Source organism: Malaya genurostris, chromosome 2 (assembly GCF_030247185.1).
Source record: "Malaya genurostris strain Urasoe2022 chromosome 2, Malgen_1.1, whole genome shotgun sequence".
NCBI lineage: Eukaryota > Metazoa > Arthropoda > Insecta > Diptera > Culicidae > Malaya > Malaya genurostris.
Window position 1 is genome coordinate 16,235,803 of NC_080571.1, and position 104,419 is coordinate 16,340,221.

The window sequence follows — 104,419 nt, forward strand, 5'->3', positions numbered from 1 at the left end:
TTATAATTTTTCAAGTAGGTCACGTTTTTCGATTGTGGATTTATTTTCGATATCTTTTACAGTGACTCCCGATGATAGTTTCGCGGGCATCGCAACAACACTGATTCAATCCAGAATGAGCAAAATCGCGAGAAACACAAAAAAATCGTCGTACTAATGCGAAATAACGTGCTCACACGTTTCTGTGGTCAAATGAAATTCGAAAGAAGAAAAATTACTCGAGGATGATATTCCAATATTGCATCGAAAAATGCTTCAAGCGTGTAGGTCTTCAAGCTAATGTATCCTCCCGCATTGCCCGGAATATCGACCAATAGAAAATTACTGGGCAATTTCAAAACAGTGACGTCGACGAAGCGGCGGGGCAGTCAAGGACCTCCAGCAAATACGAGCAAAATGGAAGAAATGCGCTGATTTCTTATCCGTTTCCTTCTGTGAGGGAGCTGATAGGCTCCATCAGAAGGAAGGTTCGAGATTGCGTTCGAACTGGAGAAATGTAACCATCCAATGCCGTGACTTTGAATTTTAATAAAAGTAAACGAAATTTTTAGAAGCATATTTTGTTTGAATCTGCGATATGTCTGTCTTAAATAACTATTTTTTGGTTTGATGATCGTTGATGAAACTAATCGTTTCGTTGTTTTAAACAACTTGAATTTTTTTTTGGGCACACAAGCTGATTCTGGACGTTTCTCACGAAGTTTGTCTTGCAGTGCACGAAGACTACTAAAACACTATGGTCTGCGATGGTGCTTAAGGGGTTACATCACTGTAGAAAAAAAGAGAAGGACTTTTTTGGGGAATTATATTGGGATCCAAAAAATGGAGTAATCCGAATTTTGTATAAAGCACTCTTTAATATGTATATTTAAGTACAAAAAAAATGATCAGTTTAACAAATTGAAAAACAAAATGGCGACTTGGCGGCATTTCCGCGAAAGTGCTGAATTTTGACGGTTGGAAAAATTCAGTACCCGCAATTTTCGATCTAGAACAAAAAACAGAACATTTTCTTATTTCATATTACAGTGTGCATAGAGGTACGTAGGGTTTTGAAAATAAAACCTAATTTTTTCATCACAAAATTGTTCATAAAAAAATATTCGCAATTTTCAAAAACCTCTACGTACCTCTGTGGAGATAACTATCGAGAATATTATGTAAAATTTTTGAATCGATTGGTCAAGATTTACTTGACTTATGTTTCCGGCCAGCTCAAACAACGTGGTTCTGAGATAAACGCGTTTAAAGTTTTCGGTGCTGTAAGATCGTATCTCATACTTACATGCCATTAATCGGCAATACCTGGACCATACAATTCGCCTTCGTTGTCGATATCCTCTTCTTGTTGGGCCTCCCTTAAGGGCTTTAAGTCGATTCTAGACTGTTTTGCACCTGCAGAGAAGGATGACGCGCGCGAAAACAAAAGGTGCTAGGAATATAATAGTCGGAGTCTCGCGGTAAAACTCGAAATTAAGACGTCTAGAATTTTTTTCCGCTTTTCATCTTTTGGGATATTATTTTTAAGATCATACATGACCTTTTGCAATGGAAAAAAATTTCCAATATTATGAAAATTCTACAGTAGTGTAACCCCTTAATCATCAAAAGTTGAGGTGAGTTGGTTGTCGAGATAAACTACTGCGAAAATCGTAAAAATCATTCAAGGGATTTTTTTTCGAGATGATTCCATTTTTCATTAAACTGAATTTCGCAACTCACTACCAACACACAGGGCTTGTATTGTGAATCCTCGAACGAACGAAGCAACAAAAAACATCTGCTGTGAACACTTTGCTTGACATAGCTGAATGAGAGACCTATATTAGAGAGAAACTGGATGCGTGAGAGTATATGCTACTGAGCAGACCAATTCCCCTTGCCAAGTAAATTGTCTGTGCTCTCAGTCTCAGTCTCAGTCTGTAATGAAATGAAGGGTTCGCTCTCGTTAGTATTGTACGAGAAAGAAGACCTTGCTTCACGGCGTGCTACAAGACACGAAGCAAAGTCATATAGGCAATGTTTACGGTTTATTTTTAAAGTGTAGGTTTACAGAAATCATTTTTAACATAATGTTCGCATTCCAATACCAAATTTGATCACATTTCAAACATACTTTAAACATTTTATAGCAGAAATTTTGCATTTAAGCCCATTTTCAGAACGATCAATTTGTTTCTTGGTAGTTTACACTGTGTATATATCCTAGAAACACTAAAAGCAATGTTCTTTAAATTAATATTCATCGGAACTAAAAGTTATGAATCTAGTTTCCTCATAGGCATCTACAATATGAGAACCATTCATCAAATGCTAATCTCATGAAGCATAGGTCTCAGCAAGCGGGCATATTCATGAACTAATGAACGAACGAAGCAGCTTTCCTTGCTTGGGTTGCGCTGTGAATTCTACCTGACATACGAATGTTTGTGAATAGCACAGATGATGAAACCCTTTTGTTAATATTCGTTGCTTCAATTTGCAAGCCCTGCCAACACCAGACGTAATCTCGAGTGTGACCGTGAGTGTTCTGAGCACGCATACCGAACCAGATTTGACAACAGTGTTGATATATATGTTGCCAAATCAAGAAATTTATGAAGTAAACCAGATTTAATTATTTTAGTGGACGAATCGCATCCATTCACAATAATGCCATTGGGATCACTTTGGTATGATGGGGAATTAGAAAATCTTAGGTGATATAATTTAATAAAAAACATCCTCTGTTTCATATAATCCCTCACTTTTGTCTTTATTTACAATCCTAAAAAAATGAAAACATGTTTAAAATATTTCTGCAAAAATTAAACAAGACTAGACAGAATAAGAGTATACACAAAAGATAGGCCTAACAAATGTACACACATACAACAATAACTGTAAAAAAAATGACCACAACCTAAAATCAAGAAAGACCTCCGACAATGTTGTAATGTTCCCTGCGACAGAATGATTTTGATTTCGTTATTAAATACATTTCTATTTACAATTAACTAATTTTAGTTGGCGAATGATAGATCGGATGATGTAGGAATTACGTGTGCTATCGTACGTTTCATGTTTTGGGAAATTTGTACTGCAACAGCATGGAGACCGGGAACTGGTTACGTGGCCAGGAGGATATTGCACCCTTCATTGACTTTTTGTGTATCTATTCCACCACAAGTCCATAGCATCTACTGGAGTAAAATAACCGTAAGTGGTACTGCTGCTACTGCTAAGTGTTTTCAGTCGTTTCTGGCACAAATATATTCCGCTGGGAGTGATTCGAGCGTGCCAATTCTTTCCGGAAGTATTCGATCGTTTTGTCTAGACCTTCCTTCAGTGGAACCTACCGAATATAGAAGATTGAATATTGATAGTTATTCGAAACTGTTCATTGCAAACTAACCCTCGGTTCCCAGTTAAGATATTTCTTGGCGCGGGAAATATCCGGCTTCCTCCGTTGAGGATCGTCCTCTACTGCTGGCAGTTCGATGATTTTACTTTTGCACCCGACCAAATCTCGAATAATCTCGGCAAATTCCTCAATCGTACGCTCCACCGGATTCCCCAAATTGACGGGTTGAGTATAGTTAGATGTCATCAGCGCGACCAGCCCGTCAACTAGATCGGACACGTACTGGAATGATCGTGTCTGTTGACCACTTCCGTACATCTGGAAATAAAAAATGTTTTCTATGAGTTGAGAAAACAAATTACATCTCCACTCAATAGCAAAACTTTACCGTAATTGACTGATTCTGCAGTGCTTGAATAATGAAGTTGGATACCACTCGTCCATCGTTCATGTGCATCCGAGGTCCATAGGTGTTGAATATTCTCGCCACACGGACATTTACATTTTCCTGCTTGGCATACGCATAGCTCAGTGTTTCGGCTACACGTTTACCCTCGTCGTAGCACGCCCTGGGCCCGATGGGATTCACATGACCCCAGTAGGTCTCCGGTTGTGGATGCACATCCGGATCGCCGTACACCTCCGACGTGCTGGCAATCAACACCTTGGCGCCTACCCGTTTCGCCAAGCCCAACATATTGATCGTTCCGAGCGTGTTGGTTTTGATCGTCTTCACCGGATTGTACATGTAATGCGGTGGACTCGCCGGGCTCGCCAGATGGTAGATTTCATCCACCTCGATGAACAGCGGATTGACAATGTCATGATGGATGAGCTCGAAGTTTTCGTGACCCAACCAGTGCTCCACGTTGCGCTTCCGACCGGTAAAGAAATTGTCCGCCACAATCACCTCGTGGCCCTGCATCATAAGGTAGTCGACGAGGTGAGACCCCACGAAACCGGCACCACCAGTAATCTGGAATTATATAAAAGGCGCGATTCAAAAACACTCGAAGTAGGCGATGATGTTGTTACGACGCCCATTTTTTTGGAATGATAACGATGAACGCTCTCTCTCTCTCTCTTTGATGGTTCAGACTTACTGATCCACATCAGGATGATGGACCTTAGCTAACATCATTAATGACTGAGGAGTTGATTAACTTATTGCAATAGGAAATGCTTTTTTCTATATATTACTTAATAATTTACGACGAGAATCTCACATTGCCAAACGACTACAAATATGAACTAAAATTCAAACAGATAGTTAACTCCAATTTAAATAGATAAATAAAGCAAAGTTTTTCTGTGAGTGGTGATTGCACACTTTTTCCAGCCGCTACCTACTTTTTGGTCGAAACCTACCCAAAATCAACTTAAGGATCAAGAGTAATCCAAGTTGACTTGTGTTGGTAATTTGTGTTTTACGTACCTTTTGTTTGGTACGTATGTCATAGATCTATGTATTCATATATGCAGTGTACCGAGTTTGTCACAGTGAATTGCACGATTGAGTTTCAAACAATCTTTTTTTACAATAATTTATTCTTGAATGAATGTTAAGCCGGACATTTTGGATGAAATATCAATTTTGATCAATTTTTCACCAACGGACAATTGCTTACATTTTATGAATGTAGATTTTAATTCTTTAATAAATAGGTAGCAACACTGCTTCAATGCATTTGTGTTAGATTGCGCTACACGAAATAAACAAAACTAAATATTTTCTGTTACAAAAGCAGTTTTCCGGAAAAATAAATAGTTTTACGAAAACATTCCATATCCATTGCCTTTCGCGTGTTAAATTGAAGGTTTGTGTTTTGCGGGTTTACTTATAGAAGGTACGTAAATCTTTATATCGCAATAATTTCTGCAAGAGGAAATCCATATAGGAATGTGTTTGTTGCTAATCAAATGTGTCAGTGGAAGTAAGCTGAAACTGAAATAATTTCGCTATAGTAGTTTTAAGGAAAGCGGAAGAGATTTTCGCTTTTCTTGAATTGCAATTTTAAGCAGAATGAACTGATTGGTTTATTTTTCAACCATATGGAGGATTTTTTGATTAAAATCAGGAGAAGAAGCGCCGGAATTTGTTTTTACGCACACACTGTTGACATTACTCATACGCTTGCAAAGAGTCTTGTTCCTTAAGTGCATTTCCGCATTTTTTAGGTAACTAGTGTATTACATAAACCAAACTAACGAGCGATGATCTCAATGTTTAGGTAAATGAAAGTTGGTCCAAAATGTTGTTAGCTTTTTTAGGGGGCACTGAAATTCGCATATTTAAAAATATGTCTTATTGCTCATAATGAAATCATATCATGGGACCTTTTTTTTGCTCGTTCAATCCGAGTTCAGTTGTATATTTTTGCTCATTTGTTCACACGAAATTCAAATACCCCCGGACCCGTTTTTTCTCTCGGCGGCCCTGAAAAAGAGTAACCGGTTATTTACCCGAAACTCGAATAGAAACCAAAATTTTTTTTTACCTTATTTAAGGCAGCTTATAGAAAAGATCGACAATGAGTGATTTCTCTTTAAAAATTAGTAAACTCGATTTTCAGTGTAAGACAACTATGTTTAAAATCTAACTTTTGTTTTGAATATGTGGACAACAATTGTTTGTGTTCTATATAAATTTCTTTGTATCTATGCGAAACTTTTTTTTTCGAAAATAATTCTGTGAATTTTGAATACCCTGAAAAGAACCGTTTAGTTTTCTGGATTTGATGATGACCAGTGGTGGTTATGTTCGAACCGAACGCCGTTTTGGTTGTGTCAACTCTATTCGATACGATGCTTTGTTAAATTCAGTACTCGTATACTGATTTTGAGATTATTAGGCGTCATGCATAATCATGCATCCTGATCGACAACGAAACCTACGCCAAGGAAGAGTCTCGAGCGCTGCCCGGACCGCTATAATATACGAAATCGGTGTACCAGGACCTGGACGACGCTGACACCACGGTGGCGATGGAAAAGCATTTTCGGAAGAAAGGTAGTGTCCCAAAACATGCAGGAGTTCAAACAAAAACTGGACAGCTGCCACCAGGAAAGTCACAAAAGTAACTGTGCAGAACTTAATGAAGAATGTCAAATCCAAAGTGCGAGCGTTTCACAGAAACTAGGATTTTCTTCAATATAATCAGTGAAATGCATAAAAATTGATTTTTTTACAATATATCGAAAACTGATGTCAAAATATGTTTTTTTCTTCGCTTTTTCATCCAATAATCAATGTTGCTAACTACTTTTCGATACACTCCTTATTGGTCATTGTGAATCAATGAAAAGATTGTGCTGTAGAAGAGCTAAGCTCAAGCTAAGAGACTTTCCTTGCATTTTGCTTTCGAATGATCAAGATTACACAAGCGCACATAATAAGTGGCAACTAGATATCAATATTCAAGATGGATTGAGACTATTTCATATTCTGAGAAGAATGTTCAAATTGGTAAGATCAATCTACTTAAAATGTGAGCGCCGTCTCTCCAAGCCACCAAAAGTTTCTTAGTACCTAAAAATATCCACTTTACTAAAGGTCTAAAGTACGCGTGGCATTTTTTGGCAACTTGAACGTACAGAACAAGTTCTGAGAAAACTTTCTCGAAGCTTTGAAGCTGTATAAGAAACTGCTTCAAAGTTTGTTCTGTTGCGTCGAATGGGTAATTCCTTAAAAACGGACTGTTCAGAATGCTTTGTATGCAGCTTAAGCCAAATCTTTTTTTACGAACTTTTGGTTACATGTGCTAAATACAAATTGTAAATATATCCTACTCTACCGAATGAACAACTCTAGAAGGGAAACACTTCAACATTGTATTAAGCTTATCAATACAAAATGCTGGTTACGGAACTTTTTTATCGATTACCGGAAGCAAGAATCACATCTGGAAGAGAAAACGTCTATTATGTCGAAATCATTAGAGAGGGATCTCTATTCAGTGCTTTGATTCAACGACATTCTATTCATTTGCTCTATTTTTACTTAACAGAAGTGTTTTACAATAATTTTTGATTATGTTCCTTTTTATGGCTAAAGCGAATATGTGTCGACTTTTGTTGATTGTAGGTTAAGTAATTAGAAAAATATTGGAGAAAAGCGTTAACCACTTAGTCGTTTGACAATTCTGCACTCCGAGAACATGAATTCGAGCATATAATTTATGGGCGAGACGAAGTTCGACGGGTCAGCTGGTATTTAATAAGAAAAATAACTTTTTTAAAGTTGAAAAATCGATCAATAGCAATTCGACTTGGATTATTTTGGATATTTTAAATAAGCTTAGGACGTAGGATTAGTGAATTAATAGCGTAGAATAGCTTAATATGGAAAATGTATTTTTATACTAATGGTGTAGATGTTTAATATCTCATCAAATGTGAAAGGAACTGGAACCGATATATTCAACTAAAAAGACATACAAAATCTAAGAACTAGAGCTAGTTCGAAAGATTTTTATCGTTTTTAAATCGCCATGCATAAAAACATTCTCTTGAAATTGAAATTCTTTCACTTATGTCCTTGTAGTTCCGAGACCAGAAGTCTTATCAAGATAAGTTTCAACAGCGAAAAATAAGACCTTTCATTTGAATATGATGGCGTTTTGGTTTTTACAGCAGTGCTACACTTTTTCTGCGCCTATACCACTGGTGTAGCAATCATCAAAAGTTTGGTGTGCAATGGAATAGTTTATTGTAGTCAATGGTTACTGTTTATGTTTTTGTTCGTTTATTCATGCCTCCGTGTAGTACTGCACCGGTGTAGTGCAAATGGAAAACGAAAACGACATGAGTTTTTTTTAAATAGATCTGCCATCTATGAGAAAATCGAGTGCACACAGATATTTTATGATCTCGTTTAAAAGTCGTTTTTCACAACAATTGCATATCCTCTCTTTGCGAGAAAAGTTAATCTTCATGTCAAGTTGTACTGTGAAAATTCAATTTTTCATAGTTATTCAACCTTATATCAAATTCCAACACTCCACTGGCTGTTGTTTTACCGGTTTAATTCCAAATAACTATAACAACTTTCAAACCACGTGAAAGTGAAACCTACCAAGCCACTGTCAGATTTCATCTTAATCTATTCAATCGGCAGAGCGATGCACATCTGTCCTTCAAATACTGCACCGAATAAGCGCGACTCCATTTTTGGGCACCTGACGAGAGCCATGGCCACCCGAAATGCCGGTTAATAGTTATTAGATAATAGTTTTCTGTCTACTTTCTGTCTTATTCCGAATAATTCATGGCACACGCATCGTCACGCCTTGCTGGCTTGCATCTTACACTCAGCACAAAAAAAAAAACGCGCAATTGATGCTGTAACATCGCGGGAGTGTGGTGGTGGTTCCAACCTAACGCACTTTGACTCCAGCACATGATCAACTTCGAGGTAGATCAAGTTACTTTCTAATACGAAGTAGTGCATTTGGGTATATCCAATTTATGTTGAAAACACAATTTCCGATGTGATTTCTGGACTAAATAACTATTTGATTTGATCATGTTCATTTTTCTATCAGTGTATGTACGAAGTTTGACGTAGACAAGATTCTACAGTCAAATTTACGTTAGTCCTCTTCAACATACCAACAGTACTTGAGGGAACAATAAATTGTCGGTTGCGAACTTTTGCGCGTGAACATCCACTGGAATAATTAGCATACTCAAGAGTTCGTCAATTGCAAAGCAAGATACAAGTGTCTGTGAAAAAAACGATATTTTGTTCATGAAGTTAAGTAATTAACGCGCCGTCACAGTGTTGACCCTCCTTCGAAGCCTACTGCGATTGTGTACTGTACTCGGTGCGTACCAGTAACGGGCGGTCTCCTGCCAGTTTCAGCTACCAGGACCCAGCTCGTCAATCAACGATTGACGATGATGTATCCCAGTTTAGTCAATCGTTTTATTGCTGGCTCCGATTATATCAGACATGGTTCACTCAAGTTCAGATCTGACAAAACTGACATGGTTTGCGACCATTCATCCAATATATTGGTTTCTAGCGTAACAAATTGAGACAATGGATAACAATATATTTCTCCCGGGTTGGTTTGAAACAAGTCATAACACAGTGCAACAATCGAAATCGTAGATTTTCGAACACTAACTTTTTCCTACATTTGGTTTTTTTTAAATAATCTATTTTAATCAACAACAGGAATAACGTCGCATGAAGCAAGCTGTGGAAAACAAACAATCTTGTTGATTATTTAAACTGTTGAACACTACAAACCATACGCAAGATTTCATTTGGATGGCATTTGAAACAGTTGAACCAATAAAAGAAAACAATTGTTGGCAAACTCCGTTGGAGAATGGTTCGAACCCATATTCATAACCCTTAGTTTGAGAAATAGTCTCTCGGTTATATCCCTCCACAATTATGGGAACTAGAGTGTGATTGTTTTTTGTGAAATCAAAGATAAGGTCAGTATGACTAAGCCCAATGGGAACGATTAACGATTCGTTGACAGATGTCGACAAACATTGGCAAGCATTGAAAAAAATCATTGTTTGACTAAATTCCGTTAATGAAATTTATACCTAAATTAAACCTTTTCCATGAACACGTTTATTTCAAAAGGTATTATACTTTTGATTTCTTCACCGAAGAAATCTTTTTTACATAATATAATAATGAAATGATCATACTCATTCATTTATCATTAAGTTATCATGGTCATTTAGCATTTCGTAGTATATATTTTTACTGTCTTCTCTTAGTTACTGACTGCAAACAGAAGAAAAAAAACAGTTTTAATGCACCTAGTGGTGCGATGATGCCTTTCTCATATTAGGGGAGAGTGTTCGGTTACCGGCACCCTTTTCTTTTAAGCTTATAACTTCTGACTGAAAGCTAAAGTCCCTAACTAACAACTGAATAAGAAATTTAGTTGATTCAATCGATTGAAAAAACTTTTTTATCAATTTAGAAAAATGATAAATTTAGGCCATTTCAAAAAAGGTGTTCGGTTACCGGCACCCAAGAAACTTCGCTAAAAATGGAAAAACATAAGTAAAAACTGCAACTATTCAAAGAAAAAACAGAATTTATTCTTTTCGGAGGCGTTTTGGACAAAAGTCTTTATCGTCTGATGGTAACTTCGCCTTGGCTCTCTTGGCCTATGATTTGGATGGTGGCGCCTTTGGTGTTGATTAGACCGGTCTTCCACTGGCTTCGCGGAATTGAATACGTTGCTGCAGTCGATTTTTTTGGCTTCTTATCCACTAAGCAACGTTTAATGGCACTATTCAGTGAATTATAGTTCATTCTCCTTGACTTGGACGATTTGTTTGAAGTCGCCATGGCTAACAGAACCAGAGAACCAAAGTTTTTACTTATACGAAGGATGTATGGAAGCCGTCAAATTGTCCACGTGTTGCATATCACCAGAGATGCCAGGTAAAACAATAATTTTAGCTAGCAAAAACGAAAAGATCACGCAAAATTTTTAAAAGTCTGTAATTTCTGACGAATGTCTACAAACAATCGAAGTTTCAAAAGTCTGTAAAAAGTCTTTAGACGAAAAAAGGTTAACAAGCTAACTAAGAAATTTGATAATTTACAGACAAATTTGCAGACTTGGCATCTCTGCATATCACTGACAATTTTTCTTGATTTGTCAAAAAAATGGGGTAACCGGTAACCGAAATCGGTAGACATTTTAAAAATAACAAAAAAAAACTTTGCTTGTGAAAATTATGACAGCATCCGGTATTAAATCACGAAATAGATCGATTTCATGTCATAAATATTCAATCCACTCACTTTTTCAATGGATGCTTTTCAATTATAAAAAAAGTCTTAAAAAACTTTTGGGTAGATTTTCATGCAAATAAAATTTGTTTTAAGCGCAGCAAAAAGTACAAGCGTCTGTTTGCTTTGGTATTCGACACAAAAAGAACGTGCTGCTATAAAACACACACATGACATTTGTTGGAATGACGCTATCGGCTTTCTGTCAAAAGTTACGGTGGGATGTCGGCAACCGAACATCTTCCCCTACTCTATTTTCATTGGTCATACCGTCATTTCGCCGAAATGTCATTCGGTGAAATGAAGCTTTCGGTGAAATGGCTTCCGATCGATGTCAGTTCTGTTTATGAAAACTTCAAGCACTATTTCCGGTACTTTCGGAACCGGCAACTAGGAACCAATATAGCCGAGATCGGTTCGTTTCACCAACTGCATAACAGATCGGCTGAAAAGTTCGTATCGTTTCTATGAGGGCGCCACTAGAATTAAATCCATACCATTTTCAGTTAGTACCAACCTTCAAAAGATACGTGTATAAATTTGACAGCTGTCTGATTATTAGTTTGTGAGATATTGCATTTTGAGTGAAGCTACTTTTGTTATTGTGAAAAAAAATGGAAAAAAAGGAATTTCGTGTGTTGATGAAACACTACTTTTTGATGAAAAAAGTGCTGGCTTGATGAGTGTTATCCAGACTCTGCACCGGGCGAAGCAACAATTCGAAAGTGGTTTGCGAAATATCGTACTGGTCATATGAGCACCGAAGACGATGAACGCAGTGGACGTCCAAAAGAGGCTGTTACCGATGAAAACGTGAAAAAAATCCACAAAATGATTTTCAATGACCGTAAAGTGAAGTTGATCGAGATAGCTGACACCCTAAAGATATCAAAGGAACGTGTTGGACATATTATTCACGAATATTTGGATATGAGAACGCTTTGTACAAAATGGGTGCCGCGTGAGCTCACAATCGATCAAAAACAACAACGAATTGATGATTCTGAGCAGTGTTTGGAGCTGTTATATCGAAATAAACCGATTTTTTTCGTCGATATATAACAATGGACGAAACATGGCTCCATTACTTCACTCCGGAGTTCAATCGACAGTCAGCTGAGTGAACTGCACGCGATGAACCGAACCCAAAGCGTGGAAAGACTCAACAATCGGCCGGTAAGGTTATGGCGTCTGTATTTTGGGATTCGCATGGTATAATTTTCATCGACTACCTTGAGAAGGGAAAAACCATCAACAGTGACTATTATATAGCGTTATTAGAGCGTTTGAAGGACGAAATTTCAAAAAAACGGCCTCATTTGAAGAAGAAAAAAGTTTTGTTTCATCAAGACAATGCACCGTGTCACAAGTCGATGAAAACCATGCTGAAATTGAACGAATTGGGCTTCGAATTGCTCCCTCATCCACCGTATTCTCCAGATTTGGCCCCCAGTGACTTTTTCCTGTTCTCAGACCTCAAGAGAATGCTCGCTGGTAAAAAATTTAGAAGCAATGAAGAGGTAATCGCTGAAACTGAGGCCTATTTTGAGGCAAAGGACAAATCGTACTACAAAAAGTTGGAAGATCGCTATAATCGCTGTATCGCCTCTGATGGCAATTATGTTGAATAATAAAAACGAATTTTGGCAAAAAATGTGTGTTTCTATTAAACGATACGAACTTTTTAGCCGAACTGTTACTAAACTGAATTGCAATTTGAAACAGTTTTGAGTTTGATTTCCGTATTTTGCATCGTCGCTCTAAAGGACGGTTTGAGCTTCTTTGAGAAAATGGCTTGAATTCCGGCTTTCAAATTTTTTACCACTATTTCCAGTACTTCCGGAACTGAGAACCGATATACTGAAAATCTAATTTGTTGACCATCAACTAACAGAACACGTACATTATACGAATAGTTCAAAGAAATTTATTCGTTTTTACGTTCCAAGGTATATAAAATGCACGCGAAATTGATTTTTTATATAACCCTGTATTTCCGGAACCGGAATTATTTCGAACGCGACTCGTTGGCCACAAATTATTGCAATATCAGTAAACTTCTTCAAATAAATGCTAAACCACGATGAAATCAGTCCAATTCTTGTTACTAACTGATATGCGATACGCTAGAAAGTATGCCATTTCAGTTTCAAAGGTTATTTGGATTCGAACATCGTTCATACGAACGAAAAGTCCCATTTATGTTTACAGACGAAATGCGGTGGATTCGTCAGTTTAATGTTGCGAAACAACCATTCGAATGCATTGAAAGTAGTTTATCCGATTTCCTACAACTTTCCTTTCTAAAAATCAAAGCCTTGGTATTACATTTCTGTAGTGGAATTTGACCTTCTGTTTCAACAGACTTCGCAGCCGATTCAGAGTGTACAGAACTATTGCATGGCTGGTGCTACGATCCTACTGACACTACGAATCCTTCCAAGGTCGGGGCTCGAACATACGACAACTGGTTTGTATAACCAGTGCCTTATGCATTGAACCGCCAACCCGGGCCAACTTTCCTTTCTAATCTAAGGATAAATTGCAATCAAATGATAAATTTGTTTTTGATATAACATTTAGAAAGCATAGTAGACATAGTAAAAGGATTTTTTTGCGAGTCTTCGAATATATGCGCGATTCCAAGCTTTGAAATATCAAATTTTACCATATCTATTCGGTAGTTTATGGAAAATATACGTTGGGTAATACTTTATTTTATATTAAATGCATGATTTTACCAAAAATCCACTATCCCTGAACAATTCTTGAAGTACTAATTGTTTCGTTATCATTCCAGTGGTTACTAAGATCCTAAAAACTTCGGCTACAATAAAAATGTAACACATTTTTCGCAGATGCTACTGACCGGACTGCAACCTTCATTGTTTTTTTTTACTTTGCATCCTTCACCAACATCACGAAGTTTTATTTCAAATATTTATCCATCGCCTTGATGCCAATACTGTTTTTTGCACAGGAATCGCATTCGTACACATTCAAGTGAAAAGAAGAATGTATTATTCGAATACGCAAGCAGTTATTTTTATAGCGTTAAGTTTCTCTACCATTCTGCGATTTCGGTTGAAGCGATAAACTTTTTCTCATTATCAATCGAGTTCATTTTATACAAATTAGAAATTAATCTTAAGCACTCAAAATTTACCCTGGAGTAGTTGCAATTTTCTCAGGCGAAAACAACATAACATGAAATTTCACCCGAGCTTGCATGACACAAGATCAGAGCATAACAATTGAGGTGAAATGTAGCGTCATAAAATGCGCGCAAAATTTTATCCGTTTCAGTTGAACGAACCGTCGCACAAAGCATACCAAGAAAAACGGACACATAGAAACAAGAACTTTTTTCAATGATTGAGCGCAGTGGGCTTACCTCTCGTTATATTGGCTTGTAAAAAAGACTGGACGTAATGGATTTTTGAATCCTTCACAATTTTAATATATGCTAATTCAATCGTTATTGTTAGTGATTACTCTTACACTAGAGCTATAAATCATGAGTAATTATGAATGACTAACATGAGGTTATATCTATATGTATTGACCAACTTGCTAACCATGTGTATGCCTGTTGTTTTTCAATGTTTATCACATTGTTTGTATCACGATAACACTTGGTTTGTATTTCATTCAGTAGCATGTCAATGATGAAGTTATAGTTTTGTTATAAAAATTGTTACAATCTAAAATAATACGATATCACACAGCCAGGCTTTATTGCTTCAGCAACATCAATGCATTGAACTCAACAGAATTGGACATTATTAGCATTATAAATGACAGTTACTTAGAAAATAATCAATTTCTTACAATACCCATTTTATTGTATTCAACCCGTTTTTATTTCAACATAAAACCCAATGCTGCATAAATTCGCGTCATAATTTTATATGTAATTTTTGCTCACGATATAATGCCACCGTGCCCACCGTGCATTTCTCACACCACCTCAATACGAAACAGCAGCGCGCAAGCACTCAAAAAAATGCGGAAAAGTTTGTATAAAAATTTTTCAAATTTCGGTTGTTTTAGCTAAAATTTTATAATTTTGAGTTGCATTTTCAGATTCTTTGTGAAATTCTGCTACAAACACTACTTTTTAGTTCTAAAATCATCCCCGTGGAACGGAACAGTTACCGTTTATACATTTCAAAAACCAATTACGGCTCCGCAAAGCAAAATTTAAAAATTCTAAGAATACTTAGTTATGATAAATTTGATTTCGAAAACTTAAGTGTTTTTGGTTTTTCGAAAATCGGTCTAGTTTTTGAATAATTGATCAAAAACGCGACTTTCGCTTTCCGCTACATTTCACCTTAAAGCTTCAAATCGTTTTATGACACTTTTTGTCTGGATATCTAGCAACAATATACCTCTGTCATGCAACGCGTAGGACTGAAACGTTAGCTATAATTTTGCTTCTATTTATAGATTCACGTGCTTCCAACAGCTTCGCTTTTCTATCGATTGACCAATCAGAGTGATGCTTTCCCTTTGATATATCGCTTACTCCTTCAAAACCGTCGTCTATGGCAGGGAAATCCGGTATGCCGGAGATTTTTAGCAGACAAAATCAAATCGCAAATCACTACTAATCAAAATTTCAATCAGATATAATTGAAAATACGTGGCTTGATACATTCAAAACGAAGCTTAGAAATATTTCCAATCAAATGATGAAATAAATAGAAAAAAACTTTAGTGTAAAGATGTGTTCCACATGAAAAAATATTTTTTTTGTCAGTAATATAATTTCTGACACGAATTTGGGCTGATTTTTAACACGATTTTTTTTTTCAGATTGATCCGATTAGTTTACCAGAGCGGGTCTCAGTGCCTTCGTTACATATCCGGCCACATTCTTGAAACCAAAAGTATCAGCAATAATACAATTGAACTTGATCATTGATCACTTTCTGAAAAAATGTGCGGATAGAAACAATGCGATTTGTCGATTACGTCACTTATACGACTATATCTCCGAAACCGTAATTTGATCAATGATCCAAAAAAGGCTTTCAAACGAGCCTAAGATAGCAAAAAACGGTTCAGCCATCCCCGAGAGAATAGAACGAACAAAAAAATTGCGGGATTTTGAAGAATTTATTTCTAGGAAAGAGAAACTCGATTTGTTCAGTTTAGTAAGATTCGCCCTTCTTTGAAAAACAGTTGAATTGTACGAAAATAGTGTCGAAGAAGAAGTTCAAGGATATCTATTAAAAATTCAAAAAAAAAATAGACACTGGAAAAAATATCGGACACTTTTTCAAGAATCTAAAAATTCATTCATAATAAAATGGGTATCAAATAGAAATCATCGACGTAATATCATTATACAAAATAATCAACGTAATATCATCACACACACACATAAAATTATTACGAAGGTGCTAGCCATTAAAAAATTCCTTGGTCGCCTTAAAAGCGTCACTATTGACGATACATTGGCAGACAGAACGCTAGAATTCAGTATCCTAATCCACTGAAGACATAAAACTGTTGTTGTCACTCGCAATCATTGGTTTTAATAATATATGAAAACTGGTGTAACATTGGGAGCTTGTATCAAATTATTCATAAGCCTAAACGTTGCTCCACGTTTCCAGTAACTACCAACTTTCTTCGAACTGAGAAAAATACTGGTCAATCCATATTCATAAGGATGAAATACACAGTAAGAAGGTGAGACATAACAGAGAGGCTATTATAAGTGCCAGTAATTATTGATGAGGTACTATTTGTAGGTGCTTCATTTTTTCGTTGCATGATTCAATAAGCACCATGAAGTGGAACGTATAAGATGAAAAAGTGGAGTTTTGCGTCACGGAATATGATAGCATTCACAACATCGAATTTCTGTCGACTGAGGATAAAATCTATCAATAATTGGTCTGTTAGTCATCGAAGCATCACCTTTTCAGAATTACGTTCATATCAAAACTAGAATAGGTTCACTATTGCAAAATTTGTATTATAGAAATTTGATATAAGTTAACAGTTATTAAATCCTCTATCCCTCTAATACACCCCTGATCGTTAAACTAAGCCAGCTCCGTTATCATCCTTCCCCAAACAAATGATAATGATTATGCAAACTCACCAAAATTCGTTTTCTGTTCTTGTAGTTGAGGAATGTAACGTCAGGATACTTTCTCGGAATGCGACCCTCCAGTTCCTGAATTTTCCGTTCTAGTTCCAGAATTTGCTTCTTAGCTTGATGCAACTCGTTCAAACGGTTTTCCTGATCGTCGTGCAGCATTTCTGCAGCCCCAGCAAAGTTACTGCTGACACCGCCGGGAGGACTTTTGGCAGGTATCCCCTGTAGAAGCTCATGACGCTGTTGTGCAAACTTTACCTGATCTATGCCATTCTCTAGGTCATTTTCGCTGCCGATTCCTAGATTTAGCTTACCGCTGGTCGGGTTGCCCCATGACTTGTACAAACAGATCACTACGGCATACAGGGAGAAGGAAAGGGAAAAACAAATTAACACCTTCAGCAAACAACTTCTTTCCACTGCTTATTATTATCATCATCACTCGTCACTCGTCGTCGAGTTCCGAAATGCTTTCTTAATCACGAATTTCATAACTTGCAAGTGCTTTGTTTTTGAGCTGACAACACTGAGGAATGTTCAATATCAGCACGATATCGAACACCTTACACAATGCACTTATTTGACTATCCGACCCGATGATGATCTTTCATCCATTTACCTTCGTAATCACACTAAACAAAACCTCGCAAACCTTTCCGAACTGCATTGAAACCTACCCAAAACGATGGCCACACCGAACGCGAACAACTGCTTCATCTTTCGCTTCGAAAACACCATAATAACTGAGCTCCACTGGTTCGCAGAGGCTCAATTTTTCACTAATCTTCAACCACAAAACGAGAGAGATCTGCTGTTTAGCACTTTTCCCTTCCACCGAGCATTATCTTTTTGACGTGATTGTTTGTTTTGTCATTCGCACAAACACCACCCGTAAAAGCTTGCAGCATTCCTCGTATAAATGCTAAAGCGAAAAGGCGGTATTCGCCTGTTTGCTAGGACGAAAAGAGATACCAATAAAACACATCAAACAGAAAGATCATTCGCTCTAGTTCATTTATCCCTTGCATGATGGGGTTCATTCGATAACTGAGGTACTAGAGCAATTGAATTGCCAACACAGTATAGTAACGTTAAATCGACATGTGAAAAATGACTGTGAATTATAAAACTTCGGAATGAAATCTGAATAAAATACACTAAAATTTATCGCTATGTTTTGTTATGCGGTTATAATGTTTGTTTGTAATTTCTGGATTTGAGATTCTGCCAAAATGGGATCCAACGTATTTATTTAGAAATCAATGTTGGATGTCGATCAATCTCAATGGCTGATTCGATTTCCACGATTTTAGATTGAAATTAAGTGGAATTATAGTCTCTAATTCCGCAACTGATCTGATGAGTGTAGAAACTCTGAATTTCAGCGGTGTGTAACGATGTAAAAAGATGCGGTTTCTATAAAACTAGTAAAAAAATCTTTTAGTGTGCAAGTTTGCTTCCAAACAAATTTACTTCGACTGTACTGGTCTCCAGTTATTATTTTCGAAAACAACGGAAGTGATAATCAAAAACTTCAAAACGGAATTTCTCAGAGATCGATTTTTTCCAAACACAGGTCTTATGGTCTGATAAACTGATTTTGAATCTATTGCAGATCCTACTTCCGATTTCTGAATTACAGTGTGATGAGTGTTAAACAATATTAACCCGTTTAAATATATGACAAGACAAGAAAGGTGCGAAATTTTGAAAACTTTCGTAAGTAATCAAAATGGTAAGTATTGTTAGTTTATGATCAAACAAACTCACATCAGCTTCGGGAATTAGGAATTGGAACTTTGGAATTAGGCTCACACTGATTTCTCAGAGACAACTGCACCGATTTCTACAAGCAAACAATCAATTCTATAGTGCCACGACAAAAGGGCCTAACCGCAAATGAGAGCCTCACTTTGTTTACTTTCTCTTACCTTGTGGTTTTCACTTGAAAGTTATGAAAAGAGTAAGGTGTCATATATAAAATCAATCCTGTAAATGTCATATGCAGTTAGGCCCTTTGGTCGTAGGACTACTGAATTGGAAGGTTTTATAATTGAATTTCATTTAGATCGAACATCCGATTCCAGGATTACGTTGTAAAAGATGATAAAAATTTCCGTCATATAATCAATGACGTTAGAAAAGAACGAAAAAATTTTAAAATATCTGAAAATTCAATTCAGCTGTACCGATGCCAGATTGCAAATTCCAGAAAGACAGAATTTACAACGGATTTGAGTCACAAAAAAAAACATCAGAAAAAGTAAGTGAAAAAGGTTCTGTTTTGAATATATTCTGTTTTCATAATTTAAATGTTGATACCTTAGTTCTAAGCACATGATATTTCAAACTTGGAAATTGATTTTTATTTTATTTTTTATTCAACATAACGATGATTTGGTTTTTCGGTTCCATGCAAGTTATGTTAATTTTACTGTCGCTACTTTCCATCGAAATGAAAAATATAGACCTTGTGAGAAATCGATTTATTTTGTTTGGAAAGGGATAGAATTGTCTTCAACGCAATTTAACATTTATCAGTATCTAACGGGGAAACCTATTAGAAAAAAGATGACGAAAGAAATATGCGAAATGGAAATTTGAGAAAAAAAATAGAGCAAAGACAGGATTGCAATCCGTCATATTTTCTATACGGGAAGACGTTTTGATAACTATGAACTGCAGAATGAGACCTTGTGAATTGGATATGATATTGTTATACAGAAAATACAACTTATACAACAACAGGAGTTGTGAGAGGAAAATATATTTATATATTTTTTGATTTGCAATTTCACCCAACCCAACTTTTACTAAACATTCTTTATTCACAGTCAACTCTTTCAACGATTGAAGCATTATTGTGGTTGCATTGTCATCGAATTATTATTAGTTTATCCCATTAATTGCGCGAAAGAAGTGAACATCCCTAAAACTCTTATCATTACATTGCTACTCATATATTTATTTCAACGAGAGATCGTAAATTCAGCTCATGAATGCACAGAAGCATGTAGTGAAACACAGTCTAACGTTGAACGTACAAAATAAAACAACTCGTTAAAATATTTCAATCAAACTGTAATCCCGCTGCACCTCATAATCAATCAACTTTCCGTATCTCTTTAGTAGCCTTCTCCAGTAGCACTCGACGTCCTTCATTCGCAAGTGATTCCAAATATGCTGGTAACCACGGTCAGCAATTTCGTTTGCCAGCTGTTCATGTTCTCGGAAAAACAGTATCAGCTCTTCTAATTCTTTCTGGCCGGCATTGACCTTAACAGGCACATAGTGAACCCATGGTTTCAAGGAGTGATAGAAAAACTCTTTCCATTCGTCACCCACATGAAAAACTAGAGATTGACAAAGGAATAAATGCTTGAAACGAAAGCTTGCTGCCACTCCCCTGAAGTTGAACAGATACCGATACTGGCAATGATCCTCTAACCGAACCTCTTCAGCAGGCTCTGCATTCAGTGTGTCTTTAGGCGATTTCCAGGCCTGATTCTTGGTATATTGTGCGTCGACCAGATCTGGTCTTGCTCGTGACAAGAGGACCAATGCGTCCCGTTCATCTGATGTCCGAGAACCACGGAAGAAAGCTTTACTTTTCTTGTTTTTCCACGACCATTGTTTAGCAGATTTCCTTATCGAACTTCTATGTTGATCCCATCGTCCAAGTCCCGTCGGGTACAGTGAAATAGCTGGACCACCTTCCCAAAAAGCCCATGTTGGATACATGATGTCTAGGTAGTCATCAGTTTTACTAAAAGATAATACTGCAAGCTTTTCTCTGTGCCCCCAGTTCCGGTGAATCTGTGGCCAATCACGACAATTGATTATCAGATCCATGTTTGGAAGTGTCGGTAAATTTGGTTTGATGAAGTGTTCTACTCCTGAACAGCGAGCAGGGAACATGCAATCCTTCTGTCGGTACAACCTGTTGTCTATTATTTGGTATTTTGTACCGTATGAGCCGGCTTGCTCAATCATCTGTCGTGTGATACCAGATTTGAACGGTCGCAGATCGTCTTTAAGTACGTCCAAGTTACAGGAACAGTTGATAGACTGACACGGTTTGTAGTCAGCAAGGGCCTTTTCTATTAACTGGAAGTACTTGTTGTGAGCTAAAAACAAAGATGTAGTTCAGTTTCACTTTTCTCAATTTCAATTCACAGTCTTGTTATGTAGTACATGGATTGTATAGATTCACAGGTGTTTCTTCCTTGGTTTGTTCGGTTGAACACGTTTCTTGTTGAACACATACATCGTTGCTATAAATCTTCGCAGGGATTATTACCATTAAAAATATAATTTGAGAGTAGTGCAACATAATACTAAAATGTTCGCTAAACTAATGTTATAAAACAGAATGCAACAAAAGTGAGATCAAAAGTAACTAAAACGGTACAATTTATTTACAAACAAGCCGTTCTCCGGTCAAGCGTCCCAAGCTGACAGTAACTGTTCTTTGATTCGAATGAACATGAAATATGAATGAATTTTTACTACACATCAGCTAATCAATCCACCGGGTTTACTTGTGTAAAAATGTTGGTTGTATTGGTGCTAAGTTCTCGGTTTTGTTTTGATTTCGATCTTCTGACGTATCCTTACCGCACGTGAATACGTGCATCATGAGAATCATCTGTGTTGAGTTGTGAAATCGTGCAAGTTAGACTGAAAACTAAATAAAAATGACGATCACAGAATATATTGGAGCCCTATCCGATAATCCGTACTTTGGGGCTGGATTTGGTTTGTTCGGCGTAGGCGCTGGTGCTGCCTTGTTACGTAAAGGTTTGCAGGGTGGACTGATTTTGTTCCGACGGCATTACATGATTACGCTTGAGGTGCCTTGTCGAGATAAATCCTATCAGTGGTTGCTGCAGTGGATTACTCAGAAAGGGGCCAAACATACCCAACACCTCAGCGTGGAAACTTCATTCCAACAACGAGACACTGGTCACATTAAAACGAAGTATGATTTCATACCCTCTATCGGAACGCACATTATGCGCTACGGTGGAACATGGATTAAAGTTGATCGAGCTCGAGAGCAGCATACACTTGATTTGCATATGGGAGTTCCCTGGGAGACCGTACAGTTAACTGCTTTCGGAAGGGATAAAAACCTGTATTTCAGAATTTTGGAAGAAGGTAGGTACTGTGGAATTAAGCTCGGCTCATTTAAAAATATTTGTCTTACAGCAAGACATCTGGCCCTAAAACACACCGAAGGCAAAACTGTTATGTACACAGCTATGGGCTCCGAATGGCGTCAATTTGGTCATCCACGCAAACGAAGACCACTTAAATCGGTTGTTCTAGATAATGGAGTGTCGGATCGTCTCCTGCACGACTGCCGCGAGTTCATACGGAATCCGAAGTGGTATGACGATCGAGGGATTCCATACCGCCGTGGTTATCTTCTATACGGGCCACCCGGTTGTGGGAAATCGAGTTTTATAACGGCATTAGCAGGCGAAATAGAATTTGGCATTTGTTTATTGAATTTATCAGAACGAGGACTTACGGATGATCGGTTGAACCATCTCATGAATGTGGCTCCTCAGCAATCAATCATTCTACTGGAAGACATTGACGCCGCTTTTCTTTCTCGAGAGGACACCAAGACGCAAAAGGCTGCTTTCGAAGGGCTGAATCGAGTTACGTTTAGCGGTTTACTGAACTGCCTTGACGGTGTTGCATCCACAGAGGCTAGAATTGTGTTTATGACGACGAACTATCTAGATCGATTGGATCCCGCGCTGATTCGACCGGGGCGAGTAGATGTTAAGGAATACGTAGGATTCTGTAGTAGGCATCAACTGGAGGAAATGTTCATGCGTTTCTACGCCGACGAGGAAGGAGTTAGTAATTCGAAAATATTCGCCGATAGCGTACTGAAAGCCGGCAGAGACGTGAGTCCGGCTCAAATACAAGGTTATTTCATGATTCACAAGATGTCCGATCAGCAAACGGTGCTGAGTAATGTTGCAAGTATTTGGGAAAATTAGCGATTTCTTTGGCCAGATGTTTTGTGAGACTGAGAATGTAGTTCAATAAACTTTGAAAAGACTTGCCATTCTTTGGCAAGACTTGGATGAAGACAACAACTGTTTAATTAAATGCGAAACATTTTCACGATGGGTTCCTAATCTCTACGGCCAGTAAGCCGTCCCTGATACCTCTATTTTGTATTTCGATCGAAACGAAATATTTTTTAAATTAGTTTTGAATTTATGTAGTCAAATCCTCTATTATTGCGCACCTCCTATAACTGTGGAGTCTGATTCGACAATCGTTTTGAAATAACTGGTATATAGATTTTCCAACAGTTTTCACTTATCTTCTAGGAATGAGTAATCCACATGTGTGAATGTTTTGCCTTTCTCATGCAGCTTATGCAATCACTGTGAAAACCGACTTCGAGTACGGAAAATGTCTGTACACAAAAATTATATAATTATATAATAATTATAAACTTCTCTTGGAGATCGCTAAACCGATTTTCATAAACTTAGCTTCAAATGAAAGACCTTATGGTCTCATTCGAATTCGGAACTATTCGAGGGAACAACGAACCAACGAAATAACTAGAAGGCGATAAAGAAGCAAATTCACGATGGGGCTAGGCGGATCGGATCGGTGAATAGTTGTGTTCCTTTCCTACGTGTACTTGCTGAATTATTTTCAACAAGTTTTTCTGGGTTGTCATTTAGTATCCAATCCAATAGATAGTATTCCGCACGCATTCTTCTAACTTATGCTGGGAATACCACAATAAGTTTTTAAATATGCCAGCACTCAAGTCTGACATCTGTATCGTATTTTTAGAACTTTAAATGGTATGTGTACTTTGTCATTCGAATCGAATGTGCTAGGGTTATTGTATCAATGAACTGTTATGCCCATTTCTAATTGGGAGGCTGTCGATAGTCACCAAAAAATGTCAAAATGCTGAATGGAAATTTTTCATTTGATCGAAATATTTTGATTCGATCGAATCAGGAATTCGATTAATCAGGGTGAATGCATCGGGAGGTACATGGAACACGGTAATGACTTACTCTTACTCTTTCAGACGTAGATCACGCGAGTCTCGGCTGTATACAGGTGGCGTCCCCATTCAACTCGGCTCATGGCTGTTCGCCGCCAGCCTCGGTAGCTGCAAAGGGTCCGCAGGTCGTCCTCAATTTGATAGATCCATCTTGCCCGCTGCGCGCCTCTTCTTATACCGGTCGGAGGGTTGGTCCTCCCAGCAACTGGCGCAGTTCATGGTTCATTCGCCTTCTCCACGTACCGTCTTCCATCCGCACTCCGCCAAAAAAGGTTCGCAACACCTTCCGTTCAAAAACACCTAGTGCGCGTTTATCCTCCGCAAGCATTGTCCCGGACTCGTGCCCGTAGAGGATAACCGGTCTAATCAGCGTTTTCTAGATAGTTAACTTCGTACGACGGCGAATTTTGCTCGATCGATGTGTCCTACGCAGTCCAAAGTAAGCACGGTTTCCTGACAATGAATTTCTCTGCTGGTGTCATTATCGGCAGTCACCAGTAAACCCAAGTACACGAGGTCGTCGACCATTTCGATTTCATCACCGCCAATCGAGCCCCTGCCTTTCATGTACTTTGTCTTTGACACACTGATGTCTAGTCCGATCCGCTTGGCCTCAGCTTTTAGTCCGATGTACGTATCTTCCATCTTCTCAAAGTTGTGTGCTATAATGTCAATATCATTAGTGAACCCAAGTAGCTGGAGGGACTGTCTGAAAATCGTGCCACTCGTGTCTATACTCGCTCTTCTTATCACATTCTCCAAAGCAATGTTGAATAGCAGACACGAAATGCCATCACCTTGCCGTAGCCCTTTGCGAGTTTCGAAGTTTATCCCCGATACTCGAACAACGCACATCACTCGATCCATCGTAGCCTTGACCAATCATATCAGTTTGTCCGGGAATCCGTAGTCGTGCATGATTTTCCAAAGCTCATCTCGATCAATTGTGTCGTAGGCTGTGGTGGCTCCTTCTGGACACATCTCGGATCGAATGACTGCGATTGTATTTAACGCACCTCAACGCCTTGCTGACGTAACAGTTTTTTGTAGGTCCCCTGATTTCTTTCCACCCTCATGGTGTCTTGTAAGTTCTCATCTCACTGTTGTTTTCGACATCTTCAGCACTTTAGCCAGCTTGGAATCGGACTAGTTTGGATTTTCCAGATGCTTGTGCACAATTCTTTTTCCTTTTGAGTTTCATTTGACGTTATTCCTGACCGCGATCGACTACTTTGATCTTCTTCTTCTTCATTCTGTGTGAGTAGTCTGTTGGCTACTCGGATTTAGGGCTGAGTGACTGTGACTATATTGCCCTGTTGAACTTTTTATTGTCTCAAGGACAGTATTAATAGTGTTGAAGATATACCTGAAACGAAAGTGCTAGGAGAAAATGTTGTGGCAGTGAATATTGTTAATACAATTGATATGTGTTATAGATCTAATTTGATTTCTTTGATAAAGTTGACTACTTCTTTAAAAATATTGATGTTTTTCGATTTAAACAATTCAATTAAAGATGGGAACTTGCAATCAAACGAATATTTAGAGCGAACGCGAGTGAACTTGTTACAGAATAGAATTGTATGTTGCGAGGTTTCCGCCTCTTGACAAATTTCGCAGTTTTCATCTAGTTCGATTTTCATTTTAGTCAGCCAATATTTTGAGTAATCATGACCAGCAAGCAATCTATTCAGCAGCCTTGTTTCTTCATTAGTCAATCCTTTGTCGTAGAACCACGGTTTCTTTTCTATTGATTTTTGAAATTCAAAAAAATTGTTTCCTTTTCCTCTTACTACAGCATAATCATGATACCACGAGTTGGTTTCTTGTGTGATTCGACGTTCTATGCATAAATATGAATCTTTTAGAAGAATTACATTAGATATGATATTAGTTTCATTTAAACCATTTTTTGCCAGTGCATCTGCGATTTCATTGCCATTAATCTGTATGTGACTAGGTATCCATTGAATTGCTACTGACCATCGTAGTGCTTTTATAATAATTTGTGTAGTTAATCTACTGCCAACACCATCAATTAATGTATTGTTTATCATTTCACATGCCGATTTTGAATCAGTGTATATGACTGCGTTTCTAATTTCATTTCTATCAATATCATCGAGTGCTATATCTATTGCTATGATTTCAGCTGTTGTTATAGACGTCTGTGTTTCAAGTCTCAACGTAATCCTCGAGTTCGTGTATTCGTTAAATACACCAACGCCACATGTTCCATGTCCTCTTGATGCATCCGTAAAAAGTTTTGGTCTACCTTTATATTTACCGTTCATAGTAAATAGTGTAGCCTGTCGTAGTTGTACTAAACTAGAATTGTGTTTGCTTCCTGCCATTCCTTCTAAAGAGCTTTTTACTGTAATATTGATTTTTGTGTCAATTTGCTCCAGCGGAGATACTTTAACAATTATTTCGTGATATTCAATGTACGTTTGTTCTAAATAAGATAATTTGTTACTATCAATATCTATAAGATTATGATAGGTGAGTTGTGTTGAGACTACGTTTTTGGAATGAAAATATCTTGCAATTTCTTTAGCTGTATTCTGTTTATGTTGCTTCTCTACCGGTTTTTGACCTCCTATCGCCATGAGTGTATTTAATGGTGTGGTGCGGGTACAGCCTGTCACTCTTCTTAAGCATGTGTTTGTGATTGTCTGTAGGCCTTTTAAATTAGTCTTTTTTGAATTTGAAAATATCGATGAACCATATCCTACCATACTATTTATAAGCGAGTTATAGACAATTATCATGGTTTGGGGGTGACTTCCCAATTTACTTCCCGATATTACTTTAATCATATTTAACCTATCGTTCACTTTTCTCTTTACCTCCTTAATGTGTGCTCCAAAACTTAAAAATCTATCGAAAGTTATGCCTAAGTAAGGATACTGTTTTACTGTTTCGATTATTTTGTTTTCAATTTTGATATTTAATGTATTATTACTATTTTGGAATAACATTGCTTTTGTTTTATCGACGTTTACTTGGAATTTCAGTTTAGTCATTTCTGTTATAAATTTATCTATAAAAATCTGTCCTCTTTTATTTATATTTTCTACGGTATTTGATTTGATTAGGATAGCAAAATCATCTGCAAATTGCATTAGCTCAATATCGTCTTCTATGAGATTATGTAGATTGACAGTATATATATTAAACAGTGTTGGTGACATCACATCGCCTTGGGGTAGTCCGTTACTTATAAATCTCTCTATGGTTTTGTTTCTTGTATTGAATATTATTTTTCTATTTTTGAGAAAACTTGTTATCCACATTATTATTTCTGATGGTATGGAAAAATTATTCATTATTTGTTCCAGCAATGAGTTGTCAACAGTATTAAAAGCGTTAGATAGATCCAAAAATATTACTGCCGTTAGGAACCCTTCCCGTTTATTTTGTTTTACTTTGTTTAACAGGTAGTTAGCGCAAGTTAATGTTGAGTTGTTTTTACGGAATCCGAATGAGGTTTTAGGTATAATGTTATTATTGTCTAGGAAGGTTTGTAGTTGGTATAGAACTTCTGTGTTTATTGTTTTAGTAATTGTTGGTATTAATGATATTGGTCTTTTTCCTTCTATTGATGATTGGTCTTTACCAGGCTTTGGAATGGCTATTATTTTAATGGTTTTCAATGTTATCGGTAGGTAGCAATTTTTCCAGCATTTATTAATTTCTTTTATTAGGGATTCTTTAGATTCTATTGATAATGTTCGTAGCATTTCGTATGTGATTTTGTCTTCTCCTGGTGATGACCTTTTTTTCTTGTTAACTATTCTTTCAAATTTTTGGATGTTCATCAAATCATAGTTAATGCAATTATAAGAAGATTGCAAGGGTTGGATGTCATTTATACCAAAGTGCTTATCAATAAATTGATTTGCTAAATTTTCGTCGTCGTGTAAAATATTATTTGTTTGAGTTTTGTATTTACCTGTTATTTTATTAATTTTATGCCATAACTCATTCGAGCTTGTTTTTGGGTCAACACTAGAAACAAACTCGATAAACTTATTTTGAATTTCTTCTCGCTTGTTTCTATTAAAAATTGCTTGATGTTTTTTGAATAAAATGAGATTTTCTAAGTTTGAGTTTTTGTTGAAATTTTTTCTTGCTCTTTGTTTATCTTTCCAAGCTTGGTCTACTTTTTCAGACCACCAGAATTTTGGAGAGTACTTATTTTTAATTTTATTATTTTTGTAAATTTTTTGAACCATTTTTTGAAAATCGTTAATACTATTTATTTCTGACAAGTTAATATTATTTATTTCTTCGTGTATTTTCTTGTTATTATATGTGTATTGAGGTCTTGATATTGTTTTGCTTTGAAAAATGAAGTTTATTTGTATGATTAGGTGGTGGCTCCCTATACTTTCATTTATTACCTTCCATTCTGTATCATTGTAGATACTACTAGTGGCTAATGTTATATCAATCGCTGTAGCTCTTTTGTTCAGCTCTAAGGGTACAAAAGTCTTTGATCCATCATTAAGTATCAAAACGTCATATATATTAATTATGTCCATTATAACATTTCCTTTTATATCAGCATAGTCATTACCCCATGCGAAGTGATGTCCGTTCCAATCGCCGCCAATTATAACTTTTTTGAAATGTTTGATCGTTTCAAATATTTTTATTAGATCTTCTTCCATATCTTTTATTGTTATTGATGGTTTGATGTATAATGAAACCAATACTAAATCTAATCTAACTATTTTAATGGCAACGACTTGCGTTGACTTGGATATACCGTTAAACGAGATTTCTGTATATCCCCAATCTTGACGCAAATATATACCTGATCCACCATAACTATCATCTCTAGATCTTAAAATTTTGTGGTAGCGAGAAATGTTGTATTTTCTTGATTCTTCATATTCTGTTTTAGTCCACGTTTCAGATAACAAGGCTGCTGAGTAGTCGCCGCTAGTCAACATCCTGTGCAATTCGTCTTTGTTCTTATGTATGCTTTGTATATTTAACTGTATCATTTTAAATGTATCCATTGCTGAAAGTTTAGAATATAGTATTATCTAATTTGAAATGTTTTTTAGATACTTCCTTTATAGTTTGTTTTACTTCACGTGGAAATTCGCTTTTCTGAACCAACTCACTGTAAAAGTTCATAAACGTGCCTCTCATATTTTTGTCCGCTGTTTCCTTTGCTGCTTTCCCGGCCTCGGATATAATGTTCCTCCATCGTTCCTCTTCAGTAACTGTAAATGGATTAGAAAATGCGTTATTCCGGTTATTACATGTAAGCTTCATTCTGCTTGGCGCTTGGTTGCCATTTTCCGTCTTCGTTCGTTTTTCTTTGACTTCGTTTTGATTTTGGCTCACGCTGGTGAACATTTGTCCATTGTTTGCCTTGTTATCCATCCTGCGTTTGGGGATCGTTCCTGTTACATCCGAAGACTTTCTTACAAACTTTCCTGCAACTATTTTTGAGAAACTTTCTGCTGGTGTTGGATCCGTTGCAGAATCTACCAAAGATTCATACATATTTCTGGTTAATGTCGGTGTTACTAATTCACGGGCTTCGATGTATGTTAGACTGTTTTTAGCCATCACGGATTTGATGGTTCTTTGTTTCTCCTTTTCCGGACAGTTATCATCTGTTGTTTTATGGTCTGAAGACTTGCAGTGTAGGCATCTAGTAGCATTCGTACAAATTTGGTGGGTTTCTTCTTCATCGTGGATTTGTGCACAGTTGGTGCAGCGCTGCTTCCCTTTACAATTTTCAGTTTTATGGTTGAAACGATGACACTTTCCACAGAACAAAACTTTCTGAATGAATGGCTGAACCTTTTGGACACAGCAAAAGAGTTTGACTTTCTCAGGCAACTGTTTCGCACGGAATGTTACTCTTACTCGGTTCGTCGGTCTCGGTCTACCATCCGCAAATCGATTTAACCTATAGACATCCATCACTTGACTTTCGCACTCGATTTCTTGTTTGATTTCATCAACCGTAATATTTGTCGGAATGCCTGCTAGGACTCCGGTAATACAAATCAGATGACGTGGAATATACGCCTTATAGCCGCATTCTTTTATTTGCTTATCTCCAACAAAATTATTGGCCTTCGTGAAGCTATTCATGAAGACGATTATTTCTTCCGAGGTACTTGAGTTCAATTACGTGGTTCCGATATTGATCCATTCTCCGAATGAGTGAACCTAACGAAAATTTATTGATTTTCTCATCATTTGCACTTTCCACGTAAATTCTGTATGGTCCATCATCCTGAATTGTGTACAGATAGGTTTCCGTTTTACGTTTAGCTGCTGTTGCATTTTGGGTTTCCATTTCCGTTTCATTTTTGTCTCCAGGGTCAGGGGGACGCAAACCGCCACCACCGTCCGTCATAATTCCTTCTTTTTGGATCTCAAACAATCTACGATTCGATTCCGATTGCAAAATACAGTCGAAAAATGTTCCTCTGTCTCTGAAACGAGAAAAATTCTTTAGTTTTCACCACTTATCAAACACAGTAGAAAAACTTGACCGTGCTCCTTGGCGGGAAAATTTAGAATGAAGTGACTACTTTGATCAAACTTGCACCAGTTATTCTTTCTAGAAGTAAGCAAACTAACTGTCAAACATTTTTGACTCCCAACACTAGAGGCGCGCTTTCACTTTCGATCGAAACATTGCATCATGGTGAGTGTATATGGTAGATGAATCATGGCAATGGGTTCGACCTAAGACAAGAACTGACAACTGGCTTCTTATTCTTCCTTCCGAATCAGCCATATGTAGCCATATCTACAGATTTTTTATAAACTCATTGAAGGCTTTCGGATTTTTGGATATCATTAGCGAACCTTACACGATCATTAAAAGTGTCATTACTAAAAAATAATATCATTTTAATGAACGTGTATGGTGCAGTGATGACGAGTTTTCTATGCAAATTTGAAATATCATTACTTAGTCATCATTAAAAATGACAAAAATAAATCTCGTGTAAGGGCCGCTATTAATACAACAATTTTATGTTCGGTGAAACGATTATATTAGTGTTATTTTTCTCAACCAAAATGCTTGATACCATATTTTTAGTACTTGTGTAGTAACTTAATTGCAACATAAAAGTTCACTGTTTATTTTTCTTTGTTCATAGATTTTCAAACTTTATTCACTAATAAAACATCGATCTGCCATCGAAAGTGGTTTTCTTTCGAAAATTTTTTAATTCTACCCTCGGACAGGAGATAATGGTTTGTGTTTTAAACCTAGTTCCAGTGAAATTCTGTACGTCCTTTCTCCTTGTTGATATTTACAATTATTTGAGAGACTTTTTCATGCCACAATACAAATGATTTTTTTATACTTTAGCTGGTTTACCAACCGAATAATGACCCAATTTCGATTTTACCTGGTATACCGGGCGCATCTGTTTTCGAGAGAAACAACCGCTGTGCGCCTAATTTTCAATTTTCGATTTTGAAGCAGTCCAATTCATAATAAATAACTCTAGCTTAGAACTACGAAAACAATAAAAACACATCAAATAACCTTAGAAACTAGTATGTATGTATGCATGTATGTTTGTATGTAGCAGAAGTGAATTGAATACATAGATACCGTTGGAGGTTGGGTACCAGTAGAATAGATGACATTGTGAAGTCCTAAATGAACCTATAAAAATATCCGAAAGTCCAATCGCTCTAAGCTGAGAATGGGGAGATCCACTTAAATTTATCCTTCTGCGGTGCCTCGGGATAATCTCCAAGGCCACTAAGGCCGCCGGGCAACTCGTGATGGTAGAAATTGCATTCCACCTTGTTCATGCAGTGTTTCCCGAATCGGCACATCTTCGGATGATAGTATTGACACAGGCCGTTCGTGCAACCTGGGTAAAACTTGCACATCTGCGGAAGAGGTTTCGCAGTTATGGATTTATAAGTCGATACCGGCACTACCGAGGATGCTGCAATGTAAAGATAAGTATTACGTTCCAAAAAAAAAGAGGAAATCTTTATAGCGACTAACCCAACGGAGGAGCCGACGTCCCACTGGAACCCAATCCGTGACTTGAGAGCGGTTTCGTATGCATATAGTTGCAATCCAGCCGATGGCAGGTTTTGTCGAATTTGCAGAACGGATGCAGATAGAGACACTTGTCGCCGAACTTGCATGCTGGGAACGCTTTACACATAGTGCTCGGATGAAGAAATTCACAGGAGTCACCCTGCCGACAGAGCGGGAAATATTTGCAACGTTCCTTGATGGTAGCCTTGCTTTTGGACAAACCATCCGAAGGAACCGAAACGGAGCTGAGCACTATCGGTTAGGATAAAATTGAACTGTTTAAACCCGATCTTAGATTTCTTAGATTCCAGTGTATACTTACATTGCGGTATATCATCAAACTTTCTAGTCGATTCCAGCTTCCTAATCTTCTTGGTAGGAGTTTTTGGCTCCGCAGGCTCACTACTATTCGTACTAATTTTTTTACTACTGCCGGTACCAACACTTTTTCTCCTCTCTTCGTCATTGCCCCTACGTTCACTCTCGCGTTCCTTCCGCTGATCCTGTCTGCTGCCGACGCTGTCCTCGTCGACACTAGCTGCTCGTTCCACCGATTTTCTCTCTCGAAGTTCGCGATCCCGATGGTGATTGTACTCACCGTCCGTATCATCCGCTTCCTCATCCGTGAGGGCAAATTGAATAGGCGATACACGTTTTCGTTTGCGAGACGACGAGTTGGGTTCAATTTTGTCGTAATCTGTTTTGGACATGTAGATTGGCGAAGAGGACACACTATCATCTACCAGTAGTTCCTTGGTGCGCTGTAGTAGCAGCTCATTCAAATCTCGGCCCGGTGAAGTTTTCCGATTCGAATCAGTGTTGGAAGCACGAGCTGTTTTATCTCTTTTAGTGGGACTAGATTTTTTCGACGACGATGACTTGGATCGTTTTTCTGGTGACGTTTTTGAGGCACCATCTCGTTGCTTTGCAGCTTCCTTAGATTGAGCTTTCACGCTAAAACGTTCCTTTCGTCGTTTTAGAGTTTCTTGATGGACACGGTCGTCCTTTTCGTCTTCATCTGGCGGAGTGGACTTTTTTTCGCTCTTATTTGGCGAAACTTTAACACCAATTCGATCCTTGATGGAGAGTTTCGGTTTCACCGGGGGAGGTGGTGTATGACTGGGAGAAGTGCGAGTTTTTTTGTATGCTCCTCCGTCCAACGTGACGACAAACTTGGGATTCTTGGATATATCTTTGGGATCATATTCTTCTAGCGATCCGGTGTGAGCCTGACCGGACAGTTTTGCAGAAGGAACATACACATATCCATCGCTATCGGTGTCTGATCGTCCGGAGATCGACATGGACACAGGTTCCGGAATATATTCGTCGTTAGCATTGGCAAGAATTCGCTGCAGTTCGTCGTCCTCGTCGTCATCGCCGAGAACATGATTCACAATGTCCTCATCATCATCGTCGTCCTCACCATAATCAACATCTAGCGGCTGCAAGCTTTCTGAATTTGCGCCAGGAATCTCGATCAGCATTCGACGGTGCCGCAAAGGTATTTCATCTACATTGCTTATAGTTTTCTTAACATTAGCGGCCGTTGAACGTTGTGCTTCGGCCATTGCTTTTAATAGTAAATTTTTACTAGGTTGCTTGCTTTTTGGGATTTGAGGACGAGGTTGAACTTTCACCACGCTCGGTATTGGAACCTCCAATTCATCTTCTTCAATGTATTCCGGTTTTGGAGGAAGAACAATTACACGAGATCCTATGCGAGTACGCACATCGGTTCCATTGTTCACTTTAGCCGTCGATCGTCCTCGGTCCCGTTCGCGTTCTCGTTCGCGTTCACGTTCACGACCACGATCACGGCTCTTAGGTCTGTCTCGCTCCCTATCTCTATCACGGTCGCGTCTACTTCGCGACCGATCACGACTATTGTCCCTTCGTGCCGACCAACTTGGAGGAGAACGTCGACGATCTCTTTCCCGACTTCGGCTTCGATTAGCTCGAACTGGTTTCGCTTCTCTAGCTTTCTTAGCCTTCTGCTCCTCCATTTCCTTCCGACGAAAAACCGGAACGTACAACTCTCTTTCTTCTCTGCGATGAGCTGATAGACTGATGATAGTTCCTTTATTTGTGGCAGACTCTGAAGCTACTACTTCCGAAGGCGCTTTTGGTTCTGGACGCGTCCCTAGACGTTCCATAACAGATTTTCTTTTGCTAACCAATTCAACGGGTGGAGGAGGAGTATCACTGCGTATTTCCTTCTCGGGTTCCTTGTGTTTCTCTGATTCTGCCATTTGCGCTTTTAGTTTTTCCTTCCTTCTGGCATGGGCCAGACCACCATCCTCGATGTTCTCCAAATCTTCGTCATTTGCTTTAATGTTCAAAAAGTCCTCATCTTCGGACTCGTCAGAGCCCATCGCTTTCAGTTGCTTTTTTGCTTGTTTTATTCTTTGTTGGATTTCCTCCAGTTCGCACAGTTCTTTCTGGTGTTTTTGCAAAGCAGTTTGACCGGCAATTTCAGATATAGTTGGAATATCGAACTCATTCTCCGTTTGTGAGTTACAGTTTTCTCGTAGAGGAGGTGTCATTTCACTTGAATCTTCCTTTGGAGCAGATCCATCAATATCTAACGATTTCTTTGCTTGCTGAATAAATTGATTAGCAAATACATCCTGAATCGAGTTTGCTCCCAGCGGAGCTGGATGTGGAGGCGTACGGACGTCTCCAACTACTTCAGGAGTCTTCTCTTTTGGTTTCTTGGTCTTCTTATCTTTTTTCTTTTCCTTTTTATCTTTTTGCTCACTAGCTTTGCGCTTTCCGCTAGAATCCTTCGAGGTTTTTGCAGTTCCAGTGATAGAAGATGTTGCAGAAGCTGGCAGCGTTACCTCTTCTAACTTCTGAAGCACTTGGTGTAGCCAGTTAACAAACACTTCAGTTTGACTGCCCAGAAACAGCTGCAAATCATCGATCATCTGCTGTCGTGAACGTTTATTCGCTACCATAATCATCACATAATCCGGTAGCTCATCATCAATATATCCACTTGCAGAACCGGTGCCCAGCTCTATTAGTTTCGCCTTTACGGCGCTCTGTAACGTTTCGAAAAGAAAAATAATTTAGAACTCGACATAATCAGTATTTCTTTTCATCCACAAATCATAACATTATGCTGGAAAATTATTGCTTACCCTCATCTTCTGACCGATTTCCGAACCAAGCGAATCCATTTTCCAACCGTAATCACAGTAACATTAAATTTCCAACCAATCACCAGACAAAAATGAATGTGATTCTGTTGACTGCTGTTGCAACCATGAAGGGAAAAACTTTTCCTTTTCTCACCGTATATCGAGCACCACCACGGAACAATTTCTTGACATTTCTAGCTTTCACTTTCACTGCACGAACGAAGGAAGTGCACGAAATTAGTTCAGCACACTGAGGTAAATTGTCGTGTTTTCACAGCACGGTGATAAACAATCGAACATTATAAATCAAGTAAACTTGTAATTTTTTTTATCGTAGTAATGATATTCTGATCTATTATTTTGTGGGAAAGCATGGAAAAATGTACTGAATGAATATGAAGTTAGTAATATCCAACTTTTTTTAGCTATTATTCTTCATTGTTTTGATCTTTGCAGAACGATGTCAACCACAATAACATATGGCTTTCCAGCAGCGTGCTGTGAATATTCATTACACACTTAAATTTTTTAGCTGAGTCTCGGCAAAAAATGCCGAGATTCGCACCGCCGAGTAATCAGCAATCATCTCGGCAAAACTAAAATTACTGAGCGTCTCGGCACCCTCAAGTTTGACAAACGTCTCAAATATTGCCGAAATCGTCAACATAGGATTTACTGTTTGCTCAGTGAAACGTTCATTGAATATTCGGCAATCCAATAAAACGAAAAAATGAAAAAAATAAATTACCGAATCATCAGTAATTAAAAATCTAGTCAATTAATTTTGTTTGTAATTTCTCAACATTATAAACATGCCATTCAGGATCAAAAATTCATTTTATTAACACTTGAAGGAGGCTTACAAATTTGTTGTTAGTAGTGCTTAAAGGCTCTACCTGAAAACATGTAGCAACACCGTGTTGGGTGTTTTTCCCTTATAATCGCGAGTACTCTGATAAAGTCACTATATTTATTCAATATTTTTACTTGCAAGTGGTTCCACGCTTCTTCGAAGATTATCCATTTTTTTACTCGAGAATTTCATCAGAAATCTCGGCAAACGTCTCTGCTGATGTCAGTATATCTGTTGTTTACTGATAAATTCAGCAAGCAATTATGCCAAATTTCGGCAAAGTGAAGCATTTTACCGAAATGCCAGTGAATGCATTTAACGAAGTTCAGAAACATGCGTATTGATTACTGAGCAATCATCAAATTTACGTGTTGCTGATCAGTTTCGGCATTTTATTACGCCGAGCTCGAGAAATGGTTTTAAGTGTGTGCTCTCTGTATTGCAATTATTAAACTACTTGTCATAATTTCATTTACAGTGAAATTAAATCATGTCAAATTGGTTAATTTGTTTAATTGGTTTGCAGTTTTAGTTAAATTCTACTACTCAATAAAAATAACTTCCGAAATTTCGGATTTTGATCAAATTTAAACTTATTTATGAAATGGTTCACAGCCTTAATAATCGTTCTGAATTAGATTTATGAGCCTGTTGATTTAATGACTTTCAATGTCAATACGCTCTCATTCAACATAACTCAAAATTGAACGACACACCACTAAAATTCATAAAAAGTGCACGTACTCTAAATCTGAGTTACCACATATCTACTCATTTTTAGTTAAGAGACGAAGCTTTCAAAATTTGAGTGTTTTTACTCAAAATATGGAAAAACTTGAGTTCCTTGCAGTCAAAATAAAAACATTCTTATTCTTAAATATTTATGTACAAAGTCATTCTTCTTTCTTTTGAATGGAAAGCCCAGAAAAGTGATTCAAACCGTTTCCTTTTGACCGGTTTGGAGTCGAAATTGAACGATGTTGAAAATTTCTATCGAAAACATCTATGATTGATAATTTATGGTTTTAAAAACCAGAACTAGAAACGGCAATGAAAAAAGACGTATTCTTCCATCCTTTAAGTTCGATAATATTATTCCGATAAAAAAACGCACTGAACTGCTAGGAGTATTTTTTACTCAAATGTTTGAAAACTCAATGCTTATTCTATTGTATGAATAAATGCGAGAGAACTCATGGCCTGAGCAAAATTTCCTCAAATTCATACTCAAATTTTGACATATAGTTCCAGTTCATGAATTTGTGTGATCACAACTCAAACCATAAGTTATGTTCAAAGAGCGTGTACATGCCGTGTACACTTTTCACAACAGAGTTTAATATACACTCAAATAAAAATTCACGTTCGATTCACTTGAAAAATCACGTAAACTGGTTTCAAATGTCAAATTGAATATTTTACGTGACGAAAATGAATGTTATACGAACATCCTCTAAAATGAATAGAGTCATCACATGAGGTTTACGTGAATTGACCAAACGTCAAACAATCTACGTGAACTTCCAGTGTGAAAAACTCGATTTTGAAAATGGCGAACAGTGGCCCTCAAAGTGTGAGTAGTGCAAATATTTGTGAGAAATGTTATTTAATTACAATTTTTTACTACATCGATCGGTTCATTCCAGTATGAAAGTTTCCATGTGTTCGGTTGGATCGAGTGCCTGCGTGAGTCCGGAAGTGTGCCCGCTCCTGCCGAATGCTTCAAACAGGCCGTTGGTCCACCGATGAACGAGTTCAAAATCGGTATGAAGCTAGAGATACTGGACCCATGTAATGCTACCTCAACCTGCATCGGTAGTGTTGTGGGAGTTCTCGGATCTCGACTTCGGCTTCAGTTGGATGGCAGTGACAACATAACGATTTCTGGAAGCTCGTCGATTCGAGATCCCACGACGTTATTAGCGCTTTTTATTTTTTATTTAAAATTCTATGCTGATTTTCTAAAATAAATGTTTTGTTTTGCATGTCATTTTAAATTCTTTAGATTTATATAAAAATCTGAAATTTCCCTTTTGACTTCAACCAATATATAAAATAGTGATTCTTTGGTATCTAAATTTGATATGAACTGATAGATAAATGTGATATGAGCAGTACATTACATTTTACCTATGAAACACGTAATTTTTACTGGATTATGCATTAAACAGCTTTTAAATGCCAGTCTATTAAAACCTACGTGAAAAGTAGGGTGGAAAATATTCACATAACTTTTCACGTAACTATAACATGATTATTATTTTGAGTGTAGCCTTGCACCGCGGTGTACTACACACAAAAAATAATGTTGGTTAATTTGAAAAGATCGCTGGCAAGAGATCTGAGAGATTTTGTTGGTTGTTTTTTCAGAGAGTGAAAGTTATCAATTTACGTGCTGGAAAACTTTTATTTTGAAAGTGGTTCTGTATTAAGTGTAAACTGCTATCTTTTCAATTAAGAGCATGTTTTTGTTAGCACGATAGGGTGCTCATAATAATACAAAAGCTATCTTCATTTGATGTAATTAGTACACTGAAATGAAAATCTTATTTATATTCATTAGATTTGTCATATGAATCATATGCAGAATATAATTCATAGAAATTATATGGAAACTTATAATCTTTATTTAATGTGTACGTCAAATCTAAATGGACGTTATCATTATGAAAGTTATGAAAATATCCCATATAATTTATATGGAAATCCAATGAAAGTCGTGAATAGTTGTGTCTTCGATATTCATCAACTGCTCCAGACCATTTTTTCAGGAGGTTCCGCATCTCAATGTAATTTTAAATTGCTGACAAGACAGCTCATCCAACTTCGTTCAAGGATATGCGTTAACGGACCATGAAATATATATCCGGTACATTTCATAACTCTATCTGTCTAGTAAGATTCATTTTTTTTATTTTCAGTCTCGGGATCTCACTTCTCTTTCGCAACTATCATGAGGTGCTCCCTCACCGAATGGAATATTAGTAAAGCTTGAATCCTCAACGAAAAGTAGTTCTGCTATTATCTGCTTATCTTATCTGCTATTCGTATGACCTCCATTGAAAGTTATATATATATATATATATATATATATATATATATATATATATATATATATATATATATATATATATATATATATATATATATATATATATATATATATATATATATATATATATATATATATTTTATAAAACTAGTCATATGGTATATATGAACCTATCTAAATAAATTCGAAGTGAATATAATATGCGCTTCATAAATTGTTCCAATGCATGTTGTACGGATATCTAGTAATGGTTATAAGACGCGCCAATAAATTTGACTCAGACTGGAAATTTCATTCGTTATATGGAAATCCTGTAAAAATAACGTTAAGAAGAGTTTTATGTTTCATAAGATCATCTCATATATTTGACATGATGTTGAACACATCTTGTAACTATTATTGGAAATGCTAATAGTGCAAAATCATTAGAATATCATATAATGTGAAAAAGAAAATTTAGCTCAGTGTAGGCACTCTTTCTCGAAAAATCAAACATCGATTTAATGCGGAAACCTGATTTTACAACCAAAAAAAAGGTCGCTCGACCTGGTTTACCCCTATGGAATCCAACACAAAAACTGAAAATCGGTATTTATCTGTAAAAATTGAAATATCGGTATTTTGAGAGATATCTGTATTCCTGTATCGAGTCCAAAAATCGGTATAAATACCGAGAAATCGGTATAGTTGACAGCGCTGAACCGCATAACTCTGAAACTTCGCATAAAAAACGCATAACTAATTCGCATAAAAAAAGTCGCGTAAAAAAAACCACATAAAAAAGACCGCATATAAAAAAGACCTCAGTGTATATACTTTCTCTAGGATAACTAATACTATAACCTTTAAATCTGCAATGAAGAAATTATCGACAAAAATTGGACTGTTCCTTAATATGTGAAAATAAGTTAAGAAAATCTGTCATTTGTACTTAGGTCGTAATGAGAATTCCATACTGATTTTTTCTTCCAGTGCCTATATCTCCACTGTAAAGTTGGCACTACCGAAATTCAAAAAATGCCGAAAGAGAACTGTCAAAACAATTCGCAATCACCCGCAGTTGTCCTGAAATTCGTAACAGCCGTTTTTATTGAAATATCCTCAATTTTTGGATTATTTTATTTTGCTGCAGCCCAGTTGAGCTATTTGTTGTAATCATAACGAAAAGAAAAGCGTCAGGCGGCTTGTGGTTGCATAGCGACACAATGTCCGTACTCCACCCTAAACGGTTATCCGCTTTACAAAAACAAGATAGCAAGCAAACGGAAAGTGAGCTCCAAGCGCTAGAGAATGAAGCTGAACACAATTCGAAAACCAGGTATTTTAAATAATATCCATTTCAACTATAGAACTTTATTTTAAATCGATTTTGTTTAGTGACAGGGATTCTTCAACCGAAGAACGATCGCCTAGACATGTTAGAGCCACACGAAGGTAAAAATATTCAAGTAATATATCAACACCACATAAACGACAAGTATTGTGTAGTTTTCAGCCAAAACGAGTTTCTGAATTGCCACCTTTGGAATCGGAATCAGATTCGGACGATGATAAGTAAAATCTTTCCCTCACTCGCAAGTAAATATTGGCAAAGGTTTACAAACGATTTTGTATTGTAGCTTGAATTGTGCAATTTTGAATGATTCATTTTTGCTAACACCATCAAAAGGAATCGATGATTTGGACCAAACCACAAAAGTATCTCGGCCACCAATAACACCCTGCCAGAAAGAAAATATGAACGAAAAACCTGCAAGAAAAAAGTTGGAAACTAAGTTGAATTCTATGGCCGATCAAGTACCAACGGAAATCATGAAAGCACCAATGAAACGAATGCCATTGCTAGATCGGTCACAGTTAGAGAAGCAATTCACTATATTCAGTCAAACCGATGAGAAACCAACTAAAGCTCGAGATTCTGGAATAAGTTCAACTACATCATCAGTACTAAGCACAGGGCACCATCAAATCGAGTCCGAGTTGAAACCGTGTTCCAAAGAGACAGCTGACGTTTCGAAACAGAGTGAACAGAAAGTGCAGTCTCCTCAGAAAGATAGTCAGGAAGTCCAAGACAAAAATAAGCACCTGTTTGTGACACCGAGAGATAAATTAGCCCTGAATAGTACACGAGGTACCATTTCCCGTATGTTAACCTCAACGGCCACCCGTGGTTCTCGAACGACTTTAGAAAATGAATTCAAATCACAGAAAATATTGTTCGCCACTCCACTTGCCACCGGTGTAGCAAGACCAGCGGTTTGTGCGAACGACAGTCTGTCCTTATCGCTAGTTGATACTCCTATTAAGTCCAAGGAAAGGCCTCTATCGCCTATTGTAGAGCAGTCACAAAAGGAAGGACCACGGCAAAAGGAAGAAATTTCACCGAAACCACCATCACCAGAACGACGACTATCTCCGGAGCCACCGCCACCCCCGCACAAAGAAACTGATCAGACGGAAGCAAAGGAAACGATAGAACTGCCACCGACAAAGCCGTTGGCTGTAATCACGATTAACGGTAAAGACTATCAGATCTTGAGAAAGCTCGGTTCGGGCGGCTCCAGTTCAGTTTTTTCTGCTAAACAACTTGGGACTGGCGTTGAATGTGCATTGAAAGTATGTATTCGGTTATTTTTACTGACAATATTCAATAAATTGATTTTGTTCTCAGTTGGTAAATCTTGAAGGTGATACGAGTTTAGTGGAAGGCTACTTGAATGAAACAAAACTGTTGGCGAAATTGCAAGGAAACGAGAATGTTGTAGCGCTCTACGACTAGTGAGTATTTGTTTGGAAACAGAACTCATTAAATACAAATTAATGTCCTACATTCCAGTTGCCATGTTCCTGAGACGAGTCAACTTTATCTGGTAATGGAAAAGGGTGACAGTGATCTGCACAAGATCTTACAAAGCTATCGCAAGGACATTCCATTGTACACTCTCATGCAAATTTGGTATCAGATGTTGCAGTGTGTGCATTATATTCACGAGCACGGTGTTATCCATCTGGATCTTAAACCAGCAAACTTTCTGATGGTGAAAGGACGACTAAAACTGATTGACTTTGGCATCGCGAGCAACATTGCTTTCGATTCAACCAGTATTATGAAATTTTCGCAAGCGGGCACATTCAATTACATCAGTCCGGAAGCTCTGATTGATACTTCTACAGAGAGTAGTCCTGCCAATTCACAGCCCAAAATTCGTATGTCGAAAAAATCTGACATCTGGTCGTTGGGGTGCATTCTGTATCTTTTACTCTACAAGAAGACACCCTTCGCGCACATCAAAAACATCTACACCAAGGTAAATGTTATCACCAATCCCAACACGACCATTGAGTATCCGGCTCTGCCCTCCTATTATCCACCGATGCTACTCGAAATGCTGCAGCGCTGTCTCAAGTACGATCCAAAGACGAGGGCCTCGACGGCTGATTTACTGGACTATCCGTTTGAAATGGTGATACCGGTTGGGAAATAACGAAGCTGTAACAAAATTAAGATTGGTTTGTAAAAGATATTTATTAGCCGTACAGCGGATTTCAAAAGAACCCGACTTTATTTTTATTTGGATTGAAATATATTATGCATTTGCGTATTCCATTTGTTTTCTTGGTTCTTAATTCAGTGATGATTTGTTTTGAGCAAATTTGGGCTCCATTTCACTACCATAAAATCAACGATAGTTACGCTAATTATCTAACATGTCCTCCCATTCCCTCGACCTAATTAATACACCATGCAAGATATGCCTTCTTGTGTCAGCCAAGGCAGTTTCATGAACCGCATATTCAACGTTAAGTAGTTCTCTAACCAGCTAATGCATCTCGGCTTATGAAATCAAGATCCGAATATCCGGCGTCATCAATAAGTCTCATCTCCATTTTTGTTTTGGTGTTGATCGTAGAGCTGTAGAAGAGACTTCTGTACATTTTAAGAGAGAAGCTGCAAGGATAGGGCTGACTATAAGCTTTAGCTTGAGCCACCACCCCTGGTTGCCACTCCGTTACTGATCGGGATTAGCTGAAATTGTACAGGGAATTTCTAGATGATTCGACCTGGGACTGGTAAATCATCCTTCAATGTACATCTTCTGTAAACCCCAGAATTCATTGATCAGTACCGGTGCCGGCCAGGCCCGAACTTAGATCGTCTAAGGAATGGGAAGGGATGTTAGTCCAACACTTGTTGTTACTAGAGGCCGTATATACTAATGCGCACTCCACAAGCGTCACGGGAGAAGGATATTCGTTAGTAAAAATTTCAGTGAATGAAATTAGAATTGCTGGAAAACCCGACTTTCGAACGGAGCATCGGAGACCCATAGTGTTATATACCATTCGACTCAGTTTGACGAGATCGGAAAATGTGTGTGTGCACTTTTCGAAGCTATTTTAACGCGCTCAATTTTCTCAGAGATGGCTGAACCGATTTTAACAAACTTATGCTCGTTTGAAAGCTTCTATTGAGCATTTGATCAAGTTCGAAGATCAAATGACTGCGACTTCGGGTTCCGGAGATATGATGGTATAAGTGACGTAACCGACAAAAAACGTTGTTTTTTACCGCTATAATATATAAGGGTGAAAAAAATTTTTTTTGGAAAAATATCGACTTTCTGGGACTTTCGATTTTTTTTCGATTTCGAAAATTTTATGTTTTGATATTTTTTCTAAGTCCCAGAAAGTCGATTTTTCGAAAAAAAAATTTTTTCGAGATGAATCTCGACGCCTCATGCAATTTCTTTGGCATCAAAAATCTTTTGTCGATTTGGGAAACTTCATGAGACTTTTTTTTAAGAAAGAGAAATGCATTAATAAGGATGGATTAATAAGGGTTTTTATTATTTAATCAATATATATGTTATCTCTGTTATTAATTTTGTAAAATTAATGGATTTGCGCATTAGTTGATTTTTATCAATCAGTTTATAATCATAATCATGAAAGACAAGCAATAACATGGAAGAAGAAACATACCAAATAAAAGATGAAAGCAGGAACCCAGTGGATCTATTCTTGGTTCATTTTTTTCGCCGGATTCCACACGGCATCTAGGCTGGTACTATCCAGAGAAAGATAATAGGTACTTTCAATCTCCTAGTGGACCCCAGCCCCTGGATAGGGCTGACTATAAACTCTATCAAAAAGTACATGGTGGTTGTTAGACCAAAAGACTTGGGGTCGACGAGTTCATAGATTTTAGAACAGTAGTAAAATCCGTGGTTCGTAAAAAACATGGATCAACATCTAGTAATTCTTTTAGACTGTTGAAAATTTTAGCAAATCGATCATTTTTATAAAAGATTTTCTTATTCTATTGAAGTTGACGATTCGATTCAGATGGTGCAACCTGCGTGATTCTGCAATCTGCATACACTTTTTCAGATGACAACAATTATCTGCATAAATAATTCACGAATAGCATTTAGAAGGAGTGGTCCGACTCGTGAAGAACCGAAAAAGTATTTTTAACGCCCATCAAATCTGTTCCATCTTTTACATCATATAGTTATTTACCTAGCCGGTTCCTGATTTCCGGTTCTTACTTTTGATGGTATTTTTCGTTTTCGAGGTAGTCTACGAAAATTATACCATGACATTATCAAAGAACCGAATTCATGACTCTTCTGCCTTATTCAGTCTCCCTAGACTGCTTCGGAGCACTCGTGACAACGTCAGTCTTTTGTCGGGTGATATTTCTGTTCTCTGGAGCATGAGAATGAATCCTGATTTCGTCAACAGTTTCCAACCGACCGTTACGAAAATCGACTTTAAAACCGTAGTTAGATGGGCCGAGTGTCATATAAACTTCTAATTATCATTTGAGGTGACGATTCAAACTGTTCCAAAGTTTAGATATTGTTAGTTTAAAGCCTTATCTACTTACTATGCTATTCCGATATGGGTAATAGCAATCAAAATTTCTGAAATAAAACTTGCATAAATTGCTTATATTACAAGTAGTTATAAAGACATCATTACACCACTAGGTAGATCAAAGCAGGCTTTAATAAAAACTGAATGTATAAATAGTATAGATCAAACCAATCTATAAAAGTGTTCAATATCGGGAGGTGCCAGGGCCCTCTTCTGAGTACGAGCATGCTCTCATTATTTGGAGTCAAAAGTTTATTACTTTTTTTCTTCGAGATAACATTAGCATCATTTTTTTTATTAAACTAAGAAATGGATAAATCTTCTATCAATTTGCCAGGTCAGAAGAATAATAAATCCGGATGCTTCTGATTGATAGTCACTTTTTTGTATTGTGTTTACAGTTTTATTTGCATTTCTGAGTTAGTAATTTTTTTTGTATTATGTTTACAGTTTACGTTTACAGTGATTATAAAGATTTTGGTTTATTTTTCCGTACTGGCCGAAAGACCAAGATTTCTAGTATCATTTTATACAAAGAGATGAAAGTTTATCTTGGCAGAGTAATTTCTAGATAAACAAAGAGCAACTGTCATTTGCAGCTGCAGCACTTGGAAATATTCTCCGAGAATGGTGCTAATAAAAAAAGTCATATAATTCATATATTTTGGCCAACCTAACAAACTTTATGGATTTAATCGATGTTGCATCAATTTGAAGCTAATCACATTAAATTACCTTTTACGGAAGGGGTTTTCAAAGATATTACAACATTTGGCGGATATTTTTACAAAGCGGGCCAAAATAAAATCAATCCTGGGCCTCTGTTACCCTATTCGTTATAAAATCAGAAACTCCCTAATTCCTCCTGTACACTACACTCAGACAAAATGATATTCGAAAGTCATAAGACCGTATTATATGACTTTTTCAATGCAGCTTAAATTTTTTGTTATTAGCAGCCTTCTCGGAGAATATTTTCAAGTGCTGCAGCAGCAAATGACAGTTTCTCTTTATTTATCTAGAAAATTACTCTGCCAAGATAAACTTTCATCTCTTGGTATAAAATGATACTAGAAACCTTGGACTTTCGGCCAGTTCGGAAAAAATAAACAAAAATCTGTAAACGTAACGTCTGTTACCCTAAATTAGTTTGTGTTTTCCTAAGTTCTTAAACCGTTATTTGTTTGAAAGCCCTGTTAAAGTTCTGAAAAACTAGCATTAATTTCTCAGAGTTGGCAAGACCGATTCGAATAAACTTAAAGGAATGGTTTTATGGTAGCAATTTTTGTTGTATTTTGTCTGGATCCGACTTCCGGTTCCGGAAATACATGGTTAATGATGGACATCTCAAACCGTCATTAGTAATTACATAAGACAAAACTATAACTGTTGTGTTTAATTTTAAATAGAAAAACTAGTTTATTTACTTTGACGAGATACGCCCTGTGGCTAATATAGTGCTGTTACGTGAGAAAACCAATGGGTGCGCATTTGAAGTGACAATCACGTTGCATTTTAAATTGAACTTGACAATTCATTGCATTACCGAAGGAAGCTGAAGGTGAAGAAGATCTTATGGTTGGCTCGGTGTAATAAACACAGCAGAATTTGGAAAAAGTGATAAAATAGTCTATTGAAGCAGAAGGCCACATTTTCTCTTTTTCTAAGACACGATTAGTAACCATGGGATTCTACGTGACGCATAGAATGGTGCGACATTTTCGTCCGATTTGCTTCCAGCTATCCGTTCGGTTTTTCTCCGTATCCGATCAGCAGCAGACTCGGTAGGTGAATGTGTATTAAGCTGCAATATGTAGAGTTGGCTGTGGTTCACTCACTTCGGTACCGAAATGTTTGTGAATATCATGATAGCTTAATGGAATAAGCAATATTAGGAAACCATGCAGTGGAAAACTTTCGAAAACTGCAGAATGCACATAGATTATATAATTATTTGCGTTTTGTTTTTCCTTCCGACAGTCTGGCAGAGGTGGGGAAGTTGGAGCTACCAAAAGCCCAAGGAAAATATGAAACCGGGCAGCTGTTTTTGCATCGTGTTTTTGGGTATCGCGGAGTAATATTGTTCCCCTGGTTAGCTCGGGTTTACGATCGAGATTTACCTACTCAAAATAAAGGAGGACAAAACGAAGCTGTGACGGCAACTGCTTCCGGAAGTGACTCAACCGTACCACCGAATGGTAACAAGGAAGTACAGAAAAAGACGCACACTTTTTACCAGGTCCTAATAGATCAACGCGATTGTCCGTACATTCGAGCTCAAACAGAAGCCGTTACGTTTCTAGGGAATCAAGAATCTAGCAGAAGTTTATACGCGATTCCAGGCTTAGATTATGTTGCTCATGAGGACATTTTACCATACAGTTCAGGAGATCAACATCCGCTGCAACATGAACTGTTCGATAAATTTCTGGCACATCAACCAGATAAAGATCCACCCTTCAATGCGCAGGACACTTTGCGTGCATGGCAGAGAAAGAATCACCCATGGCTTGAGCTTTCCGATGTACATAAAGAAACCACTGAAGGAATTCGGGTGACGGTAATTCCTTTTTATATGGGCTGTCGAGAGACACCAGCAGCATCAGTTTATTGGGTAAATAATTTATAAAGCCTTTGCATTCGAAAAGCATTAATTTAAATTGTTTCGCTTTTAGTGGCGTTACAGCATCCGCCTGGAGAATCTTGGAGAACTGAGTGTACAGTTGCGTGAACGTCATTGGAGGATCTTCTCTCTGTCGGGTACATTGGAAACTGTTCGTGGCCGTGGTGTAGTTGGGCAAGAACCGGTTTTGAGTCCACGCTTGCCCGCGTTTCAGTACAGTTCACATGTCAGTTTACAAGCACCGAGCGGTCACATGTGGGGAACCTTCCGCATGGAACGGGAAGACGGCCACATGTTCGACTGTCGCATTCCGCCCTTTTCCCTTGAGAGTAAGCCCGATGATAGCGGCAATTCTACAGACGACTCCACCACAAATCTGAACGGTACCGATACTACGACAACGACAAATCCATCCGGTGGAACGAATCCAAGCGAAGGAGGAAGTAATAATTCAGCAATCTGACATCTTATGTAAGATATATGTGAAGGATATTTATTCAACAACCCTCTTTGAGAGGCTATGTACCATCTCAAAATGCGTATTTACCATAAAATTACATAAAATGCCAACGCCGAGTGCAAACGTATTGTAAATATTAAATTTTCCGAAATTACATGGCACTTAACGACAAATCGAAAATAACAATGAGTTGAGAATAAAGCATTTCGAACAATGACACATGTAACTGATATATATTTCCTAGTCCTGGAAGTACTTTTCGTCATCATCCCCCAGGTCATCTGGCTCAGGTGGGTCAAAATCTCGAGTCCTAACGTCAGCGTCTTCACCGAATTGTATCACATTGTCAATCATCAGTAACATGTCGGCAATATTTTCTTCATCGTTGATGTTCAGGGGCGTGAAACGAACTAAGCTGAAGTCTTCTATAAGCAGACCAATGGTTTCAGATAGCTTCCTGTATTTCCGGCCCCACGATGATTCATTCGTAATTTCACCTAGTAACGCTTGAGGATCAGGCTCCAAGTACTTATCCAGTTGCCCTTTACTAGTTTTACTTAGTAAATCCATTTTACTCAGAATGTTAACATGTGGCAATTCCATGTTCACCATCACACTGAGCGCGGCCATAGTTCCCGATAAAAACTTTGCTCCGTCGATCATAAATTGTGAATCCACCAAAAACACTGAACATAGACGAAAATTCCAAGACTCTAATAACTTCGCTAACTGTTTCCCTGCTTGCAAATGTGTGTACAATTCAATCTGTCCTGGCATATCGAACAATATGTAGTCATCGTCCGGCTCTTCTCCACCATCAGTCACTCCTCCACCCCCATCCTCATCGCCATCTACCGAATCGATTCCACACAATTGATCTCTCAACCAGTCAGAATTCTCCAGCAAATATTCAATACAGAAGACTAACCCACCATTCGGACCGTAATGCAGCTCTTCATCTTCCATGGCATCGTCCAGCTGGATCAAATCTCGAATGTCGATGAACGGTTGATATTCGAACGCTTCAGCAGCCGGATCTAGGTTGACTACCTTGATTAGCCGTTTATCATCGTAACCATGCCGTTGCATAGTAGCGCAATATGTGGACTAATGCCGAAGCAGAGGAGGAAACGTTCTTTATTTTGTGAGATTTCTTAACGAAACGAATTTACCTTTCCACTTCCTGCAGGGCCCATCACTAGTTGTCCGTAGCGCATTTCGAAATGTGTCCTACCGCTTCAATCAATTAAAAATCCAATATTAAATAAAACGCATTTTTTTCTTTTATTACATCGAGAATGAAAATAAGACTTAGCGCCTCGATCCAGCGTTGCCAATATTCCAGATTTATCTGGCAAATAGGGTAATAGAGGTATTTTTGCCCACTTTAGGATTGATTTTATTTTGGTCCACTTTAAATAAATATCCACCAAATGTTTTAATATCTTTGAGAAACCCGCAATAGGTAATTTAATGTATTTACCTTCAAATTTATGTAACATGGGTTACTTAACATCGATTAAATCCGATAAAATCGATTAAGTTTGTTAGGTGGGCCAAAATATATGAAGTGTCCAAAATACCTCTGTTACCCTACCACATTATCTCGCTTTACAGATTTCACCAGGTTTTGTCATTTTTCACCAGATCTTTACGCTTCTGGCGTAATGATGAGACAAATCCAGATAAGTTTTTTAGTCAGTACAGATTTTTGAAAAAATAGCATGGCAACTCTGCCTCGATTGGTAAACAAAGACCTCGGCAGAACATGTTTGAGGGGAAGGTATCAAAATACTTAGAATCAGTCCGGTGGGAAGGATAAGGCGCTCTACACTCTTACCAGCCCTACCTAATTTTGGGTCAAAACCTACCCAAAATCAACTAAAGTGCATCTCCCCAATTTTAGGTAACGAGTGATGACCTCAAAATGTAGGTAAATGTAAGTTTACCCAAAGTGTTATGCCATTTCAAAGCACGCTACCCATTTTTCATTATCAAGTCGAAGTACATAGATAACGACCTAATTTTAGGTAACTTATAGAAGAGCTCGACAATGAGTGATTTCTCCTCAAAAAATAGGTAAGCTTGATTTTCAGTGCTAGTGCTATCGTAGCCAATATCTTGGACATTTGGTGGGTACTTTTATTTAATAAATCTACAAAAAAACCGTATGCAATTGTGAACAAATGTTTTAAAAGTCTATTTAGGCGATGGACCGTATACGGTCTTATCCAAAACTGACATAAATTATGCATCTAGAACTGGAACACTCCTGAGCATGCCCTAACCATCAAAGCTGTCAACACTACTTAAGTACGATTCAGACGGTCCGGCTTCTTCCGTCACCGTACATTATACGTTCTTTGTAATCAATCATTATTTGTAATCGCATCACGTAAGAACGGATGGACAGATTAACATGATCCTTTTTTTGTTTGATCAGTTTTTACCCCCACCAGGTTCGTACATAGAAAAACTTGCCGGAAAAGTGGAAAAATCCATAAAGTTGTTTTGTATGGACAATTCGACGTGAACATTTCAAAAGGGCCTTAAAACAATTGACAGATTCTCTTTGTTTACTTTCTCTTTCGATTATATCCACGTTATTACGCAATTGTTCGTTACATGTATGATACTATTACAAAGCTGGAGATATTTTCTTTCATTCTATATGCAAATTTGGTAGGTGAACGTGAAAATTTAGGTGTTATTAACAGAAGAGAAAGTAAACATAGAGAATCTCTCATTGGTTTATGTGCCCTTATGAAATGTTCACGTCGAATTGTCGCCAATGATTGCTAGATCTACGATTGATGTCTGACGCGCAACGAGTTGCATAAGTGCTTGGCCGTCGAAAAAAAGAATTCTAGATCGTTGAAAAAATCGTTTGGCAATTAGTAGTGGAAATTTCACATGCATCATTTTGAGCCATGTGCTTAATTGGGTATTAAAATTATTGCTTGCCAAATGACTCAATGACGGATATGGCTGTTCTAGAAAGCCGCTGTAGACAGGCGAAAAATTTCTGATATCATTTACCAGTTGATGAATTGTGTTTCTATGGAGTGAGACGAAAAATATTGGTCATCGCGGGCCCGAGTTTAACAAATCAGAAAACTTTTGAATGAAATAAAGCGCTAAGGTCAAACTAAGTTTACCCTTGCTATCTAATGATTAAGATTAGACCAAGCGCACACAATAAGTGGCAATTAGATATCAATGTTCAGGATTATTACCAGAATGAATTGAGACTGCCATTTTATATTTCATATTCTGTGAAGAATGTTTGAACATCAAAATCAAATTAAAATTTAAGCGTCGTCTCTCTAAGCAAACAAAAATTCCACAGTACCTGAAAAATAACCACTTTATTTGAGCTCTATAGCACGCGTGGCATTTTTGGTAACTTGAACGTACAGAAAAAGTTCTGAGAAAACTGTCTAGCTGCTTAAAAGTTGTACAAGGAACTGCTTCAAAGTTTATTCTGTTGCGTCGGGTGAGCATTGAAGTATGAGTATTTCCTTAAAATCTGACTGTTCGGAATGCTTTGCATTCTGCTTAAGCCAAATCTTTTTTTACGAACCTTTGGTTACTTGGGTTAAATACAAATTGTAATATATCCTACCGAATAAATAACTCGATTACCGAAGCAAGAATCACATCTGGAAGAGGAAACGTGTAACCTTATATCCCTTATGTCGAAGCCATTAGAGAGGGATCTATGTTCAGTGCATTGACTCAAAGGAGTGGATGACAATCTGTGAATTTGCTCAATTTTTGCATAACAGAAGTATTTCACATAATTTTTGGTAATATCTCTTTTTGAACTAAAGTGAATGTTTCGCGAATTCCGTTGATTGTAGGTTAAGTAATCAGAAAAATAATGGAGATAAACGTTAACCACTTAGTCGTTTGACAATTTTGAAAATTCTGCTGTCCGAAAACATTAATTCGAACAAATAATTTTTGGGCGAAACGAAGTTCGACGGGTCAGCTAGTATAAAATAATAGCGGAAAAAGTGTGTGTAGCCAATGTTCTCCGGTATGCGTGGACCGAACTACAAATGATTTTTTTTTTGTTCGAATGGTGACGTTTATGCGGAGGTTTTGGGCTATAGCATATAATGAAAATTATTCGGGAAAGTAGAGAAAAACTAAAAAATTGGTTCGTTGGAATTTGAAATTTTCCACTCAATGCATGCTAGATCACCGATGATTTTTTGGCGCGTGTCGAATTGTGCAATGTTTGCCCGCTGGAGAGCAAAATATGAATACTAGATTATTAATAAAATCGTTTGACGCCAAACGAGCTGATTTGAGATGAAATTTTACTGGGCCTACTTGATTCACGTGTTTCTTTATTTCCAACTTGCTGACCCGTCGAATTTCGTCTCGACCAAAAAATATTTGTTCGAATTTATGTTTCCGGAGAGCAGAACTGTCAAACGACTAAGTTGTTGACGTTTCTCTCCAATATTTTGCTGAATAATTAACCTTCAATCAATGGATTTCGACACACATTCTCTTTAGCCCAAAAAATAAAGAAATATCAACAAAAATCAATGTGAAAATGTGAAAAACTTCTGTTTAGTAAAAATAGAACAAATGAACAGACTCACCGACTCTTATCCTTTGAATCCGAGATCCCTCTCCAATGGCTTCGACATAATGGATATAAGATGCCACGTATTCCGTTCCAGATGTGACTTACTTCAGGTAATCGATTTGAAAAAAAATTGTCTTAAGCAGCATACGAAGCATTCTAAACAGTCCGTTTTTATGGAATTACTCACATTTGAATGTTCACCCGAAGCAACATTCAATTGTTTGAACAAACTTTGAAGTAGTTCCTTGTACAGCTTTTAAGCAGCGAGATAGTTTTCTCAGTATTTATTCTGTACGTTCAAGTTGCTAAAATGTGCCATGCGTACATTAGAGCACTAATAAAGTGGATATTTTTCATGTACTGTTGATTTTTTTTTGCTTGGGGAAACGACGCTTGAATTTTAATTTGATATTGATCTTACCAATTTGAACATTCTTCACATAATATGAAATATAAATATAACAGTCTCAATCCATTATAGTAATCTTCTTGAACTATAATCAATTATCAACTAATCATTGATATTCAGGGGTTTTTTTGGGTTTGTGCAGAAAACCACATATTTTATTTTAGCTTTGTTCACGTTTCGCCTTCGGCTTCAAATTGATCTGTTAGGCGGAGATGGCAGCTCAATTTAAACTGCTTTAAGCGCTGATGAGCCGAAGGCGAAACTTGAAGAAAGCTATTCATTGATATCTAATTACCACTTATTGTGTGCGCTTAGTCTAATATAAATCATTAGAAAGCAAATTGCAAGGAAAATCTCTTAGTTTTACCTTAGTGTTTCTACATCATAATCTTTTCATTGATTCATTCAATATTTTTCTGAAAATGACGTCCCAATTTTGGCGAATGTTTCAAATTTCAAGTACTTATTCATTTGACCCCAAACGTTTTCAATTGTCCCCAACACGATCTAAATTATATCAACCCGTTCGAGACATTTTTGGGTACATTTTTCTCTAACCATCGGTTTTTGAAGAGTACTTAGAAATGTCAAATTATTTGCGTTTTGTGGCTGTGAACAATTTCGTACAATATACTCTAACCATTGACATTTTTCACCTATTTGAAACGATTCATCGACTTTTTCACAAACTGAAAAATTGATGAGATCGAATTAAAAACAATTGTTGATTCATTTTTTTTTATTCAACTTCATTGATCGCGAACAATCATGACCACACTCTTCTGAAACCAACTTTCACATAGGTGGTTTGATTATTCTGATTTTGTGAATGCTCGAAATAATTTCCGTCCAAAGATATTTTTTTTTGCGGTACGAAGTTCGCCTGGACAGCTGTAAGTACAGAAGTAAGGGGAACAAACAAGTGCAGAACGCACAGGTACAAATGTGGAAGGTGTCCGTGTACCTGTTAGTATAAAAATACAGAAAGTACAGGCATGTGAGAAGTATTGAAAATACTGGAGCATGTGCAAAGAGGACAGGAACATGTAGAGAACAAGTACAGAGTACTGAAACAGGTACAGAAAGTACAATAAATGGTACATAAAATTCAGAAACAAGAGCAGAAAGTATAGAAACAGGTTCAGAAAGTACAGCAATAAGTACAGAAAGTACAGAAGCAAGTGCAGAAAAAAAATCAAAGTTAAAAGGTTAATGGCAAATGTTATCGAGGGAACGATTCCAATGATACCGTCAATGAAATTGTGTCATGAAGTTTGAGTTTTTAGATGAAAAATTATATGTTGCCTGTTCGCGTGTCGGCAAACTATCGGTTTGACATATCTTTACAGCGAAAATGGAGAAACAAAACACGTTTTTATCGTGGAACAGCTATTTTCAACCTGTGGTCCGCAATATGAAAAGGCTCCGTCTTTTTGACGATAACCATTAAAATTGATTGAAAATTGTTTTGATTTATTTACATTTAATCTAATATTATTGCGCTACGAAGTGTTCAGGGGTTCGCTAGTCATTTCTTAGTAAACGAAACCGTCACACTTGTATAAACAAATTAGAACGATTCAGAACCGAACAGAAGTAATACGTACGCAAGTCGATCGAGTAATGTTGAAATTGCACATTCGATCGGAATATTTCGAATCGATCGACTTACAGACTAGGGGTCATCTCCAAGCGGATTGGATTGACAGTATTGACAATACTTGGCCAATAATATACATCCCGATTCTGTATTTCGTTCGAATCGGATTGTTTCGATCGAATAAGAAATTTTGCATTCTGTAGCTCGAAACGAGTTCGAGTTTTCCATACAAAAGCATCTCTCGATCGATTTACAGAATGCAAATTTTTACATTCGTTCGACAAAATCCGATTCGATCGAAATACAGAATAGGGGTAATAGTCTCGTGTAAGGGCCGCAATACAGTTAAAGTACACTTGGGCATAGAAACTCTTGTCAGTGACGGACACTAGAACTAGGACGGAGCTTATCGATATAAACTGAAGATCGATGGAGTGGAATTATTTTCGGATAGAATGAAAGAATAAATTCATGAGATGCACACATTTATTGAGTAAGATTAGAAAAAAACCCTACAAAATATCATGATGCTTAGCGTAAAGAATCTTATGTTTTTAATAAGTTATGATTAGCCTTACCGCTAGTACAATTTTTAGGTTATAAACTCCTTTTAGTAGTAGCAAAATAGTGAAAATCGCTAGATTCAGATCTATACGATTAATCTTATGTATTTGTATTTTATTATGCATATTCGTATCGCGCCATACCAATCCAATCAATGGTTTTTCCAAAAATGTTAACTCTTTTCATTACAATATTCGCTCACACTGCAACAATCTACAATCCAAATCGTCAATCTCATAAGGAACAACACGCCATGGAACAATTCCATTCTGAGCAGCATGTTCTCGAGCTTGCACAAAATATGTATTTGATGTAACAAAATATATACAGAATGTTATCAAAAAATGCTTACAACTAAAGGTTTTGTGGCTACCCTCAGTTAATGGCCTTTTGTCTAGTTTTTGTTTGCTTATGTGTTCAGTGCTTTAGCGTGTAAAATTCTATAAAAAGCTCCCCAGTGATCGATATGTTATGCTACACTATACGGATTACAAAAACGGCAATTTATATCTAGGACGATAAAATAGCGTATCATATTTAATCTAGACATCTCGCTCACGTATTTCTTCTTCCACAGACCTGCTCGTTGCGAGGGAGGGCACTAAAATCCAATATTCGATCACAAATAGATGCTTTCAAAAGCATAACGTGGTTTTATAACACAAGTCAATGACGTAGTGATAGCTTATGTTCCGCTTGCCGGCATCGGTGGTAGATTCGGTGGAACGTACTCGACAAAGTTGGCCGGAAATTGGCCCTGTTGTCCGTACATGTCTCCAAATAGCCATTCCTGGTTTACCTGGTACATCACGGTCACGAATTCATTCTCCTGGAAACGAATAAACGAAGATTAGTAGTTAAAAGTGGATGTAGGTCTTAGCAACGCATAAATACGTACAATAATGGTGAGGTCTTCCGGCATTTCTGCGTTGAACGTGTACAGTACCCGTACCCGCGGATGGCTAAAACTATTGGTTACACTAATCGGACTAATATCACCATGGTCAGCAGAAGCCGTGTTGTTGTTGTTGGAATTGGTTGGCAAACGTTCACCAGGCAAGGGCACCCGCACTTCGATATAGTTGGCAGGAAACATTCCTTCACAGCCTTGTCGATTCCGACCAAGCAGCCATTCCTCATTCAGTCGCTTCAGCAGATAAATTTTATCGTTGGTCTGTAAGATATTTAAGTTGTAGCGATTAATGGATGGTGAATATTTTTTTTATCTTTTTGTAAGCAAAACAAGTAGCTGGATGCAAACCAAGAAGAAAGCTAATTTTTTGTATAATTAATAGACAATTGTGAGTTTAGTTTTGGATCAACAATCAATCGATTCAGTTATTTTGCCAGAAACCATCAATGCTGTGCTTGAACTGATAATGCAAGGGGCATTCCACAAGCGTGCATTTGATATCAGCTTAAACCAGCACCTTTTTGACCGGCCAAAACGTCGAATTGATGGCTTAAACACCGTACAGCCCTGACTTGGCACCCAAAGATTTCGTTTTACTTTCGCATATCAAGAAAAAAAATGCGTGGTCAACGATTTTTGGCACCAGAAGATATTGCTGAAGCATTCAAAAACCGTGTTTTCGAGGATCTTCACAGTGGCAAAAGTGCTTTTCGGAATGGTTCGAACGCATGCAAAAGTGTATCGATCATAATGGAAAATACTTTGAAAAACAATAAAGACATTTTCACTTAAAAATGTTTGTTCTTATTCGCTATTCCAGAAATATAAGTAGTGGCTCTCGTAGAAATTTCAAATCATCGCAAAAGACCAGATGGATTAATACCTGCTGTATGTTTTCGATTGAATAGTGCAGTGCAACTCTTACCATTTTGAATTGGTGCTCTGTACGTTTCCTGTCTAGCACTTATCAAGAAGTTTGGAGACCTCACATGTTTTTTTCCACAGAAAACAGGGGTGGAATCATGTAAGGTGATAAGTGACTATCACCTCCTAGTGATAACGAGGTGATCACCAGAATGTTTGGAATCACCGAAGGTGATCACTTTTGCTATCACCATCACCGGTGATTGAGCCAACTTCACTCCATTTATCACCTGTCAAGAAACGTCAATTTTTCAGGAGTAAAATATGAATGTGGCGTATACCGTTGATATTAGGAGGAGTAACATATGAAAGTGGCGTATACCCATATAATATTTTAAAATCTTAAGTTTTATTCCTTTAGGTTTCAATTTTTTTCATTAATTCGAGTCATGTTTATCAATGATGATTTGTATGGATCGAAGAGTAACGTTGAAAAAAATTACCTGCGCACAAACAAATAAAAAAAAATCACTTGTTGGTTTAATTTAGCGCCGATTTTTATGTTTCAATGGAAATCAATGTCACAGTCAATTCTTTGGGATAAATTTGCTAGCTTTGAAATGACACGAATTGTTAGATCTTCTTGATGTTTCACAACGGATGGCATTCCTCTCTAATGAGAAAGATCCGTTAAATAATTTCTTGTATAGTTTTCATTCACTTTACGATTATGGCATTTCACAGAGCTTTCAAATGCTACCTCCATTTTGGAAATTTTACCCACCGGTACTACGAATATCCACTATGATTAGCAGCAACTAATTGTCCAAAAATATTGCCTTATTTAGTTCAACTCACAAGAAGAAAATTAAGAACGCAGTTTAATCTTTTTTACTCGTTCAGTTGAACGAGACTGATATGTCGCTTACTAAGTCACGGCCATCTAATTCTACTGAAAATGTTAGCATAGATTTTTTTATGTTACGTTATGTGCAACAGGAGATGTCTACATTAATAAACTTATCACTTTTCCAGAAAGCAATTTATCTTTGACTTTACGAATACCCCAATGATATTCCTTCAAATAATAATTATAACATAAATGAATTGATTTAATTGATAAATACTACCGTTCATTCTATGAATTCTTTAAACTATATAAACTAAGTTACTTTTCATTTTGGTATTTAATTCTGACACAATATCAGTACGAATTTTATTAAAAAATTATCCTCTCCGACCAATATTGGTAGGTTGTTTATATCAGTGGCTTGAAATTCACCTAACGGACAATAATTTATAAAGCCACTTCTCAAAAAATCAAATCACTACTGAAAGTGATAACTAAATTGCCATTTTGACATGAAGGTGATTAAATCGCGGTGACTATCACCTTACGTAATGCCAACGTTTGATAGTGATGTTAGCCTCTCAGCAGTGGTGACAGAACTTGGTGATTATCACCTTACATGATTCCAAATTTTCAAAAGTGATAATCACTTGGTGATAATCACCTTACATGATTCCACCCCAGAAATACAGGCTCACATATGAACTGTGTGTAAAATTTGCTCACTCTGCGATGTCACCACGATCGACACGAGCTGTCACCACGATTTGGATGCCGCTTTCACATGAGACACAATTTTGGGTGCAACATTCACTTCACGCTAGATTTTTGTTTTGCTGTTGGTTAAAATGACAAGTTTGTTTTTGGTTTATTTCAATCGAATTCTCGTGTGATTTATGTGACATGGAAAATAGTTGCTCTTAAAACTTAGAGAAATCGCATGATAAGTGTTAAAATTGTTATAGTTGGAATATTTCTATAACAGGCAGGAGGATTTTGTTATCATTCCGGACCGTAGTGGAAAGATTTGAAAGATTGCGGCGAACAGTCGAGTAGGTGACAATAGTGTTTCCAACGTTTAGCAAATTTGAAATTTACATAGGATTTAAGGATAGGATTTTTTGTAATAGTGAACCATTAGAAGATAGTTTGGAATTATCAGGTGTACAACTTTGCTTCCGCCGTTTTTTTTTTTTCAAAATTAGAAGATTTATTGCGAAAAAGTGCTTACAGATGTATTATTCAAGGTATTGTCCGTCGCTCCAATCTTTCCGGCAATTTTCGGATCCCGGTTCGGAAAAAGGAGTCCTCTTTTGACGCTATCCAAGAAGCAATCCATTTTTTCCAACTCTTCGAAGGATTGAAAATGTTGATCTGCCAGGCCGTGTGCCATCGAACGGAATAGGTGGCAGTCAGAAGGGGCGACATCTGGGGAATACAGCGGGTGGTGCAAGACTTCCCATTTCAGCGTTTCCAGGTACTTTTTGACCTCTTTTGCGACGTGAGGCCGAGCATTTTCGTGCTGGAGGATGACTTTGTCATGTCGCTCTTGATATTGTGGTCGCTTTTCTTCTAGCGCGCGACTAAGACGCATCAATTGCGTTCGGTTCCTGTGATGGTTTCACCCGGTTTTAAGAGCTCGTAGTAAATCACACCGAGCTGATCCTTGATCTTTGAGGGTTCTCTTCCACCACCATGTTTGCCTTCGACATCGAAATCGCCGTTTTTAAAAACGTTGAAACCACTCCCGACACGTTCTTTTACTCAAAGCAGCATCACCGTAAGTTTCTGAGAGCATTCGATGCGCTTCTGCTGCATTTTTTTTCGAATTTAAAAAAAAGTAAAACTTCCCGCAAATGGCGGGAATTGGGCACTTAAACAGACATTTTCGAGCGTGAATAATACGAAAACATCAACAACTGTCACTGAAACGGCGATGACAATTCGTTAGGCACTGTACACACTCACTTTAAAGGCATTATCATCTATGTATTTTGACCAGCCTCAGCCGGTACAGCCACCTATCGAAAAAGTTGTACACCTGATAACTTAAACTTCTTTTTAGTTTTTTGCAATGACTGAGTGGAAACATACATTAGAGAAGCCAAATTAATGAAAAACTAACAGAAAAGATGATTTATTGGAAAAAGATACGCTCAGAGACAGGACGCGAACATGCGTTCTTATACATTCCGTGCATATGCGCTACCAATTCGCCTCTCTGAAACTTGTTATTAGACACTTTAAAACGCAGTCAGACATGGTATTACGTCAAACCATCTAAAATTATTAAATCGTTAAACTTCTGTTTCAACAGACTTCGCAGCCGACTCTCGCAAGTGTATAGGACGGACTATTGCATGCTCAGTGCTACAATCCTACGGGCACTAGAAATTCTTCCCAGGTGAGACTAGAACATACTACATCTGGCTTGTAGGACCAGCGTCTTACACTCTGAACCGCCGGGCCGAGCTCAGTTCGAAATATTATAAACACCCGTATGTCACGAATTATGGAAAATCAGAACGTGCACTGAGTCTGAGCTTGGACACATAAAAAAGTTTATGCCATTCACGACTGATATATTCAAAGTTGATTCAAACAATTTTTCTTTGAATCGAACCAAATCAAATGTTAAGATCATTTGTCATTTGACTATTTACACAGAATTTATTCTTGAGTGTGGTAAAAAAAAGTTATTGAGTTACGCTGATTCAGTTGAGAAACGGATATTCGCTTGATAAAACAAATTTACATAGTTTCCATACGAAATTTGTGATGCTAAAATTAGATTTATGAAGAGGAGTAACAAAACGGACGGAAATTAAATATAATCTAATTTATGCTCTAGTTCTAATTCTTTAAAATTATAGAATCATAAAATTATTTATGAATTAGTATATTTGGTTAGACTCAAAAATAGGGAATAATATGCCCTAAATACGAAAGAAAATACGAATCTCTGTGGTCCTGTAGTCATTAAAGGCATTTTAAAAATATTGCTCAAAGTTTTACGTCCTTTTATCAGCTCATGTTGAACTGATAAGTTGTAATTGATTCTATGTGAAGTGTTGGGTAGGGGTGAGTCGACGACGAAACGTCAAATTAGTTTCACATATCGAATTGATCACGAAAAGGCTAATCACTGAACAACTTTTGATTCAGCTTCACGTTTCCGTTTCCATTAAACTTAATCGGGTATGAAAATTCTCAAACCCGAAAACGACTCATATCCTATTGAAAATAAACAATTTTCACCGGTATCAGACTCAATCCTGCCTAATTTTTATTTCTAAATCCTAACCTAATCCGAGCCCTTCGGGTTCATTTTCGGGTTGAGTTTGGGGATTAAATACCCGAAACCTGAACCATCTTTAGTTTCATTCTTTTATTAAATGTCTTGAAAATGAACCGGCGTTCTTTTCCCGGTTTTCCCAGTTCACTGTACCATTTCAATTGTTCCTCTCGCCCTCCCCACCCCATATTAAAAGCAGATTGAACCATCCCAAGGTCCTATCATTTCCGCGAACAAATCGCGCATACTTGATTCAGTTTTCTTTTCGCAGTAAACTATTTACTGCTTAGTCCCGATCAAAAACACATGTACCGCTTATTTACGTAAACACGCCACAAAGAAAACTGTTGACTGTTGGCTCAGGTTCAAAGCGGCAAACGGCGAGCCGGCATAAAGTCTCGCAGAAAATTTCACGCCTCCGCGGTCGTGAAACTTCACCGTCAACCGAGCGGTGCACAACAACAACAACGCGGTACCTAATGCAGGTTTTTGCCACTGCTCTTCGTTTCGATCGTCTTTTTTTTCCTTCATTTTGAACCCGAAGGTCATGCCGTCTTAGTGAGTAAATACGACAATAAATTTCGCTCCTTTAGAGACGGAATTAATAAAGGCACACTTTCTCATCCGGGGCGTCACAACCATCAAAACGAAGCAAAAACAAAAACTCATATTCGAGTTACTCACCCTAAAATCGAGATCTTCGTCGGTTTCACCATTAAAGTCATACATTGCGATTCCGTACGGTTCCTGGCGAGAAGCGGCCTCCGAGCTCGCGACTTCCTTGATATCAGCAACTTCAACGCATGCTGGTGGCGGTGGAGGTGGAATGTTTGGCATCGGAGGCGAAGGTAGCGAATCTAACGATTCCTCTCCGTCGTCAAAGCTGGTGCTATCTGGCGGGAAGGCCGTGGCCACCGTTGGCAACGGTACAGGTGCTTTCGAGGTTACCCACACCGGTTGCACTGGTGCTACCGTTGGTTTCGGTTTCAATGCAGGATTTGGCCTGATGTTGCTGCTGCCAGTGGCAGAGGCGTTTAAAGTGGAAGATTTTATTATAGTTGGCATCGCGACGGTTTGTACTTTGGGCACAACGGTTTTTCCGTTACACAGTGGATCGACAAATTCGGATTCGTACAGTTTGCTGTTCACCGTCGGAGCTCGGATGGTGGCAGAGCTCAGAGGTGCGTAGATATTGTGATTGGATGTGGTTGCCCGGTTCAAAGGCGGTGGCATCCCGAAGGGATCGGACAGATCCCAGAGATCCTTCGTCACTGCCATCGATGCCGGTGTGGTCGTTTTCGACCGCTGGTGTTCGTTTTGATTTACGAAATCATCCTCGAAACCACTCTCGGTCTGCGACATGCTGCCATTGTTGGGGGAAGAGTAGTTCGAATCGGAACTGAAACTGTCCACACTGATACAATCGCTGCATGATTTTTGGGTGAATGTTGGCGAACTAGGAGGTGAATCGAAACTGATGAGCTGGAGGTCGGACGTGTAGCTAGAACCATGACCGCTACTGGGTGTGGACGCTGTAGAACCATAGTTGGTTGAATGTTGCCCCAAGGGTGGTGGCAATTTTGGCGGAGGCGGTAGTTTCACCGGAATCTGACATTTCGGTGCGATCGGGGGCTTCGGTCCGCTGTGATTCCGTTTCTGGCCGAATATGTTGGACAAAATGTTGATGGACTGTGGCTGACCGGGTTTCTTGAGAGCCGGCACCACTTTCGGTGGAGGTGGTCTCGGTGGGGGTGCCTTCTTCGCTTTCTGATTTGGTTGAGCCCCGAAAAGGGGTGGTTGCCTCGGTGCCGTTGGTGCTCCCGCGCGCTGTGAATTGAAGGGCATATCACCCCAACTGGTGGCCGGACTGTAACGGTTGATTTTATTGGACGACACCTGCGGGGGTGGTGGTGCTGGTCTCGAGGGAATCGTCATATTTCTGGAAAATAAAGAAATAAAAATGAAATTTTATAGACAGCCATCAAATCAAAGGTAAATGAAAGACTTTCCCACCCTTTTGCAAGACGGAGCGGAGCGATGGCTTTTTCACGCAAGCATCGAAAACAATTTGCGAAAAACTAAACATAAAACGAGGGCGGAAAAATTAACGACAAAAGGGAAAAGCACCGCTACCATGGAGAAACAGCTGCCATGAGTCATCCGCGGGCGGGCGGGTTTTTTGTGTTGTGATACGCATTCGCAGCACGACACGAGCCTCGGTGTTTTTTGATCGCCGTTTGACCATTTAAGGTTTTCAATTAGCGAAAAATCGAAAAGCAAAACAAACCAAAAATCCAATGTTTTCTGTTTCACTGTGATGTCTGTGTTGGCCACGGTTTCAAGGCTTTCGACGAGCCTGAATTTACCGGGGGGCCATTTTACATCAGTTGTTATTTCGTCAAAGTACCATTCATTGGTTTGCATAACAAGTAAACGCACCCGGTTAATGAAACGTGGCTATTGAAAGCTGTTCGAGCAGGGTAGCCTTTTTGTTTTGCTTTCTCTGCATTGTACTTTTGTTTCTGTTTCATTAGTATTAATTGAAATTGAATTTTTACTTAATTCCACCTAACCTGTTCGCGCAGTCAAATTCACAACTCTTTCGACACAAGAACTGTTTTCCTTTGTCCAAGAATCACAATTTTCGATAAGCAAATACGATTGAAATGAACTTCAGTTGACTGCAACACAGCAGGAACTGACGAGTGCTGTTCGTTTATCAAAACAAAGCTTCCCATGATAACAAAACTCAGGCTGGCGTCGCCAGTGCCTCCCCCTGTAGTTCGATATTGTGGTTGTCTGAGTTCATGATAGTATGTTTTTTTTTCCTTCTACAAATTACGTACATTTTAATTCTCTTCTTGGGTCGTTGCTGGTGCGGATACAATCCATACGACATAGCCGATAGAATATCACACATTCTGTCAGCTTGTTTTTCCTTTTGTAGGTTCCGGTGGTTCAAGTCTATGCGAATTCGATAGTGGCACTTATTATCACAATTATTTCACTTTTCAATTATATCTAATATCTAAACCTAGTTCTCTCTCGTCTGATCGCATTCGGCGGAATATTCCAGGTAAAGCACTGAAGTGGCAGAGCTCACAACACGTGACACGATGGGCGACTAAAACCGAGAACCGAGATCGTCTTCTGACGGTGTTCTTGATACTCTTCCTTCGATATTGACTGTGATGTTTCCCGAGGCCAATGGCGTTGTTTTATATAGATTTTTCTCGCCCCAACGCGAGCAACGGATGACGGTGATGTTGGATGTCGCACTTTTATATATATATATACATCGCGATCGTTTTACACGTTGGTTATAATAGTTATATCGGTGCAGATTATATGGCGAAGCTGTTGTTGTTTACCGGCGGGATGAGCCACTATAGGTTAAATACATACAGTCGTGTGTGATGGGTGGGAAAGTTCAAATTTTCTTCAGAACGAACAGTAGTAGCCAAAATTTTGATGACAATCGGTAAATGAAAGAAAATAAGTTAATTTCTTGACTGAATTATACAATATGGCGAACAATATGTTATGTGTTGTGGTAAACGACCTGTTTGACCCGATTTTGCCACAGAACCGGAGAGATTCGAACATACGATAACTGGCTTGCGAGTTCAGTGCCTTTTACTCTGATCCACAGATTTATTAATACCTTCAGCCAGTGAGATTTTCTAAGGCTGAACAGATAAAATTTGGAATAGAACAAATTTGTTGTGTATTATTAGTCATCTTAAAACGAGTTACAATTACCTAATTAGGCTCCATGAAGAAACTACGAACTTTTCAGTTTACTAAAGCCATTGGGATCTGTGCATACTTCTCTGCAACCGATTTAGCTACTTTTGTCAAAGACATTCTAAATTTTTCTATAGTTGTAGCTTGTTGTTTATATTGAGAGAGTTTTCTCTTCACGAGTGACCTTCTCCGCTCGATAGTTCGCAACCCCATTCGTTTTATACTATCCCAAAACATCTTCGGCGTAGTGACAAGATATCAAATCAACATCAACCCAGAAAACCAGGGAGCGTCATGCAGGGTGGCAAGTGGATTGCCGATTTTAATTTCCCGACTCAAATCGCCTCTGTTTAGTTTTTTTTATATATTCCTTTGTTTTTTTTTAATAACTATTTATTGGAATATGAGTTAAAATAAATTATTAAGATTTCAATTGGGTGTTCAGCCACAGGTGGTGACTTTTCAGCCCTATTATATATGATTTGGTTATTACCATGAGGACATTATTTGCTTCCGCAATTCTGAGATGTTTGTGTAGGGAAAATTCTACACCTACTTGTATTGTGTAATGGGGAAAAGGAACTTATATACTAACTTACTAACTAACACAGAGAGCGAATCGATTCAATTGAAGATTGCATCGATTTTTGTCGGAATTTGCTTATAATATTATGTGACATTACATCTAATGGTTCTATATTTGTGAGTCTGTGTAACTCATTTGTACTAAACCAGGGAGGACGCTTCAAAATCATTTTCAGAATTTTATTCTGAATCCTTTGAAGCGTTTTCTTCCTGATGGAACAACAACTTGACCAAATTGGTATTGCATAAAGCATGGCTGGTTTGAAAATTTGTTTATAGATTAACAATTTGTTTTTAGACAGAGCTTAGAATTTCTGTTTATAAGAGGATATAAACATTCAATATATTTATTACACTGGATTCTGGATTCCTTCAATGTGATCCTTGAAAGTGAGTTTTTTGTCATACGTTAAACCTACGTATTTAGCTTGATCAGTCCATGTCAATTCCAAGCCATTCAATTTGAGAATGTGATTATTGTTTGGTTTAAGAAAAGAAGCTCTTGGATTATGAGGAAAGATAATTATTTGCGTTTTTGCTGCATTTGGTTTAATTTTCCATTTTGACAAATAATCACTGAAAATATTTAAAGTTCTTTGTAGGCGACTGCAGATCACTCTTAGATTTCTACCTGTGGCTAACAGACTTGTGTCGTCACAGAATAGCGATTTCTGACAACCAACGGGTAGATTTGGAAGATCAGAAGTGAAAATATTATACAAGATTGGAGCTACGCTCGAACCCTGCGGAACACCGGCTTGTACGGGTAGCAATTCAGTTTTACAATTCCGATAGCTAACCTGAAGAGACGATCAGTTAAATAATTTTGAATCATTTTGATCAAATAAATAGGAAACTGGAAATCAGACATTTTTGCTATTAAACCTTTGTGCCAAACACTGTCGAATGCTTTTTCTATGTCTAGAAGAGCAACTCCAGTGGATAACCCAGAAGATTTATATTATTCGTAAGAAGTATTTGATTTCCTTCCTTGAGAGCAGGAATTGGTTTCTGAGGTTTCTTAAGAACCTTAGAAAGTTTCCAGAAAGGTTTAGAATATGGTTTAATTTGTTCAACTTCTTTAGCGAAATTTTCATTTCGCAAAAGAGTAAATCTATGTTTGATTTCTTTTTTTAAATCCTTAACTATGTTTTTCATAGCAGGATCACGAGAACGTTGATATTGTCGTCGACGAACATTCTTCAACCGAATGAGCAGTTGAAGATTGTCATCGATGATAGGAGAATTTAATTTAGTTTGAGCTTTGGGAACTGAAAGATTTCTTGCTTCGATAATGTAATGATTGAAATTATCAATTGCTGTGTCGATGTTCGCAGAATTTTCTAAAATAGTTTCATGATCCACATGATTTTCAATGTGAGATCTGTAATCCAACCAATTAGCTCTATGATAGTTGAATATAGAACTAATTGGATTAATTATAGCTTCGTTGGAAAGTCTGAATGTTACAGGAAGATGATCTGAGTCGAAGTCAGCATGTGTAATCGGTTCACTACAAATGTGACTTTGATCCGTTAGAACCAGATCAATTGTAGACGAGTTTTTCACGGAAGAGAAACAAGTCGGATTACTGGGATGAAGAACTGTGAAGTAACCAGCTGAGAGTTGATTATGAAATATTTTACCATTACTGTTACTTTGCCTACAATTCCACTGGACATGCTTAGCATTTAAGTCCCCTATTACGAAAAATTTCGGTGGATATCTTATGAGTTTTTGCAAGTCGCCTTTGAAGAGATTTGATTGTTCGCCGGTGCATTGGAATGGCAAATATGCTCCAGCGATGAAATAAATTCCATGAATGGTTTCAACTTCGATTCCCAAGCTTTTAATAACTTTAGTATTGAAAGAAGGTAAAATTCTATGTTTAATTTGCCGTTGGACAAAAATGGCAACTCCACCACCCATTCCAGTAAACCTGTCAAATCGATGAACCACATAATGTGGATTACTTTTCAATTTGACATTTGGTTTAAGAAAAGTTTCTGTCACAATGGCAATATGGATTTTGTGAACTTCGAGAAAATTATAAAATTCATCTTCACTCGATTTCAAAGATCGAGCATTCCAATTTAAAATATTCAAATAATTATTTAACATCACTGTTAAATTTCAAATTCATTATAATATTTTTTGCAAATTTCCATCCGATTTGAAATGCTTCAAAAAGTGATGAAGTCGAATTCATTTGGATGATCATTTGAAAAAGTTGATCTTGTAGGTAGATCATTTTATTTTCAGTTATATCGCCTAAATCGACTTCATTTAAAGAAGCGAATGGCATTGAAGGAATATTTGTAGGTAGACTGCCATTAGAAGAAGATGATTTGGCCGGTCTACCTATTAATAAATTGTTTTCGTTAGAAGATTGACTGCAAGGCGGTCCTGTGTTTTGAATATTTACATTAGAAGAAATAGGTGGTAGATTTCTACCTAATATACCAGCATAACTGACATTAGAAGAAGATGATGACGAGGTCGATCTACCTGTCAATAAATTGTTTTCGTTAGAAGACGAATTGGCAGGCGTACCTGTTTTTTGTTTTAAATTCGACGAAATCAGTGCCTTAGAAGAATTAGGCGTGGCATTTGTAACGGTTTTTTGATTTTCAGGTATGTACTGTAAATTTAAGGTTGTCTAAGCGTTTAAAATTTTTCCCTGATAGGACATTTCAAATAATTGGATTTATGATTTCCATTGCAATTTGAACATGAAAATTTATCAGTGGTTTCATTCATTGGACAAACGTCTTTCGAATGCGATTTACCACAATTCAAACACCGTATATCCATATGACAATTTTTGGTTCCATGACCGAAGCCTTGGCAACGACGACATTGCGTTAAGTTTGCAATACGATTATGCCGTTTATAATGTTCCCAATGAATTTTAATGTGGGAAATGAAACGTACTTTTTCTAAAGTTTTCAAATTGTTTACATCACTTCGATTGAAGTGTATTAGGTAAAGTTCATGGGAAATTCCAGAGCGTGGTTTAGAAGTACCATTCGCACTTTTTTCATAAGTATTACTTGGGAAGGGGCAAAACCAAGCAATTCTTTCAGTTCATTTTTAATTTCATCAATACTTTGATCATTTGATAAGCCTTTCAAGACAGCCTTGACGGGTCTGTCTGATTTTATATCATATGAATAAAATTGAATAAGACGTTCGTAATCTTCCAATCCATCAACCAAGACTCGAAATTCTCCTCTTCGTCCGATTTGAAATGAGACTTTTACTTCCGAGAGAAAAGTAGAAAGCTCAATCCGAAATGCTTTGCAGTCAGAAATCATCACCGTCACTGGTGGCATAGATTGTTGTTTCTTCCCAGAACGACAAGCGTCCATTTTGGGAATGCTTGAAGAATTTTCTTCTATGTCGCTACAATCGGATTCAGGAAGAACCTCGTAAATATTGTTAGCCGCCATAGGATCAACGGAAGGAAAATCCGTCCGTTGTCTTTTATTTTTACATTCAGATTCTATAAGATCGTGAATGTTATTAGAAAAATGTTGAATAACGGATTGTGATTTATTCCGTATTGAATTATTTTTAGCCTTAGGCTTATTGCCTTTCCGATTGGACGCAGGCATTTTTGAAATGAATGGAATTTTGAATAATAGTTCTTTGAATAGCTAGCCTTTAAAAAGGCTGATTAATTTCTTAGTCACTCTAATATCACTCTTTGTATCACTTAGCCACTCTTTGTATAGCCTTGGCTGACTAATTGTTAGTCTTTAAAAAGACTGTTAGTGATTCAGGTAGCCTTGAAAAAGACTGAAGCCCTGAATCAATGAAACTCTAGGTGTGATGTGATGTGATGTGAAGTGAAGCCACCATCAGTTCAAGGACTTGCCAATGGATACGGGTAGACTTACAGTAGCTCCGATATGACTCATCCATTCACCTTCTTACTATAGCTGTTACCGAAAAGCGAACAAAAAGGGTTGGGCGGATATGTAAGTAGAGTCACTTACTCGTATTCCGTGGGAATAAAAGATGCTTTTCCAACCATAATATCCAGTGCATGGATGAAGCATATCGCTATACATGCTTGAACCCGCCTGATGGTTTGTTTGAGAAGGGCGCGTCAGACTCATTTCAAACCTTCAGAAGGAAACAAGTTTCCTTCAAGTGACTTGAGCTGGCTATCCACAATCCCTCGTCCAGTCATCAATTCGTCCGATGCCCTGATGCTCCCTCCCCTTTACGTCCCCGTGATAAATGTTTTATATTGATAAATACAATGAAACATAGTGTAATGAAATTAATATAACAATGATATAATAGATTACAAAATAATATAACATAACATAATATAATATAATATATTTTAATTCAATATAATATAATACAATGTCATACAATATAATATAATATATTATAAAACATGATATAAAATAACAGTTAATGTAGGGTGTCAGTTATGCTCATCTATCTTCGTAATACTGCAGGAAGTAGAATATTTCTCTTCTAATAACAATGATAATACCCACATCTATAAAAATAATATATGTTATTATTATTGATGACAAATTAATAATAATAACAATAAATATAATAATGAAAATAATAAAAAACAATATAATATAGTACAATGAGATATATAATAATTATTAGAATGAATAAAATGATATGTTGCGATATGCTATGATATTATATTACTTGAATTTATATGTCATTTCTCATCCTCTCATTCTGCCATCAACGCATTCCATCGACCAATTGTCACCACAGACACACGTGTAAGCATGAAACAGGAACCAGTGAGGACCAAGCTCACCTTGTGACGACCTTGATATTTAGTTAAAAGATTACTTTAAAAATGATAACTTATAAGGAAAACAAATTTATATTTTGCGCAGAGGTACGTAGTACTACTCATAATAAACCCTTTAATATAATATAATACAATATAATATGATATAATGCAATGCAGTATAATACCATACAACATATTATATAATAACATAAAAGACAAAATAACATGTAAGACGATAATATATAAAATAATATGCTATGATACAATATAACAGTTAATGTGGCAGTGTAAGTTACGCTCTTCTAATAATAATAATATTAATAATAATAATAATAATAATAATACATGATGTAATAAACAACAGAATCAAATGTTGTAATATACTATGATAAACATTGCACTTTAGGATGGACTTTAACTTATGAGTCAATTCGCACCCTCTCATTCTGCTACTAACGCAGAAGGCGATAGCACCCAGTCGACGCCGTTCTATTGACCAAATGTCATCATAGACACACGGGGAGGCATGAGATAGGAACTTGTGAGGACTTAGTTACCTCACCATTTGACGACCCCCTGAATCAATGAAACTCTAGGTAGCCAGAAAAAATTTCCAGGAGCCAAGAGCTATATGCGTGCGGTGCGAACGACTGTTCAACACCGACTGATGAAGCTCTCTTTGTTTTTGCGAAAAATGTGAAAAAGGGAATGCTTGCATAATTCATACAATTGATATTCGGAAGTGTTAAGGAGCATGTCAGTTGTTTTCGTATTCACGACATCCAGTAATGTCTCTGACATTACCCACCCGCCTTTTTTTATAGTATCTGTCACAATTGACCTTGAAAACAGAATATGTTTTCAGACTTAGATTCCGCACGATAATACCTATTCAACAAGCCATAGATTGTTAAAATCCGTCCATTTTTAACGGAGATATCGAAATTTTTGTGTAAACGACTTTTCCCCCTATTCCAGCAGTAGAAGTTTTGAGCGCTGTCTGGCAAAGAAATGCTTGGGAGCAACATAAAACACGATTTTTATACTGTTACATACAATTGTTTCTAAGTACCAAAAAGATTGTGTACAGCATACTTTTTCAAGAAATTTTGCCTCGGACCGATTTTGGCACGGTTCGTTTTTGGCAACATAATCGTTCGAATATGACATATGTAAACCGGATGATGGCAGCATTTAGGAGTTGAAAGCAATTCCATAATTATATTAATTTAAACTGATTACAGAAATAAATGCTGGAATAACATAACACCCATATACCATTCGAATCAGTTCGTCGAGATCAGCAAATGCGTGTGTGACAAATAATTTCACTCAATTTTCTCGGAAATGACTCAATCGTTTTCTACAAACTCAGATTCATATTAATAGTCGTATGCTCCTACACAAGGTACCTGAATTACGTTTGGGTCCGACTTCTGGTTTAAGAACTACAGGATGATATGTGAAACGAAATCAAAATGGTGTTACTCATTTTTCTCGTAGATGGCTGAACCGAACTGAGATTTAAATGAAATCTAGGAACCATAAAATATTAAAATAGGTCTTAAGATCCTATGAAATATTTCGCTTTTTAGTCAGATCCAACTTCCGGTTTATGAGATACAGTTTATCGGGTTTGTAGATATGGATAGTCGATAACCAAATAAACTTATCTCAGTTTTTGCGGTATTCAATTTTCGATTCGAAAGGTACCCAACAATTTAATTCGCACTACGATTTCTCAAAGATACAGCTCTTGAGGTGGATTTAACTGACTTCAGCTAAACCGATTTTAGAATTCCGGTTCCAGTATCGAATCGTTTCTCAAATCTCAATCGTTTTCTCAAAAAAGTCCAAATCAAATTTCAACCACAAAAATTCAAATTAAAGGATTTATGGTCCCATACAAAATTAATTAATTTTATCCAATTCGGGAATTACAGGGTGATGAGTTTTTAAAATTCATGCCGATATAGAAGATGACACTCCAAAAAAGCTTCAAAGTTGGACTCAAAACTATTGAAATATATACGTCGAATCGTTTTCGGTTTTGCTGGTTCTTGAATACTGGTTCTGATAGTACCGTGAATAATCGTAAGCTCTAAAATGGAATTTATTTCGACATCTCATGGAAGGTTCAATCGATTATTACACGTTTAGATTAAAATTCGATCCGATTTGCAGTTTCGACATTACAGGGTGAGTGAATAGAACTTTAAATTGCCGCTTTAATGACCGTCGTATTAAAATAATGTCATGCGAACTAAAACACCGAAGAATATTCATGCAAAAAACACATGCGGATGATAAAAAAAAGGTATCATTAAGCACGTTTTTTGTCTAAAAATCGAATTCGAAATTTTGATTTTTCCCCAACACTGATTGTACAGTGTATCTTTGGCAACTCCTCGACGGTAAAATATTAAATCTAAACATACAAAAAAGTAAAAGAATAAACAGAACAGGGAATACACTGCCGGACACTGGATATCTCTTCATCTACAAAATATGAGGTGACAGTTAAACAAAAGTACGATAGAAAATTTATCAACAGATCGCACTTTCATACTTCAAATTAAATAAATGGTGTATAATGTTTATTCTTTTATCAAACGAAAAACATCGTGCATACATCCTCATGAAAGTAGACTATCCTTGACGATGACGGTTCAAGAGCTAACATCAAATACAAATTCAAGAGCCAACACTGTCCAGTAATTTCTAACGAAACCGAATGTAGTTCAACGTACGCAATTGACTTGTGCGATGTTTGACAACACACAAATATAGAACACCCCGCCAAGGTGAACTGTAATTGCTATAAGGAATACAATACGAGTGTGTGCTCGGCTCGGGACAGGGAGGATCCGAATCCGTTTTGTAGAGCATTTGGATCGATGAAATTACTGCGTCCTAATTTCAGTGAATTCAGCGAGTGGCGGTTTTTCTTTTTGCGCATCGCTTTTACTCACAGGTCACAGGTTCGTGCCAAGCCGGCACTAATCGAAGTAGCAACAAAAGCAATGAAAATAAAAAGTTGAAAAATTCAGTGCCTCACCACCGCAATGAATTCGGTTCGGTTGGGTCGAACCCGACACCGGAACGTGATCTCCGGTGGATGAACTGTTAGCAACAGCTTGGCTCTCGTTGTACGTTGCAAACACGGGCCTCGGGATGGAGGAATAAACAGAAAAATATGCAAAAGCATTCGTCGCCGGTTACGCAAACTCGGAACATCGGATGCCGAAATGCGATTTCTGCTTTGTTCAATCAAAGGATGAAATAAATAATTCAATATTCAGCGAAAACAGCAGCGTCATCTTGCGAAACACAATTGGTGAAAAGGTTAATAATGACGGTGAAAAATATAGGATCTCAGTTTGTCTGAGATTTTTTTTTTTCATTTTATAGTTCACTCATAATCAGTTAAAATTATTTTCGTTTTATGTAAGCGTTATCGTTTCTAGAACGATTTAATATAAAAATCTAGTGAATTCGCGACATCAGCCCCGTAAAAATTGATTTCAGGATGTAGAAGAAATTCACCAAATCAACAGATAGCTTGCTATGTCAGATGAAACTACTCTGTAAGAAGAAACGTAAAAGTGATTCAAGATAGTTTTATTTCATATAATTAAAACGAAGGCTGTTGACACAGTTCCTTCGAAACGTCTCTTATATTGTCTATTATGAACCCGGTATAAATTAATTCCCATCCCATCCCATTCGATTCAATAACAATTAGCTTAAGTTTTGAAACAACCAGTTGAACAGTAGTCCAATGATGCTGTCGTTTTCTTCACCAAAGCCGTTTCATTTTCAACACTAAAATTTCAGTGAGCATAGTCGATGCCGCAAGGATGTTGTGCAGTGCAATGAACCAAAACGCTATGAGCGTTTCTGCTTCAAGTGAAAACGACAGAAAAACAACTCTAGCCATCCGTTTTAGTTGGGTGTTGCATTGAAATGCTGAAACAATTCTAAAGTAGGCTACGGCGAAATTGTCATCCAAGTGACACGCGCTTCTTGTTTCTGTTAACTGTTTTCACTTGACTAGTGCCGAATTTTTGTTCTGTGGTTCTCAAAAAGATCGTTATTGTTTTACCCACTAAAGGGATAGAAATAAGAAATTTGGTAATGCAAGTAGAAAGCTTGCTAGCCGCATCGCGTCAGCTGATGGCATTGTTGAAGAAACAACTCTTAGACTGTAAACAACTACGTAAATGAAAGAAAATAAATGTGTTTCGTATCACCTGTTCGTAGACACCAACGGAACTGAACTGATCTATTACATAACGAGCGGTGAATCCAATGGATCCACTTTTGGCACATACAGGCTGTATATAACATAACGGCAATGATGTCACCGGTGCCGAACGCGTCCATCATCATCAGGTAGCAGATATGCGTGATTGAGGGTTGGCCAGAAGAAAGTTTTTCATCAAATGTAGGTATTGGCAGTGGTGAGTTTGACTGAGTTCTTTTTCTCTCATGTCTAGGGTAAATGTGGCAAGACTTGGCTGGCTGTGATTGAATGATTCATACTGATCTCTTTCGTAGGAACTTTTGAAATTCAGTCGGTTCAATAATCAATCAACAATAATTTTTCACTGGTTAAGCCTAATTCAGGACGGCATTCGTATTATTTTCGTGAAACTGGCTGATGTAACATATTCGATTCATTAGCACCGAATTGCTCACCTGTTAGATGCGCGTCGTTAAATATTACAGAATATCTTATCTATACTACATCTGATATCAAATAATGGTAGTTTCGCGTCCCAGACGTTGAATGATTCATGAAAATGTAAGAATGCTACCTTACTGCAAGTAGGTGAACTGAATCACAACTTATTTGTCATTTACCATCGAGTACCAATGCTGATTATAACAGAAGTCTATAAAATTTGGTCTTGACCCACCCAGATGTTTTGGGATTTTTTCTTGTTATAACTTATAAACTTTCCAAAGGATGACAACTTTTGCCCAAAAACGTTGTATATTTTATGACTTATTTTCAACTATCGCAATTTCTGAGAGATTTTCTTGAAATTTCATTGGGAGCATCTTAATATATATACAATCAATTTCAATGTTATTCCGAGTACTTTATACTTTATACTTTAAAAACAATGCGTATCTACATCGTAAAGTTTTTTCGTCATTCGACCTATCAACTATGGGAAGAATGATCATTTTAGCCGAACTTTCGTGTCTCGTTCGATACGGTCATAAACCACTTATGTTGCAGATGGCTTAAACAAAGATACGAAAACTGTTGTCAACAGTGATGGGAAAATCATGATCAGGAAAAAAAATTTCATCATCACTCGTAAAAATACAGGTCAAGAGATTTAAAACAAAAAAATCAGTGACTGAAAAAATCACTTCCGAAATTTTCATTCATGAAACAAACAAAACTCTGAATCTCTAAGGTAACAAGAGATTTTTTGTGCCAACGAAACATGGTGACGAAAGAGTCTGCGATGATATTTCGATACTGGAATTCCACTATGCTTCAACTCGACACCTAAGTGATTTGTGCAAGACTCAATTATTATATTTTCATCTTTAGAAAAATCTCTACTGAATGAATTCGCTACTGAAAAATAACGACTGCGATATTTTCGATGCACGTAGGGTGGTTCATATGAACGACAATAGTTTTTCCACGTTCCAAACAGTGTTTCTAGTGACGAAAGACTGTTTTGATTCCAGCTGGTTGTTTGTTTACACTGCACTATCTATTTGGATTACACCTAATAAAACGCTATTTAGCATGAATAGGATTTATAGAAGTAACAGGAGCGCAGCATTTTGCAAGTCTCGAACATACAGCAGACGCAACGTTTGATTTGTCATAGCGAAAGCCTGCACTCCTGTTACTTCTAAGCTATAGCACATGCTATCTAAGCTAAATTGGGTAATATTTTTTAATCAGCTGCATAGCATGGATTGTGATTGTTTTTTGTTAATGTTTTTTATTATCATTATCGCTATTATTTATCACAGGATTTGAAACTTTTATTACTACCACCACGCATTGCTGAATAAATTTCGAATGCATCACCACTATTGGTCTACTTATCAATCACCCTACGCCCACTTAACATTTTCAGAAAGGATCAATTTTTGTTCGTCGGTGAATCATGCATTCTGCTAAGGGTTGAGATATAACGGTTATGAAAATTCATTTCCCAAAAATCTTCTTCTCGAAAATCATATCAGATATACTCAATGAGCGATTTTTGCCTTTCTCATATTCAAGGTTATGCAATCACTGTGAAAACCGACTTTTGAACCGAGGCCCGGAGGGCCGAATGTCATATTTCATTTGACTGAGCTCGACGAACTGTCTGTGTGTGTATGTATGTATGTATGCATGTGTGTATGAGACAAATAATGTCACTCGATTTTCACCGAGATGGCTGAACCGATTTTCACAAACTCATATTCAAATGAAAGGTCTTACAGTTCCATAAATCGCTATTGAATTTTATCCCGATCCGACTTCCGGTCCCGGAATTATAGGGTGATATGCACAAAAAAAATGAAAAAATTGCCACTCACTTTTCTCAGAGACGGCGCGATCGATTTTCACAAACTTAGATTCAAATGAAAGGTAGTACGGTATTGAATTTATTATTTATTCGACTTCCGGTTCCGGAATTACAAGGCAATTGCCCTTATTCTGAATAACGTCGTATCGTTTATTCCCTCGTATTTCATTTGTATTCCCCATAACGCTAGCAAAATCAAAGGTAGCTATGATTCGATCGAACCACATTCGATCGAAAAATCAATACGTCGTTATTCAGAATAAGGACGAATATGTGCAAATCTATGAAAAAATGCGCACTCAATTTTCTCGGAAATTTCTCAACCGATTTTTACAAACTAAGATGCAAATAAACTGAAATTCCTTAAAAAGTCCCCGAGAAGTTGATCCAGATCCGGTTCCGGTATTACAGTGAAAAGCGATTAGTGAAAATTTTCAATTTCATGCGTATTTTTTCACAAGCGATGGTGAAACGAGGTGCACATTTTCATAAAACTTACTAATAAATTTATCTAGTGAGCAGATTTGTTAGTTAGTGGATATATAAATCTACTTTGGGACTATTAGTCCTCGGTTTCCGATTTCGGAAGCACCGATAATAGAGAACAAAAGCTTCAAACCGGAACTCACTTCGATTTCTCAGTAACGGTTAAACCGATTTTTACAAATCATGATTAAATTTAAGCTCTCAGCTTTTTAAAAGTTACTGTGCAATTTCATCCTGATCCGATTTCCGGTTCCGAAATTATAGGGTAATGAGTATCAAAACTTTTAAACTGTCATACAAAATGATGCAAAATCGGTACGCATCGGTACGTGCTGGTAAGGAAGAATAAAACGCCACCACCTAGTACCCAGCTTGCTTAGTTCATTTGAATCTATATAAACATGACATTTGAATCTATATAAACATGACATAACTGTTTATAAATCGAAAAGGTGATACCAAAGAAAGTTTTTGATTTATTCAAGTTTGAAAAATAATCTTAACAGAATCTTCTAGTAATGTTTCCGAAACTATAGGTAATATGAGAAAGGCACCACTAGGTGGATTAAAAAAGGTTTTTTTCTTAAATATCATCGAGGACGATCATGTTCGCTAGTGAACTTTTCAGAACTGATTTATTGTCATGTAAGATCAGTTTTAGTGAGAATCGCGTTTGCGAAAAATCAGTAGTGAACTTTTCTTCAATGAGTTCTCTGATCGATGATTTTCTTGTCTGAAAATCATTTGCGAATAATTTCAGTCGCGATTTTAGAAATTGGGATTTTTCCCAACACTGTTTGTCAATAATGAGAAAAAAAAACCTGCGCTTCCGTGACCAACAATAAACAATTGCGAAATTTTGTTTTAGATGAGAGTTTACCTCGATCTTAAGTGCGAATGATATTCCGGTGCGAGAAAACCATATCTTTGGATTAATCTTGAAAATAATTATATTTCGATGAATCAAAAGCCATCGAATAGTACATGCTTTGTTATGTTTGTTATTTTTTTTTTCGTAATATGAGAAAATTTTTAATTGTACGACCAATCCCCCAAAACGATTCTTTGTTTGAACTCATTTGCGGTGAGCACATTATCACAACAAACGAATGAATCGATAAAATTCAAGTTTTGATATGAGGTTCCTAATTGTCTTTGCTATTTCGTGAACGAAGGATATTTAAAAAAATGTGTGCTTGATTATGGTTTTCATTTTCAAAACATTATCGATATTCGAATACTTTCTCTATATAACCCCAGTCATTGTCAGAGAAATAGAACCAATCAAATCAACTGTTTTTGAATGTTTGCTTAGGGTCAAAAAGTAAGGACGGAGTCAAAATTATGAATTTATAATGCAAATTATCTTTTTTGATCAATTATAAAGCGTATGCAAAATTTGAGTCAAATCTAAATAATACAAGAAAAACTTCTAGAATTGGTTTTCGGAGAAACCGCTCTATGTTTGATTGTATGTTCATATGTTGCTAAATATTTAACATTCCTATAGTATATCAAGATGACGCACTTGAGACAAGTTACCTGACGATATCGTCTGAACGAGAGGACGACATTATTAGAACCAGTATCGTAAATTGTTCAAATTGTCCATTATTATTATTATTATTATTTCAAATTTTGATTTTCCTTACCCTCAAACTTGCATATATGAAAATTCCAGGCTTCTTCTATTCCGGTACAGTGAAATGAAGAAAATTGACTCCTTGAGGTATCCGAATCCTTAGTTTGTGATTTTCTATCAGAAAGCAGCACTTCCATGTAAAACGCAGCTCATCTGTGAAAATCTGCGGATTACATGTCAATGCTGTCAGCAATACATTCACTGTGATAAGTATTTCAAATATTCCTAGAAATCGACTATTCAGAACAATTATTAAAGCAATTTTGTAACATTTGGAGATTTAACATTAACAAACTTTCTCTTCTACACATGAAAGTGCAGAGAGCTCTTCGATTTCTAAAATCAATATTTATCCAACTAACACTCCAACTTTTTCTTGGTCGATGTACTTTAGAGCGACTGGCGTTCGTGAACATACCGAGATCAAAGTCACTTTCTCAATATTACTTCAAAAGAACATTATTTAGTTTCGATCGATATGGGAATAGCAGAATAAATTCTTAGTTTAATTTTTATTAAATACAGTGGGTCGATGTGAGAATTGTTTTGAAGTAGCACAAGAAATGTTTGAATTAACAGCCTCGCACTCCGTGATAATTAGACAATCCCTGGGTTTGGTTACCAACTCTACAATAAATCTTTGTTCGACAGGATATTAAGAAGAAATCGTAATAACGTTGTAGGCAACTATGTTTCATAGATCAGCATAATGCTTGGGAATGACTGCTGGTTCTAAATTAAAATATCGTCAAATCCGAGGAAATTCTAAATGAACGCGGTATTCCTGCAGATCATCATCATTAGTCTGTGGTTTAAAAAGACACGTAGATTATGATAACTTCCGGTGTCTTGTATTGCATTTAAACATCAGCAGTTTGCATGTGAGGCTCAAGAGTTTTTGTCTTAGTAAATTGATTGCAAGCTGACTTTATTGAAATGAGAGTACAGATTTGTTAAGTAAGCTTTGTCGCACTTGACCTCAACAAACATCAAATCTTTTGTCTGATTTTGATAATTACTTCTTGATTGTGGAAATGGTATTTAAGGGGTTACACCACTGTAGAAAAAAAGAGGACTTTTTTGGGGAATTATTTTGGGATCCAAAAGATGGAATAATCCGAATTTTCTATAAAGCACTTTTTCATATGTATATTTAAGTACAAAAAAAAATGATCAGTTTTAAAAATTTATTTCCACAGAGGTATGTAGGGGTGTTTGAAAATTGTGAACATTTTTTTTTATATTCCATTTTTTTCATACTCCATTTTTTGGATCCCAAAAAAGTCCTTCTCTTTTTTTCTACAGTGGTGTAACCCCTTAAGCAAAACTAGCGACCCGTCCAAATTTTGCTTGTGCATCGCGAAAATCCATACTACTTCGCTCACAAATTTGTTGAAATTGATGAATGTGATCTAATTAACTGTTACTAATGTAATAAAAGTATTCGGAAATCGTTTTGTTGACAGTCCAGACCGGGTAAGTACAGACCGAGAGGGAATCGAAAGCCGCCATCTGTTACAAGCGGAATCCCAACTTCTCCATACAAAATCTAACAGATCTGTCGGCCTACGAGACTGTGTTGACTCAGAATCTCAAGTCGGTCGTTCGCACAACAAGCTGAAAAAGTTTGATTACCGGGTACGCTGCCCTTCTACGCAGAACTGTTCCATATATATGAGAAATCCCAAAGAATATGAGGCAATTATGCGTAGAATGGCAATACAGGGTGATGAAATCTACATCAAGACAGGTTTCATAACGAGAATATTCTAATAGTACGCAAGGAAACAGCTCGAGTGACGAGCCATCGCTTACAATGACTTGAAAAGCGATATTCAAATCGCGACCGTAATCATCAACAAAACAATTACGATAACCGTCTCCAGCAGTACGTGTTCTAAGACATGAACCCTCCGCAAAATAGAAATGTATTGGGACATTGTCAAGCGCAAACTCAAGAAGAAACAACAGACTGTTGTAAGTGAGATGCAGTTCAAAGCAAACTAGCGTTCTCTTACAAGGAAGCTGTACAAAACATGATGAATGGAGTCGAGCGAAAATTAAATATTTTTTTCGTATTATGTATAAATTGAATTTGAAATATACACATGATTTGATTTTTTGATAAAACTTTTCATCAGTATATTTGCTCTGAGCCTTTCTCAGATAGATTTTTAAGTAGCGAATACCACTATCTGCGACTCAATACCCACTTCTTGAAAATTTTGAGCTTACTACCTACTAAAACTGTGCTAGTATTCACTGGAGGGCTGTAGGGACCACTTTGGCAATCACTGCTACAACTTTCGTATATGAGATGTCTACTGGAACGATGGCGGATTTCTCATGTGCGCTCTTGTCATGTAACAATAAAACCCCAGTCCTAGACGAAATCAAATTTAAATCTACCTGACTCTACCTAAGGATGCTTCTTTAATTTATTCCGTTCTTATTTTCCCTCTCGTTTTTCGTGTCGTTAAACAGCTCATTTACATCTCGCAAGCAATCCCAGTAATCCCGTTTAATCTAGTGCCCCCAGTTTAGAACCGTCGAGGCGTTGGAAAATTGACCGAAGTCCATAGAAAATAAGATCGTAAACTGAAAATGTTTGTATTGTTCTCTCCAAATTTCACTATTTAACTGAAAAGTTATTTGACCCAAATTATCTTGAAAATATGCTTTTTATTGATTGATTGCAAAAGCAATTCAAACTGACATCAACTCTACACTGTTCAAGTATGCCTCGTGAATAGCTTTCTGGCACTTTTAAATGGAGTAAAATGTTTCATTTTCGATATATAAACTAAACTCCAGACGAATTTTAGGTCAATCTATCAACCACTTAGTCTACGTGAACGTTGTGCATATTCGATTGCGCAATAACATAGATTTTGACGTCAGATATCAACGAATGTTTGTCCATCCATTATCGTTTCCGGGACTCATTTATAATAATCGATAATAGAGACATCTAAATGATTAATCGAGAGGTTTAATTGATTGTCAACTAATCGTTGATGGTTGCCTAGTTGCCATGTCCACAATCTAACTTACTGCTTCTGGTGGTATTAGAGTGTCTGCAAGTAGAGTGACGACATATCAGCCGTAATGTTGGTAACAACTCAAAACATCTGATTTAAAATGTTGACAATTTCGTAAACTCTATATTGTATTCGGCAGGTCGTTTGCTCGTTTGGAACGATACAGACAAAACATGTTTCTTCCAATCGAACAGCTGTCGTCACTCTGTCAACAGGCACTCTACCTGGTATATATTTTGTTTGACAATCGAAGCAAACCTTGCCTCAAATCAAGCAATGGTAGTGTTTGCGAACTGAAACATACATGTTATACGTGATAATTCTACTGGCTACGAGCGACTAACCAACTAGAAAAAAAAAGTTGAAGCGTACCGTCTTCTAGCGTAGTTCCGAAATTGATCAACCAACCCTGCCCAAAATTGCATCAAATCTATCGCTTTATATCGATACAAACTACACGAACAGCAACGCAGCGGTATGCATTTTGAGTAATTACTTTAAAATCGGCAACGATTCCGAACTCATCTGTGAATAATTTCCACATAATTCAATCAAAATTGCCACAACGGGGTCAAATCGATGGTCGAATAAATCAAGAATGCCACTTCTCTCATCAGGAAGTTATTGATTCGAATAGGCCACCTACAATCGGAAAGCATTATTTCGGAATGAACCGATTCCAGAAATAATAAGATTAAAGATGCTTGTTTTCATGCGTCAGTTTTGAGATTGATTTTCGAAATCGTATCCAACACCGTAAACACGTGCTTCTGCAATGTTTGCTAGCAGCGCGTTTACTGGAACAGAAACACACGGTAAATCGAGTGAGAACGGCACGTGTAGGGACATTACGGAATTCCAATGTGTTCTACTGCAATGCAACCCAGGCGTGACGTGACGTAAGTGGTTTGTGTAAAACAAATCACCAATCGCTGCACCATGAAAACCATCAACCTGCGCGTCCGGCAGCAGATGACGACGGTTTTCTAGTATTTTTTTTTGCACGACGAATGAAATCATGATTCATGGATCACGAATGAACAAGTTTTTGGGTGAGCTATGCTGCACTGCGGATGTTTTTGCACTAGTCTGTCAATCTGAGCTCCGCACACTATCAGACACTTATTTCGTTAGTTAGTGGTGAAGGTTCGCAACAGCAATCACGCGATGATCTAGGTCAATTTTATTTAGTTCGCCGTGTACAGCATTTATATAGCATAACATTAGTGCTCGTATGGCGAATCGTTCCATAGCGAAACGATGCTCAATTCCGGTCGTATACCATCCTAGCATCAACTTTGCATAGAGAAACGATACGGCGATGGCCATTGTCCAGATCGGATGTGTGATACTAAACAGAAGTGTATGACCATCAAATGTGCATTTCATTGTTTTGTATAGCATAGTTGTTGTTCGAAGGTATGCGCTATGAAATCCATCTGAATAAAGGTCATTCGCCCCAAACTCTTGGTAAATAATAACGATTCAGTTCAGTTCTTCCCATTAGTTAACACTAGGACGTATGCCCCAATAGTCATCTTATGTGGAAGAACGTTACCTCAAAAATCGAAAAGTCTATAAACCCAATCTAATTATTATATATTGATGCATTAGGAGTTGAATCTCATTTCTTGGAGATTTAATTTACGTTTGAAAAAAAAAAAACAGTTAAAAACACTTCTGATGTTATCACTACTTTGTTCCTATTTTCATCCCAATGGATTTTTATCCATCTCATCGTTGATCCTATATACATCCTATTAATCAACAATAGCGATAGCAATCAAAACAAAATATCGCACTATTACACTGTCAAGCTGGAAATGTCAGAATCGATTCGATATTTACATTAAAAAATTTCGTATAACATTTAAAATAATTCGTATAAAAGGTTTAGTGAAAAAATATTCCATTTGGAATGTATTGATTGAAGAGACAACGACTTTGTTTTAATTCCAGCTGGTTGATTCTCATGCACTATTTCGATTGAACCCAATCAAACGGTATTTTGCAAGAATTTGATTTATAGAAGTGACATGAGAGCAGGATTTTGCATGTCTCGAGCAAACCGCCGGCGCAGCTTTTGAACGGCGCGTTCGAATTGGCATAGCGAAATCTTGCGCTCTTGTTACTTCTGTGCATGATATTCAAGCTAATTAGAGTAAATTCTACAAAACAGTAAACCATGTTTTTTGCCTTTCTCATGTAGAAAGGTTATAAAATCACTGTGAAAACCAACTTTTGAACCGAGGCCCGCAGGGTCGAATGTCATATACCATTCGACTCACCTCGACGAGCTGAGCAAATGTCTGTGTGTGTATGTATGTATGTATGTGTGTATATGACAAATAATGTCACTCGATTTTCTCAGAGATGGCTGAATCGATTTTCACAAACTAAGATTCAAATGAAAGGTTTTATGGTCTCATTGATCAATTTTCTCGGAAATTTCCCAACCGGTTTTCACAAACTAAGATGCAAATGAAAGGTCTTGAGATTCTTCAAAAAGTTTTCGAAAAGTTGATCCAGATCCGACTTCCGGTCCCGGTATTACAGTGAGATTAGTAAAAATTTTCAATTTTATGAGGATTTTTCACAAGCAATGACGAAACGATGTGCACATTTTTATAAAATTTACTGATAAATTCATCTAGTTGGCAGATCTTGTTAGTTAGTAAATATATAAAACTACTTTGGGACTATTAGTCCTGTTTTCCAAAACGGAACTCCCTTCGATTTCTCAGCAACGGTTAAACAGATTCTCTTGCTTTGTTCAATTTTGTATAGCGTACAGAGTTACCACATTCAAATCTTTATTAACTTGACATAACAGTTTACAAAATTTTGTTTTCATTCAAGTTTCAAAAAAAGAAACTTGACAGCATTTTCTAGTGATGTTTTTGAAAATAAAAGTAATATGAGGAAGGCATCATTACACCACTAGGTGGATTAAAAAAAATTATTGGATTTTCATAATTGTTTATTAATCACAGCATGTATGAAAATAGTATTTTCAACTTAAGCAAAATTAATTAAATGACTTGATCGATTTTTGTCAAACTAGTCGAAAATGAAAAGTCTCATCACCTATCTGAAAGCTATTAAATGGTTTTGAGATCGGATGTTTACTCTTCGAGTTATACGAAGTTTTACGTTCATCTGTCACAATTGACCTTGTAAAAAATGTGTTTTGAGACTTAGATTCCACTTGGTAATAGCTATCCAACAGGCTCCCGGTCCTTCTCCCTGCACATTTCGACTCGCGACACAAGGCTATTGCGGGATTTGTTGAGCTTCTTGTAGAATTTCCATGATTCTTGAGAACGGTACAGCAGTTCCATTTTCTCGCACTCCGCTTCTTCCAGGTGGCGTTTTTTCTACTTCTTTGTATATCGGTCCACATTCTGTCGGGTTTCATGCTGCCACATTACCGCCATTACTTACACTGCGCTCCTCATCGAACCATTCGTTCCGGTGACTCCGTTCCACGTACCCTACGGTGCACTCGGCTGCGTTGTTTATGACTGTTTTTACTATACTCCAGCAGTCTTCTAGGAAGCTCGCTGTCTCGAGAGTATGCGCGTATGCTGAGACGACATCCGGTTGCATCAGTCGCTCTAGATTGTACCATGATGGTAGCTAATAGCGTCCATTGTTGATGACAGAGAGTTTAGGGCGCAGCTTCACCATAGCCAGAGTCGACGTTAGCGCCATGATAGGTCCTGACGTCGTTAATGTCGGAGAAGTGCCGTCCATCAATCAATACGTGATCGATTTGCTGTTGTAATCTCTAAGTGTAACGATAAAAGTGACCTGAGCGTTTAGATCTCCTATGATGATCTTGAGGTCGTAGCTTGGGCAACAATCGTACTCTCGTTCGGGTCATCATCAGTGCTTCCGAAATGAGAGCGGTGCACGTTGATTAAGCTAAAGTTGAAGAAACGGCCCATGATCCTCAATGTGTACATTCTTTCATCGGTCGGCCACCAACCGATCACGTGCCTCTGCATATCCCTCATCACGACGGAAGCTGTTCCTAGCTCGCGTGTAATACCGCAGCACTGGTAGTTGGCATGATGACCTCTAAACATTCTCACCATAGATCCTGTCCAACACACTTTCCGCATTGCTACGATGTCGAGCCCGCGGTTTTTCAGTAGATCGACGAGTATGCGGGTCGATTCCGATGAAGTTGAGAGATCAGTAGTTCCACGTACCGAGCTTCCAAACGCAAGTCCTTTTTCATCTCAGGGGTCGTTTCCATTGGTCTCGATTCGTATTAACCTCTTGCAGATTTTTCGTTTTTTATGACTGGCTCGCAGGGCCGGACATCAACCCCCCTAAATTTCCATCACTAGCACACGGACATCGATTAGCCGCTCCTCACACTAGGAACAGACGTTGTTGTGAGCCGCTCCTAACCTGGGGAACGCTCGTCTGGGGTAGGGCTAGGAGTTCCTGGAAGAGGCGAATGACTTACACGTTACCCAGCCTTAACCCACACATTTCTAGACAATATATCAAAAAAGTATCGAAATTGGTTTAGTTGCTCAAAACATATGATCCACCCTAATATGGAAATGGACAACTTAATGACAAAATGAAAATAACATGTGACTATTTTTTTCGATGTAGAACATTTGTACCAAATATTACGAATTTCTCAGAGATCGTGTATCTTTTTCTCATGGTATTTCTGTAACTTGAAATTAGATAGATAAAAAATATTATTAACTGGTCGCTCTGCTTCTTTAGAGCGAAACCTAGGCCTATTTCAGTCCAAATATATAACTCCTCGACAACTATGGACGAGTTAGGTGAGTCAATGACCTTTCGTAAAGTAGATGAAACTTCAACATTTCCTCTCTGCCTTAGTGCATTTCTCCACCACCATCTTCCTAACAGCCGTTGGTAATTTGGTTCTTCATGCAAGCTAGATAAAGGCGAACGATGATGCATTTTTGCCTTTCTCTACAGAAAGGTATAAGAATTGCTGGAAAACCCGACTTTAGAACGGAGCCTTAGTGTTATATACTATTCGAATCAGTTCGACGAGATCGGAAAATGTATGTGTGTGCGTATGATATGTTTATCGTTCAATTTTCTCAGAGATGGCTCAACCGATTCTAACAAGCTTAGGCTCTTATGAAAATTACTGTTAGGCCATTAATCAAGTTCGAAGATCAAATGACTGTGATTCTGGTTGCGGAGATATGATGGTATAAGTGACGTAACCGACAAAACGCATTGTTTTTTTTACCTCACAATTTTCCCTGTTGTCACGTGTTGTTTTTTCCCTGCAATTTCCTCAGAGATGGCCGAATCGATTTTAACAAGTGTAAGCTCGGAGATGAAAGAATCAATTTTGATAGACTTCGACTCGTTTGAAACCTACTAATAGGTTATTTGATAAGCTTACAATACTAATGACCGAGAATAGAATATTACTGATGTTTCAATGAGAATATTTAAATGGCAAGGGTTTTTACTTTCAAAAAGCTCAGTTGGACGCACAATGGGAACTCGCATGAAGACTGTCATTTCTATACTGTCGAAGCTGGAAAACCCCGTGTGAAAGTTGAAATTACTTCATTTCAATTGTTTCCGGATGTTAAATTATAGATTTTGAGTTATTGCTTTCAGTTGAATTATTTCGATAACAGTGTATTGTTTCAGCCTTTTTTTTGGTTTGAAGTTCACAAGTGCATATTCAGACGATTGAGTGAATTGAATGCGATCTGTAGATCATGGACAAAGAGGCAGACCTTGTACTCATATCATTTATTATATTTTTCATATTCCCCGTTGTCAATTACATCCGCTATAGAGAGATCAACCGAGACTGTCTGAGGTGTTGGTTTACCATTTTCTCTGGCTAAACAGCTTCTTTATGGTGGTGATAAACACTGATGTGTTCGCTGCTAACCACCTTTTCCGTAGGACCGATTCAATTGTGACTGAAATGTTAATTAGTTGTAGCTCACAAGGTAGCACTCGCCATGAGAACCAGGTCCGCTGGCGGATGGATTGCATGGGAAAATTATACTTCAATGTGTGTGTGTGTGTGTTTACTAAGCATACAAGCACACTTTTTAGTACTGATCTTCTACTCCAAATGATCCTTTGTGTAAATTATGAATGTATCGTAAAGACAAAATATGATATTCTAAATGTTATTTAATGTAAAATATTCCCATTTTCTATTTGATTAGACCTACGGAATCGAAAGTAGTGGACAAGTTGGTATTGGCTTTGCAGTTGAAGTTATGTTTGAAAATGCGCCAATAACTAATGAATGTTACCAACGCAATAAAATGTTGCTTGTCAAATAAACATAAAAGGAAAGGACATTTGCATTGCTTCGGTGTATATTCCTCCAAGAGCACAAGTTGGACAGCGGCAGCTTAATGAAATGGTTGAAGCCCTTTCTGCTCCACGATTGATTCTGGGGGATTTCAATTCGCACGGTATTATGTGGGGTTCCGTTTACAATGATAGCAGATCATCTTTAATACAAAACATTTGTGACAATTTTAACATGACAGTTTTAAATATGGGTAGCATAACACGGATCCCAAGACCTCCTGCACGTCCAAGTGCATTAAATTTATCTCGTTGCTCGACTTCAATTCGACTAGATTGCACCTGGGAAGTATTTCCTGATTTACACGGTAGTGATCATTTACCAATCATCATCTCAATTAGCAGTAACAAAGGCATTGCTAATTCAGTTAATATTCCATATGATTTGACAAAATATTGACTTGATTAAATATCAAAGTAATATGTCAAGTGTCTTAAATTCAATGGTAGAGCTCCTCTCTTTTGAAGAATATTCGATTCGTTTGTTCAATTCTGGAGGCCGCAGAACAAGCCTAAACCAAACGATTTCTTGGTCCATAGTCTAACAGAAGGCCTCCAAACCCTTGGTGGGACAAAGAGTGCTCAGATGCTAAACATGCGAAACAAAATGCTTTCAAGACGTTTTCAAAACGAGGAGGAGGAACTCCTCAGAATTTTGAAAAATTCTTGACTTTAGAAACCAAGTACAAGAGCATACTTCGGGCCAAGAAATGTAGCTATTGAAGACATTTTGTCGAAGGTTTGTCAAGAGAAACGTCAATGAGCACTCTTTGGAATACGGCCAGACGAATGAGGAATCGTAACGTAGGTAATGAGAGCGAGGAATACTCGAATCGATGAATATTTGATTTTGCGAGGAAAGTTTGTCCAGATTCTGTTCCAACGCATAGCATTATTAGGGAGTCTTCTCCAAATAATGGTTCCATTGATAGCCCCTTTTCAATGATGGAATTTTCCATAGCACTTATGTCTTGTAACAATAACGCTCCTGGGTTGGACAGAATTAAATTCAACTTGGTGAACAATCTGCCCGACCTTGCAAAAAGACGTTTGTTGGAATTGTTCAACAAGTTTCTCGAGCAAAATATTTTTCCACCTGACTGTAGGCAAATAAAAGTTATCGCCATTCAAACTATAACCAGCTTCCAATCACAACTCATATAGACCCATTGCTATGTTGTCGTGTATCAGAAAATTGTTCGAAACAATTATTCTTGAAATAAACGAACAAACAAAACAAACGAACGGTTTGTTGTCAGATACTTAGTTTGGCTTCCGTAAAAATAAAAGGACGAATGATTACCTTGCATTACTTTCGCCTGACATCCAAATTGGCTTCGCTCAAAAACAACAAATGGCATCTGTATTTTTAGACATTAAAGGAGCATTTATGTTCTTTCAGACAAGCTCCATCAACATGGACTTCCAGCGATTGTAATTAATTGTTTGCACAACCTTTTGTCAGAGAAATGCATGTATTATTCATATGGCGATTTTGCAACATTCAGAATTGGCTACATGGGTCTCCCGCAAGACTCATGCCTCATTCCGCTCCTCTATAATTTTTACGTGAATGACATTGACAGCTGTCTAGTATCCCCATGTACACTAAGACAATTGACAGGTGATGACGTGGTTTCAGTTACTGGACCCAATGCTATTGATCTGCAAAAACCATTGCACAGTGGTCCGAAACGGGAAATTAGCGTGACAAAAATATTATCACTATTAAATATTAGTTTTTTGTAGTTGGTGTCTTCACAAAAGTTGTTTGTACTCAAATGGCGGTCCTTTTGATGAAAAAAGTTACTAGGGTGGTTTTTATTTAGATTGAAATCTGAAATCTAACTTTCTTAATTTAAGGCCATCGTCCAAGTACCATGCGCGCGGGTGGTTTTAGGAAATTTTCGATGGAAATTTTGAAAAATTTGCCAAAACCAAAAACATACAGACCTTTGAAATATTTTTATCTACCTACAGGGTGAAAATGGCTGGAAAATTCGGAGGATTTTCCGAGTCTTATCAAAAATTGCTCTGAAAAATGAGTGTTTTTGTGATCTTTCACAATTATGTGGAAAAATAATGTGATAACATTTTTTTTTTTCAAATTGTGTCTGTAGTTTTTGTGTGTCTCATTTCTCGAAAGGACAATGTATGGAACATTTGTAGAACTAATTTGATACTATTATTTTGCTGAAGAAAGTATGTTGATACATTAAGGCGTTTAAGAGTTATGCAATGTTTTTGAGTTTTTTGAAGGTATTTTTAAAACTAATTTAAATAATTTAAAAAAATAACACCCTTCCAATTTTCTCTAAAATTTTTACTTATATTATGACCTTTCAGGAACCGTATAGGATACATTTTTATCGATCTGGCATCTAATGAATATTGATATTTGAATCATAACTTTTCACTGATAGCTCATTTGAAAAAAACTTGGTTGAGCAAAATTGTGCGCAATGATTAGTTCAACAACTCTTCTAAAGACAACTTTTCGGTGAAACGTTTCACAAAAAAGTTAGAACAAAAAAAGTAATTTTTTGAGAGCCACCCTACTTTTACACGGGAAAATTGATCTAACTCGATCAAATGAAGAGCTAGAGAGGTACTTTTCTCAGCAAAGTTGCTTGCAATAAAATTTCCTACAACTTGATTATACAATAAAATCATTTTTGAGTACAATTAAGAAAGTTAGATTTCAGATTTCAATCTAAATAAGGACCACCCTAGTAACTTTTTTCATCAAAAGGAGCGCCATTTGATTACAAACAACTTTTGTGAATACACCAACTACAAAAAACTAATATTTAATAGTGATAATTATTTTGTCACGCTAATTTCCCGTTTCGGACCATAGTGCATTGCAAGATACCTTAGATAACTTGTCCGTTTGGGCTGTTCATCTGGGTATCGAATTCTCTGCGGAGAAAATAGAGCTGGTTGTCTTTTCAAGAAAGCATGATCCCGCGCAGCTTCAGTTTCATATGATGGGAAGAATGATCCAACAAGTTTTGACATGCACGTGGGGAGGACACATTAGGTATCTGATAACAAAATGCCAACAAAGAGTAAATTTTCTTCCAACAATAACAGGATCTTGGTGGGGTGCTCATCCGGAAGATCTAATAAAATTGTATCAGACAACGATACTTTCAGTGATGGAATATGGATGCGTTTGTTTTCGTTCCGCTGCAAACTCTCATATTATCAAACTTGAGCGAATTCAGTATCGTTTTTTGGCGAATTGCCTTAGGCTGCATGCATTCGATACATACAATGAGTCTCGAAGTTCTGGCGGGATTTTTTTCCTTGAAAGATCGTTTTTTGGAGCTTTCATCGCGACTGCTAATAAGATATGAGGTACTGAATTCCCTGGTAATTAGTAACTTCGAAAAACTAGTCGAGCTTCAATCTCAAACAAGATTTATGACAGTATATTTTAACCATATGTCACAAGAAATCGACCCTTCAAGATATATTCCTATCCGTGTCAGCCTCCTAAATGTTCCTGACTCAACGTTATTTTTCGACACATCCATGCAGCGCGAAGTGCTTTGAATACCGGAACACCTACGCTCGATGGAAATCCCAAAAATATTTTCAAGTAAGTTCAGGCATATTGGCTCTGAGAAAATGTTTTACACGGACGGATCACAATTTGATGAGGCTACTGGGTTTGGTATTTTCAACAATAATTGTTGATGCTGGCAGCACTCTTAGCTCAACAGTAGTCAGCTGTCAGAATATCAGCGATGCCATGATGACAGCAGGAAATGATGTAACAGATAAGCCGTGAAAAACGCGAGGTCATCTTTCACTTTACAAGCAGTTCACGTGTGGAAAAGAAGCAGTCTCAAACTTATCCATTATATCTGAACAGTTCAGTTAAAATTACAGTAATTTGTTGTTCCTAGTAAACTGGGAATTCGATAGATTTATGCAGTGAGTTATCTAATTAAAAACACTATTGATAAAATTTAACCTAACCTAAACTAATTTACTCAGATCAAACAGTTCAGTTGGTAGGAGTACGGATAGATTTCTCTGAATTGAATTTTCAAACCGATTCGTAAGTACCACGAAATTATATATAGAATAGGAGATTTATACTGAAATAAATTACAGTAATAGCTACAGTACAGCAAAACACCTGTTGTATCTTTGCTCAACGAAATCGGTAATTCCGACCTACCGCCTGAACAAAAATGTTTCGGCTTCATTTAGGCTTCAAGAACCTGCATCTGTTTATATAGCAGAGTTAGCAGCAGTTCATTATAGTTTGAGTGTAATCGTCACATTATCTCCAAACCATTATTTTCTCTTTACAGATAGTCTGAGTGCAATTGAAGCCATTCGCTCAAACGCTACTGGCAAAACTGAACAGTTTTTCTTGGGCAAAATAAAACAGTGCCTGAACGACATATTGAACAATAATTATCTAATCACAATAGTTTGGGTTCCGACTCATTGCTCCATTCCAGGCGATGAAAGAGCCGATATTTTAGCCAAACGTGGTGCTATTGAGGGTGAAATTTATGAGCGACCGATTGCTTTCAACGAATTCTATAGCGCGTCTCGCCAAAGAACACTTGCCAGCTGGCAAACTTCTTGCGATAAAGATGATCTGGGTCGGTGGATGCACTCAATTATTGCTGAAATATCGAAAAAGGCATAGTTCAGGGGACTGGATGTGAGTAGAGTGTCATTCGTGTGATGTCCAGACTCATGTCCAATCACTACACGTTAGATGCACATCTCTTTCGAATTTGAATTTCCGAGACTAATCATTGTGCTTGTGGCGAGAGTTATCGCGATATTGATCATGTCGTTTGGACATGCGTGGAGTATCGTGATGTCAGATCTCAATTATTAAATTCCTCCTTTTTTTCCCTTTATGGGCTACTCTGGTCGAGGGGGGTGGTTACAACGATCCACACTTTCCATATCGGACGAACTAGGCTATGGTGCCCAAATGAACACTAGTAATGAAAAAGGAAACCGGCCTATCATTGATAGGTTCCCTCCAGCATGTAACCCAAGCGACAGATTCCTTTACGGTTATCAATTTGCAACGAAAGATACGAATATCTTCTATTACAAGTTCACCAGAGAGTTTGTCACTTGGGCAGGAAGTGTGTGCCAGTAACCAGTCAATCATTGAGTCGTGCGTCTGTATCGTATTAGTATTTTGTCATCCTACCAACTGCTTCTGTGTCTTAAATGTCCTCGTCGATGAGACTTTGGAAAATTTCGCTTTGTATCCGCTTCGGCCTTGGCCCTGCTTTCCTATATAGTCTTTTATGTCTGAAGCGGTACAAACGATTATTACTTTAAAGTTCCTAAATAGATGTAGATATGTTTGGTTTACTAACACTATCCATTCTAATCTGTTCTGATTGTTTCTATCTTTGTCGAAGTTACGTTACATTTCCTTCTCCCCATTGCATCGCTTTTTTGACTATGCCGGAGAAACCTGTTAATATCTCAAGCTGATAATTTATCAAGAATAAAGAAATATTAATAATTACTATAACAATATTTTTTTTTCTGGGTTTACCGGTCGGGCAGCTGAATAGCGCATATTCTAAACCGGGCCCATTTATGGATCCAGGATATACAATATCAATTCCTAGTCACACGAACTAGTCTATGTTGACCAATTGAACACTGGCGGCCAGGAATTGTGCATTGATCCTTTCACCATGCGTAAATTCGTTGTTGAAATATTTAAAAAAGATATTCAATAGAAATTATACTTACTAAATATGGCTTGATGGTGTACTTAATCTATAATCTTGGAAGAGGAAATAAATATATGTTTTGCATAGTAGAATATGAGTGATGATTGATTAGTAAGTGAATCATTAGTTTGGATCTAAGTAAAAGTGTCGAATGTCTGAGGAAGCACCAAGCATACTACAATGTAATCTAAGAGAAAGCTACTTTCAACAAGTAACTAAAGTACTATGTGTGGATGTTTCGGGTGCTGTTATCCGCTCCATTTGCGGTTCCAAGAGGTAACAAAGAGTACACGATTCGGTGATCATATAACCAACTGCGTACTGCAAAAGAGATCAAATTTGATTAGTAGATCGCTTCTCTTCCTTAGATCAAAGTGAAGTATTTGTTGTAGCATGGACAATGCCTGACAAGTTTGGCACACTCAGAAAGATGAACATATCCATTTTACTGCTCCCATTTTGTGTATTGTTGCCTCTTCTTGTCAGACATTACCCATGGCACCATTAGTGTGCATCCTTCTCCATTGAGTAAGGATACAGACAAGCCCTGGGACCGTGACAGCATCTGTCTCAAGGTTGTGCTAACGCCCAGGGCAACTATTAAATTCCTCCTTCAAATAATATGATATTTAAAAATAAGAGGAATATGTTTTATTAAACTCAAACCGTTTTGAATATATTAGTATCATATTAGGATAAAAATTTTATGTAAAAGTGATGCTCGGCGAAGAAAAACTTATGTAAATTGCCTTAAGAAATAAACGTAATTATGGAAAAAACGCAATAAAATCATATAACTGCAGAGCTTTTCAATTATATACATTAAATCTAAAATAAGTAAATCAATGCAAACAGTATTATTCGTCCATCCGATTATTCGCTCAGCGAACGCGCATTGAAAATTATGAGTGTAGCAGAGCATGCTGTAAAATACAAACGATCCTTCTCATCAAGTGAGATTCGCGCCCAAGATCCCACTTGTAGCAAGAGCTCACAATGTTGACTTGTTGTTTTGATCTTGTACTGTTTTTTTTTCTTTCAATTTCACTTGCACTATTAAGATCAACCTGCCGGTAAATCCGGCCACCATCGAATCACCCGTTGCCAATGAAAGCAAAAGTGGGGTAACGAGGCCCGACAATGCCCCATTCCGAAGATGATCGACGCCGTAGCGAGCAAGAAGTATTGTGGGTACTTTAACCAACATAAAAAATTACATTGAACAACAATTCAAAAAATTATGGGTTTTATTTGTATCTGCAAAATTTATTCTTGCCTAACAAAGCAATATTTTTCTACGATAATTGGATGATTGAACTAGTGTTTTCGTTTGATAAAATAAGTAGGATTACCACACATCGACCAGAACTTACTCCTAGTTGAACTGAACAAATTCGTTGAAATATTTCATGAATGTTTTCATTACATTGATTGCGATAATAACGAATCTTCCGGCTGACTTTGAGTGATGCGCCAGTTTTCAATTGAATCATAGCCGTCTCTCTACTTCTAAGCACCCCAGCTTGTCTCGGTCTCGGTGACCGTCGTTGAAGCACAAGGAAAAAAAGGGGGCACATGTAGGGCAGAGCCGCTGTTATCGAATCAGTTATGTTATTTTATCGCGCTGTTACGCATAACACCCGATGCGGTGCCGGTTTCGCGCGGCACGCATTCGATGCGGAATTTCACAGGAACGATCGCAATCATTATGACCCAATCCTACGAAAGCCGAAGCGGGACAAAGTAAATCCGATCGTAAAATGCATTTATTTGTTGTCAGATTCCAATATGGAAACAATTCGGTTAATAAATCAAAACAAACTTATAATTCGACGTGGAATGGAGTACATCGGATAGCCATAGCAGTTTATTGCATATGAATGTAATAACCGCGATCACATGTTTGATTAAGGAAACATGCGCATTTGGGGTGGTATAAGGAAGTAGAACGAGAACAAAATTTGTACAGTTGTCAAACAAACAGTATTTTGTGAAAATGTCCTAAATAAGTAGATTGTAAGTTCAAATTTCAATATCTAAACCTGTGAGTACCGGTTCATATATTTTTTACCAAAATGCAAAATATTTCTCTGAAAAAGTGCACACAAATTGTTCCCAACTTTTCACTGAGTCAGTTGACGAAAATGATAGGAGTGAGCACCGGAGTAGGATGGTCAAGTTCCACAACAAAGGATTGTAACACCAAAGCTGGACAAAGTATTAAAGATTTAACCGGTTGCTCGGCCACCAATGGAAATTGATCCTCAATGACAACTTCTCCGTCTGAGCAACCTAGATAGCCGTGTAGTGTCGGTAACGGTTCTCAACTGGCTCAACCATTACATGGCTACTATTCAACGTGCTGAGTACTGTTCGTGTGATTTGTGTGAATATGATTACGGTACTTCATATCATCTGATATGTAACTGTCCCGCATTGACCGGGTTTTTGGTTCTACATACATGATGTGTATGGTGAGCTGAAATTGAAGGATATTCTATCGTTTCTCACCCAATATGGCGAGAAGCAATAGTCAGAGGAGTACATCGTTCTTCCTGGAGTGAATGGATCCCTTCTGTGTCTACCCTAAAAGGTTTTAGTAGGTTGTTTGGCAACCCTTATGGGGTGCTGAATTTACTTCTGTTCATACATATTCCGAGTCGTTATGCATTCTTTCAGGAATGCAGAATGGTGTCGCTTTTGTAAAATCTCTAAATCCTCTCGGAGATTGAACGTTTTATTAAATGTGCATTTTGGCACCTGCAGATTGTTCAGCATTCTTCCGTGTATGCAGATCGATTTATTTCTTTTTGTTTTGTACTGTTTTCCCAGCAAATTGCCCACAACTTCGACCAATTGAGGAATTTTGGGCATTAACGAAGGCACATCTTAGAAAACATGTCTCGGCAGCCGACACCATTCAACAGTTTGAAAAAGATTGGAAAAAGTGTCAAAACTTGTCGCCAAGAAGTCTGTACGGAATTCAAAGAGGAACGTTCGCAAGAAAGTGCGCCAGCTAGTCTACAATGACTAAGTGGCAAATGTTGAGAATAATATTCCGTTGTTGTAGTCTAATATTATCAGTATATAAAATAAAATTTGAATATCTAACCCTTGTGAATTATTTACAGCGAAATCAAAGTGCGTACATACTTTCTGGGACAGTCTTCAGTTTCATCACAGGCGGTCATTGCATGGAAATTTCATTGAATGTCAAATTATATGTTAACAATCGAATGTTTTCGAATCATTTATACTGCTTCGCATTGTATATTGTAACAGATAGTTGGACTTGAAAAGATGCTGATTCAATTCTAATCTTAAAATTTTTTTCTTAATCTATCTAGTGATAATGATTTCCTCTCGTCTCACTACAACATTTTTTACTAATTTTTGACACGAATTTTGTTGATTTATGACACAAATTCATTTGATTTAGATCATAGGTCACTATCTGGAGAAAATGTGCAGAGAAAAAGTGATTTGTCGGTTACGTCACTTATACCATTATATCTCTGGAACCAGAAGTAACAGTCACTTGATATTTGAACTGGATCCACAACTCAATAGTAGCTTTCAAACGAGTTTAAACTTTTTGAAATGGGTTTAGCCATTTTCCAGAAATTTTTTACATTTTTCACAGACATTTTCTGATATTGTCGGGCTAAGTGGAAAGACATTCAACATTAGGAGTCTCCGGTACTCCGACTAAAATTTGTTTTTTTTTTCATCAATGCTTCATTCTTTGTATCGAAAAAGATAAAAAAGACTCGTTAGGTTTTCAGGTAACCTTGAAAAAGACGGTTTATAATAGTATGTTTTTTAAAACACATTGCGTTAATTTAATCAATTGTTACATTGTAGGATTTCGGGTCGAAGTGATGAACTTTGGGGAAGAAAAAGACTAAAAATTGAAGCGGGAAGACTGCTTCAACATAAGTTTGCTACACTTAAACGATCGATTCCAGCAGTCAGCCCTATACTAAACTTTAATAATGTATAGGCAAAAATCATTGAAATGGAACAAAACGCAGTTTATCACACCTCTAATCATATTTCAAGCTCAAGTATTAGTCCGATTAAATGCAGCAAAACGTTAAATGCGTGAGCTGTTTCTGTTTACGAGTGCATAGTGAACAAATTGTACAAGAAAGCTGAAAAAAAAACTCAGGCAAGACAGTATTGAACTCATTGGAATGCGTTTGTTTTATGTGGAAGATTAATATATTTGCTTCTTTAAAGTAATTCATACTTTTTTGTGAAATCTATTTTCAAGTACAATGTTAATTGATTATAAGCTTCTCCAATAAATATAATTCTTTTCTTTATTTCCTTGCATTATCTGACAGCACCCGTCGAAACGCAACGAAATATTGGTCCAAAAAGTTCAGCGATGCGTTAGTTGCCGCCGTTCGACGTCATCACGCACGGATGCGTCGGGGGGGTGTTCGAAACATACACACGAGAGCCAACACTAAACAGTTATGGGTCAGACGACTTATTACACCAACGGCATAAAACAATGGGAACTCGTAAATTCCATACATTGTATTGCATCGAAGGAATTTTTCTCACGTCAAGTTTTCGATTTCGATAATAGCTGGCGTGCTTCAATACCCCAGTAATGGCGAGTTGCCGTGTGCGGGTGCGTCGGGAGAGCGATTATAGCAATACCAAAAATGCTCACTGGGGTTGAATGCCTCAGATAACTAACTTTTACAAGACTGTGTCAAGTATAACAGCGGAATGGCTAAAAATATAAAACCTTTATCTTTGGAATAACAAGTATTCAATACGAAGTATTTCATCAATTGTCGAACATATTCGAGAACACAGAAGCTTATCAGAAGAAAAAAAATGTTATTGGCTAGGAAAAACAGCTACTTGATAATGAATAACAATCTACAGGGTGATTTTTTAAGAGCTTGAGAACTTTTTTAAACAATAAAACGCATAAAATTTGCAAAATCTCATCGGTTCTTTATTTTAAACGTTAGATTGGTACATGACATTTACTTTTTGAAGATAATTTCATTTAAATGTTGACCGCGGCTGCGTCTTAGGTGGTCCATTCGGAAAGTCCAATTTTGGGCAACTTTTTCGAGCATTTCGGCCGGAATAGCCCGAATTTCTTCGGAAATGTTGTCTTCCAAAGCTGGAATAGTTACTGGCTTATTTCTGTAGACTTTAGACTTGACGTAGCCCCACAAAAAATAGTCTAAAGGCGTCAAATCGCATGATCTTGGTGGCCAACTTACCGGTCCATTTCTTGAGATGAATTGTTCTCCGAAGTTTTCCCTCAAAATGGCCATAGAATCGCGAGCTGTGTGGCATGTAGCGCCATCTTGTTGAAACCACATGTCAACCAAGTTCAGTTCTTCCATTTTTGGCAACAAAAAGTTTGTTAGCATCGAACGATAGCGATCGCCATTCACTGTAACGTTGCGTCCAACAGCATCTTTGAAAAAATACGGTCCAATGATTCCACCAGCGTACAAACCACACCAAACAGTGCATTTTTCGGGATGCATGGGCAGTTCTTGAACGGCTTCTGGTTGCTCTTCACTCCAAATGCGGCAATTTTGCTTATTTACGTAGCCATTCAACCAGAAATGAGCCTCATCGCTGAACAAAACACCACAAACCACCTAAGACGCAGCCGCGGTCAACATTTAAATGAAATTATCTTCAAAAAGTAAATGTCATGTACCAATCTAACGTTTAAAATAAAGAACCGATGAGATTTTGCAAATTTTATGCGTTTCATTGTTTAAAAAAGTTCTCAAGCTCTTAAAAAATCACCCTGTATAAACATGCTCGAATTTTCATTCGATCAAAATCTGTCCTACGGCTGCTAAACATACTACCAATTTGATATCTACGATAGAAATATCAGTTTATCACTATTGTTACGATACCACACTTCAAAAGTGGCAAAACCTGTTTACAATCAGTACAGTAGCTACGGTGTACAGAAGACTGTCAGGAATCAATGACTGCAAAACGACATTGAATAGGATGCAATATCAGCGTCACACGATCTCAATTTGCTGTTTCGTTATATCCTGCTTTATCACTTAGTAGCAAGTAGCAAGCAATATCTTGCTAACCAAGTCTTCCAAACATTATTCGTAAAATTGAATACTTGACTACCATTCTGGGCATATTTGAAGATCGCCTGTTTCAAACAAGCTTGAAAGTAGTACAAACTTAATCCTAAAAGACTACAATAACCAAATAAACGAAATTAATAAAAGCCTTGAGAAATCTCAACAGCGGGGTAACCATGAGACTTTGCTAGGCTCAATGTTCCGGTCGTTGCATTCGTACACCTTTACTGTGACAGAAAAATACTGAAAGTACATTTTAAAACCAAACATGAGAGTCAAAATACTCGGATTCAATCAACTTAACCAAGACAACCCAGTTTGAGTTGACTAGACTATCTGTAAGATGAGTTCGTTTTCACCGCTGGTATTAGTTTTAATTACACAGTCTGATCAGACCATTGTTTTCCGACGCGATGATGACGAAGTCTTTCCCAGTTGTAGGCACATGTACCCTCTTCACACACCGATGCGATCGCAAAACATGACGAGACGAATAGAACCCTTCCCTCTGTGTCATACACTTACCTATTCATATGGCAGGCAAAGAGAACGAATAATTCCAACACATACACTCTGATCTAGATGTATCTAGAGACGGGTCTCGCTGACCGTTGCTTCCTGCTTCGAAGTAATCCTCTTGCTGGTAATACAGCACCACAGAGAAAATATCAAGAACACGAAAATGTGAACTTTTTTTGCACAAAACCAGGCACCTTCGGTTGCGATCACGACAAGCGCACACCGGAACACACCGACAGAACAATCTGATAGACTACAGGAGTTGGGAAACAACTTAGAATCGAAAAAAACGAATGATTTTGGTGCAAATTTGATGACCGTCACTTCGATGCACCATTTTCTATGAAACAATAAAACTCAACTGACAGCTCAACAAGTAACGGAATCCGTCGTTATGTGGAGAATGAGAAAGTGACGAACACAAAGAAATATTTTTAGATTCGTTTGATTTTGACAACCAATCAAATAATAAACGGCTGCAACACGCTAAAGATGTTTACGATCTAATTTTGAGTAAGCCCTTAGATTAGTACACTGAAAAAACTAGCTAAATCCAATTTATACAACGCAATGCTAGTTTAAAAATGACACTGTCGGGTGACAGATGTCAGCTTAGAGAGAAATCAGTTCAGCTACGTCATATGTTACGTATCGTTTTCGTTCTTCACTACTGGTGGCAACTTTTTTTACCGCAAACCACCAGTTCAGGGTCGTTTACATTCTTGGTCTTTGGAAAAATTTCACTTCACTATTTCAGCGGTTTTTGAAAGAAGCTGTTTTCGTCGAATCGAGCATTGACAGCAAATGGAGAAAAACATCGATGAATGTTTCGATTTTGGTTTCAAATCGTATCTAGAAATGATTCCTCCCATGGTTGGTGGACTAGGCGGTATTGCAAACATCATCAGATACCATTTAATATAGATATGTGTAACACCATTTAGCTACATTATTGTATTTAATGAATGAAATACGGAACGACTTGAATAAGATGTTGATTGCACTACGCTCCAAACATCCGGGGTTTGGAGAGGCCGGTAGGACTTAACTGAGCTCTGTTTTATGTTTCATTTCCATACTACCGGTTCTTATTACCAGAGTGAAGTGGAAATTAAATGGAGTGAACGTATCCCAATTGGGTTTCACACGATGACATCAAACGAATGAACCCGGCGAACGACCGCAACTTAGTTAAAGCCGGGTATGAATAAACGATATTTAAAAAATCAAACGAACGGTAAATGCAGTCCATCTTTGACGTTTATTGGTGGTTTGTGTACCATGGAATACTGTGGAATGAGATAAAATATTGTAGAATAGAATAGAATAATACAGACTAAACAAATGAGCAAACCACTGATAGCTATCAAACGATGTTCATCCAGTTCTTTTTGTGAGATTGGGTCGTTTTCATGTGAGACCTAATGGGTGAGATGATCTGTGTGTGAAATGTAAGAGGAAGTGTATGCAAGAACGGTAATAAAGGCTACCGTTTCAGCTCAGGGCTAACGATCGACCAATAGTAGAGATAAAATTAGGGTGACATCTATCTCAGCTCCATTAGTCATGTCATATACGGAAAATATTATTTTGAGTGACATCTGTAGTCTCTGTTTAATAGATTGACTTCAAAAGTAACATGAAATTAGGAGCATTCGCTTCAAGTTTTCGCGTCGCTATAACAACAGTATTGAACAATTTTCGAACTACTTTTTTTGCGGTAGTGCTTCACAAATTTTGATGCCTTCAACAAATTTTTACAATTGAAAATGTTTGGAAAATATCCTTTAAATGAAAGTCAATTATGATGATTTCAAAGTTACTTAAAAGATCAATTTTGGATACGAACAACCTCAAGATATAAATCTGGACAAATGAAATGTACAAACTTAATCATTTTATAAACAGCAATTAGAGAAGATTTTAAATATTTTGATCGAAATTTGTGAATGTGAAAAATTTGACTAACCGTCAACCAATAAGCTTAGTAATAATGTAATTTTAATGATCTTTCGTTAAAAAGCGTCGATAATCTTCGGAAAGTTTCTGAAAATAGAATGGCAGCAATACAAGGAAGAAAATATGTGGACTGTGGTAGAACATATTTTGTTACTGTAATTGATTTTCACTTTTGCATATTAAGGATCCAATGCATACGCAACCAAATTCCTTAATTATGTTCATATTGTAACTTGATCTTATTAATACATGAACGAATTTGTCATTGTTACAACGCATGTAGTGATAAGACAATTGTTGTTTTGATGTAAATGATAATTCAACTGAAACTGGCGGTAATTCGAGTTTAGTAAGGATTTAAATAATACATGTAAAATCGCAGATCACCTTGTCTTGAGTTTATTCTAATACTGTATTTTATTGCATCTGATAATTCTATATATGTGAGTCTGTGCAACTTATTTGTACTAAGTTCCTAATCTTTTGAAGCGTTTTATTCCTGGTGAGACAACAGCTTGTCAAATCGATACTGCATAACGATTTGCATTGCATTATTTTTGATTCACTAATCTAGATCCCGTCTATAAGATTCTTGCAAACAAGATTAGACTAAAATATTATGCTTTATACGACTAAATCAATTAGGTTGCACGATTATTGTTTGGTTTAATAATGGGGTCTGAGGGATTATGCTAAGAGATAGTTCTTTGTATTTAGCCACATATAATGAAAAAGAATTATCTATGATTATCATCATAACACAACTTTATACTGAATTTAATTGCACCCCACCGTGTTGTTCGTATGTTAATGAAGATTTCAGTATGCAAACTACTGTCATTGGCTCGTGAAAACATAGGTCAATTCAAAATATTTCAATGGTATGCAATTGAAATACCTTAATGACGTTATTCCAAAGGTTTAAGTTAAATTTTTTCGAATCGATTGGTAGTTAATTTATATAAATTCATCAACAAATGACTGAGATCGAAGCGTTCAAAATTATGACAGAAAAAGGTTACGCGGTTATTTTGGCATTTTTTTAAATAGACACCCAAGCCTCGTACAGTGAAGATTTAGCAAAAGCGACAATCCAACGAGCGAACGCATATACAATCAGAGCTAATAAAAGTCATTTTCATTGACTGAAAAATAAACGAAAATGACAAGAAATTATTGTCACTCTCAGTTTCGCTTGCAAACTATGAGAACGAAATCCATGTCCAGTCAATGACATAAACGGGACAGTAGTTTCAAAATTGTGTTTTTTCTTTCATTTGCCCTTTCAGTCATTTGCAGTTTTCAGTGAAAATCCTATAGTATTCAGTGTCGATATTCAACCAATTTATAGTAGTTTTGGTTTCCAAAGAAGTTCTGGGATGTAATTACTTCA

At 37.3% G+C, this 104,419-nt stretch overlaps 8 protein-coding genes across 10 annotated transcripts; 3 read left to right on the plus strand and 5 right to left on the minus strand.

The window, feature by feature from the left end:
• Nucleotides 1-2,727: 2,727 nt before the first annotated feature.
• Nucleotides 2,728-18,102, minus strand: LOC131430318 (UDP-glucuronic acid decarboxylase 1). The gene is made up of 5 exons (XM_058595193.1): nt 17,919-18,102; nt 17,245-17,594; nt 3,732-4,319; nt 3,395-3,661; nt 2,728-3,334 (listed from the first exon to the last, which is right to left on the minus strand). The coding sequence occupies exons 1-5, from the start codon at nt 17,977-17,979 to the stop codon at nt 3,221-3,223; spliced, it is 1,380 nt and encodes a 459-aa protein (XP_058451176.1). The 5' UTR covers nt 17,980-18,102; the 3' UTR covers nt 2,728-3,220.
• Nucleotides 18,103-19,992: 1,890 nt separating this feature from the next.
• LOC131430804 (O-glucosyltransferase rumi homolog) lies at nt 19,993-21,722 on the minus strand. Its single transcript, XM_058596016.1, has 2 exons — nt 21,436-21,722; nt 19,993-21,368 (listed from the first exon to the last, which is right to left on the minus strand). The coding sequence occupies exons 1-2, from the start codon at nt 21,572-21,574 to the stop codon at nt 20,302-20,304; spliced, it is 1,206 nt and encodes a 401-aa protein (XP_058451999.1). The 5' UTR covers nt 21,575-21,722; the 3' UTR covers nt 19,993-20,301.
• A 122-nt stretch (nt 21,723-21,844) lies between these two features.
• LOC131430803 (mitochondrial chaperone BCS1) lies at nt 21,845-23,360 on the plus strand. Its single transcript, XM_058596015.1, has 2 exons — nt 21,845-22,401; nt 22,453-23,360. The coding sequence occupies exons 1-2, from the start codon at nt 21,939-21,941 to the stop codon at nt 23,259-23,261; spliced, it is 1,272 nt and encodes a 423-aa protein (XP_058451998.1). The 5' UTR covers nt 21,845-21,938; the 3' UTR covers nt 23,262-23,360.
• Nucleotides 23,361-31,339: 7,979 nt separating this feature from the next.
• Nucleotides 31,340-35,708, minus strand: LOC131430105 (zinc finger CCCH domain-containing protein 14). The gene is made up of 4 exons (XM_058594790.1): nt 35,513-35,708; nt 32,689-35,413; nt 32,328-32,618; nt 31,340-32,265 (listed from the first exon to the last, which is right to left on the minus strand). The coding sequence occupies exons 1-4, from the start codon at nt 35,549-35,551 to the stop codon at nt 32,003-32,005; spliced, it is 3,318 nt and encodes a 1,105-aa protein (XP_058450773.1). The 5' UTR covers nt 35,552-35,708; the 3' UTR covers nt 31,340-32,002.
• Nucleotides 35,709-40,446: 4,738 nt separating this feature from the next.
• On the plus strand, nt 40,447-42,988 carry LOC131432041 (uncharacterized). Its single transcript, XM_058598082.1, has 6 exons — nt 40,447-40,735; nt 40,795-40,851; nt 40,906-40,971; nt 41,037-42,033; nt 42,089-42,195; nt 42,254-42,988. The coding sequence occupies exons 1-6, from the start codon at nt 40,623-40,625 to the stop codon at nt 42,900-42,902; spliced, it is 1,989 nt and encodes a 662-aa protein (XP_058454065.1). The 5' UTR covers nt 40,447-40,622; the 3' UTR covers nt 42,903-42,988.
• A 3,832-nt stretch (nt 42,989-46,820) lies between these two features.
• Nucleotides 46,821-48,602, plus strand: LOC131430213 (polymerase delta-interacting protein 2). The gene is made up of 3 exons (XM_058594968.1): nt 46,821-47,084; nt 47,281-47,914; nt 47,976-48,602. Exons 1-3 carry the CDS (start codon nt 46,984-46,986, stop codon nt 48,384-48,386), a joined length of 1,146 nt encoding a protein of 381 aa, XP_058450951.1. The 5' UTR covers nt 46,821-46,983; the 3' UTR covers nt 48,387-48,602.
• On the minus strand, nt 48,574-49,716 carry LOC131430214 (GPN-loop GTPase 3). Its single transcript, XM_058594969.1, has 2 exons — nt 49,556-49,716; nt 48,574-49,490 (listed from the first exon to the last, which is right to left on the minus strand). Exons 1-2 carry the CDS (start codon nt 49,598-49,600, stop codon nt 48,624-48,626), a joined length of 912 nt encoding a protein of 303 aa, XP_058450952.1. The 5' UTR covers nt 49,601-49,716; the 3' UTR covers nt 48,574-48,623.
• Nucleotides 49,717-55,466: 5,750 nt separating this feature from the next.
• LOC131427874 (uncharacterized) lies at nt 55,467-101,418 on the minus strand. 3 transcript variants are annotated; one of them, XM_058591435.1, is made up of 4 exons: nt 101,074-101,418; nt 62,169-63,423; nt 56,461-56,736; nt 55,467-56,391 (listed from the first exon to the last, which is right to left on the minus strand). In XM_058591435.1, the coding sequence occupies exons 1-4, from the start codon at nt 101,079-101,081 to the stop codon at nt 56,248-56,250; spliced, it is 1,683 nt and encodes a 560-aa protein (XP_058447418.1). In that variant the 5' UTR covers nt 101,082-101,418; the 3' UTR covers nt 55,467-56,247. The 3 variants fall into 3 exon arrangements, with proteins under 3 accessions (XP_058447418.1, XP_058447417.1, XP_058447419.1); XM_058591434.1 differs by lacking the exon at nt 101,074-101,418 and adding an exon at nt 64,331-64,687; XM_058591436.1 differs by lacking the exon at nt 101,074-101,418 and adding an exon at nt 64,058-64,200.
• Nucleotides 101,419-104,419: the final 3,001 nt, after the last annotated feature.

Excerpts from the sequence above, each read along its gene's own strand:
- LOC131430318 (XM_058595193.1), bottom strand. The coding sequence starts at position 17,979 with ATGGTGTTTTCGAAGCGAAAGATGAAGCAGTTGTTCGCGTTCGGTGTG. Across the intron at positions 17,595-17,918 it reads CGGTGTGGCCATCGTTTTGG|TGATCTGTTTGTACAAGTCA; the intron begins GTAGGTTTCAAT and ends TGTATGCCGTAG. Across the intron at positions 3,662-3,731 it reads TGCAGAATCAGTCAATTACG|ATGTACGGAAGTGGTCAACA; the intron begins GTAAAGTTTTGC and ends TTTTATTTCCAG.
- LOC131430804 (XM_058596016.1), bottom strand. The coding sequence starts at position 21,574 with ATGTTGCACTACTCTCAAATTATATTTTTAATGGTAATAATCCCTGCG. Across the intron at positions 21,369-21,435 it reads TGTGAATCTATACAATCCAT|CTCACAACAAGTACTTCCAG; the intron begins GTACTACATAAC and ends CTTTGTTTTTAG.
- LOC131430803 (XM_058596015.1), top strand. The coding sequence starts at position 21,939 with ATGACGATCACAGAATATATTGGAGCCCTATCCGATAATCCGTACTTT. Across the intron at positions 22,402-22,452 it reads TTTCAGAATTTTGGAAGAAG|CAAGACATCTGGCCCTAAAA; the intron begins GTAGGTACTGTG and ends TTTGTCTTACAG.
- LOC131430105 (XM_058594790.1), bottom strand. The coding sequence starts at position 35,551 with ATGGATTCGCTTGGTTCGGAAATCGGTCAGAAGATGAGG. Across the intron at positions 35,414-35,512 it reads AAATCGGTCAGAAGATGAGG|AGCGCCGTAAAGGCGAAACT; the intron begins GTAAGCAATAAT and ends GAAACGTTACAG. Across the intron at positions 32,266-32,327 it reads GACGTCGGCTCCTCCGTTGG|CATCCTCGGTAGTGCCGGTA; the intron begins GTTAGTCGCTAT and ends TTTACATTGCAG.
- LOC131432041 (XM_058598082.1), top strand. The coding sequence starts at position 40,623 with ATGTCCGTACTCCACCCTAAACGGTTATCCGCTTTACAAAAACAAGAT. Across the intron at positions 40,852-40,905 it reads CATGTTAGAGCCACACGAAG|TTTTCAGCCAAAACGAGTTT; the intron begins GTAAAAATATTC and ends AGTATTGTGTAG. Across the intron at positions 40,972-41,036 it reads TCAGATTCGGACGATGATAA|CTTGAATTGTGCAATTTTGA; the intron begins GTAAAATCTTTC and ends TTTGTATTGTAG.
- LOC131430213 (XM_058594968.1), top strand. The coding sequence starts at position 46,984 with ATGGGATTCTACGTGACGCATAGAATGGTGCGACATTTTCGTCCGATT. Across the intron at positions 47,085-47,280 it reads TCCGATCAGCAGCAGACTCG|TCTGGCAGAGGTGGGGAAGT; the intron begins GTAGGTGAATGT and ends TCCTTCCGACAG. Across the intron at positions 47,915-47,975 it reads CAGCAGCATCAGTTTATTGG|TGGCGTTACAGCATCCGCCT; the intron begins GTAAATAATTTA and ends TTTCGCTTTTAG.
- LOC131430214 (XM_058594969.1), bottom strand. The coding sequence starts at position 49,600 with ATGCGCTACGGACAACTAGTGATGGGCCCTGCAGGAAGTGGAAAG. Across the intron at positions 49,491-49,555 it reads GCCCTGCAGGAAGTGGAAAG|TCCACATATTGCGCTACTAT; the intron begins GTAAATTCGTTT and ends CTTCGGCATTAG.
- LOC131427874 (XM_058591434.1), bottom strand. The coding sequence starts at position 64,404 with ATGTGTGATATTCTATCGGCTATGTCGTATGGATTGTATCCGCACCAG. Across the intron at positions 63,424-64,330 it reads CCCAAGAAGAGAATTAAAAT|AAATATGACGATTCCCTCGA; the intron begins GTACGTAATTTG and ends TTTATTTTCCAG. Across the intron at positions 56,737-62,168 it reads ACGAAGATCTCGATTTTAGG|ACCAACGATAAAATTTATCT; the intron begins GTGAGTAACTCG and ends AATATCTTACAG.